Source organism: Scaptodrosophila lebanonensis, unplaced genomic scaffold, assembly GCF_003285725.1.
Source record: "Scaptodrosophila lebanonensis strain 11010-0011.00,11010-0021.00 unplaced genomic scaffold, SlebRS2 tig00000142-arrow-arrow-pilon, whole genome shotgun sequence".
In the NCBI taxonomy this organism is placed as follows: Eukaryota; Metazoa; Arthropoda; class Insecta; order Diptera; family Drosophilidae; genus Scaptodrosophila; species Scaptodrosophila lebanonensis.
This window is the reverse complement of record NW_022060589.1, coordinates 561,676-705,854: the sequence shown is the minus strand read 5'-3', so window position 1 is coordinate 705,854 and position 144,179 is coordinate 561,676. Positions and strand designations below refer to the sequence as shown.

Sequence of the window (144,179 nt, the reverse complement as noted above, 5' to 3'; positions counted from 1 at the left end):
GAATAACCAGATCGAAGAGTATGTCAGAGATTGTAGCAAATACTTATTTGAAGTTCAGAAAACAAGATGAAAAATTATTTGACAGTTTCTTAAAGCTGTTCAACAATTAATTGATTGGTAACAATGGGGCATTATTCTTCATTATTTAACACCATTCTTAAATCGGATGCCATTAGCAATCTTATTTCAACACAACCTAGCTCTTCTAGTCAGCCTCGTTGTAAGGAATCCGCAATTTTATCCTTTAGTTCGATCGTCTGGGACAGAAGATAAGTCGAGGTCCAGTTCAGTAACTCTGTCATTTCCAACTGGGTGATGAAAAGGAAACGGAGCAGGGATGAATAAACTGGACAATGGTGGCCTTTCCATGTGTCGTCTATGCCGCAATCTGAACAGGCTCCTCGCCCAGTAGTGATTGCAGCAAAACTAAATGGCACCGCAGTGGAGGGAGACAAAGAGCTAGCTCTCTACATTCCTTCCATGCCCCACCTATGTATGCTAGGAGTTTCCCCGAGCTCTGCACCATGCTCACAACTCATATTTTATGCGCTGCAAATTCTTTTGATTTATGTTAATTTGAATAAGTGCGCACCATCTATTTTTTGTCCCTAACTCCTTTGTGCCATGCCCCTTAGCAGCAGATCCTGCGAGGCCCAGAGTCTCCTTTTTTTCAACCACTTGCCAGCGCGCATGTTTCCGTCATGCGTTTGCCGGTTCAGCTTTTTTTCCCACATCTCTTCTTCTTCTGCTGCTGCTGGTGCTTCTTTTAGCCGCTTTTGTGTTGGCCGTGCTAAATTTTTTGCCACGTTTCATTTTGTCAACACGCGTGTGAAAAATGTTTTGATAAAGCGCAAATAGTTTGTTCTGGGCAATGGCCAACTGTAGGCGCACCTTTGTCCCCCCGCCTCCCCATTAAACCCTATTTAGAATGCCTTCGCATTTGGTACAGTCAAGTGATTTCATTCTATGCTTAGCATTATTCAAGAAACGGCGGAACAGTCCTGTCTTCATTGAAGAAACATATCCTGTGTATTGAACTTTTTACAACGAAAGAATTTATACATAGCTAGAAGAAATGCATGGATTTTTGATTATCTGATAAAACTGTTTTCCTGTTTGCACATTAGCGGGCACTAGATTGCTGAGGTTCAACCTTATCAACCTTGCTTCTGCTAAAAAAAAAGAAATCAAACAGTAGGGAATTTTAATTGCTAGGTAACTTCCATAGGTAGAAAATGCTTCGGGACCCACCGTTCCGTATTTGTCCCATGTGACTGGTTCCGGGTTCCGTTCTCGGCTTATACTTGCAACTTTTTTTGGACCATCTTAGCTTAGCAACTCGACCCAGCTGTGGTATGTGGGCCCATCTCTACCCCTTTAGCCCCACCACTGTGCGCCCTAAGCCAATAAGCCAGCCACTTTGCCAGGCAACACTTGCGGCACTTGCCCAACACCGAAGCCGAAGCCGAAGCGACTGAACTGAGACTGCGACGACTGGGACAGAGGTTGAGGCTGAGGCTGAGGCTGAGGATGCAACTAAGGCTGAGGCAAGGCATAGCCCGAACATATCATCGTCGTGGCCTGTCAAACGGAAATCAGATTTGTGTCTGTCCGTCTACGTCCTCTGTTTCTCTGTCTGTCTCTCTGTCCGTCTGTCTGTCTGCCTCTTCTGTTGCCCAAGTGAGTAAGTGCGTGCGTGCGTGTGTACGTCTATTTGTGTGTGTTTATCTAAGGATTTCTTTTACTTGATTTGTTTGCATAACACACACCAAAGAGAGCGGCAAAGGATTTGCGTCGACATGCGTGCGAGTCTATCAAAACTAATGCCAGGATGCTTGAATGCTCCTTACACCAACCCCTTCGGGCAGACGATGGGAGCTGGCCTCCTTCGGTTTCTTGGTAGACCACAAAAAGGACTCTTTCCATATTGCCAGTCAGTTTAAAAGTGTGTCATTTTTGGTAACAACCCTCACGCGTCCCACCACTTCCGCTTCCCCCGCCCCCTCCCCCACCCCTTCTTCATCACCAACCTTAACTGGAACTCCGAGCCAACCCGTTGACTCCTCGCACACTGTCCGACGACACCGACATGTTGTTGTATTCCTTTTATATATTTTTTATTTTTGGGCATGCAAAATGTAAAATTTTTATTGTTCGTGTTCCTCTTTTATTGCCAGCGGGCGCCCAGCGGCGTTCGACGCGCCGTCGCCTTTCCCTTGGCCGCCGCCCCCCGTCGGATCTGCGCATCTTCATCGCCGACTTTCTGACTTTTCCCACATGTCGTATCAGCGGCTTTTCCCGCGTGGCCTCGACTGTCCTTTTCCTCTCTCGTTTTGCGGCATTTTTTGCCCCTTTTTTGCGGTCGCTTCGCCATCGTCGTATACTCGTACGTAAGTATATCGTAGTCGTCGTCACTGTTCGGGCGATTTTAGCAGCGCGCGATTTTCAACGCATTGCCTCGGGGGTTGGGCGCATGATGGAAGGTAGGGGGTGATTGAGGGTGGGGGTTGTGTTGTATTATTTCGCATTTAAAAATAGATTTGCATTTGTGTGTTCCTATGGGTCTGTGTGCGTGTATGGCGTGTCCAATTGATTTATGGTTTTTGTAAATAACAAAAAATTGCTCGAAAAGGTTGCGCCGCAGGGCAGGAGCTCAAACGATGGTCTGTTTCAATATCTAGTTGTTGCTGTTGTTTTTGCTGCTGTTGTTGTTGTTGTTGCCGCCGCTACTTCTGTTATTGTTTGCTTTTTTGCGGTTATTTTGCGGTTGCTTTTGGCGCATTCTTGTAGCGACCCGCGCTTTTTTTTCCCCTCGGTCTGCCCTTCTCTCCTGTCGTGTGTCTGCATTTCTATCTGTCTGTTCTCTGTCCGCCTGTCTCTTTGAGTTTATTGACTTTTCAAATGATCCTTTGGGTGTGATTGTAGTTATTGTTTGCATTTTTAACCCGACTACCTTCGTTCCACTTATCATTGCGCCGCAACAGGAACAGGAACTGATGCAGAAATATGAAACGCGACAATTAAATTGCAGGAGAAAGCTCATGAAGAGAAGCCCATTAGGTAGAGGAATGACATCAATTGGGGCAAGAGACATATCAGAAGATCGTCTCAAATATTAAGCGCTATTGAATGACAAAAACTACAGGTTCAGTGTGTTAGTCGATTGCAAATGAAAAAGCATGAGCATATTCCTTTTCAAGTTTCCAAGTACCATTAATAAACATACTTGTACTTATCCATCAAAACATTTTAAATCCCTATCGACCAATGAAGGCAGTGTGTGGGAAACAAGAAGCGTACACATTTTGCACCATTTTTTGTCAGCCAATTAAGTATATGAAGATGAATGATACCCTAAGATCGCCAGAATAAAGTTTTCTAGGTCCCTTACTATCAATTGCTTCAACTTGGCTCTTGCAAGGCGCTTGCACCAATCTCTTGAAGACAATAACATAAGTAAAACTATAAAATTGTTATATTAATGAACTAATAAAAGGATATATATTCCTGAAGTGTGCATCTGTTCGACTTTTCTCTAATTTATGGCTTATTTATGAGGCCATCGCTTAAGAATATAAAATAGAAATTCTGGTGCTTTCAGAGCAGCAACAGATACAGTAACAAGAAAATGTAAATAACAAATAATCAATGGAACGAAATTGGTGGTCATGCTATATGGCTTTTCAAAATATCTACTACTTATACATATACTTGTATAGTATATAATTTAAGCTTATTCATAAGCATGTCGTGGGAGTTCTAAGCACTTTTTGGAGAGCTGTCGCGGTTAATTCGAACGCGAAAAAGAAAGCGAATACAAAATATTACACATAAATAAGTAAATTGTTGTCGTTTTCGTTGATTCCGAAATGAAATTAGCGACAACAAACTGGGAACGATGCGAGGAAGACGACAAATCCAAACAAACCCCAAGCCAAGGCGCCATATCAACGGCAATGGGCCTTGTTGGCAAGGGCGGGGCTGGGGGTGGGCTGACTGGGTGGCTGGCGGTTAAAAAACAACTACAAAAAGATGTAAAGCAGCGAAAAGCAGACGGCAAAGACGCAATGAAAACGAAGATAAACATATTCGCGAATTTGTTATTATCAGAAAAATATTGCGCAAATAAAAGACGAAGGCATTGAATGAATGGGGAGGGAGGGTGGTGGCGATGGCGATGCTGACTGAATAACTGAGAGGAAGGAAGTCATGCAAATGCTTTGAGTGCGTGTGTGAGTGTGAGTGTGCGTGTGTGTTTGTGTTTGTGGATATGTGGCATTAATTCCCCTGCGACTACATGCGACGCGTTTTGTGTGCGGTTTCAGTGCGATTTGCAAAACATTCAATGGCTGACAGTGATGTGAGTGGCTTGGCTGGAAGTACGGGGTGGCACAAATTAGTTAAAAAGTCAAGGCAAACAATCAAAGATCAAAACTCCCAGATAGGCAAATGAATGGTTCTGGGTGTCGGTGTGTGTGGCCGTGAGTGTTTGTGGGCGTGTGTCTGAGATATGTTACGTATTAAGGATATATGTACATACATATAAGCCCAAACGCCCGTGTGCTCGTATGTGCTATTTAGCTATCTGGCAAACTTTAATTTGCTTCCATCCGATAGGCAAGGCAGACTTATTGGCAGCATGTCCCGAGGAGTGTCCACACCGGAAAAACTTCAACTCAGCCCTAGCTCGTGGAAAACGCATTTGGGAAATGTCTTCGTAGCTTTCAAATGAGGAGTTCATTTGACCCCCCATAACCCTTCAATCAATTAATATCGTTTTTACATAAAATAAAAGCAATTTAGAAGGAGTTATCAAAGCACAAAGTTAAGAATATAGCGAGCTAGACGAAAGTAGCTTTTGCTTGTAAGCAATGTATACAAAGAATTATAAATACACTTTTTATTTAAGGACATGTTGGTTTTTGAGTGACTCAAAAGCCATTTTTTTTTTGTGTTTTAAACCAAACTAATGATTTAACTGCTATCTGAACTATAAGTTGTCGAAGCATATAAGTAAACATTCTTGAACTAATTCAGTGTATAAAGTGGATCGGTGGTAAGCTCTGGAGTTACACTCACACAACATTTAATTGCTGGATGTATCTTTTAAAATGTACAAATGTGTGTGTCTATCTATCTTTAAAAGAGTTTTCACGGCAAGGAATAACACATTTTTTAACAAAGGCAGTGGTGATGACTCTATCTTTGCTATTGGATTGTCTTTAATTATTCTTTTTAACAGCCTTAGCATCAACTGAGACCGTGAATTCCTCTTTTTCATTCCGTTGGAGGTTACATTCCTTCCTGGCCAGCCTCAACATTCGCATAACTCTTCCATTTCAGCAGTTCCGGCTGCTCAACCTCTGCATCTTGCATGTTGCCTCTAATTTCATTCGCGTTCGGGCTTATGTCCCTGTCGCTACCTAACTGTCAAAGCTGTCAAATGGCAAACGCTTGCAGCCCCCTTCTACCCCATTCCGGGTCCATTCCGGGCCTTTCTCAAAGCAGTTGCGCTGGCGCGTGTTGTTTGTCAAAAAATTTAACGCGTAAGTGGAAAAGCATCAAAACAACAGCTACACCAAAGAAATGAGCAAAGAATTTCTATGAAAAACATGAGAAAAAGTTGTAAAAATTATCAAAGAAAATTCGTGGAACCACCGCACCCCATCCCACCTCACCCAACACTGCCACACTCCAATCTGGCCTGCCGCCCCGCCCTCACGCTTCCACGTTCATTGATAACGTGTAAAAAAACACGAACGCTCGACACTCAGCTGCCCAGTCCGTCCTCGTCCCCGTCCTCCTTCTGCCCCTGTCCTCCTCCTTTGCCAGACGAAGCCAAGCGAAACGTGTAAATGGACTTTGGCGCGTTGACTGACTGACTTACCAAGCGCCTTGCCCACCACCTATCACCCTCTCCGCTCCTCTCACCACTTGTATCGGCCGACCAAGCGAACAACCGAACAACCGAACGTCCATCCGACCGCCCGCCCGCCCCTCGGCCTCGTCATCACTCAGATGCAAAATGGCGATTATTCATAAATCATTAAACACCATTTTGCATGCGTAGCTCTAGTGCCGGTGGACAGGGTGCGGGGGGCGTGTGGCGTGGCGTGGCGTGTGGGTGGTTGACGGCTGCCTTTTAAATTTTATCGCTTTGCCCAACAAACTGGCGAAGAAAAATTCCTAATGAGCCAAGCGAAAAAATGAATGAGAAAAAAGTTAAAAAACTTCGAAAAAAATCAAAGGCAATGCCGCCTTCTGGCTTCAGGATAACAGCGGTTGGAATTGAGGTTGGGGCTGGGGTCGGGGGTGGTTAGCCTATGCTGTGGAGTACGGTGGAAAATTTCGCGGGCCTTTTAACAAGGCGGCCGGGGCGGTGGCGGTGGCGGCGAGCGAAGACATTAAAAATTTTGTTTGATACTTTGGCTTCGGCTTCAGCTTCGGTGTCGGTCTGGGCTTTGGTCTGTTCTGGTCGTTTGATTTCCGCTTCCGTTTGCCGTTGAGATTAAAAAACATTTTCGTGCGTTTTTTCCCCTCATTTCGCTGATGTTTTTTAACAGCGACCGACGCGTCGCTGCCGCGTCTTTTTTTATTTTCGTTTACGTTTCGATGGCTGTGGCTGGGCTAACTGCGTATCTGTGAGATACATTAAATTAAAAATTCATCTTTAATCAAAAATTATTGTTGGCATGGACAAGACAAAGTGCGACAACGGATGGAAATGGAGATGGAGACGGAGACGCAAACGAAGACGAAGACGGAGAATGCCGCTTGTGCCGCTGGCTTAAGTACTGAACAAACATAGTTGACAATATATCAAAGTTTTTGGCATTTTTTCCGGGCCTGGGATGGAAGGAGGAGCCGTGGCTGTGGGGTGTACATTGGCTGATTGGGATAAAGCCATATTGTAATTGCTGTTGTGTTTCTTTTTTGGTCTTGCAACGAGATAAGTCCAATTCGGGTACAGTCGATACAACAGCAGTAATCGTCTTAGCTTTAATTAGAGAGCGTTCATACTTGTATCTTTAGTATATTGGCTTATCTTCGCTAAACTTTTGTAGTACTGAGTGCACAGTATTTTTTACTATATTTTACTATATTTCCTTTTATTTTCAAAAGTCTCAATAATAAATGTAACCAATCTGGTATTTCTTTTTATTCAGTTGTCGCGATTACTCAACAAGGGATCATTTTGTCAAGCCTTTTTAATAGGCGCAAAGATTTCAATTGTCAGCTACTTTTACATTGAATTGTTAATCATTATTCAGATTTAATTGAAGTGCCGTCTTTCTTTTAATAACTTGTATTTTATTTTGTTTCCATTGTTGGTAGCCTACAAAAAAAGTAGAAAATTGTTTCAGTAAAACCAAAGCGATAAGCTCATTTAAGTTCGGAGGCCTTATTCTATTAAGTCATCTATATATTTTGTAAATATTTAAACAACAAATAAATGTTTGCAGCAGGTTAAGAACCTAGTTACCGGAAATAGTATTTGATATGAGAAACTAAATATGCAAGTTTTAAAAACGGGACCACAAGCAGTTTTTCAATTCTAAAATTGATTCTCTTTTAGAGCTAGGGTTAATTCATTTTGTTTCGCCATCTCAAAATTGATAATTGTTTCTTAATTTTTTCCCTATAAAATGAAAAACACAAGCTCTGGGGGCATAGGGTTAAATGAGGAGGGGGTAGATAAGCAGCCAGTGTGAATCACAGTCCTTAGTCGAACTGGTAAGTTGGCCATGGCACGAGCCTTTTATTGACACACAGCACCCCCCAAGACATACACACACACACACACACATACTCATACACACTCCTGTGTGTACATGCCTCTGTCTCTCGTTACATATCAAACTTCAATGTTATACTAATGGCAACAATTTCAAATGACAAGCGTCAAATCTCGAGGAACTTTTTGCCTGAGCCACCGTCAGACTCATGCCCTGTGCCCCTCTCGTTGCCATCGCCATCGCCCGCTTTCACTTTGCCAACAATTTCAACTTAATTAAATGCGTCTTTAATACTTTTGACGTACAAATACACAACCCAACGGCATTCTCCACCCATCCACATCCATATACTCGTACTATATACACACACATATGAACAGGCACACACACACAGACACACACTTACATTTAGTTTCATGTTTGTTTTGAGCGGAGCAGAAAGTAAAAAACCGAATAAGGAAAAAGAATAAACTTTCGACTCACAAGAGCGGAGCAGCAAAGGAGCTGAAGAGCTGAGCCGTTGAGAAAACACCGCACGAAGCGCTCAGAGGCGACGCGACGTGTGCAAAGAGGCAAACAGAAAACAGAAAACAGCTGTCAAATACAAAGTTGATTAAAATTTGAAAGATTTTTGACAGTTATTACGCCATCGGGCACATCGAGGGGGGTCTGAGTTCTTAAGTTGCTTGTCTTGGGCTAAAAAGTTATGCGATTCCAACGCTGGCGACGCTCCACACACGAATTATGCCAATATTGACAGTTGTGCTATTTGGTAGCCAAAAACTAATAGCACTGATAATTTGTATACATATATAGTCCACGCTAGTGACGAATCGAAGTTGACAAGTTCAAAAGGTAATGGCATCTGGCACTGGCATCGATTGACAAAGCATCTCAAAGCCGAATTGAGATGCTCTTAAATTTTAACTGTATAAATTGTTTAAAAGTTGCAGATCGCTATTCATGTCTTGTGATCTATTTTCTTGCATTTGTAAGACCCACCTAAAAAGGAGCATAGAAACATGTGCGACTTAGGTATGTCATTCAACCATTGTTCTACCTATATAACAACTTTAATATATTTTAGAAAAACTCAATTTACATTCGGCTTTGACTCCACTATTGATTTAATTATTTATTACATTTTATGTCGACAAACGCATAGGCCTTATAAGCTAAGAAAGCTTAAATTGGAAAAAAAATCTAATTAAGTTACAAACATGTCTGCGGCATATATCGTATAAAATCTATAATACTTGTATACGAGAAATTAAATAATAAATTAAATTAATCCAAATAGAATTAACATTTGCTGTAAACTTGTAACATAAACACAAAGCACATTAAGAGTATTGTGAATTATCTCTGTAAGTCTCTGTAACACAACATAATGTGATTCGGCTCTCTTGCCCAAATGAACATTCGCACTCTCATTAAAGCGGCTGATTTGCAAATGCAGCTGCAGTGTAAGGGCTGAGCGTTCATCAAAGTCTAGTCTCGAATTGTTGCTCGCCCGCGCAGTTCAGTTTTTCGTACACGAGGTATTCGTATTCGATTTCGCCTTTTGTTATTGATTTTTTTGCGAAGCAAGACTGTCGATCAGGGCCACAGCCATGATGTGCTTAATAGCTGGCAATGGAGATTTACAATAAAGAATTTGACCGTTGTGGTTGAAAGCCAACTTGTTTTATTGGTAGAAAGCAAGTCTTGGCTGCAACAAAATATTGGTAGCTCAACAAATTTCATTTTATTTTATTCAGGATATCAACAATAATACTGTTGATGATATTATAAAACTTAACAGAACAATTTACACTAAATTTAAAAGATAAGAAAGCCTAACACAAAGCTGTACAATGACGTCTATTAATGCCTCCGACACGTTGACCCGATTCACAGCCATATGTGGTCAGATACATTAAAGACCTAAAAAACTATACAAAAAGTAGATAAAGGAGGAAAAGTACGAAGTAGAAAGAGAAAAAGAGAAAACGAAAGAAGGAAAGAAAGATAGAGAAACAGAAAAAGGGAAAGGTGGAAAGAGAGAGACGAAAAGAAAGAAAAAAGAGGGAAATCTTCAACCCGGGGGGGAAATAGTTTTATTCTAGAATTTCTGTGCTCAAGCATATTTCTAAGTAGAGTTATTTTTAAATACTTGCTACCTCTTTTACGAACTACACATGATCTGTGTGAACTGTAAAAGTTTCAATCGCAGCAGGCTCTCCACAATCATTCAAATAATCGACTTTTACACAATAATCAAACGTTCAAGTTGTGGCATTTCTATCAGAAAAATACACAAACCAACATCAAAATCTACACAAGAAACTACAGAAAACTTACATACACATCCACTTTTATCTTTTATTTATTCGCTGGAAAAATGTTTGGAATGATTGTTGCCTGGCCCGTGCAAGTGGAACCACGACGCCAGCGAAATGGCGAGGTGCGGCCCAATGCGCAGCCAATGGCAGATCGACAGAATGTGCAGCAGGCGGGGGAGCGAGGAGAAGAGCTTCAGATTCGTCGCGTACAGAATTCACGTGGACTTTAGACAAACAACAAAGGACATTTACGGAGAAATTTCACTTTAAAGAACTTCAAGCGTAACATCGAAACGATTTCGAAAAAGGAAATTTCCCGTATATTAATGCACGTATCGTGCAGATTTTACAGAAGAAGGAGCGACAAACTAAATTTCTTTTAAAATCCAAATACGAACCGATCCTACTTTACCATTCTCGTTGAAGAAGCCACAGACCGATGCCCGGCGGATCGATGGTGTCTTAAAAGAAAAAGCGAGCTAAATTTCCTATAATTGCAGAAAAAGATGCTAAAATACAAGCACGTCTAAGTACTGTCGTTATTTCTCTTACTTGTGTTGCGTTGCCGATCATTTACAGGTCATAAAAGCAGCGCACACGGTAGCTCGATATAAAATGGCATTTTATAGCGCTCCGAATGCGTCTGGACATTGGAACTAATAAGGCGACGGCGGCTTTTCGATTTAATGAGCGGCAGGCAACAGTCGTGTAACTTTCCACAACGTTTGCTGCATCACCGTGTCGAGGTGGAGATGGAGGTGGCAGGAGTTTGGGCGTTGAACTAATCAACGGGCGAGAGCAGACAGCTGCCTTTACCCCCCTGCCCCTGCCCCTGCCCCCGCCCCACATTTAGGGCAGTCAAAAGTTGTTTGTTTGTCTGCTCAATTGCTTGTTAACATTTTGTGCAATTTAGCCAGCCGGGGAAATGGTTGCGAAATTGCTACCAATGTTCGGGGTCGGGGTGGTCGCCGACGGCCGAGGACCGAGGACCGAGGGTTGAGGGCTGAGGCTGAAACTACCTGCAAACATGGAAAAAAGCGTAAACCAATTGAGCGTATGAGTAGCAGTGTGAGGGCGTGTGTTGGTTGGACTGTAGAAAGTCATAAAATTTTATAGTTTAGTTTGACTTGCTCGGCGAAGTCGATGGGCGATGGGTGATGGGTGATGGGGACTACTCGGACAGCTCAGCTTGGCTGTTTGTTATGACTGCGAACTAATCGCCGCAATGCTTTCACTTTGACGGCTTCTCTCTTAATGAAATTGCCAGTTGGTTGTTGCACTTAACGCATTCGGTAGCTGAAGGTTTGGGCAAGCGGTCAATTAATGTTGAAAGACGTTCAGCGCTAAGTGCCGGAATGTGAGGCAAGGAAGACAAACAGCAATGCATAGATATCTGATATTTTCCATATGTGGTCAGCTGCTTAATCAATTAAGGCAGCCCACTCACTACAAGAACACCTAATTCATTCATGTAAAGTCTTAATTTTAGCTGAGTAATTTAATTTCCAGCATTGGGTGCTTAGAGCGCCCCTCGTTGGGCGCCCCTCACTAAATCCACGCAGGCCACATTGTCTACACAGTCACCCGAGCCTGCAAAATCAAATCAAATCAAAACACACATGAAATCAGGTCAAATCAGTGGCGCAATTTGCCTTTGGCAATGAGGCCCGCCCCTATAACCATCATATGCGAGTATGTATGACAACAACAACCCCTTGGCCCGACCATCCCACACATACAATATCGAGCATAAAACATAACTCACGCTTATGATTTTTAAGGCACATCAAAGCGCAGTGATACAGAGCCCGAGCCCGAACCCGAGCGCGAGCCCCTTGGACGACCCAAACACTATACTCGTAACCAATAAACATTGTAACAAAATTGCTTGTTTTTGCAGCTAATAAAATCATAAAAAAGTAAATAGCTTGCTATAAGTGGCTAAGTGGGTAAGTTCTGGATAACTGGGTAGCTGGGGGCTGGGAAAAGATTGACTGACAGTGGCGAGCAGTGAGCGGCGAGCGCAAGCAGGGTTAAAAGGAAATGACAAGTTACTTTTTTATCACAAGCAACGACACACAAGGCCATGAAAAGCGGCACAAAGGGATACATACTCGTAGATAGATAGCCGGAATGGATGTATGGATGAATTGCCGTATAGCTGTATCCACCACAATGCATGCAAATTGTAACAAGGATAATGGCAAACTCTCAAAAGGCCACCGCAAATATAACTACAATAACAACGGCAACGATGGCTACAGCATCAACTTCTACTTCGGCGACAGTACAAGGAGCACGCTTCAACCCCGACTGTGTGTGAGGAGTGCTGGTGCATGGGGCGGAAAGACGTACGCACTTTAGTGCCACTTGACAAATTGGTCAAGTGATTATGCAAAAAAAAGAAAATGGAAGAAGAAAAATGAAATGGCAAGTATGTGGGGTGGCCGTGCTATGGAGAGTAATAGAGAAAACTTGAGCTAACAAGGATACGAGAAGTGACGTCGTTTGCGGAATTGATTGGTATTTTTCTGAACTTTAGTTGGAGCTGTCCCCTCAATGCTGTTTATGAGCTTGCAATATCTATGAATTCGAGAATCTAGAATAATGACAGCAAACCTGCTGGTGCAACCTATTTAAAAGATCGGGGCAGTAGCTGCAGCTCACCCTCATTTGCATTTGCCTTGGTCAGAGTCAAGGAAAAGGCGCAGTAAATGCGAAAATGGACAGTAATAGATTTAATTGTAGATAAACCATTGGCATACTATTTTATTATCTCTAGCATATAAGGAGGATGGTTGGTGGGATTGGGGGAAAAAATAGTGGGAGGTGCAATTACTTCTGTCATTGATTGATTACCAAAGATTTGTAAAGCTTTTCTTTCTAAGCTGGTCTTCAGGTTTGCTTTTAATCTGCAGTTTTGAAACCGCAGTATAAATCAATTGTCGTTTTCGAAACCCAATTTATCTGAACAGTTCAGCTGCCCAGCAGGGATTTCAACTCTTTTCGGTTAGACTCACGCAATCCCCAAACTCGTGCTCATCAAATCAAGCGATTGACAAATTGCTTGTCTACGTGGCGTTTTCATGTCGACCCACATGTGATATCACCATACCATATCATAACGACGATGGGCTTCGGTGTGGGGTGAGTGGAGAGGGGTTCGCACGACTTTATGAAATGTCTCAATATTGAGGCTCAAGGGGTTGGTGGCATGCGAACAACTTCTATCCTCATTCCCCCTCTCCCTCTCTGCCCATAACAATATACATATTGTGCGGGCTTCCTCCTCCTTCACTGCTCGACTATTGCGAAAATGTATCGCTTGTAATTGTCTGTTTGATGGACTAAACAATTTTGATTGAATTCAATTACATCAGCAGCTCGATTTCTAACCCTTTGCTCATCTTTAAATCGCCAAACGGGCGGGGTGGTTCTTCACAGTTTGTTTCATGGTGTTGCTTTCGCTGTTTTTGTTGGTTTTAGTGATTTGCAATAATTTTGAGCGCCTGCCCGACCCAGTCCCCACCCTCATCCTCATCTTCATCCTCGTCCCAGTTCATATGTGAAATATGCCGTTGTCATGGTTTGTTTATTTGTTCGTTCGCCCGCTCGCTTCCTTGCTTGCTGCTTGCTTGTGTCCTGCCCTGCCCAGCCAAGTCGGTCTGGCTAGTGTGTCTTGGGGTCGCACGCACACACACACTCGGCCTCGGATGTGGGCGTGGGCGTGCCCTTAAGTGTGCATTCGAAAGGGTTACGGAAGGGTCCTGCTTCACTGGTGCTATTTGCCCAAGCTACGTTTTTGGTTTGCCGCTTTCTTTTTGTATTCTTTTGCGTCGGCCAAGTAGATTAAGTGATTTTCAAGTCATGTCCTTTTTCGGGCTCCTGATGGACTGCTGCCAAGTGAAAGTCATGTTGTGTGGGTGCGTGAGTGTGTTTGTATTACAAGGGTTATTGAGCAAATCACCACTACACCCAGGCACATAAAACGAGCAATGAAATCTAGTTTGTTAGCATAATTTGTTTGATTTTTATTAGATAGACAATATAGAATGTGCTGCCGGTCGGCCCTGCCCTGGGTCCCTGTCCTTCTCCCCCTTCTTCTTCGTTCCCATACTCATTTTTTTTCTGCCGAGTCATATCAGTGTTTTGGCCCCCTGGCCCCATTGCTGGCCGACACGTTTTCGTTATTAATTTTTATTACAAGTCCAACGGGGCCAAACGTTGGAAGAACGCGCTCGTTCTAAATAAATTGCATTACCTACGCACACATTTTGCAAATTGAATTTGCCGGCCACAAAACGTCGGGGAGGTGGCAGATAAAACAACAGCAAGTAGTAGCCCAGACCCTAAACCCTTTTAGTGACCAACGGAAATGCTGCAAATGCCGGTAGTTTGAGTTGCGTGGGTAGGGCTGGGTGGATTTTCCTGATGTCTGATGGCTTGGTGCCGACGAGTCTCCAAAAATCATAAAAATTATGCCCTTACCACCATGAAAATGTGACTATTAATAGAAATAATAACGAGCCAAAAATAAAAAGGACAGGTCATAAAAGTCACTTGAAGTTCTTAGTGTCATCTATGTACATGCCATTGTTGAAATAATTGGAATCATTAGTTCTTGTGTGCATTCTTTATTTCCTCTTGATAGCATAAGGTAATCAATGGCCGCACATTTTGAAATCATTTAAAGAGCCCGAGGATCGCATAACAAATATATGGAATATTTATTTATAAATTAATATTTAGTCTATATAATAAATATTATATAGCTAGTGAGCATAGAGTTCCAATAGGATGACAAAACTGGTCGTAAATTTTAGCTGAAAAAGTCTTACGAAAAGGTTAAAATATTTGAACTTTTTCTTGTATGTTGGTCTATTTACATTATTTTTGGGAATGGCATAAGTATTTTTTACATTGGCTTTAAGTTTGTTGCTTAGTCTTTGTATCACAATCAATTCCCCATCCACACAGCGGGAAACAAATCAGCTACCTCTCCCCTGTCTCAGTCATCTAACGCGAAAGAAGCACAAATATCGCAACGCTCATAAATTTCGCCGAGTGTCATTAATTTCTCGACATTTTGGACTGCCGAAGAAAAACTCATACATACCCAAATACCCGCCAGAGCTGGTCCTACGTATATAAGTATATTGCCATTGTTCGACAACTTTTATGTGGGGGGAGGGTGCACTGTGCCAGGCAATGATTTACTTGAGCAAAAGTTCGGTAGGTGGCATTATGGATGGCTGGCTGGGTGGGTGATTGTTCAGAACTCATATACATTTTTAATGTCAAACAATTTGTAATAAATAAAAGACTCTTATAGGGAACATAAATGTCAGCTGAACATAAAGTAAGAGACAACAGCAGCAACAAGATGTGCAAAAGACATTTTTTCTCTTAAGATTAATACTGAATGTGAGATGATCAGAAACAAAGTAAAACAATACGGATTTTATCTGTTATGTATTATTATTTTTTCTAAGCTGTATATAGTTAACATCTATAGTGTCAGAGTATAGAACTTCAGCAGCCCTACAGAAGAATTCAACAACCAACAGTTGTCAAGGCGTAGTCATTTATAACAGAGTTTTACATTTTTTCCTTGAGATCTGTATTCTACCTTATAATTCAGCATGCATATCTCCTTCATCATGTACAAGTACAGTTGTGTCTTGGATTATTTTTTGAGAAGTGCCGAGAGAGGTGTTACATGCGCAGCCATATTGTTATTTTAATTTCGAAAATTGCAACAATAATAACATGCACGCCAACAATAACAAACAAATAGACACTCACACACACACATACACTCTAACATATAGTATATGCATATGCATGGCAAAGCGCAAAAGTGTAGCGCATAGAGATAGAGGGAGATGGGGAGCGAGAATGACAGAGATAAAGGGCTCAGGATGGTTAAGGATGGCGGATGCTTGCTGTTGTCGCTCATGTATTTGTCCACATGACAAGTAGGCAATATTTGCATACTCAATTGCATTGTAAATTTTTCTATGCAGCTACAACAACAGCAATAAGAACAAGAACGAGAGCTGGCAGTCAGACCGACAGGCAGACAGGCAGCCGAGCAGCCGAGTATGTAGGCAGGTAGGCAGCCTACAAAAAGTCGCGCCTAAGTGTATGCAACGTAAAGATGCAACGGCTGAAAAAATTGTTAGAAAAATGCTGAACAAAGCAATCAGCAGGCAGGCATGCATATGTGTGTATGTATATTATCTGTGTTTGTGTGTGTGTCGAGCTGTTGATGACTGCGAACAGGACGAGGACGCACATGAGCACGACAACGTACAGTTTTCATTTGAATGACAAAAAGTCAGGTGGGCACTTGAGTTCTTGCCGAGCCGCCATCGCATTCGTCATCATCATCATCACCATCATTATCACCATCATCATCATCCACATCGTCAGCGGCTGCACAAATATATTTCTTCTTCTACTTGCCTTTCTTTCTACCTCTTCTACTTTTACATATACATATATAAATATATATATATATATTTTTTTCATTGTGTGGGCGTGGCTTTGTTGCGCCCAACTTGACTGACTGACTGACTGACTGACTATATAAATATACAATATGCGGGCGTACATACATACATATGTACATATGTACTTATGAGTGTGCGTGTTATTGTGTGTGTGTATGTGTGTGTATTGTGCATATGTCGAGTGGTGTGCCGAGGCTTGCAACTGACTGTGGTTCTCATAAAGATGGAGTCTGCTAGAAGGGCAGGGGGGGAGGGGGGAAGGTTGGGGCCCGAAAACACTTAACATATTCTAATTATTCATGCTTATTTTGCATTGTTTTAACTGCTGGCTGTTGTGTTGTTGTTGCAGCGCGCACTCGCTGCCAAAGTAGCGCAGCAGCCGCCCAAACGCCCAAACGCCCAGCCATGCCTATTGCCCCCCTTAAGGCGTTGCTTTGTGCCGCTGTCTTATTAAAAATTACAAATAGTCAACGCTTAATTATGTGAAGGTGTGTGGGAGGTAGGTGTGGGTGTATGTGTGTATATGAATAAGTGCAGCCTACTTTTTAGGGCTACCAATAAATAAGCACACACACACACACACACACACACACATGATTTAGTAGACATTTCAACATGACCAGATGCAAGACACAAAAAAGTAACTCTCAAATGCATTGAGCCAAACAACTGTGCTTGTGTGTGTGTGTGTGTGAGTGTGTGTGCGTAGACTAAAACAAACTGAAGTAGTTTGCACCAATTTTTGTGACGATGTCAACAGTATAACAACAATAATACCAACAAAAACAACAACAGCAAGGCGCACAGACAACAAACGATAAACGACGAAGGAGGTAAGCAAACCAAAGTAAGCAAAGCAAAGCAAAGTAAAGCAAAGAAACGAGAATTGCTGCTCTGCCTGATGGCAGCTGGCAGGTGTACGAGTATTTGTGTGCGTGCATGTGTTTATGTTTGCAGCGCCACCTGCCGTCCATACAACCTGCTAGCCAGCCAACCTGCCATCCAGCCATCCAGCCAGCTAGCGAGCCAACCAACCGCCCACTGACTAATGTTGATGACAATGTTATGGGGCGTCGTGACAGCCATAAGCGCACTTGACAGCTTGGTTGGGTGAATGGGCGCATGGGTGTGGGTGTGGGTGTGGGCGTGGCATCTATAGAACGCCTAGTCCATGTACCTCCCCCACACTCTGTTGACGTCGTCATTCACATCGCGACTGCCGTTGTTGTAAAGCATGTGAAAAATTATTATTGTAAAAATATTGCAGAAAATCCAAAGAATTATAAATGCCTAAGAAATACGAGTGCGACAGCGACTGCGACTACGAGTCCGACTGAGAACACAAAACAAGCGAGACTCTAGCACAAGAGTGATGTTAAAAAGGATGGAAAGGGAGAGAGCACATGTAGCTGCGAAAATGATGGCCAATAAAAATGGTTGTGAAGCAAAGCATACTAATTGTTCAGACGGTACAGATCTTTCATGGAGCGAGCAACACAAGTACTATATGCGCATGTGAAATACTCTAATATATAACTAATTAAATATATATAGTTGCTATTTATTTAATACTCATGTATATACATTTAAGCATACATTTAATTAAAAATAATTCAAAATTAGTTTTTGGTTTTAGTTTAAAAATTATTTCCACATATTCTATGCCTCTGTTATTCTAAGCTATATAAACCTCTGATTAACAACTGCTTCTGAGTGACTCTGAAAAACAATCAATGGAAATTATCGCTGGACTTAAGTGAGTATGCTAGTTTTGTGAAAAGTAATCAAATTTTTAATTTAACTTAACGTCAATGAGTTATTGCTTGTTGTATAAGTCAGTCAGAGTCAGATTACTAATAGCGCTTTAGCTTAAGGTATTAGCTGTTGCCAGAGTAAGTATATTTATAGAATAGGATAAAATGCAATACATTTTTAGCTGACTGAATAATGCAATAATGGCTCTCTTTTTTATACAGATGCTAGAATATATTTGTGTAAGAATATATCTACTTTGAAATAAAAATAAATAATAGTGAGTGATACTTTGGAATTCTTGTATACTATACGAACAAAATATTCTTTATAGGGTTTGGCGATCAGTTCATTACTTGTATAAATGATTACATATGAGAGAAGAGATGTCTGCTTTATTAACCCATTGAAAGCCAAACTGAATTCTCCGATTCAGCTACCTCTGCAGATCTACATATGTGGCTATGCTCTTTGCCATGCTATTTTTCTCCTTGGCATCTACGATGTAGGTGCTGGGGGAAGAAGGAATTGTTCTGTGATGATGTGTTGGAATCAAATGTTGGACGCCGTCGTCGTCGCTCCAACAGCTACGAGTATGTGTTGAGTTGCAGGGGCACATTATTTTGTAGTTGTTTTTGTCACTATGTGTATGTGTGTGTGTGTGTGTGTGTGTGTGTATAGAAGAGATTTGCAAACTAAAGCCTCATCACAATGTCCTCAAAATTCAAATAGCAACAACAACAGTGCCCAGTAGTTGGGCACGCAAAGCAGCGGCAGCGCCTCTGAGGCTGAACTAAGGCTGAGAATAAGGCAGCGGCATGGTCAGAGGGAGGAACAGTGGGTTATGGGGAGGCAGTCAACCACCCAGCCAGCAATTGTCACACGACGCTACTTTTGCAAATTATTTTTTCTACTTGCCATTTGTTGGTATGCGTGTGTGTGTGTGTGTGTGTGTTCGTCTCGTGTATATGAATTGCAAATACCTGCCCCCTTTCCCTGTCCTTGCGCCCAACCTCTTCCAGGCAACAACATCTGCAACAAGCTCAGTGAGTTTTTGCTAACAAGCAGAAGCAGCAGCAACAACAACAACAATAAAACAAGCGGCACCTGTGAGTCAGCACCTAACAACCCCCTCCCCTGCCGCTGCTTACTCGCTCTTCGCCCTCTCACGCCTTATACTCGCAGCTCGCTCTCTAAGTGGAATATGTTTTATTTAGCATTTTTAAGTGTTTGCTGGCGTTGCAGTCGCCCCCGCAGCCTGCCCCGCCCTCACCCCCACCCCGCACCGGCACCCAGCTCCGCTCCCGCCATGCCTCTCAAGTCAACCACCATTGCTGCTCTGATTGTTGGGCCTGCCAGCCTTCCCGCCTGCCAGTGCTGTTGTTGTTGTTGTAACTGCTGCTGCTGCTGCTGCTTCAAGCAAAATAATAATTATTGTTATAGAAAGGACAAAGTATAATTTCAGATATGTAGCTGGTAGCAGCATGTAGGGGTCAGAGCGGGTCGGAGGCGGAGCGGCAAGGGTTAGTCACACGACAAGTTGACGCGCTTTTGTATTGTGCCCTACAAGACAAACAGAAATAGAAATTAATGAGTTGATATAAAAGGTGACTATCTACATAGGAGGCGATGCTGGTCCGAAGGAACGAGGCGGGAGGGTTACTTGCAATGACAATTAGGCGTTAGTCATTGCATTTGTTACACTGCAGATGAAGGCAGCAAGGCAACAAGTTAGCTCTCTCGCAAGTCACATGAGTTGCCAAGGTTGGGTCGCTGGACCGATGTGAGTTACCAACTCATGGCTATCTGTAGTTGTTGTAACGAAAGCTAACGCTCCTCAGCATATTTAACCCAAAAGAAAACTGGTCTTTCAACTTTGCAGATGCATTAATTGATCTTCTATATATACAACTTAAAGAACCGTTTATCATAAGTTCATATGTGCTTTTTACTTTTACCTTAAAATTTGCTCGTCTTAAATTTTATTCATCAAACAAAATTTTTATACCCTGTACCCGTAGGGTAAAAAGGGTATATTAGGTTTGTGCAAAGTATGTAACATGCAGAAGGAAGCATCTCCGACCCCATAAGGTATATATATTCTGAATCAGCATGATGAGAGAAATCGATCTAGACATGTCCGTCCGTCCGTCCGTTTGTCCGTCCGTCTGTCCGTCTGGATGAACGCAAGGATCTTAGAAACTATAAAAGGTAGAATAACCAAAGTTGGCATCCAGATTCTCCTAGGTCCAAGAAAGGACGAGTTTATTTATTTATTTTTTTTAATTTTCCCCCCTTCCCCCCGCTACAGAATTTCGTCAATAGCGTCCACATTTCAAATGCTACCTAAACCAAACTTTGCACCCATAATTTATATATAATTGTCTATTGTTGTTATTTTATTCAATTCGGTCAATTCTAAGAAAAGTGATTAGCAAAACAAATTCTCGCCAGTACCACCTCCCCCCCCCCCCCCATGAAACATGAAAAATTAGAAAAAGTCAAACTCTATTTGATCTAAATATATTGCAAATACATATATACATTGTTTCTTCAAACTGTGTTCTGCTTCCATCAATAAGCTCAAACCTTTCCTGAGCAGCTTCTTCTAGTGTGGGTTTATGTCGCACTATCGCCTTCAAATTCAGGAGAGACAAGCATTCCAAACACCATGCCGAAATCAACTAATTAAAGCATATGAGAGGACGCCTGAAATGGCTGGGCCAGCCATTTGGACGAGAGCCGGCAATGACAAATTGTTGAGCTGTCAAAAGTGACGTTTAGCTGTCAAAATAGCTGCGACGTCGGTGGCGCCAACGACGGCGATGGCGACGGCGACACAGAATTGGGCTCGGATGACTCGGACCAATCAGGGAAGGGGAGGCAGCCAAAAAACGAAAGCGAAACCCACACCCACACCAATAGTCTACCTAACAAGGCCAACGGCAAAGCCAAAACTGTGCCAAATGCCAGTGACTGGAGCGGGTTTCTGCTGCTGCTGCTACTGTTGCTGTTGCCGTTGTTGTTGTTACTGTTGTTGGGGATATAACATTTGTATTATAAATGTATTATTGTTTTGTTTGAGAAACGTTTAAATTAAAATATATATTCCGATGGCAGGCAGACAAGGCACATGTGAGGAGAAGCTGAAGGGGTCCTTGCTTGGGGCGGTCGCAATGCTTAAGTGTCAAGCTGTCAAAGTTGCCATTTTTCACAAACACACACGCACACACACATACACCCACACACGTCAGGCCACACACCCACAGCTGTTGTCAAATATTGAAAAATGCTTGGCTCGCAATCTCGCGCCCGCTCTTTACAGGCTTAGGCCTGCCACATGTGTGTGCCGCAGAAGGAAAAAATTAAGGACCACGGCTGTCGCCTTACATACACATATGTATGCATAATATGTGTGTATACGTGTGTGTGTGTGTGTGTGTGTGTGTGTCACTTAAGCCTTCACAGGCTTTCATTTCATCATTTGAGCTAAATAATAAAAATGATGACAACGCTGCTAGCGACGACGACGACGACGACGACGTCAACATCGCTGATGAGTTTTAGTTTCCAAATAGTGACCCAGACGAGGCAAACTAATAAGCGTGTGCACACCGCTACCTGCCCCTGGCTGTCAGAGCGCCCAACAATCCGGCCCACTCCATAGGACCAACACTCGCAGCTGTAGCTACTTTAAATTCCATGTGTGACATTTGATCATTTGTCATTGGGTCTGAGCCGTTAGCTGTTAGCCCTTAGCCGTTAGCCCTTGGACCGTACATTGCACTGCCACCAACAGTGTATCTTTCTGTGGTTGCGGTGGCTAGGGTGGTGCGCCCAAGCATGCACTGGTGGATGATGAGCTTGGGTAACGCTTATTACTAATGATGATGGCCAGTGTGCGCTGCTAAAAAGGTAAATAGTGTTGCGCCAAACTGTTGGAGTGTCTTATTGAGCTGCTCAAAGAAAAGCATCCACCAGCCTCATCGTTACTTCGTGCATCCCAAGGAAGTGCTCTGCTCATAGCACATTTAACTACCATAACTAAGAAAGTTGTTAATTCTGTCTAAAATCGCTCTAAGAGTATTTAAAGCGATCTCTCTGTAAGCTAAATAAATTGTTAACATGAGACGTTGGAATGTTAAAAAGTCATCTTGTAGAATATCAAAATTGCAAGAGAGAAGACGGATCTGAGAAGACAATAACAAAATGAACATCAACAATATGACAAGCCAATGAGATTTGACTAGGAATTAGTGTGTACTTTCTATGTAGATGTGGGCCCAGCACATCTGCTAAGCTTGCAGACCGTGTCAGACTCTGCTGAAATCTAATTGGTTAGCATTTCTCAATTTATTATCTAGTATAATTGACTGAAGCAGACTCTTGCCCAATGACTGAGCCATTATACAGACATTCTATCAGTTTCCCTAAAATTGTACTGGATGTTACCTCTTTCTTAAGTTCAAAAAATTCAAAAAACTAAGGTAAAAGATTAATTATAAATCTGATGATGGTGGGAGTGTCAATTAGCTGATATGTTCTTATTCGTTTCAAATGGGATCTTTGCTTCGGTCTGAGCTTGCCCATCAAGTCCCTTCTGTAGCCGCCTGCCCCTTATTCTGATATTCTGTTTTTAAGCATGCCCCAAATACATTTACAGGCATAAATTAAATTTCCAACTCAAACAAATCAGCCGCGCAGCAAATGCCAAATACCTTTCAATATCTGCGCCCTCAGCGACATCGTTTGTATTAAGACCCGTGAAGACAAGAGACAGGGAGAGAGAGGGAGACTGTGCGGGAAGGGGAGGCTTCACGTCGAAGGTGTGCAGAACATGCCCTCAGGCCAATGACAGGCCCAGTGCGACGGATGCGACTGGGGTAACATTTTTTAAACTTGGCAATAAATTTTTAATAAGCTTGCTTGTTGTTTCGCTTGCCATCGTCGTCGTCGTCGTCATCGTCGTCGTGCCAAAGATATTTTTTAATAAATCGTTTTCGAGTACATTGAGAAATGTAAAGATGCAACGTGGAAGTCGAAGTCGTCGTCGTCGTCGTCGTCATCGTCATCGTCGACATGGCATACGGGCATATGAAATATACATACGACAAATAGATGGATGAATGGATGGATGGCTGACTGACTGACTGACTGAATGGCTGAATTACTGAACAACGCTGGTAACCCCCGGTGACTTGTCGTATCATCATCTAAGGGTGTCTTGTGCTTGTCGTCAACGTTGCTCGCGTCTCATTTTCATTGACTTGGCGTTTTGTCTTTCCAAAGTTCGCCAACCAAAACAAAAAGCGGCAATGTCAAGAACCCGCACCACACCACGCCACACCGCACCGCACCACCTCGTCGCGCCAGCCCGCAGATTAACAGAGCGCGCAAAATTTTTACATCAATGATATTGAAATGATATGAAAATCGAGGCAGTTTGAGTTTGGAGGCGGAGGAAGTTGGGAAACACAGCGCTACGTATTTTTCAATTTTAAATATTGACAATGAGATGCTAAGCATGAAGTTAGCAGGAACTCTGAGTAGGAAGTGGGTGAGGAAGTCGCTGTTGAAAGCCGGAGTGCTCGAGTGCCCGGCGGCTTGCTTAAGGTAATTTGACAAGTTGTCGAAGCTTTACAAATGTCACGACTGGGGCACACAAGTCAACAACAACAACAGCATCATTCGTGAGTGGGTGTGGGATTTATTGTGGGCTGATGTCTCACTTAGGCAACGATTCGAGGGCCCCGAGGCGGCGTGTACCGAAGCGCTAAGACGCAGCTAACAGATGCACTTTATATGGCTGAGACCCATGATAAACAAAAGATAAACAAAAGATAAACAAATGTGGACAAATGTATGGACAAATGCAGATGGGCGAGCTGTGAGCCAGAGAAATAAAAATACATTGTAATACGTGTATGTACCTCATGGCTAGCGAGGTGCAAGGCAAATGACAAGTGAAATTAGAAAAGCTGCCTACGTCAGCGAGAGGGGCTGCTGGCGAACGAAATGGGGAGGCACTGGGTCGGGGGGTTGGCGCGGTGTCTATCTCTGTTGCTGGATGCGCCAACTGAACGAAAAATACGAATGTCAACATTCCAATTACGCAAACATTTTGCGCACACCAATAATATGGCTTGACAGCTACGACTGAGAAACAGCAGCAACAACTACAATAATAAGAAGACATAACAGCAACAAAAATAACAACAAGAAGAGCAGCAGCAATAACAACAATGGGTGCACAGTGCAAAGGTGAGCTTATGCCGTGCACAACAACGCAAGCCAACAATGGCAGCCATGGCCAGAATGGTGAAATGCGGATGGGCCAGAGCCAGAGCCAGAGCAGAGAGTACGGACATGGGAACAGGCTCGGGCATGGGCATGGACATGGGCACAGGTACAGGAACGGGCACGGGAATGGGAATTGGAACGGACTGAAGATGCCAACGACGTCAACGACGATGACGACAACGATGACGTTGATAATGGCGTAAAATGGTTGAAGGCACTGGCAGTGGTACAACAACAGCAACAACAAGTGCAACAACAAGAACAAGAACAACAACAATAGAGAGCTACGAAAAAGCCGAACTACACATTTTCCTGTCCACTACAACGAACTATAAATCCCTTCTCTATTTACAGAACATTAAAGTTATCTCTCGGGACTCCAAACCGAGTGACTCTGAAAACTTCTAAGAGCCCATATAGGCTCAAGAGTTTTCTGTAGACTAAAGCAATATATATTATATTGCAATAGTTATATTTTATTGGAAGACAAGGCTTTTATTATCATTAAAAGAATCTAGTATGTACTTCAAAGATCAATTTTTATATACAAATTTTATTTATACATTTTATATTATTCGATAATAAGAGTAAGTATATCAATAAATATATGAACGAGTTTATAGATTTTCGATTTATATAAGTTTAAACACTTTGAGCAAATATCAAAGATTGAGATAAATGAATGAAGGCTTTTAATTATCGATATATGCTACCAATAAATATAATTTATTAAAAATTATTATTATAAAAATAAGAAAGAGTACACATTTCATTCGTACCTTAGACATTTTTCTCATGTATAAATGCATTTTATTGTTTAACAAAAATTTGTATTGTCATAACATCATAGTTCTGAATATTTTCTAATTTTAAAATTTGATGAAACAAGCTAGAAAACATAAAATAAATATACATATGAGTATAGAAAATGCATATAAGCATATCTACTCTGGTGAAGTATTATATGTAGGACCAAAAGAATATATTCCTTCATTCACTGTGAAGGGTATGGCAAACGGAAATAGTAGTAGAGAGAAAGTGGTAGTGTGTATGTATGTGTGTGTGTGTGGTACATGAGAACCAAATAATAATAAAGAAGAAGCGCTACTAGCGACTGAGAAGAGTCGAAAAAAAAATGTAGTACAGGTACAGGCGGTGCTGGAACGAACAAACAAATTGGATGCGAATGCAAATAAACGAAAATTATAAATAACAGCAAACAGCCAAACGAGAACCGAACCGAGCAGGACAAGTTTGAGAGGGAAGTAGGCGCACAAATGGAAAAAACAGCAGCAGCAGCAGCAGCAGAGATAGTCCGACGAAGGCGACGACGCTGCAATGCAATGGACAGCGCCGTTGAATAAACTGAGATGGCTGGCTGGGTAGTGCTGGGGAGGGGCTGGGACCCTTATGACACGGGAGCCGAAAGATGATGAACCGCAATAACAAAAACGAAACAAAATGGCTTGCGTGCCAAGACCAACAAATAACACAGAGACACAGAAGAGAGAGAGATAGAGAGAGAGAGAGAGAGAGGGATAGAGGAGGAGACAGATTTGGCTTTGGCTCGATGAGCATTGCATGTCGACGAGTGTGCAGGATAGCCGAACTATAGCTAGCTATGTGCGAGTATGTGTATACTCGAATAGTATGTACTGCAGTCTATGCAGATGGCATCACAAAAAAGAAGCAATCTGAAGGAAGAACGAGGAAGTGAGTGCAAGGCTGTGGCAGAACTGATGAGTTGCAATGAATAGAAATTGCCGAAGCAAATGGCAAGGACAAAGCAGCAGACAATACTGAAAGGTACACTTGGGTGAGGTAGGCTGGCTTGGGTTGGGTTGGACTGTGTTGTGTTGTGTTCTGTTCTGTAGGTAATACAGGATTGGAAGGGAATGGAGTTGACTGTTGCTAAAAATGAAAAAACAAAACGAATGCGACAGGTATCAGGTATCAGCTAAGAGGCACCAGCTCAGAGGTCAGTCATGCTTGACAGCTATGAGGAGCTGCCTATAGAATGCAGCTGATGCATAATTCAAGGATTATACTCCCCAGGTTAGTTATTTGTTATGAAAACAAATTGATAAGAACCTTTAAGCTAAAAGTTTCATTAAAAAATAGTCAATCAATTCAAATATATATCTTACTCTATTCGTTCTGAATATGTTTCAGATCTCAATTATACTACTCCATGGACTCATTAGTGTAAAGGCAAATTACTGATTATGCCAGAACAGAACAAATGTCTACATAATGAAGATTAGGAATACTCATATCATACTTATTAACATTAAGATCTCAAGCAAAGGCTTTAACGAAAGCTACGATCATGTAGGAACACCATGTACCCGTATGTCTTGAATAAAATGTTAGGGCCAGGTCGGTCCAACAGATAGCTTTTGCTTTCAAAGATGTTCGTGAAAGCAATAATGTCTCTGCCTAAGCAGCACTTTTTACACACATGTGCGTACTTATGTCTGACTTGGATTTGTAGCAGATGAGGCGCTTGCCATAAACTGCGAAAGGATTTTGCAGCTTCAGCCGCAGAGTATGCAACACATTTTTCGCTTTGCCAAAAGAGCTGGCGAGATGGCGAGGGGTTAGCGACTTGGCTAACCCTGCGACTCAGTCGCTATCCGGACCCAGGAAGCAGACCCTTGGCTAACCGCGAGGATTGCCCGGCCGATTGCAGCGTTGGCACAGACGCAAACGTGGGTGCGGAGGCGGAGACGGAGGCTGACGTTGACGCTGACTGCTCACGTGTGCCCCATCGGACTGTTTCCGGATTGCGCTTCGTTGCCTAGAAACAAAGAGTTGTGGACGGTGGATGGTAGCTCGTTGCCGGCTGGCGGTGGCGGATGTGGTGGCACTGGCAGCTGGCAATTCACAAAATGCAAATGAGGAAGATGCCATGAAGAGTTGCCATCGACACCACAGCGCGAATTGATTAAAATTCGATTGTTTCTTTTATTTCCTTGGCGGTCTCTCTTCTTCTCCAGCTATGGGTGGGAGATGGCTGTTTGTTATTGTTGTTGTTGGTGTAGCCAAAGGGTTGCTGCTGTCATCGTCATCAGTGTTGTTCTTGCTTTTGTTGTTGTTGCTGCTATTTATTGGCTGTGCCTGCCTTGGCATTTATTACACGGCACTGGGAGTTTTAATTATGCCGCCGTCGTCGTCGTTGCCTTTGGCCTTTGCCGCTCACCCCGTCGCTGCCGCCTAATCAGTGGCAACACATCAAGAGCAGCAGCCAACAACTTCTACCCTTACCCCCCATATGCCTAATCAGGTTTCACCCCTTTTGCCATTGTTGTTCGTTCAGTTTTTCCTTTTCGTTTTTTTACCTTTTGCTCTATGACGTTGTCGTCGTTTTTCGATTTTTAATTTTTTAATTCGTTATCCTTGCGCCTCGACTCGTCCTGCCTCTTATTCTTGTTTTCGCTTTTTTTATATATTTATTTTAATGGCAACGCGTGTGTCGTCATCGTCATCGTAGCCGTTGTTGTTGTTGTTCTTGTCTATCTATGCTTGGCAGGCAAGGGTTAAGCATTAAACGCTAAATCAGATAATGTTAGACAATTGAGCAGCGTTGCCGCCAACATTTCGCTGACATTAAAACAAAAGTCGAGCTCTGTGGGCGGGTGGATCAGACCAGAAAAGTACAGAACAGATGTGGAGGCGGGGATGGGAATGGGTGGCAACTGCAAATAGAAGACGCGCATCATCAGCCAACAAGAACAACAACAAGTACAACAAAACAGGGTTAACTCTGTTGTAAAATACAAAATATATATTGACTCTAGTCACACCAAACACGAGGCATGGGCGGCACAACAGCAACAACTTCGATTACACAAACATTTTTTCCTCAACGAATTATCCGATTAAACGGCAAGCGCATTTAAATTTTAAAATTATTGCTAGGGTGCGTGCAGGGAAGGTATTTCTTACCGCCCCCACCATTACATAGCAGTAAAAACAACCAAAAAAAAACTGCAGCACTGAGACTGTAATATTCAAAATAAATTATAGTTTGGCTGAACACTTTCGATAAGGAAATGAACCCTTAACGCTGATGAGTCGACAAATGTCCAACTTCTGACTTCAAAGCTATTAAAATCAATTTGAACTAAGTTTTAAACGTAAGTTATTCAAAAACTCTAATATCGATATTAGAACCATCGTATATTTGTGTTTTAAGTAAGCAGGTGTGGACTCTAATCCACACTGAATAGCCTGTAGCTTGCAAGCATTATTACAAAAGTCAGTTCCATTTCATTTTCCTTCCAAACACAATTGGTCCTCATTACATACTCCTCGCTTACTTAAAATCCACAATTCCAATGCCAGGAACATTTAAAGACAAAACACTTTAGATTAAAAAAAATTGTTGAAGTCTTTCAAACAATCAATAGCACTATAATAATGAACCAGCTAAAACCTCCTGTTCGAAAGACTTAACAGATTAATATGCTTATTTTATTCTTCCAATATTATTTCGGAATTACCTGATCTAAAGTACTCATGCAATGAGGGAGGTCTTTTTACATTTGTTTTAATTCAACATTCGGAAACCCAACTTTATTAAATATATGTTTATATTTTCAGCTTATTGAAATATATGTCTTTATTTTCGGGCACTTTAGAAACGAGCCCCAAACAGCTTCGCAAGAGTAGCGCGGAGGGTGAAGGACTTCAAAACAATTTATACTTTCAAAGAAAAATATATGCAAGCGGACTTCAAGGAAACTATTCGTACTTAGTACAAGCCACTCGACTCGACCAAATCCTGCTTACCCTGCCCAAGGATGCGGAGTAGCCTTCACACAGACAGCCACTGCAGAAACAACAAGCTGCACTGAATTGCGAACTTGAGGACTTGACTCAGTGTTCACTTTTGGTTTTGTGCATTTTTAATCAATGGTTTTTTCTTAGACGCTCTAATTGTATTTGCTCAGCCTTTGCCAAAGTGCAGAGAGGCGGGCGCGAGAGGCAGGCATCCAACCGCTGCCCAATTCAATCCACTGGCATGCCAAGCAGTTGCACCAGGACGGACGGGCAAGTGAACGAGATGGAGAGCTCACATTTAAATTGCATGGAATTTGCAAACTGAAATTAAAATAGTAAATGATTTTCGGTCAGGCGGCTTAAGTGCGGCTCAATGGCGGCCAATGGTGGGTGGGTGTGGGTGTGGGTGTGGGGTAGATAGTCGGAGTTGTGGGGAGAGGGGGAGGGGAGCCAACATGATGTCCAGCCGGATGGGCGGTTGGTTAATTGAAAAAGTGCCTCTTGTTGCAGACGCAAAGACAAATACGGCAAAACACAACATAGAACACACACACACACAAATACACACTTTGGGAGAAGGCAACTGTAAATGTAGGAAAAACTTTTACGGCGACAGCCCTGCCCCCAGCCTGCCTGCCTGCAAAATTGGCAACCCTACCCACGCCGTTGCATGCAAAATGCTGTAAAAGTTTTTACGATTTGCCAAACTATAAAAGGGGGCACGGGGTACGGGGTACGAGGTACGTAGCACACCATGGGTGGGGGCAACGGTCTTAATGGAGTACGACGTAAGGGGTACAAACGCTGATACTTGCAATATAATAAACTAAGTAATTACATATGTGGGGCGTTGGGCCGTGCGTGGGCGAGGGCGTGGGCGTGGCACACTATTTTAATTTACTAATAAAACGGCCCGAGGCGAGCGCAAAAAGTGCGTCCAAATTACCTTGACATGTGAGCCACTCGCTCCATTCCGCACCTCCCCAGTTGCCTTTCACTTTTTACGACAATTTCACTTTCACTTTCGCTTTGCACCACTACTAGACAAAAGAGATAGCAACACTACTCGCATCGCATCGCATCGCATACGGCTTTATGCGAGTAAAGAGCGCGTTTGGGCCTTTGCGTGTGCGACCATTTTGCAGGCGGGCATTTGTCATTAGGCGCTGTTTTAATGCCAACGTTAACTCAGCAGAAACAACAACAACAACAACATTGACTTGGCCCCACCATATCCTCATGTTCCAATGACGCGTTAACAGCCCAACGCTAAATGACACTAAAATGTCGAAGACGCATCATAAACCTCCATAATCGTAAATATAGATTTGTGTGGCACGTAGCAAAGCAACTACAACCACCACAGCCCCCACTACAACCACTACAGTAACAAAAATAACAACAACACGACAACAGTAGCAACACAAATGACAACAGCCATGCTATGATGGCTTAATGGCCGACTAGGCTGCTCCCAAAGGTGTGTGGCAGGCACAGTCTTTGACTGACCATATGCAAACGTGCTATTGGGCTTTGGGCCATCCTCGCCCGACTCTCATCCAATCCAGGCGGTTCCAGCCTTCTGGAATAGTGTACAGTGTGGTTACACGTTTTAACCATTAGCCAGTAAGGCTGTTAATCGAACTAAAAGGTATGCGAGCTATTTAATATTTATTTGTTTCTTGAGATATACATATATTGCAGAAGACAATCAAACATTTCACTATTCGTGCTTAGACATTTAAGGCGTACAATTGTAAAGAATAAGGCTGTGCGAGCGAAAACTGAAAACACAAGTCAATGAGGACAGTAATGTAAGGATAGAACTTATATAAGACTCAGGATGTCAGCTAAATATAACTTAGAAAGACTTACAAAATAAATACTTACAAAATAAATATTATTAAGATTCAAGGAAATACGTTCCGCAGAACTCTTTTCTACCCACAAACAATATAGTTTGTCTTTAAAACTGTTATTTTGTTTATACAAGTACTAGGCATAGAAGTGGGACCAAAAATCGGAATTTAAAATAGCCGGGAATGGGCGGACAATTCGACTGTCTACAATAAATTTAAAAGCACAAGTTTATATTGTGGTTATTCTAATTTTATATTATATTATATTTTTTTATTTTATATTATATTGATAGTAGCAGCTCCTTTCCGCTGGCATGAGAGCTTGGACGATCTTTGCTTTCAGCACAATTTAGGCCCTTAACGCGAATATCGAGCAAACCAGTCTTGAGATCGAGCCAGAGACCGCCAACAAGGTTTTGGATACGCAAATGTTTCCTTTAAAAAAAAAAATACAAATTCATCGAAATAAAATTGATTTATGTTTTTTTTTTTAATTTTTAAATAGAAATCACCCTATCTAAAAAAAAATTAAAGAGATCGATTAGCAACTGCAACTGCATTCTGATTTATATCTCAATTTCAATTCAAACAATTATGAAATACAATTTTTATTTTTTTGTTCAAATGTATTTTACTTTTTGGATTTTGTTCAAATTTATTTTATTTTATTTATTTTCTAAAATTAAAGTCTTAAGACAACCAAAAGAGATTATGTTAGCAGTGGCTTCCATGGCATTCGGCAAGAGGGTTCGAGTTCACTTTTAGGATATGTGGGTATAAGATTAGTAATCGAATATTGACGAGCATCTGTACTTGTAACTTTTAACTAAATTTGTTTGCTTATATAATTTTATTCATTAAAAAGTACAGCAATAAATCGGAAGCTCCCCACACATGCACTAAATATTTAGAAGCTGTTTTAATGCGACCCTAGAGCACTCGATATTTCGCTGTTTAGAAAGGAATACAACACATTTGTAACATTCCTTTACAATTCTGTTCATGTTGCAGTTATTCAGCCTTCGATGTGGAAAAATTTGCGACGACCAGCAGCTATCTGGCCGTGATATTGATTTACCTGCCCTCTTTTCTCCCTCAGCACTTACTGGGCTCGTTCAGCTTGGAATTTGCCGATTTTTGGCCATAAAACAGCATGGCTCAAAACAATGCTGAGCAGGCGGCACATCAATTTTTACAACTTTAAATACCAGCAGGAAGTACTATGCATTTCACCTCCCCTCCCCACCACTCTCCTCAGCACCACCACCACTCACGATCCATTTCCCACCTATTTCCCCCGTCATTATGGCGAGCAGACAATTTTTCGAAATGCGCATTGAGAAAGGAGCGAATGGCAATAAGAAAAAGTCATAACAAAATTTTTACGACAACTTTGGCTGCGTTTTCATTGCAAGTTTCTTTCCACTTGCCCAGAGCTCTGTTTGGCTGCGCGCCTTGGATGGGTGGCCTGGATGGGTGGCCTGGGCGGTGGTAGTGTGGTTCTGTGGTTGCCCAAATGTTAGGTGAGCTCCAAATGCAAAACAAAAGAAAATTACCAGCCGCAACAGAGCAGTTGCCAGTCGCTCCTGTCGCTCCTGCCGCTCCCGCCGTGCTCCCAATGCTATCGCTAAGGCCATGGCAGATATATTCTAATGGCGGCCATCCCGCTGCTTGTTGCTGTGCGCTGTTCCTGTTCCTGCTCTACAGTGCGGGATGGTGGGGGGAGGGGGGCATATAATAATCATCTATATTCATGGATTAGGATTCAATTTTTATGCCACACGCGAGAAAGAACGCAGCACCAACAAAAACAACAACAATGAGGGTTAAATTGAAAATAAAGCGACGATGGCTGTGGAGTTGGTGACGGGAACGACCATACTTCCCCCCGCCAACCATCCCCGTCACCTCCAGCACCCATATTGTACTCTGCCAAATGTAAAATTATAAAGTTGGCGCACCAAAGGAAAGAAGCAGAAAAAACAGATAGAAAGACAGAAAGACAGAGAGAGAGCACAAAAGAAAAAAAAGGAAAAACAAAATTATTCAAAAATTTATGCAAGAAAATATTACCAAAGAGCTAATAATTTTCTCAGCCTCTTTCAAGGTGGCAGGCGCGCGACGCAACGGGCGGCTCGTCGACCTGGTCGTGGGTAGAGGTGCGGGTGCGGGTGCTAGTGGGAGTGGGAGTGGGAATGGGTGTGATTTGGTGGCACGTTAACTGCCTTCCCTGAGTCGCTGCGGTCCCGGGTTTTGTATTAATGAATAATATCGCGCGACTGAGGCGGATTCGACGACGGCATCGGCGTTGCCATCGAAGCTAAGGCAGCGGCTAAGGCCATAGCTGTAGCCGGATCCGGAGTTGTGGTGCGCCACAGGGGTTAATAAGTAATCTGCATTTTTTGACATTTATTTATGTCTTCAAATATGTGCGAGTGTGTCTAGGTGGTTGGGCCATGGCTGGGCCAGGACACCAGTCAGTGTCGTCGAGAAATATAACAGCTGTTAAAAGTGTCATTAAACGCCATACCTATGGCCAGACATTCTGCTTACCAGGCTATTTTCTTACGCACAATGCAATCTAAGCTAATATATTCATATATATAAAGGAATTAAATAAGAAGAGCTCAGGTAAAACGAATTTCAAATCAATATTTTCTAGTTAGAAATTTGTAACGAATTTGGGGACAAGAAATTTATGTTTATTAAACAAACAAATGATTATAAAGAACTGTCCTATAATGACCCAAATAATAATCAAATGTAGATGTACATTTTATATAATGCATTATTTTTATAATCTATAATTTGCAATGAACTGGGTTACACGAATTTATTGGCCAATTTTATTTCACTCATTCGACAAAAATTTTTAGTGAAATGTTGGGTTTTAATGCAGTGGTCTATACTATTGTAAATGAAGGCCTAATAGTTATACATTTTAACTTTCAAAAAAAATTTCATAAGTCTCAGTGCGAGCCAAAAGCAGTCTGCCATTTTTGTGATTATACATTCACTTCACTTGGAAGTGAAGAAAATATACTCTGGATCCTCGCTTTTGCCATACTGGCAAATTTCCGGCTTAAGCTCTGTACGTCCATCGTTAAATGATAGCTGAGGATATTTGTTGGTAAAGGGCATAGATTAGTCGTATACCATTATAAAATATTAAATTAAACTAATGTTAACAATGATCAATTTTATGAAAAAAAAAATGCTTGTTACATTAATTAATTGATTTTGTAAAAATATATTCAACTGTTCATTGTAAATGGAACCTTTTCGATTCAGAATATCAAAACAATATTTAAAAACGCTCACATATTATTGTAAAAAATATGATTTACAATTTTAAGTTACAATGATTCCACAATATTGATTGAGCACGATGCTGATGCCCTTTATCACGATGCTTTTGATCAGGAGACGCTATTTTAATTTTTTGTTTGTTTCTTCCTCGGAAGTCGCTGAGATACTTATAAACAAATGTTTGAGAGTTCAAACTATAAATGTACTTGTAGTAATACGATTCATTATATTTGCTTTTCGATATTTGCTAGCCTCTTTTTGCAATGCACCTAAAATTCTCTAGAGAATCAACATAGTAGTGAGCAATTTCTTTACTCCCTTTGTTATCAAATTTTATTGCCTGGCAGGTCAGATAAATAAATAATTAGAAAATTATAAATTTTTGCAATTAAAACTACAACTAAATTACAAATGCATTACATTTGCATGCACACACATACACACACGCACACACAAGTACACCTATACACACACATACACATGCATACACACACGTGTGGCACGCTTAACGAGCAAATAATAATGACTGCGGCCGCAGCTTTTGTAATAACAATAATGAAAAGCCATTTTCAGCATTTCTGCAGGCCAAAAGGCACTGCAGCGAGACTATAACAATTAATTAACAAATAAAATGTCAATTAATTTTACAAACACTGAAAAAATGGCAATAAAATTTACAACGCACTCACACGCACACTTACTGGTCATTGCACATACGCCACGTATTCAAAACAAACAAAAAGCTCCACGAAATTGTGAAAATGCACGCCCACAGAGACCAACAACAACAACAACAACAACAACTGCAGTAACAACAACAACAACCGTAACAATAACAACGAAAGCAATAACAACAAAAATGAGAGCAGAAAAACGGTGCAGTGGAAGAAAAAAAAAAGAATGCAGAAAAACTCAACGAGCGTTTTCTCATTTATTTATGATTTCAATTTCAATATTAAAGGTGTGTGCGTCCGAGTGTGTGTGTGTGTATGTGTGTGTGTGCCATATAGAAGGACGAAGCCAGCCAGTGGCGGCCAGCCAAGCGAGTCGAACAGACCGCGCACTTTAAATAAGTTGGCAGTGCGGCGGTGAAAGCATTTTTTGGCATTTTAAATATTTAATTGAATGATAAATAAATGTAAGCCATATTTATGCCAGCCATATAAATACACGGCGCACCCATTGCTGCGTGAGTGTGAGTGGGAGCGCAACAGATAGAGCGAGATGCAAGCAATAACTGTGCAAATTGTAATCAGCAACAACAAAAAGCAAGAAACAAGATGCAACTCCCATGGCAGCCAACACACAACCAACTTCCAGCTACCCTGAAGTACTCGTAATAGCATCTTATGTATATTCTTGAAAAATAATAAATTAAATACACATTAACATAAGTTTCAATTTAAAAAAAAAATATTAAGCTGATGAGGAAGATGTCGAAAAACTGACGTACAAAATTCTTTTAGCACACGCAAAATTTTTGAACAACATTTTCTTAGGAGAATCAATCTAACAGCCAAGTGCTTGTTCCAAAGACCGTTTAGGCAACTTCTGCATGCAACTGAGGGAAAGGTCTTAAGAATTTTGCATAAATCTAAAAACTTGTGAGTCTTACAAAGAGAATATGTATACATAGAATAATGTGAAATACAAACAAATTATTATTAAAATGCACCATCAAATTATGATTAAAATGTATTATTAGTTGTATTATTAAATATTACAAATTTCGAGTCTTTAAAGATAGAATAGTTTATAGTAGGAACATATTAGATGTGGCCAATAGGTATATTATCTAATTAATAATTTTCAGAAAGAGCATGGAAAAAATCAAAATACAAATAATAATACGATGTGTAGTGGAAGCAGTAGATCAATTCACACTTTTTACTAGCAGCTCTGATTCGGTATGGCATTTCTCGCAGCTCTATTTAAAATAGGTCAGTTATAAGCACACACCAGAATCGGGCATTAAATTGAATTGCTGAAGAAAGAAACTGAGGTGCGTATATAGTGCACATGACGATTTGTTTTATTTATATAACTGCTGTAAAGAGCATTGAATATCGCTTAACTTTGTAGTGTGTTCACATAAGGAACTCCCACTAAATGTGCGTTGTGTACAATTAAAACTACAAGTATGAATCGATTTTTTTTATTCAATAACATGGTTAGTTAATTGATGAAATTTATTAGGGACTACCCCTACACTAAGTATTTAATTTCAATTTATTTCATGCAATTCAAAAACAAATACATATCCAACAATATCAACATCTATCTGACTTGTGGGAAACTCAGATTTAAAGAACGATTTAGCAAGGAGGGGACATGAACACGCCACAACCTAAATATCTCTTTCTCTTCGCATGCTTAGTAAGAACATACAACAGAGCACATTCACACATACATATGCATAGATGTTGCTGCCCGTCACATTCTCGTGCAGAAATTTGGAATGCCTTTTCACAATTTGGTTGCAGGGCATAAAAAACAAGTCAAACCAATGACTGTGCAACGGTCATATAAATATTTTTACAACGCACACATGCCTCACATAGATACACACACACACACACACATCCGTACAAACACAGATGGCAACACAGCCACACACACATTTATGTATTTGCATACATTGTGCCGCCATTTTGTTGACTCCGTTTGGCTCTTTTTTCATTCAGTTGGCGCGGCCGCAGACAACGCAAATGCAATTTAATTATTACATTTGGCTGGCCAATGTTGTTGCTGTTGTTGCCGTTACATTTACTTATTTATTTAAACATTTATTTATTGTATTTGAGTTGCGTTTCATTTGTGCATAAACAAGCAAACACACATCATTTGGCCGCCAGCTCAATTCTACTTCAGCATCCAAACTCATTTGTAATCATTGCAGCGAGCTCGGAAAAAATAAAATGAAATTAAATTAAGGGAAATACAAGAAGAACATCAACAACAACAATGCTCTATGCTGGCTAAGCCCGATGAAGCCCGATTGTACTTACACATATATTTCTATATGCCGTCAACGCCTTTGCCCCCACACCAACCCCCAACCCCCACCCCGTCCATCGCCACAGACAGACTCGAATGCCTTCTGCTGCTTCCTGGCTTATGCCTTACGAATTTCTTTTATTACTTATATTTCCGTCTTTAATATTTTGCGCGTCGCTTGGCCGCTGACTGCTGCGTCGACGTCTCAGTTGCAAAACTAATAAAACTTTATCTTTTTTAATATCGACTGGTGGGCACTTTTGGGCTGCCTGGCTGGGGCAAAGGAATAATATTTTACAGCAACGCGTTGCTTTGTGTTGAAATTTTACTCAGAATAACTAGCAAAGTTCGAAATATGCTAAAGAGATATGCCGCATAACGGCGGCAGGGGGTGGGGGAGGGGCGGCGATAAAGTGTGGATGGGCGTTGAATGAGGGAACAGGGGATGGGGGCCCACCGAAGTCTAACACCATTGAAATGAATGACTTCTTCAGATATTGTTGCTGTGAGTTTTTCATTTCGGTCCCAAGCCAAAACCACCGTCATGCCAATGAGACGCACTTTCTTCCAGTACATAATTAGTAAAACGACAAAAGGGTGTGGTGTGAGAAGCGACGAGGAGGGGGGCTAACCAAAACACAAACAGTTTTATATTGGAACTAACAACACAATTGTCACAGTCCGGTCTTACCCCAGGTATGGGGTAATAATCAAAATATCTTGACAAAATATAGAATATATAGCTTAAACACTGCTCTAATGATCTGTTATTTCACAAATTCCAAGACAAAATTAGCTTTCTCCGCCGGTTTGTGTATAGGGCTATAGGGCTTTCAAGGGAAATCAGGACAGTGCGGAAGGAAGATGACTACCAACTTGCTTAGATGAGCTACAAATCTGAAGTGGGTGCCCAGAATTCCTGCCAATAGTAGTGTTGGAATTTGTAACTATGCCTCTGCTTGGCAGTGTTTTGTTACCCGAGCCTTCACCTTCCTCAGCAAACTGCGCCACATGTGATTTGCTATCGGGTCCTTAAACCAAGCCATGTTGTTCATCAGCTTATATACCCTCCCCAGTCCAGGTTGAAAATAACACGACTCAGTGCTAGTTGCTGCTCATTATTATACAAACTTTAATCGAGATATTGTTAGAGAAGAAAAAAAAAAGTCAGTAAGTAGAAATTACTAGTAGGTATTAGCCATGTCGTTGGTTGTTGTGATTGCAGAATCGGGAAGGCAAGGATTAACCGGACGATGCTGTGGTTGTAGTTGGTGGTGGACCCGATGGTGGAGGGCCTGGTGGTTGGCCCGGTCGTCTGCCCGGAGGTGGCGGGCCACTCTGGGGAAAACCACTCTAATTGATTGAGAGGAGAGACAAATATGATGAAATACTGTGTTAGTGGCCACTCCTTGGATCACTTACTGCCAGTACGCTGACAAGCAGCAACAACAAAAGGCTCAAAGCGTAGGTGAAGCGCATCTTTCGTCTACAGTCCGAATGACAACTGACCAAACGAGCGTGTGGCCTTGCTTTTATAGCGCCCGATGGAGCTAACATGGCGTGACAAATTGCTATAATCAAATGGTGGAAAATTAGTGTGAATTGAGTCTCATTTGGAGCCCCAATTGCAAGTTTTTGCGCCCTTTCTGTGATAATTAAATTTTGAAACCAATTCAATAGACTTAAATAGCAATATCTTCATTATACGAATCTAATTCACGTGATGTAATTTTGTGATACTTCAGCGATAGGTTTGCTGAACCTCATTCCGCACGTAGCCGTCACAAGCTTATGCTGGCGTGAATAAAGACATCAGCGTAATTATTTGAAGAAGCAAAAACACGAAACCGTATTGCAGTTAAGGTCAATCAAAGGTATTTGGGATAAAAAGTGAACTATTTAGTAGAAAACGGCACTAGTTACAATTTAAGCTGACAATCCGAAAATAGTTTAAGCAGGTTTCTGAACCAAGCAATAAATATGAGACTTTGAAAAACGTTGTATCATCAAGAACTAATGGATAGAGCTTGTTCGTAAGAGTCTGGGTTTTTGTCTGACTCTGTGTTTGCCGGACTGGCTTAAAGCCCATTTCAATTATATTAATTCTCCAAATAATTCTCTCCAGTCGAATAAATAAATGAAATATATTTAATTTATGCCTTATAGTCGTAAAACCCTACCTTCTGCGAATGCATTAACAGCCGCTTTACTTGAATCAGGACCTCTCAAAACAGATATTTTATAGATTTCCGTACATATACTTAATTCTCTCCAGTCGAATAAATAAATGAAAAATATTTATTTTATAAGTACCTTATACTCTTAATAACCTACCTACTTTCTTATCATAAATAAACTTGTAAAGCGAATGCCTTAACAGCAGCTTTACTTGAATCAGGACCTCTCAAAACAGGTTGTAAATGAGAATGGAAACAAGAACAAGAACTGCGACTCATGCAGTTCATTAAACAATTATAATTATAGAGCCAGGTAGGAAACCGCAGCAGAAACTGCTCAACAAAAACACGAGCAGCTGTTAGTTGCTTGCCTTGCTAGCTGCCAGGCTGGCTGGCTGGTTGGCTGGCTGACTGGCCTGGTGGCAACGTGGCGTATGAGTAATAATATTAATAAGCCGACTTATTTGGCCACCGCAAAACGCACGTAGACAATGTAAAACATCTCGACGTATGCGTAGTTTCCTTGTCGTTATTATTTTACGGCCAACTTTGCTTATCAACTTTCTTAAGGCGCCCAGCGAGGCCAGGCCAGGCTATGCCCGACCCAGCCCGGCCCAACAACAAGCGGCTCATCTTGGCCAAAGTTTAGGCAGCGCAGTCGTCGAGGACTTGAATTTATGTGCTTGAATTTCACACCTTATTGCGTCGTCGTCAGCGGTGGTGCCGATGCCGTTGGCAGTGGTGGCGCTTGTTATGGTGGCTATAACGGCAATGCCGCCTTAAAACAATTAGCAACTGCTCGACGGTGTTGGCAGCGCGACTTTTTCTGCTGCTATTGTTGTTGTTGTTGTTGTTGCTGTTTTGATGCCAAAAAACGCAACGCAACCCAATCCAACAAACCAGCTCATGTAAAAGTACAATAATAAGTATAAGTACAGCAGAAATTGCCTAAGCAGCACAAAGAAATATGAAACGAAACATGAAGGCATCGTAACTCAGCACCTTTCCTATCCTTTAAAATAATGTTAAAATATTACACGTTTAAGAATAAACGGGTGTAAGAATATATAGGAGAAGCAGCGCAGGATTGTCCCGATAATACAATCATTGTCTCAACATTGCCTATACATTTGTCTGTTGCATTTCTTCTCCTTCAAACTAGTCCTATCGCATAATATTTTATTTTTATTCAAGCACAATTTTAATCACAATTTTAATCACAATTTGTGTACAAATGTATATGAAAAGTTTATCGTCTACTCGGGGAATAAGCAATATAACCGATCGGATATGCAGCTTATAGCACACAAGAAGAAAAGTTGAACTCGATCAGGGGATTTTATTAAGGGAATTGTTACCATCCAAGCTATTTTTGGAGGGTGGCCTATGAGTATCATTCGAAAGGGGCTTTACGCCTTCCAAAAGTTGCTCTTCAACGAGCCCCACTGTTTTCATGCATTATTTGCTGCGCCATTAATGTTGCTGTTGTTGTTGTTGCCTTAATTGGTTACGCTTGTTCGATGGTTTGTGTCCTCGCTACCTTAGACTGAGACCTGAAGTGCTTACATATGTGCGTATGTGTTTATGAGTGTGTGTGTGTGTGTGTTGTTTGTAAGCTGGCGACTCAGGTTAACTCTGGCAGCCATGTTCCATGTTCCATGTGCCAAGCGCCATGTTTGTTGGCTTTGGCTTTACTTTGGCTCCAGAACGGCTCGACTCGGGCCGGCCCGGCTCGGTTGGGCTTGGCATGGCTTGCTTTATCCTGTCCTTTGCTATTTTGGCCGTGGATTAAGCCAACGCGATGCAGCGACTTAGCCAGGTCGGTGTTAACCTAGCCATAAAACTAAAATAATAGCCGCATAACATTTTATCTACCGCAGTAATAAATATTCAGTTAATTATAGCACAGCAACAACAACTACAACCATAAGTGGAGATGCTCTGAAACATGCGCCAGCACAAACAACAACAACAACTACTCGCATACTGTTGGCGGCGGTCATGTATGCAAATCTTATGTTGTTGTAGAGCATGTGACGAGCAAATGCCAAGCAAGCCATTAAGGAACATAGTTAGACAAATGTTGGATCAATTCGGGTCTCCAAAGAAAAGAGAGAGAACAGGAGATGAAAAGTATTTCTTTATTAAGTCAGAGTCGGAATGAAAACTGTTGGGCAATTCATCTTCTTCATCACAACATGATTATCAAATAATATCGATCTATAATTCAACGCTTTTTCTTCATTTGAAGACTTTATCGAAGATCAGATTTCAAATATTTCTTGAAATGATTTCATTGAACTGAAGAGAAGGGATAGGTGGATTATGGGGAAGAACAAATAAGCGAGTAATAAATACCAAGAATATATAAAATATATAAATGGGAGTGAGTTGGTGCTGTCATTCTTCATTCTTCTTTCGACTGCGTTAGCTCCAAAACGATCCCAATTATCAAAACAATGACAATAATAACAACAACCACATAGAAGAACACGCACATTCCCAAATTCAAGCTTTGCTATGGTTATCGCTCACGATATGCTTTGCAGTTTATGAATAAAATTGTATATGTATTTAGAAAGAGACATTCGACACACTTTTCAAAGCTAAAGGCAAAACAGAACAAAAAATACTCACATATGAAGCAATTGAAATAAAACTTGGATTTATTCAACAAAAATAATAATCTTCGTGGATTGCTTCTAAGTTCTTAAATTAGTTAACTTTTCTTCTAAAATCCAAAACCATGGATTTCTTAATTATCTTTGAGTTTCACAGTAAGAGAAAATATTTTTCGACTGCAGTTTAAGGAATCATATTAATAACTAACTCATAAAAAATTAAATAAAATGTATTGCCGGTTTGAAAACACAATTCGGCTTAATTTGGACGTATTTTGTCGATTCTTTTCGTTCGTCACTTTTTCGAAAGAAAACTAGACCATTGAAAAGAAACACAAAGATAGGCATGAGATCCGAAAACGAACCAAACAACTAATTTCGGTTCAATAATTAACTATTTTTAATTCCAATTAGAAAAATAAAATAAGCTGCAAAGAAAGCACGTTTCATATAATAAAACATTACTTAAAGTTATTGGAAAATGTATTAGGGATCTTTTTATGAAACTTAAATTTGTAATTGTTCATTAATATCCAAAAGAGATTTTCGTGATGTTTCCCTCAATTTTCCTTCCAATTCCAGTCAAAGTATAGCGGATTATTTCCATTTATACTCTTTCAAAGATTAGGTTCATTTTTGTAAGAGTTCAAATGGAAATTCAATCGATCACTATTTTAGGTTTTTGTTTTAATTTTTCTCCAAAAACTAGGAAACTAGGAGTTTTGTCAAAAGTTGTTTCTTCCAGTTCTATGCATGGCTATGGCTATGGGATGCTCTCCTATCTGCTTCTAGATACAAATTGCCACCGCGTCGAACCCTATTAGGAGGAAACCTCTCATGTTGTGCTCACCACAAAACATTCATCCAACGCATTTAGGTACCACGACCAGCAGAAACAACAATAACATCAGCAGCAACAGCAACAGCAACAAAAACAACAAAAGGAGCAGTCGAACACCCTCAGTTACCGCTCGACCATAACCGTTAAAATTTGTGTTTGTGGCGCTTGGAAATGTGCGGCCCAATGTTTCTCGATGCCATTCCCATTCCTATTCCCGTTGCCGTTCCCCCAAAAGCCAACAGCACATCATTGCCCGTCATCATCAGCGACGTAAACGTCATTGTGTGTGGGCTCCATTGTTGTTTTTGCTGCTGCTGTTGTTGTTTCTGCTGTACTTAGCGGTTATAATAATTAAAATGAGCAAAATAATTTCAGTTGAAAGCATCGATGAAAGGCTAAAATGCTCAATAAATGACAGGCCCCCACCGGCTCCCGCAAGTGCCGTAGTGACATGGAATAGGAATAGGGCTAGGGCTAGGGCTAGGGCCAGGGACAAGCGAGGCAGTAACAGTAACTCAACGCTTGTTGTACACACACACACACTACTCTACACACCCTGGGGGGCAATTAAAAATTGTTGCAAACAAAAACAAAAAACCGAGCCAAGAAGAAAAAGTTACCGAAACTTTTGCCAGCCACTTGAAGTTGACGCTGCGCCTTGTATCGATGACTTTGCCAGCTGCCATGTGATATCGATGGCGGCAAGCACTCCACACTCCGCACTTCACAGTCCACAGCCACAGCCAGCACCACTGCCGCACCCGAACCGCTCCCCAACCACGTTCTCTTCGTCATTTGCCAGGAGGGCGCGGCGTCGACATTGCGTAAAAGTGTTAACCAAAAGCATTTAAAATTACAAAAGGCAACCATGGATGGCAACGTTGGCAACAAGCAGCCAGCAGCCTGCAGACAGCTTTCTGTTTAGGGGGTTAGCTTGGTAGGTTGGGGTTGGGGGCGTTGCTACTACAACGCGCTGGTTGCCTCTTTGAAAAATTAACACCTAATATCCGCAAAATCGCATCAAAGTATTGTTGTGCCCCCCCCCCCCCCCCACGCTCGCGCCAGCCGCAGTTGCTTTTGTTACGAAAACTTTGCAATTTCTTAAAAGTGTCGCGCAGGGTGCTTCACCAACAACCACCCCAACCCCCTCCCGCTTCCCCTCCCCACCAAAGCCCATATTCTCGAACTCAACAAAGCAGCCACTCGCCGATGTTTTTAGTTGCAGGCGCTTTTTAGGCGTTATTAGCAACACTTAAGACAAACGACCGAACAGACGGCATTGATGTGATGCTAGAGAGAAAGGGAGAGAGAGAGAGAGAGAGAGTGAGGGAGGGAGGGAGGTGATAGCAAATGGTGGAGGGAGGAAGGGAAAGGCAGGTTAAGGGTTGGGCAAGACTGTTGCTTTTTTCCACACCTACGGCAGCCAAAGCCAAGTTGGCCAAAATTTGAGACAATGGCGCGTGCGAGTGGAATCGGAGTGCGTGGGAATGTTTGGCATGAGAAGAGGGAGTGGGTATGGCTACTCCTCTCCTCTTGTTGTTGGCATCGCTTTTTGCCTACTTTATGGACAAATTTCGCTGACTGGCTGTCTGGCTGTTGGGCAGTTGGCTGTTTGGCTGGCTGCCTCGCCAGCCTCCTCCTCTCTCGCCCAACCTTCGTTCTGACAATGCCTAAGTAATGTTGCCATATTTTGCCTTTGTTACGCTCGACTTGTCCTTGTTGTTGGCGCTGGCATTGTTATGTCTGCCTATAGTCGAGTTGTTGCTGTTCTGGCTGCTGTAAATTGACACCACAGCAATGAGTTAATAAGGCGATAAAAAAGTTGCCAACAACATTCACAGTTTTTTATTTGTAGCCCTTCAGTTCGTGTCCATAGTTTGTGGGCCTTTAGAGTTTTAATGATTCAGCTTGAATAGCGTTCTCTAGTGCATGAGTGTGTTGGTGTGTGCGTGTGTTTTTCTAACCCCTTTGCATGAAAAAAATCAAAACACATTTCATATTCATATGAACAAGACTCTATTTCTTTAGTACGCACATTTTTCAAAATTTGTGGTCGAAGCCAAAGTGCTGCATTACTTCTCCTCCCAAACTTGTTCCTGTCATACGCTCATTAATCCTACAGCAGTCCAGCAACAATTTGCACATGTCCAAGACAACAAACATAGATGTGCCCATATGCCAATACAGTGGGGATTCGCTATACGAATAATGCGCTATAAATGGACTTAGGCAATTATTGTCCTTCACATGTCTCATTTGTGGTTTCACATGAAGATCACCCTAGGGTGGAAAAATATCTTGAACACCCATTCACTGTGCGGATATCATAAATTTACAAACTCTCATCAGTAAAGAAAAAATTATTCTTGTCAATAGAAAATCATCATCACTTCATGAGCATACAACCTTTAAAAGGGTTTTTATTCAGTTTTTATATTTTCAAATATTTTCTAAAAGTCTTAAGTTGATTCAAAAATTAGTTTTAGCTCATTAACTACTAACAATAAAAATAATCAGGAATCCAATTAATTATTTCCCGCTAAAACAGAACAACATTTACAAAGAAAGTCGAAACCTTTTCACATAAGAGAACAATTTAAAGACAAAACATATCGATAATTTCCAAGTCTGACTTACAAAACAATAATAAAAGTAATAAGAAATATCCGTTTCAACATAGGTGAACTAAATCAGCATTTAGTATAGTAAAAGTCCGATCTGCCTTTATTTGATAAATAAAATTGATATCAAAGCTCCACATTTGCACGCATAGAGTGTTCTATGTTGGTCTGGCTCTCTTTATAAGGGTGCTTAATTGTTCCATAATTTCCTTCTAAACATTATTTTATTATTATTATTCCCATTATTGCCTTTTTTGTGATTGTGGCAAGATCACGTTGTAAAAATAGAAACTCTGTCATTGTTAGAAGAATATCAGTCGGAAGTGAAAAGCACATTTGACGAGCTGTTTTAAGGAACTTACTGGGAAAAACTTCTTTCTATTTAGGGAGCAATCCAAATACATCCCATTTCATTAAAATCAAAACACTAAACAGGCTCTCTACTGTAATATTACATATTTACGCATGTGTGCATACTCGTATGTTCATAAATATTTATATATATATACAGATGTGTTCAAACAACCACCCAACCACCCAAGCATCCATCGAACCACCCAAAACCACCCACCTGGCCCAAAAAGCAATAAAAACGTTGCCTTTGCACTGCTTATCGCATATTGTATGCCATATACCATAAATGTGTGCGATATACAAGTTTGTTCACATATAGTATATACATATACATAGTATGTACAAAAATACTTGTGTGTGTGCATATATATATTTTCATACATATTTTTAATTATTTTCATTTCATGTCTTTTAATTAACATGCCTAATAAAACACATGCCAAAGCGGGTGGGGGTGGGGGAGGGGAAATCGTGGAAAGGGCTCGAAAGAGTCCATGGGGTGTGAGGAAAAGTCTCACATACTCGCATATATGAAAAGAGATATTGTCAGTCTGCAGGCGGCTCGACGCGGCATGTCTGATATATGCAAATAACACCCCGAGTCAGCACAACACACACACACACACACACACACATACACCCAAACACACGCACACACACACACACATACAACATAAAACTACTGCACGCCCAAAAGAAAAGTTGTTTGGCAAAGCCTTTGAATCGTGCGAGTTGTTTGGCTGCTGCCTGTAAAAATCCCCAAATATAAATAATTAAAAAGAAAATGTACCAAAAAAACCAACAGCAACAACAACAACAACAGCATGCAAATCAAGAGAGTCGGCCATAATTATGAGACGAAGGTAGCGCGGAGGCCAAAACCCAAACTCACTTCATGCCATTGAAGCAGGTGCGTGTGTGTGGCTGTGTGTGTTTCAGTTAGAGTCTCTGTGGGCGTATGTGTGTGTGTGTGTGTGAGCTCTGCAAAGAAGAAGAAGAAAAAGCACTCTGCGGTTTTTACAAATGCATAATGCTGATTACAACAATAATTTTATGAATTTATGTAAACGCCGACGACGGCGGCGGCGGCTGCGGCAACAGCCAACGCTGCTGTGCCTCATGATAAGCAGGATAAGTCGTCGGAGTTGTCATGTGTATGCCTGCCATGTGTGTATGTGTGTGTGTGTGTGCGTGTGTATGTGCGCGCGCGCTCTCAAAAGTATGCTATGAAGCCTGTCCCATAAGTGCAATAAATTTGCACGCGAACGCGTCGCGCAATGAAATTATAGAATTTTATTTTAATTTTTTCCAAGCAGCCCTTATGCAAATGCTCTAGAGTTGTCGCAGTTGCGGTTTTTCTTTTTCCTCTTTGCTTCAAGCCCTGCTACCACTTCTACACATCAGTGGCATGAAGCAGGAAACTGTAGTTAAGTCAACATATAGTATCTTATAATATGTACAAGATGTACATATATGAACAAAATAAAAATATATATAATTTTGAGTTGATTCAAATATTGAGAGTATTTTTCTCATGGCTAAAAGGATTTCAATGCTCCAACATTTAGCAGCTCTGGAGCAAAGGCAGTGCTGTATCCTTCAGTGTGGGTTCTTTTTATTATTGAGCCACAAACGTACTTTAAAAGTAAATACTGTTTTTCTTAATTACACATAATTGTGATTTGATAAAATTTGTCCTATTTAGGCATTTTCATAACGTTGTATGCGAAGAGTTTGTGCTTGTCGGAGTCAAATAAAATAAATAAATAAAGCATAAATTGAACTAAAAAATTACACTATTTTCATTTCCCTTACATATATTTCTTCTTCGAGGTCGTCTTGGCTATGGGCAGAAGGCACCAAGATGCTTACCACATTTTCTGTTGTTGGAATTGATTTAGTTTTGATTGACTTTCAGACGCATATTTGAATAAATGGACATTTTGTTTTAATCTAAATATTTGTAAAGAAAAACCCAAATAAAATGATCTCTCAAAATGACAAGTATGACTACTTTTCTTGAGGAAAGCTATACTTTGTCATCTAATTTAAATCAGAATGGAGAATAAAAACGAAAGAAAAAGCTTATGAAATGTAAAGGAAAAATTACGCTGACTTATTAATTAATATTATACAAATTGCGGTACAAACGGATGTCTTGTTGAACAATTGTGTTTTATATTTGATTTGCATTTCGGAAGCAATAAAGTTTCAAGGCGATTTTAGACTTAATATTTAAGTAATAAAGTTGTTACTTCCCAAAGATGTTGTTTCTACCATTATAGTGATTGAAGCCCACCCAGATAGATGTTCCCATTTATATTTGTTTCATCTACCCATGACACATTCACTCCTTGGCTATATATAGATAATGGCTATGTGTAGAATTTTTATATATCCTCGTAAGAACTCCATGAAAAATGTGTGTTCAAGGAAGAATGAATTCGAATCGAATACCTTTTTACACTTCAGAAGATTGATTTATATGATTTATTATTTGTACAAATCATAAATTGAAAAAATGTATTTTATATGCATAAAACAAAGAAAACTAACTTAATGTTTTAGCATCTTTTTTTAAATTTCCCAAACATATTTTATTTAGCACTATTAAAATATTGAACTTGCTCCTGCCTCAAACAGACCTACGAGTATGAGGGAAATGGAAACGGTCCATTTTAATCATCAAATCTTTCAGTTTTTATTGGAGCATTTCTCGGACGACTACTAAAAGTTGTGCTCGGACTTTGGTCGACCAAACGCTACGACATGTTATACTCGTAGTTAGTGCCCCTTACTCCGCCTCTCTTTCACAGCCAGCCCAATCGGCCCACCCTGCTCATTTAATTTGCCGTTCAATTCCACATTCGTTTCGCTGTTGAATTTTTAATCACGCACACGTTTGACCCCAAAAAGGGTGCAAAGCAACGACGACGGTCAGGCAGTCGAATGGTTGGGTTCTCCGAGCGGCTGCGGGCGCCCAACTTCAACTTCAACGTCAATTCAATATGCAAGCAAAGCGACCAGTCGCCAAAAACTATGCACCACAAAACAGGTCAACTCAATTTGCCTCGCCGGGTGGCTGCCCGGCCAGTTGCTCAGCCGTCCGATCTGTCCAATCCAGCCTGATGGTCCGTTTGCCTGGCATTCCAGAGGCCCGACTGGTGGTGTGAGGCACCCGAAACGCTCCAGCAAACGCTTAAAGTGTAGCTCATTAAATAATATCCTTTTTGGAGACAAATGAAATGGGCGTGTGGGCCGGTGGGCCGGTGAGCCGCTGGTCACTCGATGCCCAGGCGACCGTCGCCACTGCCGCCCATCGCTGGCCGCTTATCAAAATGTTTCCATTGGTGCTGTCGAACGGGTCGTAACTGTAACTGAGTTGGAAAGCGGCATGAAATTGGGAACTCTGACTTTTCCTGTCCCAGAGCTGTTTGGCTTTACCTTGAACTAGTACATTTGAACCAGTTCAACAATGGCATTAGCGAGCTCGCTTTTGCAGGTAAACATTTTTGTTCAGTTTTATGTTAAATCTGCGAATATTTTATAAGCTTCGAGAGTTTGCTGTTTTTTATTAATATTTTTTATCAGTTATTTTATATTAATTTTAATACATAATAATTAAATGAGTATACAGGAAGTGTTTATAAAGAAGTACAGCTTTGAGGACCACAATGTGAGTGAGAGTCTCAGCTTTAAGTTGAACCTAGGATAAGTTATCAAAGCACTATTTTTGGCCAATTTTGTAAATAATTAAAAGCCCCTAAAGATTGAGAATATTTTATAAGCTTCGAGAGTTTGCTGTTTTTATTAATATTTATTGTCAGTTGGCTTATATTAATTTTAATACATAATAATTAAATGAGTATACAAGAACTGTTTATATATAAGTGTCAAAAAAAGGAGTTCAATGTGAGTGAGAGTCTCAGCTTTAAGTTGAACTTAGGATGAGTTTTCAAAGCACTACTCTTGGTCTGTATGTAAGCAAGAACTATTTTGTAAGTATCTAAGCAATAAAACTTGCTATATCTTATACAAACTGATGCATTGAACAAATACAGAAGAGGATGTTGTGTTTGCAGGCAGGCAAGAAATTGCACAGCCCTGGTTGGATGGCCAAGTCTGGAGAACTGGGAACTGGGAGCTGGAAGTCAAAGTGGGAGTTGTTGGCGTTCAACCGGTCTCGACTTTTGGGACAAGCAGATTCGTTTGGCCTCTGAACTGCAGCATAGGTCAACACGTACGCGCGCTCCACACTTCAACTCTAGCACCCTTAGACTGTCCCTCATGCCTCCTCCGCTCTGGCCTCTCTTACCCTCTCATCCTTCCATTTCCCGCTCTCGCGCGTACACACACACACACATGCATAGAGCGACAGTTTTTGAAAACGCTTTTAAATATTAAAATCCATGACGATTTCCAGCGTACATTTTCTCCATATTATTTCATAGTCTGAGCGTCTGAGGAGGACATTCTGTTGGACATCCAGTTGGTGTTGGGTTTGGTCTTGGGGGCCTTGGGTTTGGCACTGACCGCTCTGCAGCTCTCACTCTCCCTGCTGCTGCTGGATGGCCGTTGCGCATATTGAATTTATTTAATTAAGGGTTCCATGCCACTCACACACTCGAAGCCATACACAGACACAGCCACACTCACACACACACACACACGCATATACAGCTGCTTGCTCTCTTAGCGCCTCGATGACTTCATTTTCAAAAGTATGCAATGGTTTTTTTTCACTCATCGTTGTTTTTGACTGCCTGTGTGTTTGTGAGTGTGTGTCGCAGTCGTTGTTGTATATTTCACAATAATTTGCACGAGTGGACAACCCACCCAGCCCTTCTACAAGTATATGTACGTATATATATCAATGTATATATATCTGTATATGTGTGTGTGTGTTGCATAGTTTGCATCTCTCGCTTCTCCTCTCTGCCTTCCCCTCCTATCAGCTTCCTGTATCCCTTTGGCAGGGCACTTGTTTGCAGCTTCCGCTTGTCCAGCCATACTGCGCCTTTTCTTTGCGGCTCGCAACACTTGGCCATCCATTTTGCAGTCTCATCCCGTGCAGCAATGCCACCCCCCTGCATCCCAACATCTCGGCCACGTCACACTTAAATGTCTTTTATTGTTATTATGAAATGGAAATGAAATGAAAGTCCTTGTCATAATTTCACAATTTGCGACCCTAAGTCGAATGCAGATACGTATTATAAATAATTAATTAAAGAAGGCAGTTCTGTGGCATGTCCGGCTCTGCGAGCACTTCAAAAACTTCAACTTAAATGCCCATCACCGACTTTTCGACATCCAATAATACGCAGTGTGGACGAGGGCAACAAATCAAAATCAAAGGCTAGCACAGGGGCTTAAAAACGAATCAAATGGCCCCAAAATAATCGACCACAGAAACCGCTAATATGCCGAGAATACGCATTTTTCGAGAAAAAATTACAAATCACCAACAACAACAGCAATACAAACAAGAAGAAAAAAATAGGCGCGACCTTTACGCGCAAAATTTGCGCCAAAAATCAACACACAAAACCAACAACAACAACAGAAACGGCTACATAATTGTGCTCAGGCATTGCCAGTGGATTGTGGGTGTGAGGGGTGGAGATAGGGGCGTGTGGCGTGGGGCGTGAGGCGTGGGGTGTGGGGTGTGCGAGTGTGGGGGATGCACTGCTGTGGCATTCGCGGCGGTTAAACATGTGTAGCAGCAGCAGCAGGTAATGTTTATCAACGCCGAGTTGGTGGCGTTAGCCAGTGGACGGCTGTAGTACAGTGGGACCAAATTGAACGGACAGTTAGTCAGACAGACCTGTCTCATCATGCTGATTAGGAATATATATATTGTTTGAGCTCCTAATATACTCTTTTTACAGAATATAGAAATACAAAATAATTTAACTTTTCTATTAAAAGAGCAATACAACTGCTATCCTAGAACAGCGTTTCTTAAATCTTGAAGTGTGCAAATTTTAATTTAATGTCTTTAACGAATTTGTGTGCAGATAATTTGCCTCTCTGACCACTTTGAACTATTTAGTTACTTGTATATCTATAGTATCTATAAATGTTGTGCACTTTTCTGTGCGATCTTGTACTTCATGACATGAGTTCAAAATAAAGTGCAGATGCTCACACAGTTAGAGATTTGAAATTATTTTAGGCAGTTGCTGTGCGTATTTTTTCCACTGTGCATTGACTGTTGCACGGCCTCAACTGTAAATGTAAACAATGCGCGGCGGTCGCGGCCACGAATGCGGCTGGGGGTCTGTTAATGGGGCTGTTGTTGCTGAGGCTGTTTGGCCATGCGGCTATTGCTGTTGTTGTTCTTGTTGTTGCCGGACTGGACGCGAGTCGCGCGATAATAATGATAAACACCGCGCCAATGTTGTTGTTGGTGTTTGCATTGTTTGGCAGGCGTGAGGCCATGCACAAGTGTTGCTTGATTCTACTCCCATTGTTATTGTTGTTGTTGCTGTTGCTGTAACGTCTGTTTTACAGAGCGGGCACACACACACACACACCCGCACACACATCCACTTTCGCTGCGTCGCAACGTCAAAAAGTTTGTTTTGACAAATGATGTCGCTGACATTTTGTGCCGCGTTTGTCGCGTCTATCCGACTGGCCGAGTGTCCAGCCTGCCCCAGCCACCCACCCATCCTGGCATTTGCCCTTGTGCCTAGCTCTGGCCATATGTGTGCCGCTATTGTTGCTGCTGCTGCTGTTGTTGTTGTCTAAGCTGCGGTTCGCTTTAGCGTTTTCTAATGAACTTTTGCATCGGATCGACTAGCCGGGCAGTCTGTTGGGCAGCCAAACGGCTGACAATTGACAACGAAATTATGGCAAAGCGTATGTGAGTGAGTGTGATTAGGTGTGTGTGTGTGTGTTTGTGCGAGTGTATGGTATTCAAGTGACTAACCAGTTAACCAGTTTTCGAAAAGTTTACAAAACGTAAATTGGTTGGCGACTGTTGGTCGAACAGCGAAAACTTCTGGGAACTCTTGTTGTGTGGACAGGGATGCGCTTGGTTGGTCTTTCAGCCAAAACAGTTGATCAATCGAACTTGCAACTTGTGGTGGACAGTGTGCGAGTGCCCTTCAGGATGGAACCTGACCATCGATATATGACGATTATAACACGAACTACTCGTGTTTGCTAACAGGTCAGTGTGGGGTAATCATTGTTTTCAGTTTCCTTACTGATTCCTTCAAAGACTATTATTATGATGGGACTTTCAAATAATTTGCTAGCAATTTTTCAAGATTTCAAGAAACACTTGATACACCTAAAAGCTATTATGAATTGTCTCCTTATTCTTCAATCAGTATTCTAAGTAGCCAATATTAAATAAATTGTTGTCTTCCCAATTCTCGAATTACAGTTGCCATTAGCCTTATCAATGCTATTTAATATTTCTAGCTACTACAACTGCTATACAAGTATAGTTCTTACTAAGTCGACCCTTTTCCGCTACCTTCCTCTAATCTCTAACATCTGAACACTGGAAGAAATGTTTTCAGTAGCTTGCATTTTTCGATTAACATTTCACAAGAAATACACTTATTTTTACCTCAATAGACCAATTATGAAGAAAGTTTAGATTAATCTCTGCCCAAGCGCTGCCCGCAGTTCTTGTTGTTGTTACTGCTTTGGCTCAACTCTATACTGCACACATGTTCACACACAGACACGCACAGACACGATATATCTATGGATTTGATAGTTTATATTTAACTAAATAATTTTTATTTTAAAATAATTTTGAAACATTTTTTAAAAATTGTTTTTTCGACGCTAGCATTTATTTTTTGTTTTAATGTTCCAGTTAAGGGAAGGGAAATAATTATCTGCTAGTTTCGAAGGAAAAACTGTCAATGCAGCTGGCGTTTGTGTTTATGAATGAAGTGCTTAGAGCGCAGGACTCTTCCTGCGGTAAGTTGCATTGCAGGTGGCATGCATGGAAGCAGTGAATAGTCGTGCAATCATAAAACAGAAACGTAAACAAAGAATTAATCCGGCTTTGATGCATAAAGCAGCAGCGTTCCAAGAAAATACCACAGTACAGAAATGAGTGGAAGTGTAGAGGAAGTGATTTAGTGGCACTTCTTTGTTGCAACAGCGGAATAGCTTTTCGAAACACTATCATAGACACACATCTACCCCATCACAAAGATGGGACAAGGTTAAGATTTAGATACTCTTTCAATAACAAAGCCACAGTCGCTCCAATAGGGTCCAGTGCCACAAGGGAATAACGAAACATTCGGCATTGCTGCAGCAGCCTCTGGTGGCGATAAAGGTAGAAAGATTAGTGGCAACCGTCATGCGGCGAATGTCACAAAAGTTCAACTCTTCATATGCTGAGCAATCTCTCTCTCGCTTAGCCACTCAAAGGGCGCCCCACCCCACTAGCTTTGAGTGCGTTCTCCCAAAAGCTTTTCACTCAAATTTCGAGCTTGCCCCGCCAGAGAAATGATTTTCGAACTTTGTTTTGCAGGGGAAATGCTGCAGATTCGAAAACGCTCACACAAAACTCACTCGTTTTAAATGGAAAAGAGAGCGCAGTTGAGCGCAGAGGCAGCCCAACCACCTTGTCACAAGCACGTACCACAAGCTGAGGCAAGGGCCCTGAGTGTACTGAGTGAGCTGGCGAGCGAGTGAGATGGCGCGACCAGCTTTTTCACATGCTTCATGCATTTCCTTCAATTCCATAAATACGAGTACGAGTTTTTATTGAATCAAGCGAAACGGCAAAGTCATCAGAAAGCGTCAACTGAACTTTAAACTCTAGTCTTATCGCTATCTAATAAAGCATTGTCTGATCAAACATGTTACTCCACAAAAACAGCAACAACAACAGCAACTGCCGTTGAAAGTGCGTGCGCCTTTAGCCTCGGTTCGTCTTCGGCTCGTGGCCGCATTGTATGCAAATAAGCTTGATGCTCAAGCTCCTCGAGGCACCAGGAAGCAGCGCCACCACCGACTTTGGTGCGTGCCCGAAACATTCCAGCCGATGCCGGCGCGGGCCATCATTCCACTCTTGTTAGCGATTATCAATTTGTCATAAATGGACACAAACTTGTGCCTGACCACACCGGACCGGACCAGGCTCAACTCGTTGGCCAAAAATGTGCATCTAAGCATAGCGATAGGCATAAACGCTGCGGCTGAATGGCCATAGCTGAGCCGGCGGTCGAACACCAAAAATGGGTCAAACATTGAAGCTGTCGGCCCCAGCCTGAAGTCCAACAGGCTGGCAAGCAGGTGCTGCGGCCGGAGGGATCCCAGGGACCGGGGCCTGCAAGTGGAAGCGCCTCATTTTTGCAGCAAGTTGTAGATGACAATCGCATTTGATTTAAATACAACTTTGGTTAATTTATGTTGTTCGCTGTCAACGCGAAGCCTATTTCCTGCCGGCGAATGGGTCACTGCTATAAAGGAATAGAGGGAGGAAATAAACAGCTGTTAGCACTGCGGATGGAGGGGTATTGTTCTTGTGGTCACTAAACAATTACATATCTTCAAAAGATTAATACTCTTTAATCTGGCTGAATTGCTGCCAGCAGTCGCGGTTATCCTAAAATGTAAGCCGTTATTAAAAATAGCTAAACAAAACAAACATAAACAAATTCAATTCTATGTAGAACTATTTTTAATTCGATTAGAAAAATATTTCATGGGAATAATAAAGTTCAATAATTCGAAATGTAATCAATCAGACGGAGGTGCATTTTATGTTTAAGCTATAATGGATAACAAATTGAAAGAAATATACTATATATTTCCTTTTGAATAAAATTAAGAGCATGAAAAGGTAACTTAAGGTGCATTCGGCACAGGAAGTTATTAATTTTTACTAAAATATTTGCTACTTTTTACCAAAAAAGCATCATTAGGGCAGCTTATTTATTTTAATTTAAACATATTTAAATTTTTTTTTGCTATTGCTACTACATTTTTTGAATGATGATGGTGATAATTTAAGTAAATATATTTTTTCATAAAAATACATTTTTACATTTTTTACATTGGTATTTGTCAATATTGATGAAAACACATCCAGGTTGTATCAATATTTATTATATTATTATTATATATTATCATTGCTGAAAAACTTAATAAAATCCAATTACTTGACCCATTCCAGCACTAAGCACTGCTTAAATATATGTTGGATATTTTCTTATTTTAACAGAGACATTTTCAATAATATTAATTAATAAGGGGACAGGCAAGCTCATAGCTGCAAGCTAAGGTTGCCGGATACAAATTACAATATAAAATATGCTTAATCCGACTAACTTACTAAAGAAGTCAATAAAAAGAAATAAAACTAAAAACCAACTGTGATAGAAGCACTTTAATTTCATTTCCCAAGCATTTCAGTCCTCAGACCTACAATATGTATATATGTCTGGATATGGGATTGGTTTGAGAAATCTAAGGCTAGCTAGAATCAGCGCTCGGTTAGTTTAGGTTTCGTTGGCAGTTTGGCGGCAAATAAACAACCGCAAATATGTCGAAAACAATAAATTGCAAAGGATTCTATGCAAACAGGGAAACCAACAAACAGACAAACAAATAAACACACATCAACGGCTACAGCAACTGCAACAACAGTCAATTGGAGCAATGGCATAAAATTTGTGCATACTTATGGGCGCGCAACAGGGAAGGGTCTGCCTGTCTGCCATCGCGTCTATGGCTCTATGGTCTTTTTAATGGGCGTGGCAGCGACAGAAACAGAAGCAGCACAGCCAGCAAAATATTTGCCGCGACGCGCACTTTATTATTATCCTTTTATTATCAATGAAAATACGACGCACACGCACATATATATATATATATATACATATGGACTGAAACTCACAAAAACGAATATACAGATAGACGGCAGCAACACTAAAATAAACAAAAAACTAGCCTCAGTTGGCAGAATGCGCTGATTATTATTATCCGTCGAGAAGCTCAAAAAGGTCCGCAAGCACATGTGGCCTAAAGGATGAGTGCTTCTGCATGTACACATATGTATGTATATATGCGTGTGTATGTGTGTGCGTTAGTGTGTGGGTATTGGCGTGTAAGCTGCGGATGCTGTGCTGGGCTATTGAAATAACGCGACGTACAAGTGGCTTCTCGTCATCCTCATCCTGATCGTCCTCATCATCATCATCAGCATAGTCGTCGTCGTCGTTGGCAGCGCTTCAATTAATCGCACCTTTTCAGCACGCACCCACATACTATACTCGTACATCCTCCCACTCCTTTGCACAGAAACTGCAAATCAAAACTGGCGAAACTAAAATCAACTTTTGTTTTTCAAAGCCTTTTCGCCCACTCTCTACTCCCTACTCAGTGTGTAAATTTATTTATTGAAGCATAATTTACTATTTGTTGTTTGTGGAGTGCGCTTAGTGGGGTGGGGGAAGGGGTGGAGCACAATAGCAGCCTTTCTGGGCATTGGATTTTGAACGACGCGTCGTTCCGGGTAGAGCTAACAGCTATCGAATGCATTTGACAGCTGCTTTTAATTTTTGCCAACCGACTACACGCGCGTCATCATCGCCATCGTCTGTTTCTTATGTAGACTGAGAATCTCATTGCCAATGCGAGTTGGCAAACGTGTATACAAAGGATGTGTATGGGCCATGTGTGGGTATTACATATGGCTGAGCCAGAGCCAAGAGTTGATAACAAACATAGCATTCGAATGAGTTGAAGAATAGAAAATCGAATATCAACGGAACAGCAAGGATGACAAAAATAATGGAGGCTTTCAAAGACAGCACCGTTTTCAACGAGGCCAATAGAGAGAAAACAGGAGTTCAAAGTAAGTGAAAATGCATTGCAACTAACTTTTTTTTAAATTAAAAACAAAATAAGTTTTTTTTAAATTAAAAAAAAGTAATACAAGGTAACCTACCGCCTAGAAGTCTTAATAGATGTGACCAATACGAATATCGTAATATGTCCATATATTTTCCAACTCTTCAACAATATGAATAGGAACAAACTTTTTTTAAATTATAAATAAAATATAATGCCATTGTCGGTTCGAAAATAAAGTTCAAAGTAAGTGAAAATGAATTGCAACTAACTTTTTTTAAATTAAAAACAAAATAACTTTTTTGTATATTAAAAAAAAATGTAGTAATACCTCAAGGTAACCTACCGCCTATAAGTCTTAATAGAAATGGCGCCTTGACTCACTGATTAAGGATATATACAAATGTTGCCTTAAATCATTATGGAATAGACAAATCGATAAAAAAAATAATACTCAAAGAATAATCATTCTTTTATACAAGTAAGTTGTATTTTTTTGCTGAAAAATAATGATTATTGGCTAATAATTAAATGAAAACTCAAAATTAACCATTAAATTGTGATCGAATGATTAAAATTAAAAAATAATCATTATTTTCTAATTTTTTTAATAACCCTTATAATGATTACAGAACCTGCATTTTTCGCTTTGGGTGAGGAGATTATTAAAACAATTTCATATAATAATTACAATTAGCGAAAAAAGTTTCAAATAGATGGCCAAATAACATCATTTTGATAATTGTTCGCTGATATTTTGAATCAATTATTAAGAGAAAAAAGTTTGCTAGTCTGGAAGAGAAAGAAAAAATCGTATACGTTGAGAAGAGTTGAAATAATACATTCGGTAGCATCGAAAACCGGCATATTCTTTAACACAATTAACCCAAATATAATGTTCATGTTGTTTCAATTAAAGAAAAAGAGTTATGTTCTCTTAAATCGAGGGTTTTTTCTTGGAATAGAATGAGTTCGGGAATGTGGCAAAAAATAACTAAAAGGCGCTGTAAAATCAAATCTATTTAGGTAGAGAAACAAAGCTACATACCACCTCGTCGACTATCAAGTTCTTGCTTGGTTGTTCGTGGATATATAACAAGATATTCAACTGCTGGGAGACCACGTCCAAGTGCACTTCGCTCACCATCCGCCGGCGAAGATCTCTCCTGCTCGTTATCCTATTTAAATTGCAGCCACACAAAGCAGAGTTGGCATAACACGCACTTGTGGTCGAGGCTGGCTAAGCAAAACAGCCCAAAAGTATGCCGCACACGTTTGACAGCCTCCCAGACAGACAGGCGGACCAACGGACGAACAACAGACGGACAGACAAAAGCGTTTGAGAAAAAGCGCATCGCAATTTTTCGTTTTTTGTTGTTTTTTATGTTTTTTGTTTTTGGTGGAACAAAGACAGGCCAGAGAGATGAAGGTAACCGCAAAGATGCACACGTAAAATGCAGCTCATTGTTGGGTCGGCGATAACGAATGTTGGGAAGAAGAAGGAGCAGGACCAGAAGCAGGAATTGAGGGCTGGAGGCTGTGGCGCTGCTCTGACCAAAGCACTCAAAAGGTGTCCTGCACAAGGACATGCTAATGTTATTTTTTTCATATTACCTGCCAGCTACTTAGTGGAGAGTCCGCCTTTGTTCTTGGTCGTGCATGTGTTTAATTTTAATGAAATTAACGCATGTTACGCCAACCTGGACGAGCTGAGGGCGAGGATTCGCCTTTTTTCGCATTTCCCGTTTTTACATAGCACGTTGTCTGTCTGTCTGTCTGTCTGTCTGTGCGCCTATCTGTCTGACTGGCTGCGGATGTGTCTAGCTGGCTGTGAGGCTGTGAGGGGATGGGACGCTGGCTGACAGCTTTTGATGTATGTCATGCATGGGCCAAGTCGTGTCAAACGTGTTAAATGTTAATTAAAAAGTAGCAACAACAAAAATTATATGTTGGCATTGGGCGTATTGAAAATAAAGAGTTTGGGGATGTGCTTAGTGTGGAATAGGCTTACTACATACCTAAACGAGTATGTGTAAGAAGGGACCAAGTAAGAAGTGGAAATGCTGTCCACACTGGACCCCGGTACACTGCCAATCACTCGAATAGGTACAACAATTTCGAAATTTTCGCTGAGGACACCAACCATATCAGTTATCTTTATGATATAGTTCATATACAAACTATGCAATTTACAAATAGTTTAAAGTTGTATGAAAAACATATTTCTTCTTTAGGAATATGTTTATTGAGAATAATTTAGGCATATGTGTTGATGGTGTTGCATCACTCGTGATCTGCGAATGTGCGACAATGGATGACCAAAAAATGTGCAACAATTGTAAAAATAGTGATTGGCTGGATTGGAAACTGTAGAGTATATAATTTGGGGCCGGTATTCGGGAGGAATACGATTTTGTTTGAGACAAATCGATATCAGAGTCTAGAGAATAAAATAAGTCCATACAACTATTTTTTATCAATTACTGCAAAATAATATCATTATATCATTATTGGTTATAACATCTGATCCGATGTGGCCTTATAAGTCCCTGCAATATTCGTCAAAAATTTAGTTCAAAATGCTCTTGCTACTTCATAAATTACCTAACTATCTATCGATCTTTCTACATACATATCTATGGTAATTTATCAATTTTTATTTATTTATTTACCCATAAATTTAAATGCTTAGATTTTTAAACAGAATCAGCCACTTATATATAAATACATATGAGGAAATTACAATTAAAAATTCTCAAATCCAATTTAGAATATTTCAAAAAATATATGTAAAAGTCCGAAAATGTATTCATTTTTATAATTCATATATTCCAGAGGTACAAATAAAAAATCTCATGTCTATATTCAGGTCGGATTTTCAACTGAAAAGTGTTGTATCTATTCAAGTGATTGCCAGTGTTTACACACTCCTAATTAAGTGCAGAGCTTTGAGCCTCGGCTGCGCCTTTAACTTGGGCTAATTGGCCGGCGTACTTTTTGCTAGACAATGGCCACCAGGCAAACAAACAATCTGGAAAATAAACAAACAAAAAGGGAAAAAAAGCGAACAGGTTAACAAGACACATGCACACACACACACATAATTCCAGGGGCAACCGCAAGCGCATCAAATGCGCTTCAGCGAGGTGGCAAGAGGCAATGGAGGGATGTTGCGAGGCTGCAAATAAAATGTCATCTTAAATATAATTTTCGCTTATTTTTCTTTGCTGCATGTTGCCATTGCTGCTGTTGTTGTTGTTGTTTGTAGGGCTTTCGGCTTTCAGACTAAGAAGAAAAGATTTGCAAGCGGCCGCACATGTGAGCCGAGGCCGAGGCAGACGCAGCTGCGATGATGTTCCAAGCCTGCCAACGAGCCTGCCATTTGCAGTTGCATAATTTTGGCGTTGCATGTGTTAGCCCGGCACTAAGTTTGCTTACAAGCAACTGTGACAGCTGTGCCACGCGTAAGATTTGGCCAAAGCGACTACCATATGCGCTGCAGCGTTTAAATATTCCAAGCCCAAAAATCTCTTGGTAGTCGAACAACTATCAGTTTGTAAACATACAAGAGGACAGCCCCCTTTTATTATTAACCACAATTTTCTTATTAATAATTTGAAACAGGAAAGTAAATACTAAATTAACCGACAAATTAGAGTGTTAAAACTGTATTAACTCTTATTAATAAAATTCCAATCAATTCGAAATAATATTTAAATATTTAAATATTTTCTAATACGCTTCTTTTTATTTATTCTACACATCGTTCTTTGAAATTGCCAATTTTGTTTGTTGCTACTTTTTTAATACTTAATAATAAAAAGGATTTCTTATATTCTTTATATAACTGTTATGCAATTATTAATTTAAGTTTACTTACACAATATATACTATTTATACGTCTTATACAGTCTTATAAAGTCGACCACTAATACTTAATGGCTTTAACATTTATTAAACATTTTCATTAATGAAACAATGCTTTTGTGCTTCTCTTAATAAGGCTGCTGCTGCGTCTACTAGCTTTTAAGCTATATCTGTGCAATACGTTTTCTTAAGATATTAATGGGTCTAATTATAAATAAATCAAAACGATTACTATCAATTATACAGCAGTAGTAATACTTATAATTTTTGAGGTGCACATAGAGGGTAGATATGCGTACGCCTCCAAAAATATTGCACACTACACAACGCGAATCGCAGCATAACCCACGGCGCTTGGTCTACAACAAAAATGCAAGGCAGCAAAGCAAATATATACATATATATATGTATATATATATATATATATATATATATATATATATGTATATAGATATAACAAAAAAAAAGATGCCACCGCGAGTTGTTGGCAGTTGCTGCCCAGGAGATAAACGCATAAATGACGAGCTAAAATCTTTTTTTCCAAGGCATTTCTTTACTTAAACACTCCACTCTTCCTACCCACAAACTGGTCCTCAAACACACACACACATACACTCGCGTACAGAGTCCCGACCAATGTTAAAAAGCATTTTTTGTTAAGCCTTTCAGAAAAAACGCCGCGTGTGTAAAAATTATAAGAATTTTGCTTAAGTTCTTTTCATGTTGTTGTCGTTGTTGTTGCTTTTCTGCGCATTTGAAAATATGTTTGGTGCCGTATTTTTTCTTTCTACTTGCATATAGAAAAATATTTTTTTTCCGGTTTGCCTCTGTGTGTTGGTGTGTGTGTGTTTGGCTTGTCTTTATTTTATTAAGAATGTGTAAATTTCTACTTTATGCAAAATTGTGGGCGTACGCGACTTCTTGGCATTTTTTTGGAGCTAGCGGAGAAAAAAAAGTGTATTATCCACATAAATATGTAAATAATGACGGAGAGAGGAAAAATTCGAAATACAAAGAGAAATAAAACAGTTGCCTGCTTTTGTGCGCACATCATCAAAGGCATTGCAGCCGATGCTTTAAAGCGCTGCCAAAGCCCTAAACAACGCTTTGGCATTTTTTTTCCATCTACACACATACGAACTTTAATAGGTGTGTGTGTGCGTGTGTTTGTGTGCTGGCCTGTTTGAGCCATTAATCGCATTGGTGTTTATTTAGCTTGTAATTACATTCATTTATTTACTTATTGACTGCCCAGTCCCCAGTCCCCTCCCCCAACTGTCTCGCGGCAAACCAGAAAATAACTAACAATATAGAAGACAGCCATCGTCCTCGTCTTAGCTCCATATTGACCTACACACACACACACACACATACATACACGTGCACACAATAAGCCACCACAAGAAGCGCCAGCAACCCCCATTAAAAGCCAATATCTTTGAGCTTCTACGCTCCAGCAGCCAAAATAAGAAAAAATGTCTTTGAATGACTGACAATCAATTTCGTTTGCGTTTTGTCTCTGCCTACCGCCGTTGCCCAGGACCACAGGCTGACTGGCTGAATGGCTGGCTGGCTGGCTGGTAGGCTGGTAGGCTGGCGGGCCACCAGGACTCGCCTTGTGGCTCGTGTCGCCTTAACGAACGTTGAAAATTACTTTGACATAAGTTAATTAATCTTTGGCGCGCAAAGTTCGTGTTTGAAATATTGCATAGCTGCGAAAAGCAAAACACAAATGTTTGCCAGCCAACGCAGACAGATGCCCGCTAAGAGACGGGATGGGCGGAGGGAGGGGCGGGGAGCTTGACTGACTGTCTAACTGTTTGCATGAATGAAATATTTGTCAATGAGTATTGCTAATTTACAAGTTTGATTTGTTCAAGTATTCAACGTGCGGCGGCATCGCACGCTTCGCCGCTGTCATTTCCACATTCACTTCCTGCGGCATCGAGCCAGTGAGTAGCGAGCGAGCCACCTCCACCTCCATCCCCATCCTACCCATCCCCTCCCCAACCACTCATGTTTGGTTGTCTGTCTCTGCCGCGTGCCTTGAGAAATTGCCTGGGCATTCTTTTGGGTAGCCGTACATAAATAAAATTAAACTGACTAACGTGTTGTCGGTAGTTTCTTCCTTGAAGTTTTGGGCAGCCAGCCAGCCAAGCAAGCAGGCGCAAAAGTTTTGACTTGCTCAAGAAGGTGAGCTAAGAGGTAGTTGCGATAGATTTATATATAAAGATACATTTTTCAGAACTCAATAGGATAAGATTAGAATTTGTATTAAGCTTAAAGCCAAATGAAAAATATACTAATAAACTTATTGTAAAATGCGTTAATAATGCAATCTGAGGACTGAGCAAGAAAACCTGAATCTATGAAATACTAGTATAGTATTTGGAAAGTAAAGCAAACTAGTTTCCCAAATCAATTGAAACCTTGGATCTTTAATCAGCTAATTCTATCGAAAATCATTTCAAAATGCCTTGGAGCTTCATTTAATTGGTTTATGTTTGCAGACGTTGTGATTCGCTTGTCGAACTGGTTGGTTTAAAGATTAGAAAATTCGTTTTGGTTTTTTAGAAAATACTTTTAAAATACTTTACAAAGGTAAGGAAAAAAGTAGGATAGCCCCACATACTTTACATATTTTACTTACATTTATTAAAATCCTGATTCTGAAACTTAAAAAACTTAACTTGAAAACTTAAAAAACAGTTATTATTTTATATACAGATACGTGATCTTTATTTTCAAATATACTTGTAAAGCATATACTATTTCTTCACTTCTATATGATCATGATCGTTCGCAAGTCGTTGCCTTATGAAAGAAAGAAATAAAGAATGGATAAAACACAAATATCTGATAACGAACACAAGTACAATCGCAAAAGAAATCACACCAACTGTTAAAGGTATTCACTTTGCAAATCAGATCCTTAATACCTGTCCAATTAAATATATATTATCGAAGTGTTTTTTTTATTAGTTATACTTGTAGATGAAATTCATGAAAACCATTAATTCCTTGGATTGAATTTATTTAGTTTTTAAATAAAACTATTAGATTTTATGTAAAATTGAAACAAATTGACACTTTAAATACAAAATCTATACTCAATATTTTCGTTTTTATTTCATATTCGATAATAACTACATTAAGGGAGTGTGTGAAAGGGATCAAAGGAGAAATTAATTAAAATAATATAATGTTGATAGCTATAGGCAGACAGCTTGCCATATTCGCTGAAGGCATCGCCCACTCCATTTGGCAAGTCAATGGGGCTTGATAGATGACGCGACATTGAACACCCAGAGGAAGGACGAACGGGCGAACGAACAATCAGAAGGACTCATTACTCATACAATTGCCACTGTCATTTGGAAAGCGTCGCACTGAGCAGCCAACTTGTAATGGACTTTAATCAATTAATTTGAAAACGCTTTCCATTGGCAATTCATGGATGGCAGAGATGGTGGCTGAGGCGATGGCGTCGGCGTCGGCTTGCTGGCCAGCAAACAATGCTCGTACAATGACAAAAGTAAAATGTCTACATGCCTGGCCAGACCACTTTCTTGCAGAAGTCTGCCGTAAAAAAGACAGCACAGCAATAGCAACAACAACAACAATAACAAGAGCAACAACAAGAACAAGAGCTAGTAAATGCGACAGCTAGAAAGACAATACAGCAAACGGAAGTACATGGCAAACCAATGCCAAAAATGTAGCCGGAGCTGAAGCTCTAGTTGAATCCGAAGCTGGCATTTCGGGCATGAGTAAAGAAAGAAAAAGAATAAATAAACAACCGGGCAACGAGAGAAGGAAACTTGGACGGAGGACGAGGGATACGGGACACTGGCAGGACAGCAGGAGCACAACAAACGCACTTAAAACACAATGATGCTCATTGTGTCTGACAGGCAGGCAACCGGGCAGGCAGGCAGGCAAGCACGCCAGCCTGCTTCATAGAGAATCAAGAATGAGGAGTGCTAGGAAGGTGCAGGGAGGGTAGGGGAGGGTCGGGGAGGGTCGGGGAGGTGAGGCTGAGGCTGAGGCAGACGCTTCAACTCAGCCAGGCTGATCCGTTGGAGCGACATTCCTAAGACGAAGAGGACGATGACGATGACGACAACGACACTGGCGACTTGCATGTCTGGCTATGGCTTTGCTACGAACCAGTTTTGGGGCCAGGTGAGGCCTCCAGAGCACTTTGATTACGCATTGGCCTTGGCTGCCTTTTTGTCCACTGCTTTGCTTTCCTTTCCTTTCCTAGTGGCTCACTGTTGCTGCTGCTGTTTGGCATTTTCTATTTGTTGTCGCTGTGGCACTTCAGTTTGATTTCGTTTGTTGCCTGCTGCCCTTTTTTGCGCTCGGCCATTGTCCCGCTTGTTGTCCTGTATTTGGTCACGCACTTTTGGTGTTGCGAACACTTGAGTGCGTCATTTTGTACTCCATTGAAGACAAATTAGTGTCGATGAAGTTGAAACGGTGCAGTCGAGTGCGGTGCGGTGCGGTTCGGGGGCACTAGAGAAAGGTTGTGTCGGTGCATTAATTAGTAAGAGAATCACATTTCTTACCAAGCTATGGCCATGCCCTAACCGATTGAGTTCTTTAATATTATCATAGCTATATATGTCACTACAATAACACTATTTCATTAAAACTGCAATTTCTTGCATCGATTGTGCTCAGGCGAACGAAATACTTTCTCCTCGAATACGCTTTCTCTATCCTTTACTTTACTTTTGTTCATTACTTTGAGATCAATTAGTTGCTCAAATAACTTCAATTCAATTCACTTACCTATAAGTATATCTTAATAAATATCAATCAAATATCACATTATTCAGAACATTATTATTTTTCAACCAAGAACTTTTTCAATCATGTCTTTTAATGGAGATGTCTTTCGAAGTTTTAAGCATTTTCTCTTTTGTAATATTTCCCCCAACCTTCATTAATCCTCTGTTTCCTTTTTCTTAATTCTTTCTTTCTGCTGTTGTGGACATTTTGTTCAATCTTTGCCGGCCAATTGACTTTAAGTTCTTGCTTCAGAATTATCGCAACTCACAAATACAAGCACACACAGTCTCTGGCTGGACAGCAGAACTGCAGCAGAAGATGCAACAATAACAGCAACAGCAACAGCAACAATAACAGCAACAACAACAGCAACAACAACAGCAACAACAAGAGCAGCAGTCATGGCGTCACTGCTTATTTCCGTTTCCGTTTCACTCGCTTGCCTGCTGGCTGACTGCGCTTTTCTATGCGCTTCTCACTCATGCTAACCAATTACGACACAATGGAATGGTGAGTGTAAAATGGGCGAGGAGCGGGCGATGAGGAGCGGTGTGAGGACATCGGCGCGGGGTCGCTGCAAATGGCACAAAATCAACGTCAGTTCAGTGCGTGCAGCAACCAAAGAGTCAGCGGAGCAAAGAGAAGAGAGGAATAAGAGCTGAAAGCGGAGAAGAAGCAAACCAAACGAAACTCAGCTGAAAAAGAATTAAATCAAGAACTCATTAAGGCGCCGGATGCAATCACACTTTGCGCCATTCAGTGGCGGCCAAGCCGAGCTCACACACACACACACACACACACACACACACACACACATATGGCACTATAAAAATGGCGTCAACACACAGTGTAATGTTGTCGTCGTGGTCGTCTGTAGCTACGCCGTCGCCGTCGCCATCACCATCGCCATCGTCGTTGTCGTTGTCGCCGTTTGCCGCAAAAGTGCGCACAATTATTCATTAACTTTGCACCGGAAAAGCAGAGAAATTAAAAACTGCCAACGCCAGGATAAATAGGGACAAAGTGCAGAAATTAAAAATATGAGAAATAGTACAGCGAGGAGGAGAAAAAATACAACACAGCGACAAGAAGAACAACAAAAAAGGCTCTGAGTGCAGTTCACAGTCAGAAGTCAACGCTGACGTAGTAGCCGGGCAAATGCTTAAATAACTGCACACTGGACTGGGTTGTGTGGTAGTGGAAGTGGTAGTGCAGTGGTAATGGTAGTGGTGTTGGTGGTGATGATGATGGCAGTGGTAGTGGTGGTGGTGGTGGTGGTGGTGGCGTTGGCGGTGGCGGTGGTGTTGGCAAGTGGAGGCACAACTAATAAAACAAAAGTCAAAAGTCCTTAAGCGCAATGAAGAAGCTAAAAATGCAACGCGGCAGCTTAAACTACAAAAAGAGCGACGCCAACGATGGCGACGAAACCCACAGCGGAAAGGGTGCAGTTGTAAGTGACGAGGGTGGGGATCGGGATGGGGATGAGGATAAGGGTGACGGAAAAGGGTTAAGGGAATGCCTGGCATGGCCTGGCCTGGCCTGGCCTGTCGCTGATGAGCTGCGCGCCCCGACGACCCGCAGCAGTGGCGTAATGAGCGGCCGACGCGAAGCTGCGGGCAACCATACAAAATATAAGAAAAATTTAACACACGCCTACACTGCCACAAAATTGTGCGCCATTTGACTGCCATTGGGTTTTTGTACAGTGCACAGTGCTTATTGTTTTATTATATTTATCCACAGCAATGGCAACATACAGTGGCACAAATACTAATCATTTCGCTCAATTATGTGATTTCGCTTCAGTAGTTCGATATATGTATTCCATATATGGATGTGTAGTAAGATAGGCTTATACTTTTTTATAAATATAAACTTATAGGATAATGTTAAATTGGAAGAAACTCAAGACGATAGCTGCGCTTTTCCAATTCTCGAAATATGTTTTAAAGGTGGAGAAATAAAAGGTATTAACAATAATAATCGTACTAAAGTGCAACAGCTTAACAGTCACGAAAATGTTATGAAGTATATCATTATTAGTATTACACAATCCTTGAGTTGCGATATAAGTCGGTTCTTCAAATAGTTTTCCAAACAAATATTTTGTTATGCATATTGCAATTTTTAGATAAATATATATAAGGTACATTTTTTGAAGCTTTAAGTAGTGACTTGGGGGATACAAGGTAGGTCCATTGCCGGCTTCTTCTTTGCCTTGTTCTTCAGTGACTTCAGAAGTATTGTGCAGTTTCTTTAAATTTAGGCACAGAAATGGCTTTTCGGCCCAAAGTGTGACGATAGCTGCAGTTGCAGGAGTAGCGGGAGCAGCAGCGGTAACGGCAGCATATCCGCTCCACGTCACTTCTGATAATTGCGTGCAAGCGGCGACCAAAACCACGACACACATTTCTAAGAAACAAAATCTGGCAGCCCGTGCAGCCACCCCTCGGTGGGTGGGAGGATGGACTGGTGGGGCGGGGGAGTCGGTGACACATGCAAAAGCCACGCTGCGCTGCACTGAGCCTTTGTGCATATCGTGAACCGGATCAACAGAGGCAGCAGGCAGGCAGGCAGGCCGCAGCAGAAACAACAAAAAGGCCAAAGATGACGACGAGGACGATGAAAAAAATAAATGGAATGCTAAATAAAAATTCATAATTACGTTTACGCCGGTAATTAAAAATTATTGTAATACACGCAGTGGGCAGTTGGGCCATGCACAGCGGACAGTGAACAGTGGACAGTGGACAGTGGACAGGACAGCGCTGGATACGCCTCGACGCATGTGCGCCCTTTGCCGACTGCGCTGCTGCTGCTGGGGTTGGCTGCACAAATCACGGAAGCCGCCGCCGCAAAAAGGGAGCAGCGTAAAAAGTTGAGCTCAAAGGATGTGTCTGGTAGACGACAGCGGCGGTAATTACATGATAAAAACTATTTAAGTGGTCACCGGTAAGGGGTTCCGTATGATGTCCAGCCCTTTTGAGTAGGTGACAGTGACAATGTGGTCAGGTGGCTGAAGGACAATGCAACACATACACATACACATACGGGCCGAGCCCGAAAAAATCGCTTTAAATTGATAAAGAGCTGTATTTAAAGTGTATGACTAATCGTTTATAATGTATTTGCTCATTAATATTTCCAATAATCTAATTTCATTAAAATATTTCAGATATAAGTGTATTCGCAAAACTAGAAAGAAGACAAGCACCCCCAAATGAAAAATTAAAATTGCCCGTTTTAGTAAATAATATTTTCAAAATCTTGATGTTTTAAATACATACATATTTTTAATGAGACTCTTCTTCAAGGCAATGATTTTTAGGAACATCATTCCTACTACTGGTTCCCACTAAAGGTTTTTCTCTCCAAGTTCAATCGCTGAAAGGATTTTTTAAACTCGTTTTGTTATAATAGCTCTTCATCAATGAAGTTACATATTCAAACTCTTTAGAACGGCTGCCACCCTTGAAATTTAAATTCTACTTGTAGACCATTAAAACAATCATGTATTGTATTTTCCTTTTCGTTTATTTTAAAAATTTTAGAAATCATGTCAAAAAAAAGTTGCGCAAAAAAAGTTTGCAAAACTGGAGTCAAGACTTTGGCCATAAACTTCAGCTCAATTAGAATTATGTTCGGTTGAATGAAAAACGATTTTGTATTTGTGGAAGGTAGGGAAATTTTAAGTTAAAACTTGTACGCTCTTTCCAGCTCTGATGATGCCATTTCCCAACTGGGCAACTGCCTGCAATTTGACGCTTGTAATAACTTAACGATTATGCGGTAGAATCTGCCCTTGAAGAGTTTCTTTCCTGTCTACTGTCTGCAATCAGATTAGGTGGATGGAGAGGTCGATACGAATAGTTATTCTCCGAAGAAGCTGATCAGACAGGAAAAGTATTTGTATTTGACTGAACTATGTTCAATAAACTTTTGTTACATTAATATTTTGGGCCTAACAATGGTTTGGGTGTGTGGAGTCGAGACTAAAAACATTGTAAAAACATCCAAATATTGGTACAGACATTTCTACGTAAGCGGTAGTCAGAGATTGTGGCCAACTGCGTGGCTACCAAAAAACGTAGAAAACTATACTTTTTTTTTAATAGAAATGCAGTTGCCTTTAGTGTCGAAATTATCAACTTCATGGCGTCCCTCTAAAGTGCAAGACCACCCCTTTTAATGTATTTTTTGGCTGCAGATTAACCTCGCTGCCCCTATTTTTGTATTATTTGTTATTGTTGGCTTGCAAACGCATTTTATCAATGTAATTAAAAATTGTAATCAAAATAATTAAATCAAATGCGATTGATGGCACAGGCGATTGCTCACAAATGAATGAATGCCGCAAAAAGCGCCGTCACATCACACAGCATCAAAGTGAATTTCAAAGGCATTGCCGCCGCCCCCTACCCCCAACCCTCGGCCACATCCCCCAACCAGTCAAGCCCCCACAGCAACAGAAAGACGGCAGCACTTAAATTACGCACACATCGTTAAGCGCGCGTTTGCAAATTGAACAATATTTGAAAAATTACACAAAAAAGCCAAAGCGATGGATATACATATATACGCACATATGTATAATTGTGTGTGTGTGTAAAGTGAAAGTGAAAAAAATTGCAAACATTTTTTTATTAATGTTGCGGTGCCGCAAGCACAAGCCTCGCAGCCAGCACAGCTCGTTAGCAACTTAAGTTGAGCTGTTGACGACGACGACGACGACGACGATGACGATGACGATGACGACGACGACGTCAAACAAAAGGCAAACGTCAATGCGCCGCCGAATTGGCAACATATTTGCAAACAGCCATCAACCCCCTCCATGTATCCTTGGCCTGCGGCATATGCAAAAAGCAGCAGCAGAAGAGAAAAAAAGAGCAGACGACGACGGCGGCATGCAGACGGTCCTTCCCACCACCCTCCCCCCACACTCTCCCCAGCGAAAATCGCGACGCGCGCTGCGTGTTTGATTACCACGCGCGGTTACACGCAAAACAACGCAATTTTCGGCATGCATACCGCCAGTCAGTCAGTCAGCCCTGGCCCTAGCCCCAGCCCCAAGCCCCGCATCCAATCCTCCTCCAACCCCAGCACCCTCCACTCCAATATATGTGCACAGGGCAGAGCTGAGGCCAAGGCTTAAGCAGCAACGCGGACTGTGGCGGGGCAGGGGGGGCTGTGTTCAATAGGGTCGCACTGTTGGGTCGCGTTTACAAGAAAAATCGCACAAAATCCCACTTGACAGGCGTAGTTAGCGGGCATCATGCAAATATCAGTCATGTTCCTGATTGCCACGAGGGCGGTTCAAGCAGTTCCTCAAACTACAGTGAAACATTATAAACACAATTTTCAAAAAACACACACAAATAAATATGTTGCCGATTCGAATAGCTTCCATGTCTGTCCGATTTAACCTCGAAGATTGAAAGATTTAAGCATATGTTACTAATGTTAATAATGAACCAAAAATGTGTTCGAAAGGTAAAGTTTTGAACTCCAAAAACGACACTGCAATGGTCTGTTGCCTTTCCAAGGCGTTCAAGGCAAAGCTCTCCTTGCTGACTCTTTCTTACTACTTCGCTCGCAAGCAGCCTGAGTTATGCTTCAAAGCGTCATAGCGTCGTTTGACTGTAGTTTATTGAACAGTGACGCATGTCGGCGACGACCGCACTGCGTTTAATGGCTTATTTAAAATTGTTGCGACGCGTCGCGTCGCATTTTGAGAAATTGGCAAGCTCGGGCGAAATTGATACGCGGCAATCAGTTGGTGAGGGAGGACGAAAAGGGCATCAGCAGCCGCCGCAGCCAGAGATGCCGCTTTAAATCATAATCAGTAAAATGGAAAAAATATAAATAATGAAAATTACAAAAAAAAAAAACAACAACAACAACAGCGAAAGGGAGGAGGAGACGAGCGGAGTCTCGAAACGAACCCAGTCAGACGAAGTTGTGACGCAGTCAAATTGAAAGTAGAGCGCGGAGGGTTGGCGAAAAATTTGCATAACTCGCTTGTTCGTTCAGTTGGTTAGTGGCATAGAGTGGGGGCTTGGGGAGCGTGCGGAGTGTGCGGAGTGTTGTTGTGGGTTGCAGGACGATGCCAAACCGAGGCCGTTGTTTTGAATCAACAGGATGATTACGTTGAGCTGCATGGAAAAAAAAAACTCAAATGAAATTAATCTAATAAGGCAACATTGCTGTTTCTGTTGTTGTTCTTGTTGTTGTTGGTGTGTGGGGGGATGATGGTGGGACAAAAGTTTGAACTTTGTTGCTATGCTAGCTTGTTGTTGTCGAGCCAAGTCAATTTTACAAACCATTGATGCAGAAGATCAAACTTCCGCAAATGTTGTTAATGAAATATTAATGCGAAAAGGATATGCAATTGACAATTGTCGCTCTCCGGCCAAATCTGTGTGTCTGTATCTGTGTCGGTGTTTGCTTTGCGGGCCTAAAGACAGCGCTGCTCATTTGCATAAGGACGGCGGCGGCGTTGTAAACGTAAAGAAGGAGTGAAAGAGAGATAAGGAAGGGATACAAGTATTGCAGCAACTGCCGTTCTCTCTAAATTAAATTACAATTTCAACTTAAAAAACAAAAACCAGAAAACGAAAAAAAATCACAGCCATTAATCATGGCAGGAATCATGGCCAACAACTGCCGCAGCTTCCATTGACAATCCTGTCCCGTTTTTTACTTTCCCTGCTATGCAAATGTGTTGAGGGCCAGGCAGCTTACTCGCTTATTGGCTGCAGTTAAAAGCATTGATAAATCATAACCGCAAAACCAACTCAGATTTATTGTGAACAGCCGCGAGGATATTGCACGGCCCGAGTTGCCACCACCCTCAATAAAATGCTGATAGAGTGCATGAAAAATGCGTTCAGCTCGCATTATGCAAATTGGTTGAGCAGCAGAGCATCGCAGCGGCACAGCATAATGAAAATGTATTGAGAATTGCGAACTACTTTCATTTGATGCCATTGCTAAGCCATGATTGACAACTGTTCAGACCCTGCGATAATTCAGAAGCATGCAGCTCTGGCAACATGTTCATAAATCTTAAGGAAACGTTTATTGTTGGTCGCTAGACAAAATCCGTATTCGTATGGATTAAGAAAACTAGCTCGGCAGCTATTTAGTTTTCATTTCTCTATTTAAGCTTGAGTGTACTATAATCCTTCAAAACTAGTTGCTATGAAAAAATTAAAGGTAGCATTCAATTAAAAACATACAAAAATATCAAAAATTAGGCAAGTGTTTAAAAAATCATAAAATTACTGGATTGAAAGCATTTCTTATAGCTATAGCTCTACTTAAACAGCATCTCCAAAGTTGTAAATAACATTTTTATAAGATAAGCAGATAATTGCCTAAGAAGTTTAGCAGCAGCGAAAACCAAAGTAGAGCAACGGCAGTTATAAGTATCGTACAAGGTAGTGAACAAATGAAAGGCAATAGAAGCAAACATTTTTAAAACATTCAAATCAGCAGAGTCCTCGAAATATTGCTATAATATCTCAGCAACATATGCATACGTTTGAGTATATTTTATATATATTTTATATTTTATTTCAATAAATACCTCAACACATTGAATTTGAAAAACAATCTTTTAAAAATATATCACATTTTTATGAAAATTACTTAATATTTTTAATAATAATAATTAATAAAACATAGCAACATTGTGTATTTTTGTATTTGAGCAAGCATAGATTTGGAAGATATACAAATATATAAATTATAATTACTCGAAAATTTAAACTGTCATTTTTTATACCCTGTACCCAAAGGGTACAAGGGTATATTAGTTTTGTGCGAGTGCACATGGAACACACAGAAGGAGGCTTGGTAGACCCCACAAAGTATATATATTCTTGATCAGCATGACAAGCCGAGTCGATATAGCCATGTCCGTCTGTCCGTCTGTCCGTCTGACCGTCTGTCCGTCTGTCTGTCCGTCTGTCTGTCCGTCTGTCTGTCTGTATGAACGCAAGGATCTCCGAAAGTATAAGAGCTAGAATAACCAAACTTGGTATACAGATTCTCCTGAGACCGAGAAAGGACGAGTTTGTTCATTTTTTCTGATCCACCCCCCCACTCCCCCCCTATTCAAGATTTTCTATAACTCCCGTAATTCTTGGAATTTTGAACTAAAATTTGGTAGTCACATTAGGTTAGTAATTATATATCCGTATACCAAGTTTCATTATGAAAGAATGATCAGAAAGAAAGTTATAGCCATATAACCAGGCCCAATGCACACATACATACATATGTACAAGTACTCAAACACGCATAAGGCACGATTCTGATGTAAATGTAAATGTATCTATGCATGCATGAAATATTTTATATTTAATTTAGTTAATTAATTAAATTAATTTAGTTAATTAATTAAATTAAATTAATTAATTAATTTAATTTAATTAATTTAATTACTTTTTTGTGGGGTGGTACAGGGTATTTAAGAGTTGAGCCTGCTCGACTTTAGCATTCCTTTCTTGTTTCCTCCTTGTTTGAGTTTAATTTTTAGCTTCCTTAGCTTAGCATTTTCAGTAAAACCATGAATATATCTATTAATCGAGTATAGTTTTTCTTCCTTTTATGATTTTTAATTTAATTTTTTCTTCAGCTTTCGTTTAAAGCGAATATTCAATGAATCAATACGAGTATGTAGCTTTCAATCAATTCTAGTTCTTTTATTGTCATTCTTTTAAGCAATCCTAAAAATCGCATCCGGTGCAGCCGAAATATATATCTAACAATCTCAAGTATGCAGTCAGTTTAGTCAATTTAATTTGTTTGATGTTCAATATGCGTGCGAAAGGGGGGGAGAGAGCAATTAACTGGCTCACTACAAGTGTGTTTTAGACTCACTTCAAATCTTTGGCAATTTTCGTGCATTTCTTTGGCATTTCTGTTGTTGTACTTGTTGTTGGTGTTGTTGCTGCCGCTTGTCATCTGTCAACAAAGTGCGTGCCGAGGCAGGCGACCACACAGTTTGTGGCTTTTTGGTCTTGGCTGAGTGCAGAAGTCGAGACCGAGACCGAGACTGGTGCTGTGACTTAAAGAGCGACGCCTGAAAGTATGCAGCACATCGACGAGCGTCAATTGCAAGTGTCACAAGTGGGTGTCTATCTGTCAGTCTGCCTACACACACACATACATACATACACACATATGTGGCACATGTGTGTGCATGCGTGTGTTAAGTAAACTGTCAATATTTGATGTATGTTAACACCCAGCAGAGGGCCTACTACTACTAGCAACTACACCCACACCAACACCCACACCAACACCAACACCCACACCCACACATACGGCCACAGAGGCAGGCCGTGTTGGTGTGTCAACAAACGCCGTTGATGACATCGTCGGCGTCGAAGTAGCTCCGCCTGACTGCCGACTGTTAGCTGCCTTGTTAAACCGATTTGCCATATTTTTGCATGTGTATCTAACCATATGCACCATTTGGCAGACTGCCTCACAGCCATAGCCAGACGACTGGTAGCATTCGGCAACGAGCCGGGGCAGCCACAAAGGTGGTTGGAGCAACTGACAGGCAGTGGCAAGCAGTGGCAGGCAGGCGGCTGCCATGTCGTCTGCCGCTTCGAAACGTTTTACTGTTATTCAATATGTCAAAATCGTGTCGATAACGTTCAAACAAGCCAAGCTCGACTCACACACACACACACACACACACTCTCTCACACTCACACAAAATGTGCTCAGCACAGCCCGCAACTGACGAGTGAGCAAGGACTAAAGGAGAAGTATTGAGACGCAGGAAGAGAGAGCGACACACTCAAAACAAAAAGGGTTTTTATTCGATATAAGTACCTCCGTAATATAGAATATAATTTCTAATAATTAAAAGGATATATTTATTGAAAATTTACCAAAAATTTAATCACACATTATTTATTTTTTCAAAGATAGTCGGTCCATAAATAAAAATAAAAATAAAAAAATCCTCTTAATGCTGTTTTGTCAGCAGTTAAATATTTGTAAACCACTCATTTCTTATATCATTTGTTATACTCGTGTATATTTTTTCTGTAAAACTATTTGATACCAATTTCAAAGTTGGGAACACAGTTAATCGAAATAACATTTTATTTACAAACATTTACTTTGTTGAATTTGTTTAACAATTCGAATTTCACTTTTGTTGTACACTAAACTTTACTGCCAAAGCTTGAAAAATATACTGTGTGTATGGAACGGACTTTCAAGCGTAACTGATTGCACCAAGCTGTGGTTTCTTTTAGTGTAAAAACGCAGACAGTCAGGCAGACTGAGAGACAAACATCCTGGAAATCATCGGTGCGTCTAAGTGGTAGCTGGGGCGCCATATGCGGTCGAGCCTTTTGCCAGATTGAACTGCCAAAGCTTTCGGCTTGGCTTTGCACCTCTGCCATTAATGCACGACAATGTCATCAGAGCCGGTGCTTCAAGTTTGTGGGCAGCCAGCTGCACTTGCCGGCATTGTGCTTGAGATTGAGGGTAAACATTATAAGCATGGACAGTCAGGATTGGGTTGGGGGAAGATACGTAGGCAATCAGGCAAGCGACTGAAACTTAATTAATCAATTTCAAATCAATTACCACAAATTTGTAACCAATATGCAAAGACATGAATCAGCTTACGCTCCATTGCCCCAGGCCTACAAATTGGCCCATATCGAAGATAAGAGCACACACACGCGCCTATATACATTGACTCGTGCATATAGGCTCAGTCTGGCAAGTCTGGCGACGCATAAACAAATCTTAGCTGTCAAAAGTGCTCAAAGCCATTGTGCTAATCTCGACGCCGGCAACAATGCAATGCAACTCTAACGGCATTCAATAAATCACTAAACACTTGAATGACGCTGCCAATGCAACTTGCAACACATTGCGGCAGACACACGCACACGCACACATACAGAGGACGCAGCCAAGGCTTAACATGCAAACGACAAGCAAACACACACACCATCACACTGAAATGGAAGCGATCCAAGCCCAGAAACGGAAGCGACAAACGGCCGGATGCAACGGCAAGGCCGGACAAGGTCCAAACCAACACGACCCGGTCCAAAAGGCTCATAATTCAAAATTGAAATTGCAACAATCAATTGCAACAACATGCAACAAATCGTTTGTAGTCTGTAGCCTAATCACTGAAGCTTTGAAAAGTGTGTGTGTGTATGTGTGTGAGTGTGTACTCGTGTGTGTGGACCCGTTTGAAGGGATGCAGGTTGCAGGCGACTGAACTTATTGGGTGACATATAAATCTCAGTTGCAATTGCAATACCAGCTGGCAAAGACAATGAACGATACTAACAAACACAGCAAACAAGAAGCAGAAGCAGAAGGAGAAGGAGGGGAGAGTGCAGGGGTGAAGCAGTTCAATTGGAAATTGGGTAAAAGGTTAAGCCAACCGAACTTATCGTTGGCCACTGCAAAAGTGTCAACAAAGAATTTAAGTCTATAGCTGCATTAAATATAACTTTTTCTTTCAATGAGGGGTTTAACATTGTTGGGAAAATAAAAAAATAAATTCCGATTCTATTTCGATGAGTTAAATAGACATTTTTACATACATTCGTATGTTTATATATAATTTTGAAAAACGGGAATCAAGGAAAATGATTTTTAAGTGTTTCATTCAATAAATATACTTTCAATAAATATAACTTTTTCATTCAATGAGGGGTTTAACATTGTTGGGAAAATAAAAAACAAATTCCGATTCTATTTCGATGAGTTAAATAAACTTTCTTACATACATTAGTATGTTTATATATAATTTTGAAAAACGGGAATCAAGGAAAATGATTTTTAACTGTTTCATTCAATAAATATACTTTCAATAAATATAACTTTTTCTCTTAATGAGGGGTTTAACATTGTTGGGAAAATAAAAAATAAATTCCGATTCTATTTCGATGAGTTAAATAAACTTTGTTACATACATTCGTATGTTTATATATAGTATAATTTTCAAAAACGGGAATCAAGGAAAATGATTTTTAAATGTTTCAGTCAATAAATATAACTTTATCTTTCAATGAGAGATTTAACATTGTTGGGGAAATACAAAATATAAAATAAAATCACCATATATTCCAATGAGCTTAAAAGATTTTTTGTATATGTATATATATATATATAATTTTGAGAAACGGGAATCATGGAAGAACATTTTTAACCATAAATGAAATACCAGGTATTAAATTCAATTGGTTATTATCAAATATATGTAAATAATGATAACAAATATATTTTACTTAATAAGAATCCAAGCTTATTTCAATTACTTCTTCATTTAAAATATACTATACAAACTATACTATGAAGACACAGTCCGCTTGACAGTCCAGCACATCGAATTCCGTAGAAACTGCTTTACTTGTAGCTTATATTTCTTTTGCAGACCTCTTTATTTAATTGAAGAGAAATGGAGCAGTTGGACCTCCTCTTTCTGATGCCCACCAGCTGACCTACAGCTGCTTCAGGTTGACTCAATCTTGCATTTATGCGCCAGATTAACATAACAAAGTTCATTTTGTCGCCTACGTTCCCATTCTTGTGCTCGACCACCTTCGCATCATTGCCTTTGTTGTCCTTATTGTCCTCGGCATCTTGAGGCGACCCAACAAGCTGTGCCAATTGAGTGCAGGGTGTAATTAGTGAGGGTAACGAGCGGCTGCTAATCTGTGATTTTCCAAATTGTTTCACAAGTGTCATAAATCAATGAAATACCAATAAGTCGTCGTCGTCGTCGTCGTCCTGATGTTGCCGTTGTTCATGTTACTGTTGTTGTTGTTGCTGCTGTTGCCGTGTGCAATTGTTGCAAAATGCAAATTTCGCAAAAGGATATGTCCATGCATAAATGCCGCTGCCGGCAAGCAGGGAGTAGCAGACGACACCCGGGCTACAGACACGAGACACACATATTTCATTCAGTCTCAATTGGAATTCTAAATCAATCAGATTGAGACGATGACGATGAGGACGACGAGGACGACGAGGACGAGGACAAGGCAAAGTAGGCAGGCGGGAGGCTGTAGGCGGCAAATGGCTCTTTGGTCTCCTGCCTGTGCATTAAGTAAGACACAAATCATAATCGTATGCGTTGGCATGGGCGTGCAAGCAGTTGAGGGGGCGTGGGCAAGGAGATGATGACGATGCAGGCCATGCACTTGGGCAGCTGCTAGGAAATGCAAAATTTCAAATATGAATTGAACTGATATATTAATGGCCACTTGAGTTCTGGTTGCCATGACTGTTGCCCAAGTCTGGAGTCCCCAACACAGGGTTGGAGCCTGAGTGCCTCAAAATGAGTTTGGGGATGGCTCCTGCGCCTCTGGCTGTGGCCAGTCAGCAAAAGTAACTGCAGCACTTCCTTTGCTGCCTTAGAGACAGAGCCAGAGACAGAGCCAGCGACGGAGACGGAGACGGACACGCATGCGAACTGGCAGGCAATGGCATTTATAAATCAAAATTTTGGGCCAACAACCTTGGCAGGCACAGTGCACATGCACACAGAAGGATATATAGACACACACACATATAGAGTATTTGTAATTGCTCGGGACTGGTCTGATGCTGATGCTTAGGCCGATGCTTCTGCTTCTGCTTCTGCTGCTGCTCCAAACTGCAAATGCATAGACATCACATCACCCTTTGGACAAAGTGTTTGGGCCACAATTGCAGCAACTTATCTCTCGCCTGTGCGTGTCTGTGTGTGTCTGTGTGTGTGTGTGTTGCCTGCCCATATAAATAATGACAAGCACGACGACAAATAATAATGCACACACACACACACACATACACACAGGCATGCACTTGGAACTGAACAATAGACATAGGCCTGGCCATCCTTCACACAAACATACAATTGTATCTGTAGTTTTAAGAAAAATTCAGACATACTCGTACAATGCATTCATTTACAGTAAAACGCTGTCCCTAACAAATATTCAATGCAAGCACCTTTGACTAAAATTTTAATGCCTGCCCTCTTTTGTCTTTCCACCAACAACGATTTTTTTTAAGTTTTTCCATTCCTCAACTTTATTTCATCAAATTTGTTTAAGAACAAGTTCTTACAAATAAGCTCCTTTTATTGTTTTCGAAGATTCTCTAACTCAATTTACATTTAAATATATTGAAAAGATATTGAAATGCTTAAAAAAAGTTCTATACAGCCTCATAGATATTAATCACAGAATCGGTGTATCATACCGCACCTGAAAAGATATGGTTTAAAAGTGTTCTTAACTTTATTCTCCTATCAATTAGCTACACAAGAATAAACAAGTATACACATCCAAGGAACATATTTAATATAAATAAATTCAAGCAATTTAATTTGTCATCCAAAGGTCTTAATTATTGAAAATTATGGCATTGGTATTTGGAAAGCCTCTAGAGTTTTTAGAAAGTATTAGTTGTGTTTAAGCATAAATATATTTTATTTGCAGGCTATAACCTTCCTTGGCCCCCGACAGCATAAACATTTTTTACATCAAACCTTCCTTGTTTGAAAACTAGATTTGAAAAAACCTAGCACAGCCAATCAAAGCATTAGTTCGATCTGACTAAGCCAGTTAATTGAATGCCTGATATAAATTTTGGTAACTGTTGAACAGGCGTTCAGCTGAGTTGCTTTCAGAGAAATGGATACTGAAACTTTTATATTTGAACACACCTAAATATTAAATATTTAAATAAATATGAAGATTCTTCTTTGGGGGGTTTGACTGTGTAGATGCGTGGCATCGTTTGTTCAGTCTGCATAATATGAAAATTTATGTGCGGAAAGGATTGAAAATAAATTTATGAATTATATTGGTTAGAAAATTGCATCTACTCAAGGATATCCTTAATGTTTATAGGATATGCATACGTCTTGCTGTCATTGCCATTGTTATGCAGTATGCGCCGAGCCCATTTCCATGCCTTGCCCATTTGTAACAACAATGCCACCGGTACTGCTGTTGTTGTTCTTGTTGTTGCAGTTGTTGATGTTGCCGTTCAATTTATTGTTTGTTTGATTTGCATTGTCCAGCAGGATGACAGTGAACTGTGAAAGGCTGAGGCAAACAGCTTATATCCTTCAACATGCATTGCCTTAAGCCCCGCAGCCCTCTTCCTCTGCCCAGCACCATATCGCTGCTCCATTCCTGTTTCCTCACTGATACGTGTATACTCGCTTTATGCCATTTAATCAGCGATAACACCAGCAATTTGAGCTCTAAGTGCTTTTCAAAACACACACGCACACACACACACACACACATACATTGCCAAAGTACAGATACAAACACCACCGCAAATAAAAATCTTAAAAATAAGTCAACATATAGATGAACACGTTATAGAGCTCTCTTGCGCTATGATGGGCCCGTCTGTGCTTATCATAAAAATCCAATAACTGCTGCTACACATTTCAAATGATGCCAAGTCAATGACAGCAACAACAACAACAACAACAACAGAAGCAGCAACATGCATCTTTGGCCTTTTACGAGAGATTGCCACCATCGTCTATAGTCCACCCTCTGCCATATAGTTTACGACTCTTGATTTTTATACACATATGCTTGTGAGTTGCCCGATGTGCGTGTGTGTGTGTATGTGTGTCTCTGTTTGGCTGAAAATCTGTCAAAGTTCAGTTACATGATTTGTAAGAACCATGGCGGACACCTTTTTGGTGCAAAAAAAAAGACGAATGTGGGGTGGATGGTGGGTGTGGGTGTGGGTGTGGGTAGCAACATAATAAAAGTTTCTTGACACGTTTATGTTTATCACTGAATTTCATCAGTAGATCAAATGGCAACAGTCAGCACTAGCTTGAGTGATTGGTGGCCCTCCATAGCAGCTTATTCTGGCAAATACGAGTATGTGGTGTAGTTTGTGCTTGCTTGGGTGTGTGGTGTGGCGGAGACACAGAGTTGGAGCAGTGATTTGCAGAATCCCTCAAAGTTAGTCCAAGAAGGGACACTACACAAATACTACCACTTTATATAAATAAATATGCCAAGCTTAACTTAAACTAGAAAAGAAATTGAACCAATGAAGGCATGAAACATGGAGCTTACGTTCGATGTGTTATGTATGTATATACAAGTATGTATGTATATGCTGTGGACTCGCCCTTCCAGCCTTGCTTACCATTGCAAAAAAAAATTCCAAGGTAGTAGTTACATATGTATGGATGACCGTATTTCGAAACCCCCACACAGCATGCGTTTAATTATTAAAGCTATAATTTATTGATAAACATATATTAATAAATAAACAAATCATATATTTATCTAAACATAAAACAAAAAAATGAAAACAAACAAATGCTGTCTTAAACTCGAATTCAATTTAATTCTTGTTGCACACGCAAGCAAAAGAGAAAATAATAATAATTCAGGAGTATCTGTTATTACAGCGTAAAAGAGAGTTCATAGAAAAGAGCAGAAAAATAACCTGCCTAATCAGTAATCTGCTGTCTCCGCTCTCTAATCTGCCTATGCAAAGAGAAATCACTGCCAACGGTAAATCTGCCGTTATTTTTGAGATGTTGATTCGTTTCTGTGCTAAATGCAGAAGCTTGCGGACTAACATTAATAATGTACATACATACATACATATGTACATACATATGTGCATACAAGGCCACTGACTCTTTCCAGAGTCAGATTTTTGCCAATCTTAATGTTCCAAGAAAACAAACCAGAAGGAATGCTAGAGTCGAGTGCGCTCAGCACTTAAATACCCTTTACCCACTCCCACGAAAACTAAATATTTTACAAATATTTATAGTTTTTTTTAAATTATACTAATTAAATAAAAAAAAAATAAAATCACGTACTTAGAGTCGTACAGTTTCAATATAATACACTAAGCTAGTACACCCGTTTACCCTTTGGGTACAGGGTATACAAAGGCTGCATGACAGCCTTTTATATTATTACAAGAATCAACTTTAACTTGAAACTAACAATCTGATAAAGTTCTCTGGACTGTCAAAGTTATTATCGAACTCGCTGTAACACACACATACATAAATACTTAAATACGCATAAATCCATTGCATTAAATCGAACATCAATAAAAAAAAAGGTTCGATGTCATAGCTCAGGTCAGTTGAACTACTTGTAGTATTGTTTTTAGCTATAGAAGTAAATTGTATTCTTTAAAAACACATCCAGAACATTAGCACGAGCACAAAAATAAGCAGAATGCTAACTTTAATCTTATGAAATCATCTCTCATAAGAAGAAAGTGACAATTTTCTAATAAAATCCAAAATATAGTATCACAAAAAGTATTAAAAAAAATAGAAGCGACGCTCGTTCTTCTCAGGAGCAAATATTCAATTCAATATTCAACTTGCACATACAGGTAGTAAAAAAAAAAACACCTACCACTAGAACGATGGATCAAAAAATAGTTCCGCTAGTAAGTTTTTCTCTCAACCGCACTTAGGTAAAAATATCAAAGATATATCCAGAGTATATTAGTTATACAACTCCCATTACAATAATCACTTTATAAATGTATGATTTGAGTGTGAATATTAAAGCAATTGGTGTTTATTTTTGAAAAGCAGCGACAACTCACTGCACATGATAATTACCGCCAGCCAGCCCGCCAGCCAGGCGCTCGAAAAAACCAAACTAACTGTAGCTGCAATGTAAATGCCAGCCAGACTGTTGACACTAACTAATGTTATGTAAAAATCAACAACATTTCAATTCAACACCTCAATTATTGTAGCTTCATTATGACAGTCTAATTGCACAATTAAATTCAGAACTGGGTGAAGTTGACTATATAAGCGACAACCTCGACACCAATAGCAACCATTGAACCGCTTAACAGTCCATCAAGAAACACTTTCTCGCAATGCGTCTCTCTCTGATCCTCGCCCTTGCCTTGGCGGTTATTCTCGCCAGTTGTGCCGTAAGTAGACGAATCGAAAGCATTTATCCTTTAAAGATAATAATCCAGAAATGGTTCTGCAGAATTCAACTGAAGCCAAGCTTAACGTGGGCAATGAAGCATCCCATCATCACTCGACAACTGTGGCCAGTTTGCTGGGCAGCTCACGAATTGCACGGGCTGCTGGGGCTGGGCCTCCTTCAGGCCAACCACCACGAGGACCCCCACCTCACCCACCAAACTCGACAACTTCGGGCTAGGAGCAACGTTGAAGAACCCCGCGATGACAAACTCTTGTTGGACAAAGGCACTTATTACCTATATGGATATATAACAAATGTAGAGTTTCTGCTGTAGCAAATATACATATATACGAGTGCACTAAATACATATATACAAAATAACACAATAACCAAGACTAATCAAGAATTTTCATTAACAAAGCTGAGTTATCGAGCTCATTTTTATCCAGTTTTATCTATATACAAATATTAATTATTTCAGATAAATTCAAGTCGAAATCTCTGTCGTGTATTATATATTTCTCATAGCAGCGTCCCTGCAAGACAGCTACGAAAATGTTATTTACCATATTTATTTATTTATTATTATTAGTTCGTAATGCGACAAGAAAGATTCTTATAAATTAATGCACTAGTCACAAAAATTCAATTTCCTTAAATAATATGTAAAATGAAAGTGATTTGATAGTAGGCTAATCTAGCCCATTTTATTAGACACATTTTATTTATTCGTAAATTTAAATTAATTTAACCATAAGTAGGCAATCGGTATTTCCTAATCCAAACATTCTACTAGGACTATCATAATCGGACAGCTTAAGAAGTACGAAGCATTAAGTTAGTTTTCCTCGGCGAGAATAAAGGCCGTCTGTTGATTCAATGGTTTCTATTAATTTTGCCTTGGGCAGGAATATAATTCCAACTGCAGCTGAATGAATGGTTGATCTTGAACAAGCTTCTGATAGGTACCAGCTTTCCTATTTTTCAGTTTTTGTTGTTGTTGTTGAGATCTTGATACACTCTTAAAATTTGCTTCATTTTTGCAACAATTCTATTGAAGCTTAATAGTTTAAATATGCTTTTATCAGAGAATTTGTAATACATCTTTCTTTCTTGCACGTATTTTACTGAATCATTAATATTTAGTATTTTTCAAGTGATTAATATTTATTTTATGAATTCGTAGCAAATGGGATGCAATCGCAGCTAATTCGTTCGGTTCAATTAAATGCACTTCAATGGCTAAAAAATGAAATACAATTAAAAGATGGGTCAATGTTTAACAACAATGTGGCAATAATTATTTAGAACCCTGTGTCCAGCACCAACTATAAGAACAATAAGGGAAATTAGGCAGATATCAGCAATCAAAAGTGTGGCGATCTGATAACTTTGTAGCAAAACTGAAAAACTGCCATACATTAGGTTGAAAAGACAAGATAATGAAATATATTTACAACAGTAAACCCCAAACCTAATAGCAATGCATTGCCGACCAAATATGCAGTGAATGAATAATTAGTACAGTAATTTCCCACAATACGAAATTAGAGGCAATATGACTGGACCAGTTGGATTTTTCATTTATTTATTCATGCTGCAAATGTTGCAAAAATAAACAAAGCACCACTGACACTAAAAACCAAATATAAAGCATGCGTGCATCGGTCATTAGCGGCTTAGTTGGTGAGAAATCATAGAGCAGAGGTGACAAAATGCGTGGATCCATCCGAATCGGTCTAGTCGTGCTCTTTTCGATGCTGGCCTTCACAACCATGTGGACAATGGGGCATGGCTTTGTTCTGCGTAATCACCATCCAATTGTTCCAGTCGATGCCGTTGCGGCTCGACACACAGATCACGCGGACTGTGTACGCATTACAATCGTCAAACAGCCCTCAAGCACAACAACTACAACTACAACAACGACGACCACAACAACAACAGTCGCACCAAATACAACACAAGCCGCGACATAAGGCCTTTTGTCAAAATGTTTTATAATTCTCCGAATATATTTTAAAACAAGAGAAAATGTTGATTTTGAAAGTCGCTCGCGACCGAATATAAAACACGCTATTGCATCCAAAAAGAATATTGTGTCTTTACAAAAGTTATAGTACATACTTGTACAATACTTGTAGTTTATTCTCTAGTTTTTGGATAATTGTTTTCTTTCGATGTAAATGAAAAACCAAAAATTAGTCCCGAATAACTGGGCCCTCTTTGCCAAAACAAAAAACATTTAAAAGAAGATCAGTTTTTAAGCATTTCCACAAATTTGATTTCTTAAGAAAGTTGTTCAAAATTTGGACACTTTCATTCATAATCAATAAATCAAAAGAATTGTAAATTGATTAGAAATTACAAAGCTTTAACAGATTTAAAACGACACAGTGGAGCCTGAGTCCTATGGAAATGCATGGCTTGCAAGACTTAGTCAGCATGCTCGATGCGTCGAAATCTTAAAAATAAAATAAATATATTTGATGTTTACGAGTACATCGGCAAGATTTTAATAAAACCCTTTGCGGCCCTGAGGGATAGGAGATATAAAAACCGAATGGCAAGCAAATCGTTGCATACTCTTAGGCTGGCACCCCAAATGCAATTTTGTGCTCCCAGAGGTAATGTAAAGCAGCAGCCAAAACCAAATTCAAGCCAAAGCGAAAACAACCGCACAATGCTCTCTCACACACACACACACACACACACACACACACACACACAGAAACACACACATTCATTTGCACACACATACGTACTAATAACAGAAAAACAAGCTGCCAAATATAATTAAATATTTTATCGCATAAAAGCGTAGGAAAAGTGCCAAAAAGAAACGACAAAGTCCACAATAGTAACAACAAGAACAACAAGTGGAATATGAGCAGCCGGCATGCGTTGCTGACCATTGTGGCACTAAAGCATATAAGGAGGGGTCTACAGAAGGGCAGATGCCCAGGTAGCGATCTCTAATGTTGTTAGCTGACATTGTCGTCGTTACTGCAAAGCTTAAAAAGGGTCTGGGCTGGGATGGGACCATTGCCTGTATTTTTAACACATGTTCCATAAACAATGCGCCCGCAGCTCAGCTCCATCCTCCACTCCACCCCACTCCTTCCCACAACAACAACAACAACATGAACACTTCAACGACCGTCCTGAGCCTGCATTTCTTTGGTTTTGCATTTGCGCTCCTCTGTGAAAATCTTTTGGCCAGCACTGATGGCGGCTGAAACGAGAAGAATAACATCAAGTACAACGCCAGCCATTGTTTTCTATGCCAAGCTGTGCCCGCTCTCAGTCTCTTTTTTTGGACAATTTCCATATGAATTTTAATTATAATTTTTCTATGTTCATTTCCATGAAAACAATCAAAAATGACTTTTGTGCTGGGGTCGTGCAGCCCGCTCAGAACTTATGAGCCACCTTTTTGTGTTAAAGCCGCTGCAAATTGTCACTGGCATTTATGGCCGCCAGGCGCAGTCAGCAGCAGTTGCACTTCCACATAAAGAAGGGAAGGGGATTGAGATGGAATGGAATAGAATAGGAGGGGATGGGCTAGCATTGGATAGCAAATTATTTATTTGAAGCTCAAGTTGTATAGTTTTCAGCATACGCTTCATAGCAAAAGCTCAACAATAAAATGAAGCCCTCTACAAAAGAAAAAAAAAGAATAATTCGTCTGATCGTTATTTTTTAACCGACTTCAAAAAATAAGGTTATCAATTAGTATAAGTATAAGGTTATCAATATAGTATATTAGTATTTATATTGTTTCTACTCTAAATGGATGCTTTATATTTTTACGAAACTGGCTAAATGGATGCTGGAGCTTATTAAAAATTGCTCATTGATTCATTTTTGGTTTGCAAAAAAAACGCTGAGAAAAATGAATGACAAATAGTTCGAGGTATCAGAGTTGCTTTAGCATGACAATGCCATGTTTTTCAAACTATATATCCGACTAATTGTACAATTTGGTTTGCCGAACTCAAATGCCTCAACCTATACAAAATAATTTATGTAATAGAATAGGAGTAACACACAAAAGCAAAAAGGCCGCCGTCAGTGACGACGTAAACAAGTTAACAACGCATTTTGCTATTGTTGTTGCTGCCGCTTTTGCTGTTGTTGTAGTTTGTTGTTGTTGTTGGGCAGCTTCCGCTTCCGACGACGATGTGTGGGCCCATATAGTTGTAGCCAACATATGTATCGCGTCCCATATGTGCCATGTGACGTCTGTTTTTGAGATTTTTCACCTGGGTGTGGTGTGCATCGGGCTTTTGGGATACAAACCCATCCTCCCTCGACCATCCACCACCCTGCCCAGACCAGCTTGTACCAGTACCAGCCTGTAGTACCCATGCGGCCCTGCTCCGAGCACGAGCCGCTGTCATTATGCATTCTGATGACATTTCGCCGCTGTCTTTTGTGCGAGTTTATTTTTGTAGCTGCTAATTAAGAGCCAGCAAACTAACTATGGAAATTCTATACAGCGTATTAGTGAGTTAACCAAATGCAGTTTGAGGGGTTGGAGCGGGCTTGGGGCGTTCAAATGGGGTTGCTTTTATGCAAATAGATGGCGTGGGCATATTATGACAGAGAAAACTGCGTGCCTCTGACATTTTGTTGTTTTTGTGCATGTGTGTGTGTGTGTGTTTGTTTGATGTGGTTTTGTGTGTAATAAATCTGAAAATGCTGATCTGTAAATTCAGACTGATCTACAGAGCTTCTTTTGTGAACTCTCTCAATCTCAGTCTCCTCCTTACACCCAGTCTCCGTCTCTCTTGCCGCTCTGTCTTGGTTTTAAAATAATTTTGCAACCATTTGTCAGCTCATTAACAATTCAATTTGCTGCATAAACGGACCTAAACATACAAATAAATAGCAAAGGAACTACATAGGATAAAAGAAAGGGTTGTTCTATGGAAACGAAAGGAGTGGGTTGCAAAGCCGCTGGGGGTCAGCAATAGTTCGGTGCGGACGCCAGCAAACACATACACGCACTCCCATGGAATAACAGTAAATATTCAATTAACAGTACAAGTAAAACTAATGTGTAACCGTTTGGGTTGTGCCCCAACAACTTAACCCCTTAGCCTCCCCCGGTCAGTTTCGACTTCAGAGTCATGACCACTTGTGCTTGTGGGCGAAATGGGACAGGGCCGAACATGTCGCAGTGTCTACTCGGGGGGCCCTTTTTAGTTTTTTGCAACTTACTTTGATTTGCCGCAGCCACGCTCACACCCACACCCACACCCATACCTATACCCTAAGTTGCGCCCTTCCGAATGGCCATATCTGCAGGCATTTTTTGTAATTACACAGAAAGCACCTTTGAACCCGTTTCCAACTGCAACACACATGAAAAATACATAATTATGAATTATATTTTATTTGAAATATTTACTAAGCTAACGAAGAGAAGGAACTGCTGTTCTGTGGTACAAGAAACTACACTCACGTCGCCGTCGTCGCCATCATCGCCGTCTTGCGTTCCTTTTTCGGCAGCTGAGAGCTCTTTGCTCGACGTCGTTCCAGCCAACGCCGCACGAAGGGCGTCAGTAGACGCGTATCGACTGCATCAAGATTGGTCTCTCCCAACAGCAGGCTGGTGATCAGTCCAATCACAATGGTCACCAGAGCACCCAAGAGCGTAAAGTACAAGTAGGAAATGCGATGCAGCTCAAAGGGAGCAGCAGCTTGGCTAAAGCACAATAAGAAGAGGAAAATATTTAATATATTTTGTTTAGACAAGTCAGACAGTGCATTATGGATGTTCAGAAGGGTTTTCAAAATAAATCCTGCCTGCCGCTTCATCGCTAAGCTGTTACATTGCCTTATTGACAAATAAAAATTGGCCTGCGCTTCTCAGAATCTATACTTTTGGGTAAGCATGTGAAGGCTAAATCAGCTAAGCCTATTAAAAAGGCTTGAATGCCTCAACTACAGAACTTACCTCACAATGCCATCGAGTGGTGAGGTGTTGAAGCTGCGCGGTATTTCGCCAGACCCATAGGTGTAGTTGCAGCCCATTGTAGAGTATGGCTTGCGCGAGTAGACCAAAGTTCCAGTGACCAGATCCCGTTGCGCACTCACACACATCCAGGCCATGAGCAGCAGTGAGCTGAAGCCCCCAAGCAATGCACCCTTGGCGGCTACCCAAGGTATCATAACGCCGGCCGTGAAAATACCCAAAAGCGGTCCATTGGCTACTGAGGATAGTGTTATGGTTAGCTGCAGCACTGAGCCGAGTTTCTCCACAGCCAGAACTAGTGTCACACACAAGGCTCCAAAGACTACAACAACGCTGCGCATGACAAACGATGTTTGCTTCTCAGTGAGCGGTGCGCTGCGGAATGTCTTCACAAAGTCCTCCAGCACCACAGCCGACAGCGAGTTGAGGCCGGTGGAGAGCGAGGAGAGGGCAGCACTGAAAACACCCGCAACAAAGATACCCGGCAGTCCCGGATATGCACCCAACGTTTCCATGACCAACAGTGGCAGCAACTGATCCTTGCGCTGGGCCAGCTTCGTCTCCAGGGGATCACAGTCCGCATAGGTAGCATAAATTAGCAGTCCCGTGTAGCCACAAATCAGAAGAAATGTCAAGACGCCAGCAATGAATGTCCAGATCGCAATGCGAGCATCCTTCAGAGTGGGCAGCGACAAATATCGCTGGATCATATTCTGGCTAATGGCATTCGATTTTAGCCAATGCGCCACTCCGCCCAGCACCAGCGAGTAGAAGGTGTAGCGCTCGGTCAGATCGAAATTGAAATTGGGTGTTTCTAGGCGTGTCGTCTCGCGAGCACGTTGCCACACCACGCTCGGACCGCCAATGTCCAGAGTGCCCTTGACGAGCACCAGTGTCATGGCCCCAAACATAATCAGCGTTTGGATGACATCAGTCCAGACCACTGCCTTCAGGCCGCCAATGCAAGTGTAAAAGATGCAGACGAGACACACAATGGGTGTGACAATGTGTATGTTGACGCCAGTGGCCTGATTGAAGGCTATAGCCGGCACATAAATCACAATTGGCAGCCACAGTAACTGGACAAGAGAATAAAAGCGGAAACACCATTATAAGATGAGAAATTGTAGGAGTTCTTCATTTGCAAGAATCCAAATAACTCAGAAGTCCAATTCCATGTTCTAAGTGAGAAAGGAAAGCCAATTATTGGATTCCTCTTTGATCCAATAGATGGGTTCATAAGGCTTTCAATTTATATCCATAGTTCTTCTTTTTTGCAATATAAGATTAATTACCCAATAATTGCCCAGAATGATAACCATATTCCACGCATCTTTAGATTCATAAAATCACATTTTCAGCATCAATTTTTAATTCCTAAACACGCACAAAACAAACATCAATGAGTGTGATAAGTTTTAGCAAAATCTGGGACTAAATCGACGTGAGTTTTCAGTACTCATTCGCCTTGTCTAAACTTTCTTGATCATACCACAATCTTAAATATCAGCTACTACCTCAGTAAAGCTGGTTAAATTACTTCTTATCTTCCTATCTTCCCTATAGAGCAGCCCAAAACTTACCGAAGCCACTATAAACATTATGGAGCCAAAGAAACGTAAACTTCTATTATAGCGCTCTTCCAGATACTGTTTGAAAAAATAATTGCATTATTGCAAGTCATTGATAGATATTAGACTAGAATCGAACTTACCTTATAGGTGGATATGAGATTGAGCTCATGGAATACCGGCAGAAAAAAGTAATACATGCAGAAGCCCATGAGCACAAGTGATCCCATAATGTACATGTACTGTGCGCCATATAAATAGATTTCGGTTGGCGTGCCCAACAACGTAATGCCAGAAATAAAGCTAATGGAATGATAAGATTGTTAGCGCAAAGAAAGTCCAATTCATATTCCTCTAATCATATCCCATCCCATTAGGCTAACCCTTCCACCAGTGAGAGCATGGCGCTTGACCTTCACAATTCCATCCAATAGAGTGACAACGAACTGAGTCGTTGCTGCTGTCTGGGAGATCAAAGTGCGTTTTATACAATTCAATTAGCACCAATGTCGTTGTCGTTGTCGTTGTCGCCGTCGTGGTCTTTATAAGAGAACTAAGTAGCTACCGGCATAGAAACTGCGCGTCAAAAATTTGAATAGCGCCTCATACGGGCTACGTAACCCACACTTGAGGCGTGGACTCTATATAGTAGTAAGCAGTTACAACGTTGGGCAATATGACTGAACCTCTTCACGTTCCACTTATTCATTATGAAACGTTTTGATTTTGTGCGTTGATAAGCTCAACTGGGAACTACAAATTCTTGACAAGCTGTAACTAGCTGCATGATAATGTAAGTAGATTAAGTAGAACAAACGTTCAGACGGGACGTAAATGAGTGGACTAGTGTAGTGTAGACAAACCATAATTGGATTGAAGAGAACTATTAATATATAAATAAGATATGTGCGCAGTATTCTAATAGCCTAATAATATAATACCCAAGAACAAGAAGCGTTTGCAAACACAGTCATTTATTTGCACACTCCACTTAACAATTTTAACGAGAATTGACATTTCAATTCTATCAGCATTATTCCAATATGAAAATTATAATTCAGACATTTTGAAGACTGAATTTTATATAACACCTAAAAACAAGAAGCATTTCCAAACACAGTCATTTATTTGCACACTCCGTTTAACAATGTTATCGAAAATGTCAATTCTATCAGCATTATTGAAAAGATTCCAATATGAAAATACTATTTCAGGGATTATTAAATAATATCTAAATAAATGTCATCTCATACAATAAGCTAGGGCCAGGGCCTTATCGCTCTCATTAATTGAACCAGCCCATCAGCAATACGGCATAAATAAAACTCTGTTTTGGAAGAAACCTAGACGACACTGATGAAAATTCTAATGGGGATCTCGCGCATACCCATCCAGATCTCTATTAACCAAAGAGTAAGAGGCTTAGGTAGTAATTCTTTTTTATTCTGAGTAGTTCAGTAGCTCGTACAATTGCTTGGATATAGCTTCACTCCACTCCACTCAACAACACAGCGAACTAACTGACTGTCCAACGTAACCTTAACATAACCTTTTCAACAAGTAGTATCCCTCTTTTTTTTGTATGTTATTTAATAAACCCTAAGTGTCTTCAACTCACCTGGATATAAGTGACATTGTTATTGGAAATATTTTCATCTTTCTGCCGCCGACCAAATAGGAAGCTGCACTATTGGCCGCCTCAGTCGCATCACCACCACAACTAATCCGGGCTTTGGACTCGCGTCGCAGCTGCAGGCAAAAGTGTATGCCAATGGCTGCACATATGGCCAGCATAAGGCAGAAAACCAGATAGTCCGGCCAGCCGAAGCTTTGCAGACTGGCGCGCAGCTCCTCCACGTGCATGGTGACTGACACACAACAAAAACACACAACACAACACAAACAAAACAAAACAAAAAAATGCAACTAAGACCGACTACCGCCTTCACAGGCTGATCAATCTGTCGATCTATTTATTGATCGATCAGCTGGGCTATACTATTTTCCAGCGTCAAATTGCTGGACTGATTGACTGCGATTGCTAAGCTCGGAGTAAACCGGAAAACGTTGTGATCGTGTCGGTGTCGGTGTCGGTGTCGGCGCCGATGTTCTTGTTGTCGTCATCTGTCAGACTGCCAGACAAGCCACCGCACTGCTGTACGCATCGAGAGTAACTGCCAGCGATTCGTCCCACATACATGACTTTTCGTTTTAGGTTTTCCTTCTTATTTACAGCTTGTTCTGGTCTCCAACTAAGTGATGAGCAAACGACCGACAGCCCAGTCGAAAACCCAGCCCCCCTGCCTCTCTCTGCCCCATAATCGCATCTGCCCCTGCCACACTTACATTTTGAGCTTGATTTAGATTTGTTTTATCATTGCGCTGATGCCCCGTCTCTACCGGCACAGTTTTTGTGTTGCTGATATTATTATTGTTATTAATAATATTATGACACTCATACATCCATGCCGACATCGGCTATTTGGCATGACAAGCGGCTCAGCGGCGAACTCCAACAGCTGACACTCTGTCCAGTTTCCAATACGTTCCAGCTGATTTTCTAGCTATAGCTAAAGACAATTGCCGCCAACGCCACCAGTCGTATTTTGTTTTTGCTTTTTTGTTTCCTTCTCCAAATAAAGATCCAAATTGTGGGGTGCCATATAGGATAGTGCTGCATTATATACTATGTACATACATATATAATAGTAGTTGCTAGTCGTGCGTGCAAAGTGACGACTGCGTGTAAATTAACTACATAGATTAAATTAGTGTGCAATTTGTGCCCGCTATTTTTTTATATATTTTTTTTTTGTCTATATTTATAGCTGGCGGCGTAGAAAATGTGTTTGGAAATAACTAGGCCGCCAGTCAAGGGACTGAAAGAGAGAGAATGATGAGAGAGAGAGAGAGAGGGCAACAGCAGAAAAAAAAGTTTGCCCCAGTTGTGCAGATTTCAAAATTGTAATTACATCAGTGCCATACATAGACTAGTACATACATATGTAGTTGGCATACAATGTAGGAAGTAGTATGTGCAAGTAATATGATTTATCCTGCGATTGTTATAGGCATTACAATGTGCCTTACTTAAATGAGATAGCTCAATATACTATATATCCATGGCATGGCATGATCCACCTTCTATTGTTCAAAAAAAGCTTAAATGAATAAAACAATTGTGAGAACGGGAAAAACCACACATGCTAAAAAAAACATACATTCATAAAATACACATAGGGATTCGCTTTTTGAGGTGCATATTTTATTCATTGAAATATCTAAGCCAAGACAAAAAAAAAATTCATTTTGCATACTACAAAACTGCTAAACGCGATTTAGCGAGCCGAGCCGAGCGAAGCAGAGCTGAGCCAACTTTTCAGGAAGGCGTCTCATTTCTAAAACTCATTCATGTCTGACAGAGCTCCAGCATTATCGTTGTCACCGCCCAGCACATCAGAGGAGCTCACCTCGGCTATAATTTTCAAAAGAGACTTGGGTAAATGAAATATGTGAGCTAAAAACTATGTACTCACCTGCTCCAGCACCAGTCATGGCCAGTATAGAGGTACTCAGCTCCTTCAGCGTGCGTTCCAACTCACCATACTTGGCCAAGTCATCTGGCGAGGGGGCAGCCAAAGAGCTCGCGGCCAAACATACCAGCACGATCAGTGCAAATGCAATCAAATTATTCGCCATTGTCACAAATCACAACACCAACTGATTGAGTGTCCACTCTGCAGAGGGGGTTTTATAGCGTTCAAATTCTAGATCAATATCGCGAATTCTAATGGACCCGACGATTCGTTCTGCACAATTTGTTCCCCTAAATGTCAGTTGGACTGATGTGGCGTTTAAGCGCTTCAATAAACCGCAAACGATCAGACAATAAAAAATGTAAAAACGTGATCAAAACAACAATCCGGAGCTACGGATTAATTTTACACTGAAAAACTTTATAAATTAATACAAAGATTTATGTAACATACTCTTACCAATATTAGTGCATAAGGCGACTGCAGATGATATGTAGAATACGTATATGTACGACTCAAACTAATTTTTAAAAACTTAACAAAAAATTGATTCGAACTACATTTAAATCTAATAACGCCTTCGACAAATCCTACCTAACGAATGCAAATATAATTATTTTTTAATGAATTCTTAAATAGATATGTAAGTGTAACAAAAGCATTTGATTAACTAACACAAGTTTAAAATAAAATAAGGAGTGAATTTAATTAATTAAGTTCGATGCGCACTCTTTCTATGAAAGTTTTTTGTGGCACTGAATCTGTATTCAAAATTCATTTCATTTATTACCACCGTGTAGTTGTGTGTTGAAGAGGTGCACCAAACTTATGGCACTGGAAATTAATAAAATCATGCAATACGAGTAAAACGAGTAAAATATGACATAGTTTTTAATCGTGTATCTGTTCCTCATAGAGAGAATGGTCGTGTAAATTGGCTTTTAAGTTTTAATAAATACTTTCAACTTCTTTCTTTCTGCTTTCTTTAGTGCCAAACAAATACCAAACGATGCAACATACTACTTGATTATATCGTACAGGTTTTTAAATTGACAATGTGCCATATTTTGTGAGTTTGTTTGAATTTTTGGTCCGCTGGAATTTTTATGGCCAGCCTGCAAGTATGCTTCAAAAATTGTTCACCCCTTTGAGTTCGACTGCCGAGTTTTTTGTCATTTGACAGGCTGCAATGCAAAATGCTTCTTCTCCTCTGGAATCGAGCATATTAGTTAAGTATCTCACTATGTGTCACAAGGAAGGTAGCATCATAGATGGAATATAATATTTACCACAATGATCAGCTTTATGGGTTCAATATCAAAGGTACTGCAGATCACAAAGTTGTTGTGATTTCTAAATAGCTTTTAGAAATAAATATGTTTCTTGTTTTCAGTAATTTCAGTCTATTATCATATAAATGTTATTGAGAAGAACAAATATTTTGTTACTCAATTGTTTCTGATTCAATTGTTATTATTTTTTACTTTTTTTTTAATACCGAACTTTCAACTTGTCCGATTAAAAACAACCCTCTTGCATAGCTATTAACATGTTAGCTCACAAATATTATAGAGCATACCAAATTCGACAGCGCTCGCATGTAGTTTGCTATCTTATTTTCATATGTATATATATACGCACACACACACTCATACAAATGTGCATACATACAGAGGCATGTTCTTTCTGCAGTTGCCATTGCATTTCGTATTAAGTGTTTGTGCATTTTTTTTTCTCGCGAGCTTTGCTGCTGCAGTAGCTGCAAAAAGCGTCTGCACTTTTGTGGCAATCGAAGCATAAAATGAGCAGCAAGTGCCACTACACACACACACACATATATGAGCAGGTGCACACGCTCACCCACACAGGCGCACACATGCAGCTGAGTGCCTTCAGCATGTCTGCATCGCGTGCTGTGGGTGTGTGTGCGTGGCCTCTTGTATCAAAATCAAAAATTTCTATACGACGCACGCTGTACACGCGCTCTGCTGTGTATTTATTTCTACATATGATGTACATGCATATTTACACACATACATACATATACTTATATATTTTTTGCACGCTACTTTACAAATGAATACTACAAATACTTATTATGCGCTACATGAGCACGGGCATGTGTCATATTTGTAGAGATTCGTGCATTCGCATTGACAGAGCTTTAAAAAAATACGCTTTTACTGATTTCAATTTAGTAATATTTTTAATATGGTTACACAAAACCTTTGGAAATCCAAATTTTATATAGCTTTTGAGTACGAATTTCGGCATTACGACTTAAATAAAAGAGCATATAAATAGTTTCGTTCCCAACTTCAAAACGATAATGAGGCTGAATATCTAAAGAAATTGAAATATTTTTCTTATATATTAATTCGTGAACTTCTACATACTTTTTGACATGAAAGCAATATCCGCTTTAGACGAATATAAATCGACTAAATCGGATATATATTGTAGAAAGAAGTAAAAATGATTTGAAAATGTCAGCGGCATAGCTCTACTTATATTTCGTTTAAATATATATTTTGGCGACAATTTATTAACATGGATTTGGGGTCCTATTTTGAATTTAAATTTATATTATCTCTTACCTTCTCACTTCTATCCTTTTCCTACTAACTTACTAATACTGGAATATCAAAGACAGTACTAGTGGTGTAACATTTTCCCACACTCTACCAAATACGTTGATATCCTTCTTAGCCACACTTTTATCTTCGAAATAGTTCTGTCCATATCTATCTATAATAAATTTGTTGTATAATATAATTATATTGTATTATTAAATGGTAAAATATGTATCTACTATTCAAAATTAAAATGTGAAGTCGGTGGAATGTACACCTTCAAGGATATGTCTTGCTTGTCACTCCCCATGACAGTAGAGTTTTCGACATTTCGTGTAGCACCTGCAGTGCTTATATTTTTTATATCTTTCTGATTTAGCTGCCTGATTTTTTATATATGTATATGTATATGTATAGTACATATATATTTACTTTTGCCGGCTACCCAACGGCAGGCAGCAGTGCCAACGGCAAATTAATTAATTCCAGTGGAGCGATTTTTCAAGAAAAAGCCCTTTTTACACATTTAACACGCAGCGCTGCAGAGGTGTGTGTGTATGAGTGTGTGTGTGTGTGCTTATGCATACGCATACGTGTGAGTGAATTCATGTGTGTGCGTGTGTGCTTACACTCAAAACGTTTTTGCAGGTGTTGTAATATTATTTGGAATTATGTAAGTTGGTTTTTTTTTTGCCTACACCGCCATTGCTAGAATGCTATGAAAATTATTTGCTTTTTAATTTTGTTTCAAGTTGCATATGTCTCTCGGTCGCTACGCACACATGCCCATACAAATACACAAACACACACACGCGCACACACACACACACACACACACATACAGTGTCTGCGATGTCTGTGTGGGTCGTTGCTGGCGGTTTGTTGTTTATAGCTAACTTTACAGTTGAGGAAGCATTTCTAAAGTGGTTTTAATTAGTTGCCTGCCTGCCTACTTGCCTACCTGAAGGCTTAGTGTTCGGTGTTGCACACCTCGGCATGACCAGCCCTATACTATATACTCCTACATATGGCCCCTTTGTTGCACATATTTGTGGAAATCATTATCATGAACACATCATGTTTTTTCTGACAGCTATGCTTTGCAAGTACTTAGATTTGGAATGTTCAACAAGGACTGCTTAACTGTCACAAAAGCACTATTATTGTTGATACATTTTGCACCAAACAGAAAAAACAAACAAATTACTAAAAAAAAAACAAGAAAGGAATGCTAAAGTCGAGCGAGCTCAACTCTTAAATACCCTGTACCTCCCACCAAAAAGGTAAATGAGAAATCACAATAAAAAAACAAACTTGATCTGCCTAGGGCTCAGGGGAACCTGGATACCAAGTTTGGTAATTCTAGCTCTTGCACCTTCTGAGATCCTTGCGCTCATACAGACGGAGAGACAGTCGGACATGACTATATCGACTAGGCTTGTCACCCTGATCACGAATATATATACTTTGAGGGGTCTGCCACGCCTCCTTCTTCTCTATGTTACATACATTCGCACAAAACTAGTACACCCTTTCACCCTTTGGGTACAGGGTATACAAAAATATAAGTAATTTCATAAAAGTTGCCGCAGGTGTGGAAAAACGATTAAATACATAGGTTTCTGGAAAAAATCGAAACACGATTTTCTTTCCTTCATGACTGTACTAATGACTATGCATACAAGTACATATATTAAGTGTATTTGAGCATATTTGCAAAACTTTTTTCGAGAAACTACGTAAACGAATGATAAATAAATGAGCTATGTTGTGAGAGTATTGTACGCACTCATATATCTAGTTAATGGAACTGTGATTTGACATTAGCTTTCTAATAAAGTGTTGCTCTATATTATAAATGACAGCCTCCAAGTTTTTGTGCAATTTGAGAGACGTGATAAATTTTGAATATACATTCTCTCTCTGCAGCAACATTTTAAGCCGCATCACCGGGCTTAATATTCAATCCCATGATTCTAGCATTTAATTGATTGATCAAGGAACGCATTATTTTTGCAGTGCAGTGGATTATGTTTATTATATATAGTATATATATACATATATGGCATGCCAAGGGGATTAAGTGCAATAGGCCTTATAGTTAAATCGCCGCCGAATACTGGGACTGTATTTAAGCCTTGGGAGTAGTTGTTGTAACACTTGTTCCAGAGGTGCAGACAGAGCAAATACCTATTTTATTTGAATTTTTGCAAACTGACTCAAGAGCTTTTTCAATGGCAATGGCGCTAGGGCCCTATATAAAGGAATTAAAAATAAAATGGCCCATTTTAAGAAATTATTTTTATTACTCACTTTTCCGAGTTTGCATAGATTATTAAGGCCTGGTATAGGTATAAGTATATTATTGCAATATTCTGCAAGTTTTTCCGGATCGCAGGTAAACGATCCAGCAGCACCATTATCCGACTCAGTGGCTCCCGGAGCAGACATAACTGACTGTAGAATACAGAGTACAGCCAGCACCAGGATGGTGGATCGAAGTGGCTTTAGATAGTACATTTTGCTATTTAGTTGTTTCACAAGTTGGCTGTCAAGAAACATGCCTTTGTTTTTATATGTTTTCTTCAGCTGTATTTTTTGATTGTCGTGCATTGAGTTAATTAGTTCAGCACGTTTCTGGATAATAAGTTTAAAATGGGTGCTCGTAAAAGAGTTTGCGAAGAATCGTGTTACACCTAACATTTCAGATTATGAATAGTTATTGCATTTGATTTGTACTATTTCAAATTTAGCGAATATACTATATGTTAACCAACATTTTCATGGCTCTTTTATTTTCCATGGTAAAAGTATTATTTTTTTATTGTATATTTTTATTTGAGAAGTTTATTCATTTGGCAAGTGATCTCGATTTGTGAAATGGATTGTTGGAAGTGTTATTAGCTCATCACATAAGGGTCTAGTTTCTCATATGTTTTCTTGTTATCTGACATTCTGAAATCCTTCCGCAAGCCTATGTAAGTGCTCATTTGGCTTGTACCTCCCTCCCCCTGCCTCCATTCGCTTGCAATATTTATCAAGCACGTTACACACCCAGCTATATATTAGCGGCTTTAGAGGGCGCGTCAACATCATCGGTGGTTTCTGCTAGGGTCAGGTCATACCCATCATCATCATCATCATCATCATCATCGCCATTGTCCCCGTACATTTAGTTGGCCTATGCGTGGACTCTAATTACGTCGCATTGTCATAACAAAATTGAGCGCATTTGACACGCAATTGCCCCACAGTTGGAGGTGCCGGTGACATGTGAGATATGTCCATATGAGTAGTGGATGAGTGGATGAGTGAATGGCATGTGTGGGTGTACGAGTATGTAGATGCAAGACACTCGGACTGTTGCATCAGTCAGGCCGTCCAACTAGATAAGAATTAATTGTTCAATGGCACGCATTGCACTAAATATGCGTATTTGAATATGTCACTAGGGGTGGGGCCAGGGCTTCGGGTCTAACGTTTTGACTTATGCCATGCGCGCCGTCATTTGGCCAAACACGCGCGCGCCTTTCGCCCAAACTTTTAATCGGATAAAATTCATAATTATTGTTATTACTGTCATTTTTTCTAATGACCTGCTCGCGAATTGCGTGTACTTTTCTATTAAGATGAGCTATCAAACGCACTTTGACTGCCCGCGACGTGGTCATCGTTGTTTGCTGTTAATGCTGTTGTTCTTATTGTTGTTGTTGATGTTGTTGTTGCCATCAGCACGGTCATTGTTGGAGTCGTTGATTTTTGGTTACGCTTCACATACTACTGCTAGTTATATATTTGGTTGGTGGTTCCTGTGTGGTTTCTGTATTTGTTTTGTTTTATTCACATTTGCAGCCAACGTTGAACACTTCCCCTCCCACGAAAAGGAAAACTCACGCGTAAATTATGTAATTAAAATTCCGCACCTTAATTCAGGCAATTTATTAGACGAGCTTTTGACTAATTGGATAACGATCTTTAACTATGAGCACTAAATGGAGGATACAATGTGCTTATAGTACTCACATATACACGAATATATAGTATGCCAGAAAGGGACACAGGCCGGGGCGCGAATGCTTATGTGAAGTGTGGAGGATGGGTTGGAGTAGAACTTATGAGTTCATTCCTAGGCCATGATGATTGCATATTTCGATAAGCTAAAGCAAACTAATTGAATTTTTACAAGAATGTACTGCTCCACTTAGTTTCAAGGCAAATCGTTTTGGTGAAACTATATATACAAAGGAAATAAGGCATGGCTGTTTGCCAGGATGACAACTACTATGTAGGAGGCAAGATTTTTTCTAAATCAATGCAATATATGGGAAGTGCTCACAAAATTTAGGAAGCGATAAATCGTTTCTTCGGCGACTTTATGATATATTTAGCCACCTAATTGAATGGTGAAAGACTATAAGTAGGAACACGCCCGACAGAAGCAGGCATGGCAGACTCCATCTTATGATCACAACAACGGGATAGATACACAAGTATACATAAGTTGTCATTTGAATAGTTGTATAAATACCGATAATTGAACTATTATATATTTTCTTTTCTATATTCAAAGCGAGTTCACTAACTCATTAATTCATAAAGGGCCGATCGCTACAAAAATCCCTTTTAGCATGATAGCTTTTATGTTTTAAAAAATACTGTCAATAAATTGATTTTATGATTTATTTATACGTTTTCTTAGCGCCTTTCTCTAATTTGATGTGTTGTCAAAATCGAATACCGTATATCTTCTATATCTATACTGGCCGTAGAAATGACTTAATCAACCACGCTTATTTTAGTTGAAGTCGAACTTAAGGTACATTTACTTTTCAACATTTGTTATACATTCAACAAAACAATTGGTTTCCATTATTTTGAGAATAATAATAAAAATTCATTTAATTTAATTGCTACACGTTTTCTTGTCGATGCAAAAAAAAATAAATTTCTTGCATTAACGAAAAACACCCAACATTTTCAAGCCATTTAAGAAGATAAAAGAATTCAGCTTGTATTAATATTATATTGTTGGCTTTGGATAAATCATATATGGGACTTACTAGGAAGTATATGTTTCTATATCGACTAAGACGGCCAAGTTGTGGCAAAAATATGAATCATAATTAAAGACGAGAGAAAGTCGGCGAGATGCAATATTCAAAACACCAAGCTTAGATGGAAATTAAAAAAAAAAAAAAATGGCCAACAAATGAATGATATTATCGATTCCATCTTACTGCAAAGCAGAGCCAATATCTGTGGACCAAATTGCACAGCATTATTAGGCATTATCATGATAATCTAGACTACCACTTAGTGGTTCATGCCAGCTTTATTATTTTTGTTATGTTCCAGCTAGCAAAGGAGGGAAAGTGGCTACCCAAGTTCATTATCCATTTGATGTGCCACCTGCTCCACGAACGCTTCAACAACTTTGCACACGGTAATTTGGCAACAACAACAACAACAAAAACTACAACGGCAACAATACAAAACAGCACTCAAATTAATAGGTTGTCTAACACCTGGCCTACCCCTTTGCCTACCCTCTGCGCCTGCTCCATTGACGAAATTAAAACAAAGCAAAAACTCATCGAATCAATTCGAAATGCGCAACAAAAACTGGGCACTCATAACAGTTAACCCGAACAATGGTTTGTTCTACGGGTTTTTCATTCAATTCAATCAGCAACTGCAACAACAGTAACAGCAACAACAACAACAACAACAACAAAAGTAATTTTCATCATTAAAACGAACGAGCCACTATACGAGACATATACGAGTAGTATGAGTCAATATCGGCGTACACTTGTATATGCTGTGGCTTGCTGCCCGCTCATTTATCGGAACGGTGGGGCTGCTGAGGGTTAAGCAGTGTTGAAAGCTTTACAAACAATAGCGACTGTAGTGGTTGAGGTGTTTGTCGAATGGTTGGAAGGGGGCCGCTACTCGGTGCTTTGGCAAATTACGCGGCGTGCTAAAAATAACGCGCTGGTAGGGTCAGAGAAGCTTTTTGGTATGCGCCACACGTGGAGCCCCGACCGGAGCTCACTTCGAGCGCAATTGGCAGCTCATGCGTAGCACGCCACAGCGAATTCCGTGGACTAGAGGGGAGTAGTACAGTGCATTGGGAGGGGGGAGGGGAGGGGCCAGTGCCGTAGTCATCGTCGCCATCAAACAAATGTACAACTATACTCGAATACTCGTAGCTGACCAGTTCAGTTTCGTTGGTCAACGTAAAATGTTGTGAGCCACGCTTTTTGCAATTGTTTTTGGCCTTTTCATATCGTTTTGTGTCATGGCCTCCTTTGGCTGCACATTTCCATTGCTGTTGTTGTTGGCGTCGATGCTGCTGCACGTGGTAAGTATCAGAGACATATACATACATATATACGCATATGTATGTATACTCGCATGTGTGCCAGCTGCCTGCATATTGCAATCACTTCTAGACAAGCGCTCTGGAGTTCATGGATGAGTCAGTGGGCTATGATGAGGCGGCCCATTTGGCGCACAATTTTAACGATGACGATTCAGCCGAACTGCCGGCCACACTGAACGGCTATACACGTGACACCATCATGCATTTCAATCCCAAGAAATCGGATGCCAACTTCCGACAATTATGGGAACGGGTGCCATCGCAAAAGGTCGATGTAATTAAACGTAGATAAACGAAGCTCATTAATTTATAAATTGCATCGAAAGGAGATACAAATAGTCTTACCCTAAATATTGAATCAATAAGGATAAATGACATGTGGTCATATATGATACCATTTTTATTTTTTTTTTTTTGTGTATAGACATAAGAGTTATATTACATTAATGTGAAAAAGCAAGCGCTCAATAAAGGATACTGATATACACATACATATGTACTAATATATGTAAGTACATTTACGCATTTATATGTAAGTACACTTTTTAGTTATCTCAAAATCGCTGGAAACTGCAATCCCTGCAAAAATGTATAAGTCGACGATAGCCAACTAAAAAGCTTTCAAAAATGTTTGCAATATATTAAAAACCAAATCATTTGGGTCTCTGCTCGTCAATCGAAATATTTGTTCTTCATATAAGACTAAAACTTTTCTAAGACAGACAAAAAAAACTTGTCCAATTCTACAAATAGGCTGATGAGACCTCCTTAAAGATTCTCAACTTCTTGACTTCACTTTACAAATCTCAATCTCAGCTGATCCTGCATATTGACATCATAAGAAATAAGCTCGAATCAGAATAAGCGATAGTTGAGCTTAAGCTGCTTTACTCTAATAACAGAGACCTTAAACACGAGCCAGATCTATCTACAGGAAGCTTCGCAGAGTACTCTCCTTTTCTAAATCGCCATATTTCTTATGATTGATTATTTAATGAACATCAATCATCAGCGACTGAGATTTACTTCTGTAAATTAGAGCTTGAAGCGAAAATTGTATTTGATTTGAGGTCTTGCCCTCCACTTTTAATGCTTTGTTTCTTCTGATTTCGCACCTGATTGATTAAGGTGTGTGAATTGCAGGGGAGAGCTATAAATCCATTTGATATATCGAGTGAGTTTTCCTTTACTTTCGGCCACTTGCGGCAGCTGGCATTCGGATTGGTAGCCCACTTGACCCATAAACGGCTAAAGCAATTGACCAGCACTCAAAAGCCTTCAATAGAGTGCGATTGTGGGAAACAATTTGGAAAAGTATGAGCGAATGAAAGACGGAAAACTGCCGCACTTCGTACAAAGCAAAATACTCGTAGCGCAGTTACAACAACAATATCATCACCAAAAGGAAATGATGAAGAAAAAAGGCGCTCCCTCAACACATTGGTCAGGTCAGCCTAGGGGTTGTGCTAAGTGCCGCTTGCTAGTGTTGTTGCTGTTGCTGCTGCCATTGCGGTTAGTGGCCAAGACGTATGGGCTACTTTTTGCTTGTCGCTGGACGCTTCAACGACAAACGACTGGCCAAGGCGCGCGCACACGCAACGTGACCAGCCGAGCATCCCCTAACCCTCCCCCCTTCCACTTCAATGTAGTTCTTAGAAAAGTAATAAAAAAAATACGACAACAACACCAAAAAGGCCGCCCAGGCAATGGTAAAAGTTTTTTATTTGCATTTTGTTTTAAGCAACACCGAAAAAATACATATATATATAAATGTAGTATATATTTATGCGGTCTTGGACTTTTTTCTTATTTCACTTCCCATCCCCGCCCTCTTTTTCTTTTTTCGGTTTGTTGTAGAAAAATGCACAAGTTTTATACTTCTATGAAACTTTTTGTGGAAAAACTTTGCACTTGTCTTGTAGCCGCCGAAAGGGTTTTACAATAATGCGCAGATACTTCTTGCACCCCCTCGCCATACCATTCCATCTATTGCCCTAACGCTTGAGTAGGCGTGTCATGTCCTTAATATCTTCAGCATATTATTATGACAAGCAGAAATGCCACAAAAAAAAAATGGGGGAAAAAGTGAAGGAAACTGCAGTTAGTTGAAAAACATTGCGGCCTCAAACAAATTCTAGTTAGGTGCCGAAACTTACGTACCTAGAATTTATATACTTTTATATACTCAACAAACCGTAACCACAATTGTCAAGCGCCCTTTTAAGCTCCCAGTCCACGCTAAGAAGCTCTTTTCTCTCTCTCTCTCTCTCTCTCTCTCTCTCTCTCTCTCTCTCTCTCTCTCTCTCTCTCTCTCTCTCTCTCTCTACTGCCCATCACATATAAACCCCAAAAACCAAAATAGCTGCTATGCATTATCATTAAAATAAATTATTAGAGTCCAGTTCATGGCGACGACTACACATATACACACACAAACACACACACACACACATACATACACCCACCAAACTAAACGTATTTTGCACGTTTTGTGTGCGAAAATTTTTTACACGATTTTTACAACTTTTTCCCTTGGCTAAGTACACAAAAGCATTTGAGAGGGTCGCGCTGGACTTGCCATTGCAAGTGGGTCGGGGGTTAGTGGGAGAGATAAAAACTCAAGTCAAATGCGTTTAGAGTTAGACGGAGGCCTGTGCGCATTTACTTAGTTAGGAGCTCGTGCAGACAGCCAACAAAAACATTTACACCCAACGCACAGTGGTCTACATCTTACAATATAATATTCCAATATATGAATTCAAGAAATCAGTGCAGCAAGAGGGGCAGCAGCTAAGCTAAATGAAAGTTGAAAATTGACTGAAAAGCAGGTTGCTTTGTGGAATTCCGTGATTTTCTTTATCGACCCGCACATATTATCCTATTGTCTTGATGTTGATTTCAAATTTCATTTCGTTCACACTAACTGGTAATGTTTATTATGACAAATAATTACAGGAGAGAAAAATATGTTTTCCATCCCACAGTGCACTGTTAGAAGAAATAACTTTGCATACTTTTAGGCAGCGCATGTTAAATAAATGCAGCCGCACAAAGACAAAGGACAATTGTGTGGGCTGCATAGATGGGTGTGGGGGGAGGGTCAGCAGCGGGCGGCAGGGTGGGTGGAGGCCCCCTGGCGGCTGCATGCGGCGCGCCACGTAATTTCTCAAGCAGCCGTAACCTAACCACGTAAAGCATAAAATATTTCTCGGCCATGCGTACCTCGCATCCCTATCCCCATCCCCATCCGCATCCCCATCTGCCATCGAGCATGCTCTTGGCTTTTGGTGTCCACTCCATACCCTTATGTCTATGGGGCCATAAGAAAAGTATGTCTAAGAAGTTGCCAAACAAGTTGCAGCCATAGCACTTAGGAGAGCGCGCGCTGCGACGCTGCTCATTTGAATACATGCAAACAACTTTGACCACGCATTAGTTACACAACACATAAAAGTAAGGGGGAGGGGGACGGGGACGGGGGTGATGGTTCTTAGACCAAAGCAAGGCCCGTAAGTCGACTGCATGTACTGCTGTCCAAGTAACTTGCCACATGCTTTGTGTTGCCGAGCACATGCAATTTGTAAACCAAAGCGCATAATTTACAATGAACATTCTGACCGGCCCATAAGTCCATTGGTCCGCCGCTCCGCCATTGTGTCAGTCCGCCTGTCCGTGGCTCCATGGGTCGGTCACAGTCACAACGCCGTTGCTAGAAACAGAAACAGACCGCGTTGAGACTTCGCCAACGCTGCTGCTGGCATGTAGCTGCTTAAGATGATGTTGGAAAACCAACTTGACATGTGCATGGCAAACAAATGCATCTAATGAATGAAAGCGGTTATATAAAAGATATGGTTAGATATCTTTTTCATTCATCTTCAAAATCCTCAATTCGACTATGTATTTAATTCTTTAATTTGGAATACCCAAAGTACCGTTGTCTTTCTGCAGTAGATGATTGCTGAGAATTTAGATTCTTCTCTCTTCACTTTTTAGATGTCTGCTATCCCTATCTTTAAGCAAATGTGTTTCCAAGTTGAGTTTTATGTCTTAATTAAAAAAGGATTTCCCATTTCGCTTTCTTTTCCCAATGAAAGGTTGCCTGACGGATGGCAAAACTTGCCGGTCGGGTCGATAAATCATCTTTGACAGCGTCACGGATTCCTCAAGATTTTTAATTTGGCGTCATTGTCTCAAATATTGTAAGGCTAATTATTTGTAGTTTACTTTATTGTTTGTTCAAATAACACTTTTAGCCACCTTTGGCTGTAAATTAAAGCATAGCTGGCTGGAAGCGCAAATGAAATTCCCTCAACGATTCCATGTTCATATTGGATATGAGAGAGTAGAAAATTCGCTCTAAATCAACCAGAAAATGTCTAGAAAATACACTAAAAATATATAGAAAAGGCGTTAGAAAATGGCTAAAAATTACTGCTACAAATAGCTATAAAATCCGCTATAAAAGATATAAAAAAAATGTCCACCAATTTGTTTACTTGCTGTTCATCGCGTCATTGCTTTCGTCACCGAAAAGATTGCCGATCCAAGCCCTCACTTAAGATGTTTCACTTCAAAAATATGTACCAGTTGAGGCAAAGTACAAAGTAGGCTCTAATTTACACATCGTAACATAAGTACTTTATCTTTTCATCATTTGCAAACTAACATCAAGCCCAAAAGCAATGGAAAATTTCAACAAATTCATTCAATCCTGGCCAATGCCGAAGTTTCCGGATGAAAGTCGAAAGTGCTTTCACGACATTCCGATTGCAATGCACTTTACTGAAGTAAGCAAATGGCTGGCCGAGAACAATGGCAACATTCCGGAATTGCTAGGTCTTGGATCAGCTCTTCATAGCAAATACTGCGCCTTAGAAATACAGCTTAAGTCGACTGAGAAGCTGTTGCGTGAATATGTGCCGCTAGCGTTGGACACACTGATGGAGATTGAGAATCTGTGCTCAGGGGAAAAGTCTAGCAACGAGTCAGTTATGGAGGGAAAACAGTCACTGCTCTCCAAACAGATTGTACAGACGGGTTTCTTCGAAGTGGACTTAGATATCATATTAGATGAAATGCCAGTGATGCGTTTAGATTCCAAACTGTATTTAGAATGTCAGAGCTACAATGCTGTGCTGCCATTGCTTCGCAAGAAGATCACTCAACATATGATCGAATTGAAGACCGTGATCTACGACATTGACTACCTCACTGATGAGAAGAGTGCGAATGCGTTGATGATGGAACGCTTGCATTGGGAGAAGAGAATTGCTGAAAGACGCGCTCGTGCAATGATCAGCGCTCCAAATGACAGCCGTGCAAGCGAATACTCTTCAGATGAGTGCCTTCCGAAAAAGTGCTCTTCATGTGACAATCCTGACAGCGAAAGTTCTTCAATTGACCGCCCGGCATTGTCGGCTATTGATCCCAATATTCACAAAAAGTTACTCTAGAAAAACAAAACACACACACAAACAACATATACATATTTATTGTAATTGCTTTTTAAATAGAATTCGGTTTCAATAGAATTAAGTTATTTATCTGTATGTGAATCTATTTTTTATATTATTTTTTTAGGCCTCAATTCTTGTTACGACTATAAAATAGTCGACTGACTAACAGTAATAGCCCCACTAAGTAAACCAGGCGCGTGTGGCTTTAGTGTCCCAAAAGAAAAGCTGGGCATGAAAAAGAGCAGAAAGAGGTGGAGGGGCGCCCGCTACAAATGTAGTCAAGTGGCCATGTAGTTGAGCAGAAGTCCGCACCAAAATAACTTGTAGAAAATTAAGTTTGTTAGTAATTAGAACACCACTAAGGACACCTGAGCATCAGCGTCCTGCTCATGCTCATGCTCATGCTCATACTCATGCCAGAGAGCTGCTCGTCCTTGTGCAAATTTATATCCGGGCAGCCAAGCGACCAACACACAGCACAACAATTAAAAGCCGTTGCCGAAAGTCTATGCCTGTTACTGTTACTGCTACTGGTACTGTTTCTTCTGCCGCTCCTTATGCTTCTGCCGCTTGCTCTTCTTGTTGTTCTGCTTTGGACAACGCTTCGTGGCGCTTCATTATTTAATTTTTTTCTTTCCATACTGCTGTGCGTTTGTGTGTGTGTGTGTGTTCAGGTATCTCTCTTTCTCTAACGGCAGCAAAAGTAACAAAAGTACCCAAGTCGCCTTGTCGAAATTCCTCAAGTTGAAAGTTGCCAACTTTGATGTCCAAGCTGCTGCGCCCCACAAAGTATGCAGCGAGTTTGACGACACTGGTATGCAGCAGCAGCAGCAGCAGCAGCAGAGGACCGGATCGGACCAGAGGACCAGCCGAGTGCAGGCCTGGACAGTGCGGGGCTATAGTTCTCGTTGTAGTTGCGACTACTTCTCTCGACTACTTCAGCAATGTGGCCAAGTGGTAAAAGTTTGTTGCCTAAGCAGTTGAACTTCAGGCACACAACGCCGAGCTTAAAAGGTACTTTGCGGTCATGCGCACGTGTGTGTGTGTGTGTGTGTGCGTGTATATGATGGGGTGACAGGAGAAATCATTGCTCAACTATAACCCTTCTTCGCCTACCAAGTAGTCCGTAATAAAACTGCCCACAAAATGCTAAACAAGAACTCATAAACATGTTAACCCATTATATGAGAATCCCGTCTAGCAATAACGGAGTTGAACTACTTGAGATCGAGATTTGAAAAAGAAAAAGAAATGAAATACCACTTCTAGTCCCGCCCGATTCTCATTCAATCGCAAAAATGAACAGCGCGACTGGCAATCGTTAAAAACATCTCATGTAGGAGTACTACGATTTTTATTGCTGCTCTGTTTTTGTGATTTAGTTTAATACTTTAGGTTGCATTTTAAGCTCATTTTTATAATACCAATATACGTCTTATTCTGTCTTTACACGGTACATTGATTCCAGAGACAACCGTGTAAAAAAAGACATTGATCATATGCAAAAATAGGTGATTGGTTCCTCTAAACTCTAAAACATATATATATGTATGCAGTTTTTAATTTTCAAACCGTGTTATATGAAAATCGTGTAAAAAAAAGACCGTGTAAAAACAGAATTAGGTGTAGTTTACTTTTTTGGCTCGAAAACTTCAATAGAACTTACGTAGAACAATTATCAGGCTTGTTTCCGTTTCCATCAAATAATATATGAGGATGACTCACCAATTCCAAACAAAAAAAAAAACAATTGCTCCGCACAAGGCACAAAAGTTTTCAATTAGAAATATTTGCAGTCTGTTCTTAAGCTTGGAACGATACAGAGAAGATTAGCATGGCCCCGGTCCAAGGATGACACGCAAAATCCTAAAGCTTTTCAAATTTTTGGGAGCTAAGCAAATCACACAATGTAAGTAACCAACCCGCAATCATCATCGCAGCGACATGTTCAAAGTTTCAAGTTTTTATAAAATTTAATAATTGTCCAATCAAGTACAGATCTAAAATTAAGACATTAAAAAAATATAAAAAAAAAACAAAATTAAAATATTTGCAGTCCGATGCCAAACAATTTTCAATCTGTATTTCTATTCTTTTACTCAACACTCAAGGAGACCTTAAAAAATGTTCGAATGTTCTTTGCATACTTGGGGTTAAATCACAGCAGTCCACGTCTCATGTTTTATTTCAACGTTATAAGTTAGCTACCAAAAACATTTGCTATAAATTTTTCAAGTCTCAACGTCTTCAATTCTCCGGCAATCCAATTTTTACAATGCAGACTAGCAAGAGCCCAAAAAACTCGCTCTTTTTTTTCGGCCTCGGTGTGGCTGCCTGTGGCTTTGCTGGTCAATTGCTATTGCGTCGCGCGCCTCTCCTGGCAACAATGAAATTTTCGAAGATTTGGCAACAGACCCCCATGTTTGGAACCCTAAGTAGTCGACGCTACTGCAACGGTGGCTTCCAGAGCAAGATGACCCGGCGCGAAGCGGCAGAAATATTAGGAGTGAGCAGCAGCGCACCCAGGGCGCGACTGCGCACTGCCCACAAGCGCATCATGCTGGCCAATCATCCCGATCGCGGTGGATCTCCCTATCTGGCGGCCAAGATCAATGAGGCCAGGGATGTGTTGGAGCGTTCCAGGTAACCGGTGGTGTTCAGCGAAAGGTGCCGGCAAATTTTATGATGCGCTTCTCATGCGCAGTCGTACCAAAAAGTACACGACTGAGCGGGCTCAGAGCGCCACATAAAATTTCGCGGCATTGTTTTGGGTAAGAAAAGTAAGAACTTCCGCTGAAAATTGAACAGTCACTAAGCAAATACAAGTGAGTTAGTCTGTATGTGAACGAAAAACAAAAATACACAATACGTTCTTATAACCGGAAGTGCTCATTAATTGTGTTTTAATTGTGGAATTTTAATAGCGTTAGATAGGAAACGTACTCACCTAAGTATGATCAATGCTGAGTAAAGGCAGTAGAAGCTATAAACACAAATATTGTTAAAACAAAATCTTGTTCCTCAGAGAGCGAAGAGTAATGATTGAAATACATATCGGTGCCTCTTTTTATTAAAAGATATACAAATAAACATGAAATAAAAGTTCTCACCAAAGCACATTGAGACACACGGCCGATTTTTTGGCATAAATTCAAAAATTTCGCGGAAGCAAATTCTTATTTTGATATTACTTTCTTAAAGCACTGTAATATTGATAACACTTTAAAGTCAGTTGTTCGATCTGCAAGGCTTTATAGTAAAACACGCGAAACTGTTTGCTAACTTTGCGAGCTTATCAATTTCTTAATTATGAAAAATAAGAAAATGGTAATAATGGAAATGAAAGGTCTGGGTATTTAGAAAGTTTATATAAAAAAATAATTTGTTCGTATTTGTTAAATTGTTTTTTGTGTGCATTATTGGTGTTCTTCATATATGTATAAAACTTAACCAAAGTGTCCGTCTATTGTGGAGTTAAAACATACTTTCTGCAACTATCTGCGAAAAAGTAATATTGCCAAATAAAAGTAGAATATTTATATTAACTTATGTTATATGGTTTTTGCGGTTTTTCGGGCACGTTTATTTAATAACTGAGATTAAATTCTGCTATGCATATTTGGATGCTGGCGCGGTTTCCAGCTGGCTATTTGAGAAACTACAGAAATCTAGGTTAAGTATAATATAGTATAATACTAATACATGAACACACGTTAGTAAGAAGAACAAGTGACAAAATCTGTGTCTTATATGGACGGTAGGAGTGGGCGTGGTTGGATTAGTCCAAAATTTAACACCTTAACATTGTGTAAGAACACACATGCCAAATTTAAATTCTCTAACTTCATTTTTCGAATTCATGCCAAAAAATTGGCAGTCTGGCCCCATGGACAAAGGCTTACTTGCCAAGGTCTACTTGCTCATTATAGAGGAATCAAAATATATTCTCTACGACCCCAAATCAGTTATCAAGGAAGTCCAAATTAGCCAGATTCTTAAATTGAATTACTTCTGATGTGCAACATAACTCCGACACCTTTATATTTACGCGCTAAGTCGTATGGCCTTAAAGCCACACAAGAACCAGCATACACATTCGCACTTGCACTTTATTAACACCAAATTAATTTCGTCTTAAAGCACATACCGAGGCACACAGTCAGACACTCTCCCGCACACACACACATGACTGCAACGATTGAATTTTAAGTAAGGACGACAAATGCTAGCAATCAAGTCAAGTCATGCCAAGAGAGGAATAAAATTAACTCCGGCAAGGAATGAAGGCGAAGCAACATTGTAACAATAATCAATATGCAACAGTCAATAGAAGCGAGAGTAGGACTCCAACTACGGGCATGCAAGCAACAATTACACACAGAATTAGATGGAGGAATGTTGTGGGGTTGGGGTGGGGCTTAAGGCGCCTGACTGACTGCTTCATAGTTTTACAGTGCGTCGGTTAAATGATGTGTAATCGTCTTATGTGCACTTGAATGCCTTTTGGCTTCTAATAGGGGCAGCGAGGCGGTAGACCCAACTAGCGGCCAGACAAGGCAGGACAAGCCAGGACCGACACAAGGCATTATGAAACGAGATGAAAATATCAGAGCCTCATCCTACCATACTGTATGTGTGGATACAAACATATATAGTAGGTGGTCGGGCCGGGCCGGGCTGGGCCGGAACAAAAGGTACTCGACCAACAAGATTCAATGCACACACAAAAGAAAACTTTGCAATAGGCTGACCACAAAATGCAGAAGAAGCGTCTAGGACGACGACGATGTTGATGACGACAGGCAGCCCAACCGGGCAAACTTTAATTTACAATCAATTCAGGCGTGAATAATCAACCACAAGAAACCAAACAAAGTCCCGGGCAAGGCTCGGAAAAGGCCACACACAAGTGAAAGTGTTTCCAACTAACTATGCAGGTCCCCACTATATCTCTGTGTGTGTGTATTTTAAAATTTAGTTACAACACAACACCAAAAGTTTTGTAAGTTTTCAGGCCAACCAACCAACCAACAAACAAACAAACAGAATACAGGCAAATAGACAGACAGAAATACGCCAATACACATACACACACACACACACACACACACACACACGCACGCACACCCCACACTCCACAGTTGATGTGCGCAACACTTCCGCTTGCTACTTGGCCGCTTGAAGTGTTTGTGTCCGTCACCCATTGGAAAGGGCTATCAATATTGTTTTCCTATTAAATTGATCATTGGTCAGCAACAATTGTGGCTAACGCACACAAGTAGCTGTCAGCCCGAGACTCCACTCCGGGTCTCCATTGGAGTTGGGCACGGCTTTTGTGTGGCCGGACAACGGTGAACAATAGTCGGTCGCCCGGTGGGTCGGTCGGTCGATTGGTCAGTGTCTGTCGTTGAGTGGCGGCTCAAGGGAACAGAGTCTGACTGGCCACTTTTTGGTCCGGCATTGTCCGGCATTGTACAGCATGTGCGTTAATTGTACAATTCTAATGAAATTAATTGAATGGTTGTTTGAATGAAGGCATGTGCCTATAAGTATGCAGCAATTGCTTGCATTTGCTGCAACGCTTGGCTGATTAGTTAACCGATTTGGGTTAGCAGAAACGAAAGCCTCTGTGAATCTTTAGTGCGACAGCTAGCCAGACATTTGCCAAAATAACTGTCAATCAATTTGAAGCTGGATAGGCTTACTAAATATCCAATTCTCATATATATACATACATACGTACTAGATATAAAGCAGTGTATGCATGTACGTGCAGGGCATTGGTTTAAATACTCTACTTAGCTCATTTGAAAATGTCTAACTTGCTCTCCTCTATTCGATGAAATTGCTTGTTTTTGTAGTTCCATTCCACATTACTTTAAATATCCCTCCTTTAAGTAGAGATTATAGAAAACTTGCATTGTTGTAGTAGGTGTTCCAAAATCTCAAAACTTTCTTGTTCAGTAATCTTTTTAAGAGAACGATTTATGAAATTAAAACTGCCTAGCTAGAGAAAGCTCTCATCTCAGAGCATTTGATCTGTTGTTGTGGTTCCATTTAACATTACTTTTTATCTCTCTCTTTTAAGTAGAGATTAAAGAAAACAAAATCTCAAGACTTTCTTGTTCAGTAATCTTTTCAAGAATTTGGGAAACTCGCCTTTTTTCACATCATCATAATTATAATATTTTCAAGCAATACTACATTACTAAATGAAAATTTAACTCAATTATGCACAATTACTGCTGAATGCAGACAAAGGCGCTAGACAACTCTCCCTTTCTCTCTCTTTTCTCTCTACACCTCATCCCTCATCTCTTTCAATTACAACGTAAGCCTATTTGATAGCCAACGACCTTAATAGGACTACCAGTCAGCCGACTTGACTGCACATTTTTCTGCATTTTTTTGTTGTTGTTGTTTTTGGTTTTTTTTTTTTCGGTGCCGATTCAGGAATGGCCAAACAGACCATGGGAGCATGTGTTGCGGCACTTGGGGGCGCTTAAATAGCATGCATAGCTCATTGCCCGCCACTCGACGTAGTGAAGTGAAGTGGCTATGGTGTGCGAGTATAGCGTATGGGCGACTGCTGTCAAAATGCCATTGAATTGCTTAAATACTTTCGACGTCGACGACGACGACGGCTACGACGCCACCGACGCCACCGACGCTTAATGGCTGGTTTTTTGGTTGCCATATTTACCCCAAAATTATGCAACACATGCCAATGGCAGCCAACGAACAGCCAACAGGCTGGCTAGAAGCTACGAGCGGGCATGAATAAATGGCCTGCATGAATGAATGTATGAATGAACGATATGAAGTGCAATCAATGCAAAAATGTTTTCAAGTGCCCAGCCAGGCAGTCAAATGCAGCAGCAGATGCAACGTCATAGACAAATGAGGAAGGTGGGAAGGAAGGGTAGAGGGAAGGAAGGGAGCCTACGCAGCCTAGGCAGCCTAATCGGTATTTGGAGCAGTGCCATCAGAGCTGTGAGTTGGTGCTGTGCGGGCGAACGTGAAGAGATTATTCACACACTATTGATTTCAAATTGAGTTGACTTCAAATCTGTCTGAATTGGCAGCCAGTCAGCCAGTCAGCAGGCAAAACAGCAACACATGGCAACAACGTTCATTGTATATACATAGATCTGAGTGAGGAGTGTGTGTGTGTGTGTGTGTATGTGAAACCGGAAGTTGACTAATGAATTTAATTTGCAGTGGGTGTTGAAGCAAATAGAGCGACAAACAGATAGGCAGGCAAGCCACAGACATGCACAGCACCACAGCGCAGCCACATCCAAAGCCCAGCCCAGCCCAGACAGGCAGACAGACAGACAGACAAGCAGACACAAAATTTCTCGATGCCAGTGACTGATTGACAGACTGGCGTTGTCTAGATGGATGCCTCCTGACTATGTTGGCGCCTCCTGCAAGTAGACAGCTGTTTTTGTTTGCCAGCCCAACAGACACTTAACAACACATTTGTGTGCATTTAGATACACTAAGCCGCAAAAAAGCCCATTGGCAAATGAGTAAAATGATGGCTCGGTTTCATAAATTGCATGCGACTTGGCATTACAACTGCAATCAGTTCCGAATTTTGGACAAAAGTTAGCCCAAGTCTGCAGTGGAATACGAAGATGGAATTGTGCCTTTAAAGTAGGGTATAAACTGAAAGAAGAGGAGGACCAGCTAGAGGAAAAATTAGGCCAGACATGCAGAGAACAACTCCTGCACAATAGTGTACTGGCTAGAAGAGATTACTGGAAAGGGAACAAATTATTTCGAGCTGAAGAGGATATTCAATGAAACGGCATAATTGTATTCTCCTATAAATCTGTTCCTTGTTGAATTATAATTAGACTTAGAACGGAAGGTCAATCAGCTAAGGCAGTTGCTCGATTGTCAGCTATCCTAATAACACTGTGTTGTCAACTCTCAAGGACTTCAGTATTGTAGTTATTTTCAGTGCTCCGGAGTTGGCAGTGATTGAATGGCTTCAGTTTTGGAACAGCGCTTAGTCAGGAGTCTTTTGAGTGAAGATGCAGCTATTTGTCGATTTTTCCATCATTAAATCAATGTACAAGTATTACCACATTTTTCACGTTAGCAAAACTATTGAAATCTTTTGTAATATTTCTTAAACGGGGCCCACCTTTATACTTATTTATGTAAAGAAGAAAGGAGCCGAACAATGAATAGCACAGACCTCCTCTAGTTGTGCTTTGAGCGCAAAAATTTGTATAGCAATACAAAATCTAAAGTAAGTTGGGAGAACTAGTTCTAACAAGCAACTTAATCGTTTATTTGCTGTTGTGTTCGACATTATTTGACAAGAACAGAGCATGCTCTTATTTTTACTTCGGCAACCTTTCAAATACTTACAAACACTACAAAGAATTCTTATTTATCTGCTAGCTTTCGTTTGGTTTGCAACTATCGTTACACAGCTACACGTAGAAAATATTAATTATTCAAAATATAAAACGAAACAAGTTTTCTCTTGGCGCTTTATTCTATTTGGCTAAACACAATTCTCTCGCGGCGCATAACTGTTAAACTCTGGCCAATATGCTCAGCATGGGTTCGATTGAAAATGCTAAACGCGCCATACAACGCGTCTTGAGCACCGGCTACAACACACTGATGGAGACGGCACTGTTGGCCAGCGAGATGACAGCCAACGGGAGTGCCCAGCTGGTCCATAGCCTGATGTGTCTAAAGCACGAGAAGAGGCCAGCTCCAACTGATGATGCGGTGCCAGTTTCAGGTTCGGCATTGGCTTTTTCTGATTGTCATCCGCATCTGGTGGCTGTGGTTTGCGGCTTTGCGAAGGACACCGATCTCTACCCGAACTACATCCAGGGAAAATTTGGAGAGGACGCTTGGTTTAAGACCAGCACGGCTTCAGCGGATGTTTTGGGAGTGGCCGACGGCGTAGGAGGATGGCGTGCACACGGCATCGACCCCGGCCAGTTCTCTTCATATCTGATGCACAGCTGCGAGCGGCTAGTCCATGGACAGAGCTTTGATCCCTCCAAGCCAGCAGAGCTGTTGGCTTCCAGTTTTTGTGATCTGATGGAGCAGAAGCAACCGATTCTAGGCAGCAGCACGGCTTGTGTGGTGACCTTCGAACGGCTAAGAAGCACCCTACACGCGGCTAATATTGGGGACAGTGGATTTCTAGTGCTGCGCAACGGCGCCATAGTCTGTCGCTCGCGAGAACAGCAGCACTTTTTCAACACACCATACCAGCTGTCGATGCCGCCTCCCGGACATAACCTTCAAGTGCTATCAGATGGGCCGGAGTGCGCAGAAATTTTATGTCTTGCAGTAAAACCCGGCGATGTTATATTGCTGGCAACCGACGGTATCTTTGACAATGTGTCCGATGACTTACTACTCCAAGTAGTTAGTGAACTGGAGGGCGTCAACGATCCCGTACAATTGCAGATGGCCGCCAACTGTTTAGCCTTGATGGCACGAATGCTCAGCTTCAACTCGGACTATATCTCGCCCTTTACTCTAAATGCTCGACGCAACAATATCGAGGCCATTGGCGGCAAGCCGGATGACATTACAGTCATTTTGGCCACCGTAGTTGAGTGAATGCTGTATGTTGTTACCATGTTCCCGTCCTGGAAACGGTCACTGGTTTCTCCGCAGACAAATTGAGCCTCTGATTCAAATTGTGTGTAGAAAAGTTTGGTGATTGTTGTCACGACTCGGAACGTGAAGACGAACACGTTTCCAAATTTGCAAGTCCCACACTTTAAATATAAGGATATTTATGTATATTTTGTGTATGTTAAAGTGTCCCATCAAATTGTTTAATCGAGTGGTCTCAAGGAATTATTATACCATAACTACAAGCTAGAAGAAAATACAATTACCAGCAATGAAGAACCCCATACTTTGTCTTAATTGTGTTTTATCTGATGATTTAAATTAAGGTTAGTTACATTTCTGATAAAGATTTTAACATCAAATTGGGGAAAAGAATGTTCATATTTTTGATGAAACGCAGTAACGAGCATTCTTCTTGAACAGCTTGCAGAATTTTGTGTAATTTAAATTTATTTAATAAATATTTGTGACTAGCAGTCCTAAACCTTTGGGCAAATTGAAAATGCACTGCCTTTATTCGGGATCTGGAACCCTCTCGATGGCTTATGATAACGTTTCGGAAGAGTTTTAATGAATCTCTCTCTCAGTACGTAATCTGGAAGACTCTACCACGTACATTAATGTATAAACAAATTTTCGCATAGTGCTATTATATGTGTTACATGGATAAGTTAAGATAAGATATTATGCAAATGTTAGTCCCAGTAATCAATCTTTTCAGTTATTTATAATCTTTATTTGTAGCAAAGAGTGCTATCAATATGCTCGAAATATCTAGTGAGTTTCTACTTTCCAAGAATCGTATTTTTAGATAACCCATGGAATCATAATATCCATCCCCTTTATAGCTAGACAATGTAACCGATCCAGCTTACACCCCTTTACCAAAATCACATAACTCAGTCGTGCATATGAAGTAAATTCCGTTAAAGCCTATTCGCAACTGCTGTGGCAATGATTGTTTTTGGCATAATTGAAAAATGTTGCCAACATTTTGATTTCCAATATGTTGTATGTCGACATGATATCCCCCCTCTCCTTCCAAAATTGGTCAGTGGTGAGCGCTGGGGGCGCCATTATAAATGGGCGAACAACAACGTTGAATGCGAAATTTTTCGGCTAAAAAATTTCACACGTTGGACGCGTTGTCGCACATGTTGCCAGTGTTCAGTTTTTGTTGCTGTTGTTGCTTTTGCTGCTGCCTAAACCACTTCCGTGCAGCCATCAAACACAGTGCCATCATCCATGGTCAGACCGACTGGCCGACCGACCGACCGACCGGCCAGCCCAGACCAGACCAGAACATTCGGTCCGTTCGGCCCATTCTGCCCAGCACTAGGCACATTTACCGTTAGCATATCAATAACACTGGCTGCGTCAAGGACCCAGACTCATAAAATATGGCAATGGGCGCACGTCACAATCTACACGTGAACGTGACACGCCTGATGCGAGCGACGCCTGCTGCCTGTCTCCCTTTCCCGCGCCACTGACTACCTGCTGCCCCGCCACCCCCCACGCCCCTACACCTCCGCACCACCCGCTCCGACTGGCCAAAGGCCCACGACCCACGACCCACGACCCACGAACCGTTTGATTTCGCATTTCATGCAAATTTTTGGTGGCAGACGACAGCGGCAGCAGCAGCAGTAGCAGCAACAACAACAACAACGCAGAGGTGAAATGAAAACGACGACGCGTCCATGGACGCTGTCGCATCATCGGAAATGAATCATTTGCTTCGTTTGTTGGCATCCGTTTGGCGCTTATTTCCGTTGCGTCGCTCGTTTTCTGGCCTAAACCTGTGTACAAGGTGCGAGCTGGGAGAGTCGTGCGACCGCGTCGTCAACGATCCACCAACACCAACGGCAACACCAACGGACGGACATGTGTGCACGGCACGCTTCCGTGACACAACACGGCCGGAGCCACAGTTCTTTTTTCTTTTCATTGCTGTTACTGCTACTGTTGCTGTTGTTGTTGCCTTTTCTCGCCGTGACTTTGACACCTGCCGTAGTGTAAAATGCCAGTGTTGCTCGTATGCCGGGCTGTTGATTATCCGTTATCCGTTTTTGGAAAGCTATCTCGCTAGTGGCATCTACACTACTAGAAACAAAGTACCTTCTTAATGCATCTACTCTTTACATATTTCAATAAAACCTTAAACGCGCGCCACGGTTAATTGTTAATTGTTTTGGTCACACAGGCACACACATTTATGCTACTTTGCAACACTACTTTGTTTTATATCGATTTCTGATTGGCAGTAACATTAATTTCATGACTTACTTATGGAGTTTGTGTAGAAACTATATCTCTCTCTCTCTCTCTCTCTCTCTCTCTCTCTCTCTCTCTCTATCTATCTTATTTATTAATTTGTCATTACAAATTCAAGTAAGCCATGAAAAATGAATGTAAACAATATTATATGAAAATACTTAGAAAATCAAACCACCTTTTAATTATTAAAAAAGTTAAAATTCTGTTCAATAATGTGTTTTTGTTTTTGAATCTGCAACGTAATAACTGTAATTACTTTTGCGATAAACAATGAGAATACTAATTATATATGTATTTTTAAAGAGAGTGGGAGAAAATGTATTTATCTGATGTTCTTATATCTAAGCTTCAGCGGTGGGATTTATTTTTTAAAGTGTGCAGTCAACCCGCATTGTGAGCAACCGCTGTCCACCCATTCATTCATCCATGCATTCATCTACCCATCCATCCATCCATCCATCTATCCATCCGTTTGTCCGCACTCATTTGAGTCCCGCATAAATCAATTGCACTTGTCATCAACTCAATTAATTTTTGGCAAACAAAGTGCAGTAAATCAATTGCTTTGGCAGCTTGGCCCTTGGCCCTCTGACATGCCCAGCATTCAACTCGTTCGTCTCTCTTCCCGCTCTCGTCTCTTCTGTATGTCTGTTCTGTCCTGTCCTTTGCGTTACTGATGCTCCCTTTTTGGTATTTTTTTCTTATTTTTTTTTTTTGTTTCGTTTGTCATTGGCATTTTTTGTCATTGGTTTGGAGGGAGAGAGAGAGAGCACAGTTTTTACGAGTTTGTATGTATACAAGTATGTATATATGTACATATTTGGTTCCTTCTGTTTTACCAAGTGGACTGCATTCAGGCGAAGAGCAGCAGAAGCAGGAGCAGGAGTAGGAGCTGCCGTACCGAGCAGGGCCGTAGAGTCGACTGTCCATTTTATGAGCCGCCGCCCCATACATGCATGTTGACACTGTATCAAATGGGGTTAAAAAGTGATTAAAGTAGGTTTGGCAAATGTCAACAATGTCCATGCAGTGGCCGTTGGAATCGCGATGAGCTGCGGGCTGGGCGACACCAGAGAGTTTGGGACAGAGGGGCTTAGGCGTGTAACTGTCGTGCGAATGCTCTTGACGTTTCGGTATGCAGCCAACGACAGCAACAGAAACAACAACAACAACTAACCGACAACCATCGAATCCACCCATTGACCACTGGAGCCCTTCCCCCCTTCCACCCTCCCTCCGGTCAGCCCCGCATTGAGCGCTTCGTATATTCTGTGCTGCCTGATTCGATTTGCAATTTTTTACATCATATGCTCGGCCCCCGCTCCACCATCACCGACCATCACCGACCACCGCTGACCCTTTGCAAGGACCGAACTGACTGTCTGCCTGGCTGTCTGTCTGTCTGTCGACTTGGACAGGGAGCGTTAAATTATGCAATGTTTTTTTTTTTCTATTTTTCTTGCAGCTATGTAAAAATTGAATTTATGCATTTGAGCTGCTCGGACACAATGGTTGGACTCAGCCATGCACATCAGTTCTGGCTCTGGGGATGGAGGTGTGTGTCTGTGTATCGACTTGCAGAAAATACTTTGCATGTACTTATTAGAGGGATAATAGTGGTTTCATTAAAGCCATTAATGGAATCTTTATTTGATTAGACACAATTTTGACAAGAGCATTCGCAATGCGGCCTATATCGGGATTATTGTTGGCTTCCTTTTCAGTGTCAGCAACCACTCATCAATCAACTAATTATTTAACAAATATACTATATATGCACATCTCGGTACTTAAGAATCAATGCTTCCCTTCTCCCTGCTACCCCTCTCTAAATAAACCCACAATATAAATGATGTTTTTGGAAATTCTAACCAAAATTTATTCCAATGAAAAGCATAATAAACGGGGCGTGATGAAGATCTGAGCGTCTGTTCCGATTCCTTTTTTGACTTCAGACTCTCAGCTTTGCCTGTTGGCGCCCTATCAGTACGATCACACGACAATGTGGAACTGATAATGGAATTGCAGTTGGGCTTCGGCATTACAATCAATATAATGCACCGATCACCACAGGAAAACATCAATTAGTTCGACTTCCCCGCTGCTTTCTCACTGTGATACATAGATACGACGACTTATGGAGACTTCAGTCTCAATAACGAGGCGCAGCGTTCACCGCAGTCGAGAGTGTGACGGGATTGTATTAGAGATCTGAAAAAAATTGCCGAACCGATAAGACGAACTAACCATGTGGTATAGATAATTTATGAGAACTTACGCCATAATTCTGCTGTTTCGATGGGTGCAGTGTATTGAAAGTAATGTCAAAGTCCAAGCGCAAGGCCATTAGCCCTTCCGCATTGTCTTATAATCGTAGTAAAAGGGCGCCTAGTGACGATAACAGGAATGGACATCGACATTTGAAAGCCACCTTAGCTTCACAAACATTTCTTCTTCCTTCAATATGGTAATCGCCTGAAAGCACGCCATCGATTAATGTTCTTGCTGTTCTGATTGTTGTTCAGTCTCATTATTTGTGTCAGCTATTAAAAAAAAAATAAAGATGGCATTTCTATAGACAAAAGTCAAAATCAGATTTTCGCACACGACTTACCACAAAGGATTTGAAATTAAGGGCAAAGCAGGCGAAAAGAAACACAAATATATGTTAAAATAACTTTTACCACAAATTTTTGTTTAATAAAATGTTGAACTGTTTTCGATGGAGGCCAGAATACGAATGAATTTGTCAAAGGCTTTAAGCATTCAATGGGTTTCTGAAGACTGCTGCTATGCTGATGTGATTCCATAAAAAATACTTGGCCACAATCATGAAACATATTTGCAGAATTAAGAAGAATCGATTAATAAATGCAACTGTAACTATATACAGAAATCAACATCTAATGTCAGAAAAGAAGGTCTCTAAAACAATACTCAGCCTAAAAACAAACAAAAATCATAAAAATGGCAAAAGAACCTCTAGTAAAATTCTAGATTTTATTCATATTTGGAATGTTATTGGAGTGCTTTAAAATGCAAAATTGGGAAGAATCGATAAATAAGTGCAACTGTAAATCAAATGTCAGAAAAGAAGGTCTCTGAAACAATTCTCAGCCTAGAAATAAACTGAAATCGTGAAAGCTGCATGAAAAACAATTACACAAAAGTCTCTCTAGTAAAATTCTAGGTTGTAAGTTTTATTCATTTTCGAAATATTACAAAGAGACTATCGGAAGTGAAAAGAGAATAGTGGCTTTCTCAAATTTTTGAAAGACCGACCTTTCACCCCACAGCCCCACAGAACAAAAGCATTTACTCTACTGCTTACTCCGAGTGCAGCATTAGTATCAGTTGGAGCTACAGCCTCAGCTTTAGTCGTATGTCATGCTTGGGCAGGCGATTTATTTTCAACGAAAATGCATACTCTTAAAAATGTTGCGTACATTTGTTTTCAAACGCACCAAACATAAAATGCAACAATCGGTGCTGGATAGTGGGATTGAGGAGTTCAGGCGGGTTGGGCGGTTGTTGGGCAGTCTAAAGCCAAACAGACAGCAAAGTAAACAACAGAAAGGGGAGGGCAAGCATGTGGCTTGTACGAGTATCTATATATAAATTACACACCCACATATATAAATTACCTTTTGATAAATCTCAGTCGTTGCAAAAGCCAAAGCCAGCCAGTCAAAATGCAAAACTACAGCAAAACATATAGAAAAATATGCAGCTCTTGGTGCATGGGGCATGACAGGGTGGTTGCTTCTGCACACACACACACGCACACACACACACACACACACACTTGAGAAATCTTTTCGAACGTAAATCAATCCGTGCAGCTACATCATCGTCCGAATAAAAGCTGTACTTCTGCACCCGTCCAGCTCGTCGGGCATGACATGACGACGTTTTCCTCTGCCAAAAAGCCGGCACAGCGCATTGGTTCGAGGCACCGCCTCTCTGGCCAGAGAGCCTTGAGAGGCAAGTGGGTTTGTGGCTGCCACACAAACGGCACCAATTGCTTTTCTTGATTGTTTTGTGGGCTGCCTGACTTGGTTGCTCACTCGGAGCTCTCCACGTCGTTGTTCTTCGTCCACTGCCACACATATCGAAATCTAAATTCAACTTGCAGTTAAAATATCCTGGGCAGTGGGCATGTGCATGTGTATGTGCGTGTGTGTGTGTGTGTGTGTGTGTGTGTGCGTATGCATGTGTGTCCAACAAAACAAAACTCCAAAAACGATAACGACACTCATCATCAACCAAAGTCGGATTTAGCCAAAGGACGGAGACGGGCTGAGGTCGAGGACTTCTGTCACGGGGCATAGCATGCTTGGAAGTTGGGCCCGGCCATCACATGCATTTCAGAAACGCCGCAACAAAACATAGCAACGCAATTTTTGGATGCCAAGCTAGAGATGGCGACCAAGGCCTATGTACAAGCCCCACAATGTCGTTTACTTTGGCCGACTGCAGTCGCCACGGCCAGAGATGTCCAGTCCAATTTATTCTTGGAACTATCTTTGTGATAAAAAAAAACCAAAGCTTATAACATATGCTTAGTATATATCAACACCTACACAAAGCTTGGAATTTTTTAGAATTTTTTACTCTCCATAGTGATGGTAAAAGATGTTAAAAGATTTATACTTTCAGATCAATATGGTTTTACTTAACAAAACACTACAAATAAGCTACTTTTTAAATATTTTAATAAATAATTTGAACTATCTTGTCGACTATTTTGACTATTAAATGAACATTATTAGTTTTTCAAGTATAGCTATCCACCTTAAATATAAATCATTCGTTTAGAGTATATTTATTTAAAATTTTCTACGAGCATACAATCCTACTTGGGATAATCTGGAATAATTTAGAATGTTCATATAATTGACAATACAAATAGAAGTAAGGCCACAATAAATTGTTAAATACGCCTAATTCAATTTTTACGTGGTAGATTGGTTCCAGAAACAACCGTGTAAAAAAGGCATTGATGATATGCAACAATAGGTGATTGGTTCCTTATCTCTAAAGAAATATATATGAAATTATTCATTATCAAAATCGTGTAAAAAAAGACAGTGTGAAAACAGAATTAGGTGTATTTGCATTTCTCCATATTGCTCAGAGCAGTTTATTTTATTGCCTATAAGAATATATGTCCTTCAAAGACAATTGGCTGTATCGAAGGGGAATTAGCTGTCTGCTAGTTCACATTCCAACCATCACAGCTCCAGGCAGTTAAGCAGCTGCAATCGTCGTCATCGTCGTCGTCGTCTGCTCCTCTGCTGTGCACTTTCCGTTTTCGTTTACGCTTCGTTTGAAATTTCTATGAATTGTAGATGCAATCGGCCAGGCCGTGCCCCGTTTAAGACTCATGTGTTACATGTGTGTGGTCGCCAGGATAGTCGCCACTGGCTACCAGCCACTGGACACTGGCTACTGGCCACCAGCCACCAACTAGTGGCCAGTATTCATCGCTGCTGGCCTTTCTGGTCCCATGCTCGACCCCAAAAGTCAGTTGAGTGCATTTCACTTGCAATGCCACAGTGCATTTGGTAAGCTCACGACGAAGGCAAAGTTGATGGCACATTGTGGCTGGCGCCTGCACGCAAATTGAAAAGAGGCACCAGTACTAGAGTGCCGGCACAAAAAAAAAAAAAAATGAAATGAAAAAAAATGAGGGGAAAAAAGAAAATACCAGTTGCCGAGTGCGTAAGGATTAGCTAGGGCACATGCTCGGGGCCAATCTTTCATGACGAAACAAATATCCTCATAATTCAACAGGAAAATTGCCTGGTCGAGGCCTACGCTACTGTTTCTATTACTGATGTTGCTGCTGTTGTTGCTGCTACTGTTTCTGTGGAGGTCCGAGTTCTGAGCACTGAGCACTGAGCACTAAACAGTAAGCTCTGGGGTCCTGAGGTCTCCTTCGCTGCAGCCTTGTGGCGTCGTTTGTTACGGCTGTTGATGCCTTTGCCTTTGTTGGTTTTCGGTGATTTGCTTTGTCAGTGACAAAAATACATAATAACAGGCGGTCAGGCATTTGGATAGTCGGAGAGTTGGAGAGTTGGAGAGTCGGGACGTAGGCGTCAAGGGCTTTGGGGACTCTGTGAGCTCTGGGGGCCTCCATATGTCAAGTGCCTTGCGCCTGTCTAGGTGTGCGTGTGTACGTGTGTAGTATGCGTCAGATTTGAGGCAGGGATGACAATTTTTAATTACCACAATTTAAATTGCTTACATAACTATTTGGATAACAATCAGTTGTGGGCAACATCAAAGCCAAACTGCTTCTGGCTACTCTTTAAAATCTGCATATATTTTTACATTTAAATATTCTGGGCCCTAAACAAACTCTCTATACCCCCGTACATACATCCAAATCTACACATGCACACACGCATGCGAGTATTCTACAAAGCTCCAACGTCTACTACACTCATAAATAATCAACCAATTATTTTACTGTCAATTTCAACACGGCCGCCGAAAACGCAATGCAAACGCCCGCCCAAAACGTGGCTTTCAGCCGTCGACCAAAAAGGTGGCAGAGGGGGGATGGATGTACGGGTTCCAAGACATGCCACACGCTGTGCAAAGACCTCGGACACGCAACAAGGCACAGCGGCGCAATAAATTTGGCCAACTTGGCTGCCTGGCTGACTGTTCGGCTGTTTAGGTTGGTTGCCTGCCGGTTGCAGCGCCAAAATGAAAGAAAAAAAACACACACACACACAAAAATCACCGCCAATGCACACACAAAAGACGCCACAAGTCGAGCAACTGTCCCCGTCAGAGACGGCATTAGGAGTCGTTCGAACGAACATGGCAAGAAATTTCACAAAATGTGAATTGAAACTTATTTACAGCGCAAACTCGTATAACCGTAACCAAAAAAAAAAAAACATTGATATAGAGGTATTCCATTTGTCTTATTTAAATTTTGAAAAAAAAAACTTTAGAACAACTCCAATTAGTTTTATTTCAATTTTTAATTATCGATTTATATTTAAAATTACTTTTATATAATTGAAAAACTTTCCAAAAATAAGAAAGGCTTTTAGTACAATCCGTATTCTGATTTAATAAAAACAAAGCCCCACCATCCGTTGCTAAAAAAAAAAAAACTTTAGAATACCTTAAATTTGGTTTATTTCAATTTTTAATTACCGACTTATATTTATAAATTCTTTTTATATATTTGAAAAACTTTTCAAAAGTAAGAAGAATAAAAACAAAACCCCACTATCCGTTGCCCCAAAAAAATACTTTAGAATATCTCTAATTTGTGTTATTTAAATTTTAAATTATCAATTTTTATTAATTTTTAATTATTTTTATTTATTTCAACAGCTTTACAAAAACAGGAAAGTGCAGATGTCAAAAATAATTATAGTACAGACAATAACCATTAGGAATGTTAGCAATCAAATTTCCATGTAACATCCATCCCACTAAATAATTTTTATAAAGCTGTTCAAATGATCGTGTCTTTCTAGTAAACCACCTATATAGTTCAGACTACATCTGATAAATATATATAAATTATAATTAAAGCTACAGATTAACTTTTCAGCCTACCGTTCTTAAGGCTTAAGCGTTTATTTATAGTAAAAAGAAACATTATTTTGTTGCCTTGACCAAATTTGTGAAAACTCGTTTGGTGTCTGAATGACACTTTAGAATCAAAGTCGGCGCTACAATCCGCTAGACGCAAACGAGCCAAAACCCAAAGGCTTTTGGCCATAGTCTGTTGATTTCTGTAGACGCTGGAACTTGAGTAACTTGGAAAACGCTGGCACTTAAAGCCTTTTGTGTTTGTGTTCACGGCCGCCGCCGTCTCATGCTTCGATTCGATTTCACGGCCGTATATCATTGCGTTTTCAGTTACACTGCCAGTGCCACTGCCACTGCCAGTGCCAGTGCCAGTGCCACTGCTGCTATTCCTGGTCAACATCGTCGTTGTCTTCCAGACTTGTTCTTTTCTTGTGTTCTTTTTTCTTTCTTTCTTTTTTGCACGCACACGCACCGTGCGGAAGTCCTTTAGCAGATTATCTGCGCAGGCAAGTCGAGAGCGACTCGAATAGATTTGTAATTGAAGGGCGTGTACGATGTTGAACGCCCGGTTGGGCTTTACCTACATACCCCTTCCCCACCCCGCCACACCACTTGACTGGGACTGGAACTGCGTCTGTGACTGGGACTGGGACTGTTTCGGCTTTTGCCTCTGTATCTGCTTGTCTACTTCATTGCATTTTTGTGCGACTGCCAAGTCGCCAGCTCAGCTCGATGGCCGACCGACGGAAGACGGAAGACGGAAGGGGCCATTAAGTGATGCCAATGATTAACAACGGAAGTATAGATTTAGAGCACGTTACGGCTGGCTAGATGAAGCTATGGCTGCGGCTAATCGATGGGCTGGAGCGAGTTGGCATCGTCTTTGGCATTAACATTGCCATCGACATCAGCACGGCTGGGGCCTTAATGGTATTTGGCTATAAATCAAATGTGTTGCTTAATTGTTGAAACAACCAAAAAAAAAATAAAGAAGAAGTAAAAACTGCGTGACGTGATTGCCTTCGCCCACATCCACGGCCAGTTGACTTTAATAAATAATGCCTTGAAGCTTGTTCGATCTGTTCAACATTTTGATAAAACGCTTTTTAAATTCAGCCCAAAACTGCAATGGATATTAAAGGTAGGAAGTTCTTTAGATAAACATAAATGTTTTATGAATAGACGTTTAGATGCAAAGGACCTAATCGAAGCCATAAAAGGCGAAGGTGTTGCAAAAGATGTGAAGTCGATTCAGTGACGCAGCAATGCAAGTCGGAAACACTAGTTTACAATATTTATCGACAACTAACTCAATAGCTACTCACAAAACAATTGAGAAGTATAAAATAAGAAACTATGGCTTTACATTTTGATATCTTACATCTACTTGTATGCCTGTCCAGTGGATACATCTGAGGCATTATCTTAACAACATTTATTTTCTCATATTGCTGATCACCAGATAGCTTTACGCAACTCTCTAATGAGAAGTCCATACATGTGCGTCCTTAAAGCTGTCATTCAAATAACCAGCTCTTAAAAGTTTCCAAGTTTCTGTTGTGTGTGTTTGTGTGTGTATGGGTTTGGGTTTGGGTTTGGGGCCTGGCAATGAAATAAAACAATAAACGTAAATAACTTTCAATTGAATAGTTTTGTGGTGGCAAAATTTACGCTGTCCATAAAAGGGAAAAGCGGGTCGCTGGCGACCCAACGGCCGACACCATTGCCAGAGCTCATGTATGCTACATTTTTGAAAATGTTTCTCTACTCATGCATACATGGCCTGTTCGAGTGTGTATGTTTGTGTGTGTGTGTGTTGTGTCTTTTCCCCTCTTTCCCATGTGTCTGATTGTAATTTTGTAATTTTCCGAGTTTATTATCTGTCAACATTATCGCAAACACACACAGACACACATACATACATACTTACATACTCGTACATAGTCGACCATTTCGTTCTGTAACTGTGCAGCAGTTAAATGCGCGCCGTTTGCCATTTTAACCCATCGTTTGGATCGCTCCCAACCCCAGACGCAGGACCAAAAAGTCAAGTGGACCAAACATGGGCATGGGTATAAAATGTTTGCCGCCATCGCTCTTATCTCTTGTCGCATAAAACGCTACTGTTACAATAACAACAGCAACAGCAACTACAACTATAACAATGGCAGCACCAACAAATAAACTCATCGAATTTCTGTTGTTAATTGAAATAAAACTATTTCAAGTGTGAGTGTGTGAGTGCGCTTATGTTCAAGTGAGTGTGTGTGTGGGTGTGTGTGTATATACCACAAAGTTTGGAGCCCCACACACTTCATGCTGTGTAATAGCTTCTAAGTTGTTTCCGAGTTTATTTTAAAATTGTCGCTCCTATTTGGTCTCTTATAAACATTACGTATTCGAAAGCTGGAAAGCTTGCTTTCATTTCACTCTCGAAAAACGGAAGACATGATAAGAAAAATCACACTTTATTTTTAATTGTTTTGCTTTTATATTTATCCTGAGATTAATATTAACTCTTGCTTGATTGCAGAACGTACTCTCTCTCTCTCTCTCTCTCTCTTTGCCTCTCTTACACAGATCCCCAGAACTACTACTGCCAGCTAAGCCGATCTCTTCGCCTTTCAGCTTACTTATTACAGCGGAAAATCAAAACGAAAACACGAACTTTTCATTCCACGTACTATTCGTATATAAGGCCCCAGCCAGGCCAACAATGCCAGCAACGTGGAGCCCAGTACCAACTTTTGGCATACTAAGTAAAAGCCACTCAAAAACAAAAAATATAAAGCGAAGCACATACACGAAACTCATAAAAATGCTTTGTGGTTGACATTTTTTATTGTGCAGCTCGTCGTACTTTTTGTTAGCCGGTTTGATGCCGATATTGTTGCTGTTGTTGTTGTTGTTTTTGTTTAAACTTTGCTGGGCATTAACACCTCATAGATGGAACAACGACGACGACGAGCTTAGCAGACAAAGTAAAGAGACTAAAGTAAAGTGAAGCAAAAATCAAGTTAAAAGCTACACAAACTTCAAACTCAAATATCGTTCGTCACGCTTCACACACACACACTCAAACACCAAACACACTAAGCACAATGCACTGTGAGATAAAGGGAGGTACTTAGGGAGGTACCCTTCTTACTGAGTGGATTCGTAGACAGGTGGCGTGTTGAGAGACACGTACCGCTTTGCTAAAACAAAGTGCAGTAAAAGCTGCACAAATTGTTACTAAAGTAGCCAAAGACTCTTTCAACTTACTCAGAGCCCGCCCCCTTACCCTCTCCACCACTCTTCATCACCCCCCTTCTACCGCTACTTGATGGCTGCCTTCAATTTGTCATGACGCTGAACATCAAGCATTAAACTTCATTCGATTCAATTAAACATGCACGGCACTCCTCTCCGCCATCCCCCTCCTCCCCCGTCTTCGCTTGTCGCCGGCATCTTCCACAGCCTAATTGCTTATTGTTAATTATCAATTCAAATCACGTTAAGAGTGAGCAGCCTCCAAGCGAATCCGCAAGCTTCCCAAAAAAAAAAATATATATATATCACCCAAACCCTCAAGAAAAGCCAAGAGAAAAAAATAGGAAAAGAAAATAATATTCGTTTCAGTTCGACGAAGTCTATATACACTTGCCAACTTCTTTATTAATTTGAAACAATCAATTTGAATCAATAGCAAGGAAAATATAAGATATAGCTCCTGGATCTTGTTCAGAGCCACATATTGTTAAATATATAAGTTCTAGTGAAGATCAAATCCAAAGACATTTTTGTTTTAAACGGAGAAGGTTGTTTCTTTATTTTGATAGTACAATTAGAAAACTCTGCCGTTTAAGTTATAAATAATTTTTTAAACAGATATATGTGTTACAATATTGAAAGAAGAAGAAAGATAATTAGTGCATTGTATTTACTTATCCAACAAGTAGTTGATTTCTTTATAAGCATAAATCGCAGCTAAGAATACCAAACGAAAAACAAAAATGTGTATAGATTTTCAAAAGATAAAATGGTCCAAAACACAATTCCATCAGCCTACACATATTTAATAATATAAAATAAAATAAAGATATTTAATAATACAACGTTATAATTTCAACTTAAAAGAAAAGAAAGCCTAAAAAAAACTATACAATAACGTCTATTAATTAATATATAATATATTATCAAAATTCCGTACTCTTTATGTTCCAAAAGGCACCCGAAACTGCCAATACCTTTTGTGAGGCTATGGAAAAATAAAATTATCATGCAGCACGCTTAAATGGCTTTTCAATTAGATTATGTCATTCAAGGCAATGACAGCGGCCAGAACTTGCAGTCCACCCACAAAAACACACACTCACGCACACAAACAATAAACGTATCAATTTCCGTTAAGGAATTTGTCGAAAAAAAGGAAGAAGATATAAAGCAACCTTCATCCCCTGCTGCTGGAAAAAAGCGCAAACAACTTGAGTTCATTAATTTTCTGTGAGGCGCAACAATTAGCACGAAACCGAACCAAACCGAACGCCAGGGTCCGAGGGGGAACATCGAAAAACAACAAAACAACAACGAAAAAAAACACGATATTAAACAATATGCCTCACCGTCCCATCTACAGGCCAGAAGCGCGTGAAGACCTTCCCAGTCCCCCGGCCCAAACGTGACGCAGCTAATTAAGTTGACGCATTTGCTGCCTCGCTGCCTGCCTGCCAGCCTGACAGCCTGACTGGCTAGAAGTTTCGCTTTGTAACGCCGTTTTGCCACTGTCTCGTTATTGTTGTTGTTGTTGTTGTTATTTGGCTCGCGGTCTTCTTTGTCTAAGTGTTGGTACTTCTTGGGAGGTAGAGGTGGGGTTGGTCTGCTGGCTGCTGACTGTTGGAGGTGCCGTCGTGTGGTAAGCTTAAGAAATTTGCATGGTTGATTAGCTGTTGGGTCGAGGGGCAGGGGGGACGATGGGAGGGAAAAGAAGACGAGTGTGGAAAGCGGGAAAAACAACAAGTGTGCTCCCATAATATACTTGATGTGCGTATTTATACAATATCGCCGAACCTCGTCAGAAGAAGCCATTGTCAGAGCCACACTTATTTCTTAATTTGTTTAGAATCCTACCGAATCGGGAATCTTCAAAACTATGCAGTTGACTTTTTAAAGACTTGACTTTTTACGACTAACACTATGATAAATGTCTTTCGATATCTGTAAAATTTGATAACATCTTTTAAAATTTTTTTTTTTTTTGCAACGAAAAAAATAATGTAATGAATCGAACTTTTCTTGGCTTTGCTTATAAGCTATTGCCCCGAGGAACCATATCCCAGTGGCCACTCGGTTCGAATCACCACGCTATCATCATCGCATAAAGCCTGATTTACAAAATTACTTTTAGTCTGCAAGAATGATTACATACTCGTATAAGTATAATGCCAAACTGCCGTGACATGGCCAAAATCAGCCTCGCATCATAATAAAAATAAAAAACAAGACTATTAGTTTCGAAACCACACTTGAAGCTCTGCCCACAATGCAATGACCTGCGAAAATGGTTCATTTAATTTATTTATTTGATAAATCAACAATCCACACATTCTATTTTAATTATTAATATATATTTTAACATTTTATATGTATATAATAAAAATACATATAAAATGAAGTTATGATTTAATACAACTTTATAATTTAAACTTAAAAGATAAGAAAGCCTAAGAAAAAGCTGTACAATAACGACTATTAATGCCTCCGCCACGTTAGGGGAATTTTATTTATGCCCCAAAACACAGCCATATGTGGGCAGAGGCATTGTAGACCTAACAAACTAAACAAATAGTAAGTAGAAGAGGAAAATTAATTCTACTTAAGAACTAATGAGAAAAAGTAAGGAGTAGAAAGAGTAAAAGGAAAAGAGAAAAGGAAGGAGGGAAAGAGAGAAAGAGAAAGTTGGAAAGAGAGAGAGACGAAAATAGAAAGAGGGAAATCTCCAACCCGGTGGGCGAAAATTTAAAGCAAGCTATACCCCGACTCTTAGCAGTAAGTGGTCCGAGATTTCCCCGAAGATAATAATAAAGAATATTTTTGATATATAATTTTAATCCTTTGTACGACCGAGAGATTTCCATCTTTAACCTGATTATTATCATTTCCTTCTTCTTTTTTATAAAAATTATTTACAATTTATTAAACTAGTTTTAAGCTAGTCAAAAATTAAAGGCATAACCTGATGATAAAGAGTGTATACATTTATTTAAGAACATTGAAATGAATTAAGAAAAGGAATCTTGCATCACATTTTTGTTTACCGCGTGCCACACCCCGCTCACAACTCCTCTGAATCAAAACAATGGACAGGCTGGAGTGCCGCTAAATTTGCAGAAAACCACAACAGGCAGAACAACGAAAAGCGGCAAAGGCCTTACAACAGGGAAATTGTATTGAAAATGCGTGCGAAATGCACTTGAGAATTTTCGCAGCCGCCAAAGTGAAGTGGCATCGAGTTTCCTTTGATTTTGCGCCCAATACTCATAACGTGTTTTTTTATTTTGTGTTTTGTTTTGCCGGAGTGCTCGCCGTTGCCTTTTCCCGCCGATCGCCTTTTATTGTTGCACATCAAACGGTGCGACTCAAGTGCGAGCCAACAACAACAACAACAACACCAGCAACATGGCCATATTGGTGGTTGGAGATGGCTCTGGAGGATTGGATGGGCAGTTCAATCGCTGGCGTCCACTTGTGAGCGTGTGTGCATGAGTTCTCAAGTGTTCACATTTTTGCGCTGGCTGTAATTAGTTTAATGAAAATGTTGACTTTAAAAATGCAACCGCTGCAAGCGACTTGCCGACTCACAAGTGATAAATCTGAGACGAAGGACCACGGATCACAGTGCAAGCAGCCATTTTGAGTTTCACAAAACTTGTGCTGACTGCCTGCAGTTGCTGTCGCTTTGTCTTGTTGCTGTTTCTTCTGCCTTTTGCGGGCGATGGGGGGGAAATGGAGAATTTTCACACAAGTCCAGGAATATGTTGCCTTAGACAGTTGTCGGCTGCGCAAATCTTACTCGAAAAGTAACCAAAAGTATTGCGCCGAGTGGTGTGTGAAAAGTTTATCAAACGCTCTCACACTCCCCCCGTCTTGCTGTGGTACAGTCTCGTTTTTTTTTTCTTCTTCTTCTTTTCAGCTGTCATTTTGACAGCTGGTGCTGCTACTACCTGCAATCTCCACACACACACACACACACACACACATACACAAGCAAATGCTCCTTTTTTTGTGCTACAACTGCTGGTACTGACTCAAGTCACTGTCTACTTGCGGAGGCAGAAGAGGAAGAAGAGACAGCAGATGAAGAATAAGAAGACATCAGCTGTTCAGTTGACTTCTGCTTGCAGGCGTTAAACTAAATGGCCAACACAAGGGAGTAGGCAGGGAATGGCTGGTGGGACTTTAAAGTTGGGTGTAAATTGCATGCACCTGTCAAAGCTCACTTGCACAGTTCTTCAGAGTTATGAGTGGTGTGTAGAGGACACACCTCTAGAAGTGCATAATCACAAAAGGTAAGGGAATTTGGCAGCAGACTCTTTCCTTCCTCAGTGCAGTTCATCAACTTACCATTAGGCTTTTAGTGATGACTGCCTCCAGATCAATTCGCAATTATCTATCCTTAGACATACCGATGCCCTTCAATAGAAACGAACTTCTTAAACATTTCTTTATACAATCCAATTTATTGAAATCGAGCGCGAAAAAGTCTCACAAACTATTAATTAAGCCCGCCAAATTTCGAATCAGCAGACGTCGACTTGACATTCATTCCACCCATATTGTCGACTTGCAAACCACAATAATGTTGCCCAATCCCATTGAATGTTGGATTCGGCCGATTTAGAGACTAGCTTAGACCTCATTCAGCAGCTGGCGGAATTATCCCGAGCTTGTGATTCATCTCTGTAACTAGCTTTCATGAAGTCCAATATAGTTACGACTTTATAGACTTACCGAGTTCTGAGTCCACAGTCATTCTTCTGGTTGTTGACTTGAGAAGAGGTAATGAGTTCTAATGAACCGATGGTGACACAAAGTGAGATCAATTTGTGCTTCTTCATCTGAACGCTGAAGGAACCTTATTTAAATCATCCTAAGCTGGTAGCTTGCATCCCTATTGGCTATGCTATGACAATTTTCTTCAAAAGTTGATCATCGGATCTAGAGAAGCTGGAAGAGAAAATCATTCTAGTTCCAATTTAGTTGCTAAATCCAGTCCGCTTACGTGTACAGTAAAACGCTTTCTATGTCAGTTGTGGCGACCACCTTTTAACAGGAGAATGACGATGCACGTGAAACAAGAGGCGTTGACAAAGAGCTGCTCACTACATTCGGTGTGATACAACCATCACGATCACAAAACCTCAAATGCGAACATCATAAGCAGAGCACCTAATTGGCTGCCCTTTCAAGTTCAAACGAAATTTCCAAGTCCTCCTTAATGGTGCCGCAGGACATTAAAAGTAAAACCCATAACTACTCTAACTGCTCTGACAGCTCCTATACCTTACGGAGACGATGGTCTCAATAAGCGAACGGAACGTTCATCAGTCCGATGATGAAGCAATACTCATATCTAGGTTTTACATCCATTGTACTGCAGTGACATAATAGCCGAGCTTGAAGCTTCATATGCACTAGAGGAAGGAAGCCGCCTGTATGTGCCATGAATACAAAAGCCACATTTGAATATTTGCTCTGAAGATGATTGCAGCACATCGAATGTATTGAACAGTTCCAAGTCAACGTCCATCATTTCACCCGCATAGTTCTACATCGGCACACACTTTTTCTTTTGAATCGCTGCTGATTTTCTTAGTTTCAATTTATTTTTCAATTTGATCTTTAATCTATGTAGCTGCCTGTTGTTTTCCTTTCCTTTGCGCTCGATGTGCCTAGCTGCCTTTTTGCCTTATTGCTCTTTCTTGCTGCGGCGTCCACTTTTAGTTCAACTTGCACTTTTATATGCAATATTACAATATTATCATTCACTTACCACAATAAAAATGCCATTTGTTTTCATGAAAACAATCCACATTATCACAAATAATAAAACAAACAAAATTTCACACCATTTTTTCACTTGAATTTTGAACTGCTCTTGACGAAATCTAGAATGCCAATGAATTTTGTAAGGCTCGAATACCGAATCCGTTTTTGAAAACAAATGCAACGATGAAGCGATGTCTTCAAATTATATTGAAAAATCTATAAACATGACTTGTATTTGAATTTAGTTCTTCCCTCGACGAATTCCTAAATATAAATGATTTGCTTTTTTGAATTAAGGTACCGAATATGTTTTTGCATTGAAAATTAAGGCAATGTTGACATGCTTGACTCAAAAATGTGTTGTAAGATGAATAAGCTAAAAGTATACAGCGTTAATATCTTTATCTAAAATCTGTAATTCAAATAGATACTTTTCACGAAAATCGTAGGGAAAATATGTCACGATTAATACAAAATAAACAAAGTTTATTCAAGTACAACGTCCCCCCATCCAGTATAGTTATTAGTTAGTTGGTCTAACCAGACCTGCTAATTAAACGGCAGACTAAGTCAAAACCTTAAACGAACTTTGCTTCAATAGCCATTGAATGCAGCCCATCTGCCATTTATTCGCCCAGCTATTGCTTTGCGGCTTGTTGTACATAAAATTCGCGCCACCCACACCCTTCTTGTAACCACAACCATCCATTCGTTTGGTGCGGCAAGTCATAAATATTCTATAAATAACAATAAAAGCGCATAAAAAAGTTCGACAAAATAACACGGAAAATAACTTTAAAATTTAATCGTGCAAGAACAACAAGCGCCAACTTCAAAGACCGAGCAGCAAGAGGCGGAAGTGCCTCAACAATTTTCAACACGTTTGTCGGCCCTCGCTGGCGTTGCTTTTGTTTTTGTTGTTCTTTTATTTTTTATCACACGTGCACACACACACACACACACACACACACACACATACATATACATATATAAGAACGACCGACACGGAAAATCATAAAATTTTAACGAACCTATTGAAAGTTTACACATTGCTGCTTGATTTCACCGGGCGTTTTGAACGAAGGTAAAGTGTCGAGCAAAAGGCCAAGACGCCAACACCAATGCGGGAGGAGGTGGGCGGGTGGCAGTGGGCAGGCCCTGAAGTTGGGTCTGAATCGCACAACAAGTGGCGCCTTTGCAGCCTGCCATGTGGTTGTGTGAAAAGTGTGAAAAGCACCATCGAACGGCAAAGATTTTCACACTTAGACATTAAGAAAATTTATGAACAAATACGCACACACACACACACAAACACACACCCACAATCACAAACTCACGCACATGTTTCATGCAAGCGCCGAAATGTATGCTACAGGAAAATTAAACTTACCTATGTAAACAAGCAAAGGCACACGTGTGTGTGTGTGTGAATTTTGTGCATGTGTGTAAGCGGAAGAGCAGTGCGGAAGTTATGTTCAAACTTAATTTAAGGTTCAATAGCGTAACCAAAGAAAACCGCAAAAACTTTGGCTGAAAGACGAAGACTAGCAGGGTAGCAGGGAAGGACAACAAGGTTGGGAGGAAGGACGAGGAAGAACGAAGGCGGCAAGAGCAACGTGAGCAGGGCCGTGTGGCACGTGAAGGAGTTTTGTAACATAAAATCTTGTGGTTTATTAGATTTTAATAATTCACACGATTCACACACACAAACAAAGCACAACACGGCGACGTATTAAAGAGTATGTGTATGTGTGTGTGTGCAACTTTGCTCTGAAGAAGACACATGATAGTCAGCAGGCGGCAGTCGAGCGATGCGCGTGCATTTGAAGTCAACAAAAAACTAACTTTTATCTCATCACCACCACCACCAGCAAGCAACAACAACGGCACATGTTCCTATGCTTTGCTCTGCTTTGCTCAGCTTTTTTGGCCAAAAGAACACCCGAAGGTGTGTTTGTTTTTACAACAACATCATCAGTAGCAGTATCAGCAACAACAACAACAACAACGGCAATGACAACGACAAATTTGTGGCATATCAGCGGTATGTTGCATGGGTTATGCGACAAGCATTTGAACAGCCTTGGCGGCGGGCAGGGCCCACAACTTCACTTGAGAATGCGACATGAGAAATGCCACTAAAGGGAATTGATTTTCATAGCCATCTTATAGTCTGCGTCAAACTATGCCAATGCTCCTTGTTGTTGCCTCTTAAATTATGGTAACTCGAATAAGTTATTGCAGTCAAGGATGTATATAAAATGTGGACGTCATGTGTAGACCATTCGAGGTACATACGAGTAAAAATAAAAACACAAGAAACCAAAAGTAGATATAAATAAGAATGATGATTTTGACGTGAAAGCTGTTTGATCTTTTATTAATAATTGTTAAAACACTTATAGCAACGATATACAATTATTAATAATGCCAATAAATATTTCTATAAATGGACAAAATTGTATTTTAATCTTAAGACATATTGCCCCTATACGAGTGTAATTGTAAACGACTTCAAATTGAAGTTCTTTAATTCTTTGAAATATAAACGGTTGAATCTTGTTTCAGATTTTCATCTGCAATGCAATGCTTTTTTAAAATATTGTCAAACATCAATTAAAAGAGAAACTCCATTCGGTTTTAAAGTAGTTTATGTCTGCATATTCAAATACAATGAAGAAACTAAAACGAGACTGTATTTACTTTTTTTTTACGTTTTCTTCCTCTAGTCTAAAGTTCTGCATACATAAGTCCCATGCTTTTCTCTCCTTTCGCTTTTCAAATAGATCCCGCAGTACATCTCAACACATTCAATGAACTGCGCTTGGGTCAAACGGCAAAGCCATCACATTAACAATGGAAACATATCAAATGCGCTCCATGAATACGGTTATAAGACCATCCATTTTTTCCAGCTTCCAACGCTGTTGCAGAACTTTCCGGATAAAATACTGTAAGGCAAAATAAATCAGTGAAAAATGTGCAACTTATGATCAAGTGTTCCCACAAGAATTGCAAACTTTGTGCAGCCAGCAATCCCTCCAACATATCCAACCCCCCCCCCCCCCCCTCGCTCTCACAATGAAGTGCAAGTTGAAACACTCGCTCGGGCAGCGTTTTTTTGTTTTCATCTTTTCTAGAAATTTCTTTGCTCCTTGCTATGGCTTAATGTTGCAGATTTCCTTTTTGCTGGCGCGTTTGGTTGCCTGCTCGCAGCCTTTGTTGTCTCGTCTTCATCGTTATTGTCGTTGTTGTTGTCGTTGTCCGGATGGCTGCATGTCGAAGGCATCGAAGTTATGTGCAGTGGCCCCGCAGGTTATGCAGCAAAAACTTTGCATAGCAAGAGTGTTTTGGGCAGCAGCAGTTGACAACATTGACCTTAGGTCTAAAGCACAAGTGCATAAATAGTTCATAAACTATTTTCAAGCCATGGGGCATGGCATGAAGGAAATCGAGTCCTTAACCCATAGTAGCCGCGCGTACTTAATTTAATGATTTACAAACACATTTTTTCAGGTACTCGGATTGCATGTCACACCAATTAATTACGCTCGGCAGTCAGGAAAAAATACGTTGCACAAAATAAAACCAAATGCAAACAAGCTAGCTATCCAGTTAATCATGCATAACCGACTATTAAATACCCAGCATTGTAGAGAAAACATTGCTCTTGAAACATTAAAATAATAAAAAAATAAAAAAATAAACCATTATATTAAACAATTTATCGGTTCATATTCTGATATACAGTGAGGGATTGGTCAAAATAAAAATATGGTTGGCGTCCGAAAAACGGAAACAGTCGGGTGTTTCCGTTAGATAGTCTTAACAATGCCTATACCTTCAAGTGGACATACGAGTTTAATAAAAGCGATTATATTAAATATTTTAATCATTACATGGAGCCTCATGAGTAAGCTATCTTGTTACAGAGCATACAAATTGGGCGTAACACAAAGCAAACAAACATTAATGCAATATGCCAGACTATTTTCTGCACATAACCCTCTGTCAAAAGCAGTCAAAATCAATTTGAATTTCAAATTAACATAAGAACCAAACCCTTGAGTTTTGAAATAAGAGAGAGAGAGAGAGAGAGAGAGAGACGGAGAAAAAAACAAGCAACCCCATCTAGCGCCAACTTAACAAAAGGGCCACCACAACTACAGAAACAGGAATCCAAACGATTTTTGGCAACTCGCAAGATTTGCGACTTTATTTGCTGGGGAGCTATCAGGAACTCGTGGCTTGGAGTTTTCTAGGGTGGCGTGCTCTTTTGTCGTCACAACATTGACTCTCCATTAAAAATGCAACAGCGCCTGTTTTGGTGTAGGCATTATCCTGGTCACCGTCGTCGTCGTTCCCCCACATCAAGAAATGCGTTGGACAAACAAAAAGCGTTGCATACTTCACGGCGGCGACGCGCAGTAGTCAAAATACAAATTGAATTTTCTACTTAAAGACAATGGTTGGCAAATTTTTACGCGGCACTGAAAATGAAAAGCGCTTAATAAAGGCAACGGATAGCAGAGAGAGAAAGAGAGAGGGAGAGGGAGAGGGTGAGAGTGAGAAGAGAATGAGAATGAGATGAAAAGAGAGTGCGAGTGGGATTGAATAGAAGGCGTTCAAGTCTCAGTTTGGGAAGTCGCGTCATCACCATCACCATCACTGTTACCTATTGTCGTCATTTGTTATTTTGTCGAAAAATGAAAATATTATTCCCAGCGGGTTATTTGTGTTCGTTAGTAAGCGAAACAGCATCAAGAAGGGCGGCATCACACAACAGAGAGTCCATCCTAAGACAGTCAGCTGCATAGATATCCTGCAGGCACTGTAAGTGTTAAGGTTGAAATAAATGCATTTATAGAGTTCACAAACCGATGGAGAAAAGAAATTGTGATAATCAGTAAACGAAAAAAAATACATACAAAATTAAATTAAAATGATCTAAACAAAAAAACTTGAAGCCATATAGCCATACATAATAAAATGGGGCTCTCATCTAATTTTCTTCTATTTTGTATGAATATATACTTACTAAGTATAATATTATCGGAATCAGTAACTTAATTGTATGGAAAAGAATAAACTATATTTCTTCATTATATTTTTCTGCTCCTTCTCATGCTCCTATTTTTTGAATCTAATCTCCAATTTTTTGCCTAATTTTTCCTGTGTTGTTCTCATCCTTCAATATTTTCCTTTTACATAATTTTCCTCTTCAAGCTTTTACCAAATTTGTATTTATTTTTCTTTAAATCATCCTACCACTCCTCCTCTCCCCTTCACGTACTCTGTTTCATTTATTTATCGTTTTAATCTCTCTCCGATCCTTTAAATAAATCTGTTGTTCTTTCTCTTCACCGCACTACCTCTCTCGTTTCTTTTGTACTTTTATCGTTCCCCCTCTGACTGGTTGTCCGATGTGCCTTTATTATATGCATATATTATCAGCTGATTCGCTATCATTCAATCCGACAAAAATTAATTTATTACAT

The 144,179-nt window shown here is 40.4% G+C and overlaps 7 protein-coding genes, 2 long non-coding RNA genes and 1 other non-coding gene across 13 annotated transcripts; 4 read left to right on the top strand and 6 right to left on the bottom strand.

Annotated features, from left to right (window-relative positions):
• Positions 1 to 38,682: 38,682 nt before the first annotated feature.
• Positions 38,683 to 39,069, bottom strand: LOC115629387 (proline-rich protein HaeIII subfamily 1). Its single transcript, XM_030525841.1, has 2 exons — positions 39,000 to 39,069; positions 38,683 to 38,930 (listed from the first exon to the last, which is right to left on the bottom strand). Exons 1-2 carry the CDS (start codon positions 39,054 to 39,056, stop codon positions 38,820 to 38,822), a joined length of 168 nt encoding a protein of 55 aa, XP_030381701.1. The 5' UTR covers positions 39,057 to 39,069; the 3' UTR covers positions 38,683 to 38,819.
• A 50,980-nt stretch (positions 39,070 to 90,049) lies between these two features.
• LOC115629371 (sodium-coupled monocarboxylate transporter 1) lies at positions 90,050 to 94,186 on the bottom strand. The gene is made up of 5 exons (XM_030525829.1): positions 93,844 to 94,186; positions 92,369 to 92,528; positions 92,238 to 92,303; positions 90,637 to 91,733; positions 90,050 to 90,384 (listed from the first exon to the last, which is right to left on the bottom strand). The coding sequence occupies exons 1-5, from the start codon at positions 94,086 to 94,088 to the stop codon at positions 90,138 to 90,140; spliced, it is 1,815 nt and encodes a 604-aa protein (XP_030381689.1). The 5' UTR covers positions 94,089 to 94,186; the 3' UTR covers positions 90,050 to 90,137.
• A 1,361-nt stretch (positions 94,187 to 95,547) lies between these two features.
• On the bottom strand, positions 95,548 to 95,924 carry LOC115629326. Its single transcript, XM_030525774.1, has 2 exons — positions 95,762 to 95,924; positions 95,548 to 95,700 (listed from the first exon to the last, which is right to left on the bottom strand). Exons 1-2 carry the CDS (start codon positions 95,922 to 95,924, stop codon positions 95,624 to 95,626), a joined length of 240 nt encoding a protein of 79 aa, XP_030381634.1. The 3' UTR covers positions 95,548 to 95,623.
• A 4,420-nt stretch (positions 95,925 to 100,344) lies between these two features.
• Positions 100,345 to 100,860, bottom strand: LOC115629378. Its single transcript, XM_030525833.1, has 2 exons — positions 100,648 to 100,860; positions 100,345 to 100,588 (listed from the first exon to the last, which is right to left on the bottom strand). The coding sequence occupies exons 1-2, from the start codon at positions 100,852 to 100,854 to the stop codon at positions 100,466 to 100,468; spliced, it is 330 nt and encodes a 109-aa protein (XP_030381693.1). The 5' UTR covers positions 100,855 to 100,860; the 3' UTR covers positions 100,345 to 100,465.
• A 3,699-nt stretch (positions 100,861 to 104,559) lies between these two features.
• Positions 104,560 to 105,178, top strand: LOC115629381. Its single transcript, XM_030525835.1, has 2 exons — positions 104,560 to 104,698; positions 104,790 to 105,178. Exons 1-2 carry the CDS (start codon positions 104,636 to 104,638, stop codon positions 105,009 to 105,011), a joined length of 285 nt encoding a protein of 94 aa, XP_030381695.1. The 5' UTR covers positions 104,560 to 104,635; the 3' UTR covers positions 105,012 to 105,178.
• Positions 105,179 to 111,961: 6,783 nt separating this feature from the next.
• LOC115629393 lies at positions 111,962 to 112,064 on the top strand. The gene has a single exon (XR_003995898.1). It is a non-coding gene; the product is annotated as a U6 spliceosomal RNA (small nuclear RNA).
• Positions 112,065 to 112,353: 289 nt separating this feature from the next.
• On the top strand, positions 112,354 to 112,825 carry LOC115629325 (mitochondrial import inner membrane translocase subunit TIM14). The gene has a single exon (XM_030525773.1). The coding sequence runs from the start codon at positions 112,454 to 112,456 to the stop codon at positions 112,823 to 112,825; it is 372 nt and encodes a 123-aa protein (XP_030381633.1). The 5' UTR covers positions 112,354 to 112,453.
• Positions 112,826 to 118,873: 6,048 nt separating this feature from the next.
• On the top strand, positions 118,874 to 120,092 carry LOC115629373 (protein phosphatase PTC7 homolog). The gene has a single exon (XM_030525831.1). It carries the CDS (start codon positions 118,894 to 118,896, stop codon positions 119,788 to 119,790), a length of 897 nt encoding a protein of 298 aa, XP_030381691.1. The 5' UTR covers positions 118,874 to 118,893; the 3' UTR covers positions 119,791 to 120,092.
• A 4,383-nt stretch (positions 120,093 to 124,475) lies between these two features.
• On the bottom strand, positions 124,476 to 124,811 carry LOC115629390. Its single transcript, XR_003995897.1, has 2 exons — positions 124,703 to 124,811; positions 124,476 to 124,631 (listed from the first exon to the last, which is right to left on the bottom strand). It is a non-coding gene; the product is annotated as an uncharacterized LOC115629390 (long non-coding RNA).
• Positions 124,812 to 137,356: 12,545 nt separating this feature from the next.
• On the bottom strand, positions 137,357 to 138,866 carry LOC115629376. 4 transcript variants are annotated; one of them, XR_003995886.1, is made up of 5 exons: positions 138,686 to 138,866; positions 138,477 to 138,617; positions 137,915 to 137,929; positions 137,644 to 137,859; positions 137,357 to 137,592 (listed from the first exon to the last, which is right to left on the bottom strand). It is a non-coding gene; the product is annotated as an uncharacterized LOC115629376 (long non-coding RNA). The 4 variants fall into 4 exon arrangements; XR_003995885.1 differs by having other exon boundaries at positions 137,915 to 138,617; XR_003995887.1 differs by lacking the exon at positions 137,915 to 137,929 and having other exon boundaries at positions 137,644 to 137,850.
• Between the last annotated feature and the right edge of the window lie 5,313 nt (positions 138,867 to 144,179).

Excerpts from the sequence above, each read along its gene's own strand:
- LOC115629378 (XM_030525833.1), bottom strand. The coding sequence starts at position 100,854 with ATGTACTATCTAAAGCCACTTCGATCCACCATCCTGGTGCTGGCTGTA. Across the intron at positions 100,589-100,647 it reads ATCTATGCAAACTCGGAAAA|GGCCCTAGCGCCATTGCCAT; the intron begins GTGAGTAATAAA and ends TCCTTTATATAG.
- LOC115629373 (XM_030525831.1), top strand. The coding sequence starts at position 118,894 with ATGTGTCTAAAGCACGAGAAGAGGCCAGCTCCAACTGATGATGCGGTG.
- LOC115629325 (XM_030525773.1), top strand. The coding sequence starts at position 112,454 with ATGCAGACTAGCAAGAGCCCAAAAAACTCGCTCTTTTTTTTCGGCCTC.
- LOC115629371 (XM_030525829.1), bottom strand. The coding sequence starts at position 94,088 with ATGCACGTGGAGGAGCTGCGCGCCAGTCTGCAAAGCTTCGGCTGGCCG. Across the intron at positions 92,529-93,843 it reads ACAATGTCACTTATATCCAG|CTTTATTTCTGGCATTACGT; the intron begins GTGAGTTGAAGA and ends TCATTCCATTAG. Across the intron at positions 92,304-92,368 it reads ATCTCATATCCACCTATAAG|TATCTGGAAGAGCGCTATAA; the intron begins GTAAGTTCGATT and ends TTTTTCAAACAG.
- LOC115629326 (XM_030525774.1), bottom strand. The coding sequence starts at position 95,924 with ATGGCGAATAATTTGATTGCATTTGCACTGATCGTGCTGGTATGTTTG. Across the intron at positions 95,701-95,761 it reads CATGACTGGTGCTGGAGCAG|CCGAGGTGAGCTCCTCTGAT; the intron begins GTGAGTACATAG and ends TGAAAATTATAG.
- LOC115629381 (XM_030525835.1), top strand. The coding sequence starts at position 104,636 with ATGGCCTCCTTTGGCTGCACATTTCCATTGCTGTTGTTGTTGGCGTCG. Across the intron at positions 104,699-104,789 it reads CGTCGATGCTGCTGCACGTG|ACAAGCGCTCTGGAGTTCAT; the intron begins GTAAGTATCAGA and ends AATCACTTCTAG.
- LOC115629387 (XM_030525841.1), bottom strand. The coding sequence starts at position 39,056 with ATGCGCTTCACCTACGCTTTGAGCCTTTTGTTGTTGCTGCTTGTCAGC. Across the intron at positions 38,931-38,999 it reads TGCTTGTCAGCGTACTGGCA|AGTGGTTTTCCCCAGAGTGG; the intron begins GTAAGTGATCCA and ends TCAATCAATTAG.